Source organism: Mauremys reevesii, linkage group 14 (assembly GCF_016161935.1).
Source record: "Mauremys reevesii isolate NIE-2019 linkage group 14, ASM1616193v1, whole genome shotgun sequence".
NCBI lineage: Eukaryota > Metazoa > Chordata > Testudines > Geoemydidae > Mauremys > Mauremys reevesii.
Window position 1 is genome coordinate 14,713,286 of NC_052636.1, and position 129,184 is coordinate 14,842,469.

The 129,184-nt window shown below is 63.2% G+C and overlaps 13 protein-coding genes and 4 non-coding genes across 23 annotated transcripts in view; 10 read left to right on the top strand and 7 right to left on the bottom strand.

Annotated features, from left to right (window-relative positions):
* SENP3 (SUMO specific peptidase 3) overlaps positions 1-8,094 on the top strand; it is an 11,238-nt gene extending 3,144 nt beyond the window's left edge. For 2 of the 3 annotated variants that reach the window (XM_039499878.1, XM_039499879.1), the window contains exons 2-11: positions 1,267-2,108; positions 2,211-2,420; positions 2,911-3,022; positions 3,507-3,654; positions 4,241-4,288; positions 4,924-5,001; positions 5,510-5,647; positions 6,195-6,278; positions 6,904-6,954; positions 7,618-8,094. In XM_039499878.1, coding sequence (XP_039355812.1) covers positions 1,267-2,108; positions 2,211-2,420; positions 2,911-3,022; positions 3,507-3,654; positions 4,241-4,288; positions 4,924-5,001; positions 5,510-5,647; positions 6,195-6,278; positions 6,904-6,954; positions 7,618-7,728 — 1,822 coding nt within the window. In that variant the 3' untranslated portion in view covers positions 7,729-8,094. The remainder of the gene's footprint in view (positions 1-1,266; positions 2,109-2,210; positions 2,421-2,910; positions 3,023-3,506; positions 3,655-4,240; positions 4,289-4,923; positions 5,002-5,509; positions 5,648-6,194; positions 6,279-6,903; positions 6,955-7,617) is intronic. The other variant, XM_039499880.1, reaches the window with a different exon arrangement.
* Positions 8,095-14,564: 6,470 nt separating this feature from the next.
* Positions 14,565-22,531, top strand: EIF4A1 (eukaryotic translation initiation factor 4A1). The gene is made up of 11 exons (XM_039499897.1): positions 14,565-14,609; positions 16,344-16,392; positions 16,821-16,953; positions 17,614-17,753; positions 18,561-18,729; positions 19,000-19,109; positions 20,291-20,434; positions 20,768-20,905; positions 21,198-21,287; positions 21,703-21,782; positions 22,225-22,531. The coding sequence occupies exons 1-11, from the start codon at positions 14,587-14,589 to the stop codon at positions 22,367-22,369; spliced, it is 1,221 nt and encodes a 406-aa protein (XP_039355831.1). The 5' UTR covers positions 14,565-14,586; the 3' UTR covers positions 22,370-22,531.
* LOC120382000 lies at positions 18,086-18,226 on the top strand. Its single transcript, XR_005588217.1, has one exon. It is a non-coding gene; the product is annotated as a small nucleolar RNA SNORA48 (small nucleolar RNA).
* LOC120381996 lies at positions 18,805-18,931 on the top strand. Its single transcript, XR_005588213.1, has one exon. It is a non-coding gene; the product is annotated as a small nucleolar RNA SNORD10 (small nucleolar RNA).
* On the top strand, positions 20,492-20,628 carry LOC120381999. Its single transcript, XR_005588216.1, has one exon. It is a non-coding gene; the product is annotated as a small nucleolar RNA SNORA42/SNORA80 family (small nucleolar RNA).
* On the top strand, positions 20,971-21,107 carry LOC120381998. The gene has a single exon (XR_005588215.1). It is a non-coding gene; the product is annotated as a small nucleolar RNA SNORA42/SNORA80 family (small nucleolar RNA).
* Positions 22,532-28,825: 6,294 nt separating the features above from the next.
* CD68 (CD68 molecule) lies at positions 28,826-35,619 on the top strand. 2 transcript variants are annotated; one of them, XM_039499899.1, is made up of 7 exons: positions 28,891-29,061; positions 30,911-31,180; positions 31,229-31,446; positions 32,388-32,507; positions 32,648-32,720; positions 35,086-35,253; positions 35,455-35,617. In XM_039499899.1, the coding sequence occupies exons 1-7, from the start codon at positions 29,019-29,021 to the stop codon at positions 35,592-35,594; spliced, it is 1,032 nt and encodes a 343-aa protein (XP_039355833.1). In that variant the 5' UTR covers positions 28,891-29,018; the 3' UTR covers positions 35,595-35,617. The 2 variants fall into 2 exon arrangements, with proteins under 2 accessions (XP_039355834.1, XP_039355833.1); XM_039499900.1 differs by having other exon boundaries at positions 28,826-29,061; positions 30,911-31,446; positions 35,455-35,619.
* A 3,129-nt stretch (positions 35,620-38,748) lies between these two features.
* On the bottom strand, positions 38,749-40,056 carry LOC120381516 (putative nuclease HARBI1). Its single transcript, XM_039499693.1, has 2 exons — positions 39,868-40,056; positions 38,749-39,732 (listed from the first exon to the last, which is right to left on the bottom strand). The coding sequence occupies exons 1-2, from the start codon at positions 40,054-40,056 to the stop codon at positions 38,749-38,751; spliced, it is 1,173 nt and encodes a 390-aa protein (XP_039355627.1).
* Positions 40,057-40,289: 233 nt separating this feature from the next.
* On the top strand, positions 40,290-45,944 carry MPDU1 (mannose-P-dolichol utilization defect 1). Of its 2 annotated transcripts, XM_039499912.1 has the most exons (7): positions 40,295-40,762; positions 42,881-42,946; positions 43,400-43,532; positions 44,100-44,185; positions 44,282-44,400; positions 45,250-45,360; positions 45,612-45,944. In XM_039499912.1, exons 1-7 carry the CDS (start codon positions 40,675-40,677, stop codon positions 45,738-45,740), a joined length of 732 nt encoding a protein of 243 aa, XP_039355846.1. In that variant the 5' UTR covers positions 40,295-40,674; the 3' UTR covers positions 45,741-45,944. The 2 variants fall into 2 exon arrangements, with proteins under 2 accessions (XP_039355847.1, XP_039355846.1); XM_039499913.1 differs by lacking the exon at positions 44,100-44,185 and having other exon boundaries at positions 40,290-40,762.
* Positions 45,945-47,604: 1,660 nt separating this feature from the next.
* SOX15 (SRY-box transcription factor 15) lies at positions 47,605-50,235 on the bottom strand. Its single transcript, XM_039499695.1, has 2 exons — positions 49,802-50,235; positions 47,605-47,794 (listed from the first exon to the last, which is right to left on the bottom strand). The coding sequence occupies exons 1-2, from the start codon at positions 50,173-50,175 to the stop codon at positions 47,605-47,607; spliced, it is 564 nt and encodes a 187-aa protein (XP_039355629.1). The 5' UTR covers positions 50,176-50,235.
* Positions 50,236-52,090: 1,855 nt separating this feature from the next.
* On the bottom strand, positions 52,091-75,470 carry FXR2 (FMR1 autosomal homolog 2). Its single transcript, XM_039499893.1, has 17 exons — positions 75,375-75,470; positions 60,334-60,386; positions 57,728-57,821; positions 57,556-57,627; positions 56,999-57,147; positions 56,706-56,799; positions 56,362-56,478; positions 55,938-56,108; positions 55,758-55,836; positions 55,249-55,358; positions 55,084-55,170; positions 54,312-54,525; positions 53,965-54,144; positions 53,273-53,473; positions 52,960-53,055; positions 52,522-52,628; positions 52,091-52,413 (listed from the first exon to the last, which is right to left on the bottom strand). Exons 4-17 carry the CDS (start codon positions 57,568-57,570, stop codon positions 52,333-52,335), a joined length of 1,701 nt encoding a protein of 566 aa, XP_039355827.1. The 5' UTR covers positions 57,571-57,627; positions 57,728-57,821; positions 60,334-60,386; positions 75,375-75,470; the 3' UTR covers positions 52,091-52,332.
* A 4,279-nt stretch (positions 75,471-79,749) lies between these two features.
* SLC12A9 (solute carrier family 12 member 9) lies at positions 79,750-92,843 on the top strand. Of its 3 annotated transcripts, XR_005588151.1 has the most exons (15): positions 79,803-79,969; positions 81,257-81,499; positions 81,897-82,031; positions 82,537-82,668; positions 83,377-83,667; positions 84,490-84,597; positions 85,376-85,487; positions 86,072-86,229; positions 86,326-86,408; positions 87,208-87,332; positions 88,492-88,684; positions 90,012-90,186; positions 90,801-90,947; positions 91,147-92,322; positions 92,388-92,843. XR_005588151.1 is itself a non-coding variant. In XM_039499874.1 (14 exons), the coding sequence occupies exons 2-14, from the start codon at positions 81,277-81,279 to the stop codon at positions 91,968-91,970; spliced, it is 2,706 nt and encodes a 901-aa protein (XP_039355808.1). In that variant the 5' UTR covers positions 79,750-79,857; positions 81,257-81,276; the 3' UTR covers positions 91,971-92,843. The 3 variants fall into 3 exon arrangements, 2 of the variants coding, with proteins under 2 accessions (XP_039355808.1, XP_039355807.1); XM_039499874.1 differs by having other exon boundaries at positions 79,750-79,857; positions 91,147-92,843; XM_039499873.1 differs by having other exon boundaries at positions 91,147-92,843.
* Positions 92,844-93,590: 747 nt separating this feature from the next.
* On the top strand, positions 93,591-96,920 carry UFSP1 (UFM1 specific peptidase 1 (inactive)). The gene is made up of 2 exons (XM_039499916.1): positions 93,591-93,621; positions 95,325-96,920. The coding sequence occupies exons 1-2, from the start codon at positions 93,608-93,610 to the stop codon at positions 96,016-96,018; spliced, it is 708 nt and encodes a 235-aa protein (XP_039355850.1). The 5' UTR covers positions 93,591-93,607; the 3' UTR covers positions 96,019-96,920.
* Positions 96,921-100,639: 3,719 nt separating this feature from the next.
* Positions 100,640-104,350, bottom strand: LOC120381518 (N-acetyllactosaminide beta-1,3-N-acetylglucosaminyltransferase 4-like). Its single transcript, XM_039499696.1, has 4 exons — positions 104,304-104,350; positions 102,323-102,514; positions 101,491-102,176; positions 100,640-101,103 (listed from the first exon to the last, which is right to left on the bottom strand). The coding sequence occupies exons 1-4, from the start codon at positions 104,348-104,350 to the stop codon at positions 100,640-100,642; spliced, it is 1,389 nt and encodes a 462-aa protein (XP_039355630.1).
* A 3,510-nt stretch (positions 104,351-107,860) lies between these two features.
* Positions 107,861-114,488, bottom strand: LOC120381772 (UDP-GlcNAc:betaGal beta-1,3-N-acetylglucosaminyltransferase 9-like). Its single transcript, XM_039499898.1, has 2 exons — positions 113,884-114,488; positions 107,861-108,339 (listed from the first exon to the last, which is right to left on the bottom strand). The coding sequence occupies exons 1-2, from the start codon at positions 114,476-114,478 to the stop codon at positions 107,876-107,878; spliced, it is 1,059 nt and encodes a 352-aa protein (XP_039355832.1). The 5' UTR covers positions 114,479-114,488; the 3' UTR covers positions 107,861-107,875.
* A 3,467-nt stretch (positions 114,489-117,955) lies between these two features.
* Positions 117,956-119,254, bottom strand: LOC120381774 (UDP-GlcNAc:betaGal beta-1,3-N-acetylglucosaminyltransferase 9-like). Its single transcript, XM_039499901.1, has 2 exons — positions 118,690-119,254; positions 117,956-118,446 (listed from the first exon to the last, which is right to left on the bottom strand). Exons 1-2 carry the CDS (start codon positions 119,252-119,254, stop codon positions 117,983-117,985), a joined length of 1,029 nt encoding a protein of 342 aa, XP_039355835.1. The 3' UTR covers positions 117,956-117,982.
* Positions 119,255-125,491: 6,237 nt separating this feature from the next.
* On the bottom strand, positions 125,492-126,681 carry LOC120381779 (acetylgalactosaminyl-O-glycosyl-glycoprotein beta-1,3-N-acetylglucosaminyltransferase-like). Its single transcript, XM_039499906.1, has 2 exons — positions 126,123-126,681; positions 125,492-125,955 (listed from the first exon to the last, which is right to left on the bottom strand). The coding sequence occupies exons 1-2, from the start codon at positions 126,679-126,681 to the stop codon at positions 125,492-125,494; spliced, it is 1,023 nt and encodes a 340-aa protein (XP_039355840.1).
* Between the last annotated feature and the right edge of the window lie 2,503 nt (positions 126,682-129,184).

Here is a 129,184-nt window from a genome sequence, read left to right on the forward strand (position 1 = left end):
AACTTCTCCAGTTCTTTTTTGAACCCTGTTATAGTCTTGGCCTTCGCAACATCCCCTGGCGAGGAGTTCCCCAGGTTGACAGTGCGTCGGGCGAGGAAATACGTCCTTTGGGTTGTTTGAAACCTGTTGCATTTGGTGACCCCCCTAGTCCTTGTGTTAGGAGAAGGAGTAAACAACACTCCCTTATTTACTTTCTCCACACCAGTCATGATTATAGAGACCTCAGTCACATCCCCCCTGTTGTCGTCTCTTTTCCAAGCAGAAGGCCTCTTTCCCCCTCTGAGTGTCTCTAGCGTCATCTTCCAGCCGTTGGATCGTGTTAGACTTTTCTCTGCCAGATGGAAGAGCCCGTTATGCAGTATCTGTCCCCGCAGGTAGATAGAATCAGAGAAGATCAGGGTGGGACGGGACCTCAGGAGGTATCTAGTCCAACCTCCTGCTCAAAGCAGGACCAAACCCAACTAAATCATCCCAGCCAGGGCTTTGTCAAGCCTGACCTTAAAAACATCTAAGGAAGGAGATTCCACCACCTCCCTAGGGAACCCGTTCCAGTGCTTCACCACCCTCGTTGTGGGCATCACGATGGGATGCAGGATTCAGAGAGACACACACGTTGTGATTTTAATATAGAGACAAGTTGCGGGGGGGGGGGGGGGTGAGAGAATTTTTCGCCAGCGGAAATTGGTCCAATAAGAGACGGGATTTCGAGCGGACACCCGGACGCTCGTTGGGTTCCCGAGAGCTCCTCTCTCTCACCGATAGGTGTGTGACCTCCTCCAGCTCGTCTCTCTCGTATCCTGGGAGTGACGCGGCTACAAACGCCGCCGGAAGAAGCTCCCAAATTGGTCCAGGATTGATGGATTTCCCCGTCCGGGAGCGAAACAAATTTGCCCAGACCGGCCTTAAACTGATTCAAGGGGGTCCATGATGGTAGCACCTAGGAATTCGAACTGGGCGGGCGCTTATGCGGAGTGCTACACAGGCCCTGTCTGACTGGCATTGGGGTACCCCCCCCCCCCCGCCGCCACACGGTCTGGGCAGATCCTGACCGGAGTTCCACCATTGTGCCAGGTCCCAGCTGGGATCAAGGGTCCCCTGTTACGCTGACAGTTGTGTTCCCCCATTCTGGGCTGTATTGTCACCCGTCCTCCCTCGGTTCCCAGCAGAGTGGGGGAAACTGAGGCACGGGAAGGGGGGTGGTGCAGTGAGTCGAGGGTCTCCCTGGCATCCGGGGCCGCCCTGACCTGTGTCCCTTGCTCCCTGCAGGCACGTCGGAGCCATGAAGGAAACCATCCAGGCCAGGAAGCCGTGGGGCCCCGGCCTCCGCGAGCCCCACAAGCGGGAGAGGCTGCGCCTGGCGTCCCGGGACTGGGAGGAGCCCGCCCCCCCGGCCCCCAAGCACGGCGGCTGCTTCGAAGGCGGGCGCCGGCTGGCCTACACCAAAGAGCAACCCCCGGGCTTCGCGAGCGAGGCGGAAGGCCCCGCCGGCGCCTGGGACTTGCCGCGCGTCTCGGGCTGGGCCCGGAGCAAAGCGGCCGGGGAGAAGGCGGCCCGGAGCGGCGGCCCGGACTGGCCCTTCGCCGGCGGGGCCGAGGGGCGGCCGGCGCTCCCGGGGGCCACCCGGCGGCGCTGCCAGCTGCGGCGGCGCCAGCGGGCCCGGCGGGCCCTCCGCATGCTGCTGTACTCCAAATGGTCCTCCCTGGCCTTCCCCTGGAAGCTGTGGGGCAAGCTGGCCTGCCGGGGGCGCCGGCGGGGGGGCGCCAAGCCGTCCCGCTCCTCCCTCTCGCCCGGCTCCCAGCCCGACCACGACCTGAAAGCCTGCCCCCTGGAGGAGGAGGAGGAGGACTGCCAGGGCGGGGCCAAGCCGGGGCCCCGCCCCTCGCTCTTCCGGCCCCGCCCCTCGCCCCGATTGGACTACCACCTGGGCGGGGCCTTCGCCCCCTCGCCCCCCCGGCTCGGCCTGCTGGGCGAGGCGCCCGGCTCCTCCCCGTACCCGCCGTACGCCCAGCTGCAGCGGGTGGACGGCGCCATGGAGGTGGGAGGGGAGGACGGCGCCCGGTCGCCCCCCGGGAGCAGGAGAGAGGCGCCAACGCTGGACGGGGACCCAGGTAACCGGGGGGTGGGGCTACGGGCCCATAGGGACCCCCTTACTCCCATCCTCCCCCCCCGCCCCGCAGCGCAACGACCCCCGTGTCTCCTCTCCCGCCCAGGCCCCGCGGGCGCCCTGCCCAACGGCTTCGCCTCCCTGGACGGCGAGCTCGGCGCCCTGGCCGCCGCCTCGGACCCCAGCATCGTCATCAGCAACGTGTGCAGCATCGGCGCGGTGGAGGAGTTCTTCCGGGCCAAGGACGAGGCGCCCCCCGGGGAGAAGGCGGCGCAGCACAGCCCCCTGCGGGAGGAACACGTCACCTGCGTGCAGAGTAAGGCGCTAGGGCGTGGGGGTGCCCCCTATAAAGGGGGGGGGAGAAGGTAGGGGTGGGGCTAGTGTAGGAAGCCGCCATGCCAAAACGGGTGTAGCAATGACCTCCCGCCACAAGGTGTCAGGCTCCGTTCAGCAGCCTCGGGGCGGGGGGCGAAAGGGAGGGATTAGGACAGGACACAGCCGTGCCCCCCCACGTGCGGCCAGGCAGTGCCGCTTTCTGGCTTCCTCCCCGTTGGCGACCCTCAGTGCTTCCCTGCTCAGCTAAGACCCCGAGATAACCAGCCGCCATCGCTAGGTTTCAGAGTTAACGTCCCACCTGGCTCGTCCGGGGGACATGACGCACCCGGGGTTTCAGAGGTGGCTGCATCTCAGCACCAGGCGAGGGGTCCCTGGGTAACCGGCCGCCCCGCCCCAGAGTTAGCTGCATCTCAGCCCCTGACACTGTCACCTCAGCTGTTCTATCTGGCTGCTCTTGCCCCCCCCTCCAGGCATTCTGGATGAGTTCCTTCAGGCCTACGGCAGCCTGATCCCCGTCAGCACGGACGAGGTGGTGGAGAAGCTAGAAGACATTTTCCAGCAAGAGTTTTCCACGCCACAGAGGTACCTGGGAGGGGTTAGAGCAGGGCGGGGGAGGGCTGGGGGCCAGGACTCCTGGGTTCTCTCCCCGGCTCTGGGAAGGGAGAGGGGGCTGGTGGTTAGAGCGAGGGGGGGCTGGGAGCCAGGACTCCTGGGTTCTCTCCCCAGCTCTGAGAGGGGAGTGGGGGCTGGTGGGTCAGAGCAGGGGGGGGCTGGGAGCCAGGACTCCTGGGTTCTCTCCCCAGCTCTGGGAGGGGAGCGGGCGCTGGTGGGTTAGAGCAGGGGGGCTGGGAGCCAGGACTCCTGGGTTCTCTCCCCAGCTCCGGAAGGGGGGTGGGGGCTGGTGGGTCAGAGCAGGGGGGTCTGGGAGCCAGGACTCCTGGGTTCTCTCCCCGGCTCTGGGAGGGGAGTGGGGGCTGGCAGGTTAGAGCAGGGGGGGCTGGGAGCCAGGACTCCTGGGTTCCATTCTTGGGCCTGCCTCACTCACACATCCCCCTCCCCCGCGCAGGAAGGGCACCGTGCAGCAGCTGATCCAGTCCTACCAGCGCATGCCAGGCAATGCCATGGTGAGGGGCTTCCGGGTGAATTACAAACGCCACGTGCTGACCATGGACGACCTGCAGACACTGTACGGCCCCAACTGGCTCAACGACCAGGTGGGGCTCTCGGCACGGCCACCGGGGGCGCTGCGCTGCTGGGAGCGGGGCAGGGGGCCCTCCCCTGGTAGTGCTGGTCCCCAAACCCCAGGGTGACTATCTCAGCGCCGGGCGAGGGGTCCCTGGGTAACCGGCCGCCCCGCCCCAGAGGTGGCTGCATCTCAGCGCCGGGCGAGGGGTCCCTGGGTAACCGGCCGCCCCGCCCCAGAGGTGGCTGCATCTCAGCGCCGGGCGAGGGGTCCCTGGGTAACCGGCCGCCCCGCCCCAGAGGTGGCTGCATCTCAGCGCCGGGCGAGGGGTCCCCGGGTAACCGGCCGCCCCGCCCCAGAGGTGGGCGCATCTCAGCGCCGGGCGAGGGGTCCCTGGGTCACCGGCCGCCCCGCCCCAGAGGTGGGCGCATCTCAGCGCCGGGCGAGGGGACCCCGGTCACCGGCCGCCCCGCCCCAGAGGTGGCTGCATCTCAGCGCTGGGCAAGGGGACCCCGGTCACCGGCCGCCCCGCCCCAGAGGTGGGCGCATCTCAGCGCCGGGCGAGGAGTCCGGAGGGGGGTGTGGTGCCCCTAACCGTCTGTCCTCTCTCACTGCAGGTCATGAACATGTACGGGGACCTCGTCATGGATACGGTGCCAGACAAGGTGAGGACCCGTTATCGTTACTTTCGTGATGGGTGATGGTGTCATGCTAAGGAACCGCCACTAGGTGGCAGCCCGTATCTGATTGGGACTGACCCCTCGCTCCCGACCCACAGCCCCTCCTACCCCAATCCTGGGCACCCCCCCAGCCCTACCCAGTAAATCGGTCCTGCCCCACCACTTCAACGGAGACGTGAGATGAGTCAGAGAACCCCCGGCTTTGGAAGGGGAGTGGGGGCTGGTGGTTAGAGCAGGGGGGGCTGGGAGCCAGGACTCCTGGGTTCTCTCCCCGGCTCTGGGAGGGGAGTGGGGGCTGGTGGTTAGAGCAGGGGGGGCTGGGAGCCAGGACTCCTGGGTTCTCTCCCCAGCTCTGGGAGGGGAGTGGGGGCTGGTGAATTAGAGCAGGGGGGGCTGGGAGCCAGGACTCCTGGGTTCTCTCCCCGGCTGTGGGAGGGGAGTGGGGGCTGGTGGGTTAGAGCAGGGGGGGCTGGGAGCCAGGACTCCTGGGTTCTCTCCCCGGCTCTGGGAGGGGAGGGGGGGGCTGGTGGGTAGAGCCGTGGGGCTGGGGCAGCCCGGCCTGGTGGAGGGTCCCGGCCCGGGGCTGTTGGTGTCTAAACGGAGGCTCCTTCCCTCCCCAGGTCCATTTCTTCAACAGTTTTTTCTACGATAAGCTACGAACCAAGGGGTACGAGGGGGTGAAACGCTGGACCAAAAACGTGAGTGTGTCTGGGGGGTGGCGCTAGGGGCGCTGTGGGGCAGGAGCAGGGCGGGGGCTCAGCAGGGGGCGCTCTCCCCTGGCAGGCGGGGCTGGCCCCAGGGCGGCGCTAGGGGGCGCTGTGGGGCAGGGAGCGGGGTGGGGAGCTCAGCAGGAGGCGCTCTCCCCTGGCAGGCAGGGCTGGCCCCAGGGCGGCGCTAGGGGGCGCTGTGGGGCAGGGAGCGGGGCGGGGGCAGCAGGGGGCGCTCTCCCCTGGCAGGCAGGGCTGGCCCCAGGGTGGCGCTAGGGGGCGCTGTGGGGCAGGGCGTGGGGAGCTCAGCAGGGGCGCTCTCCTGGCAGGCAGGGCTGGCCCCAGGTGGCGCTAGGGGCGCTGTGGGGCAGGGAACGGGATGGGGGCTCAGCAGGGGCGCTCCGTGGCAGGCAGGGCTGGCCCCAGGGTGGCGCTAGGGGGCGCTGTGGGGCAGGGAGGAGGCGGCCGGCCGGCTCAGTGCGTGTGGCGCCCCCCGCAGGTGGACATCTTCAACAAGGACCTGCTGCTCATCCCCATCCACCTGGAGGTGCACTGGTCCCTCGTCTCCGTGGATGTGAAGCAGAAAAGCATCACGTACTTCGACTCGCAGCGAACGCTCAACCGCCGCTGCCCCAAGGTAACCGGGCAAGGGGGCGGGGAGCGGGGCAGGGGCCTGTGTCCTCTGGGGGGGGTGCCGGCTCCCCCCCGGCCCCTGGGCGGGGACTGGCTGGCTCAGGGGGGCGGGGAGCGGGGCAGGGGCCTGTGTCCTCTGGGGGGCGCCGGCTCCCACCCGGCCCCAGGGCGGGGACTGGCTGGCTCAGGGGCGGGAATGGGGCAGGGGCCTGTGTCCTCTGGGGCGCTGCTCCCGCCGCAGGGCGGGACTGGCTGGCTCAGGGGCGGGAATGGGGCAGGGTCTGTCCTCTAGGGGCGCTGCTCCCATCTGGCCCCTGGGCAGGGACTGGCTGGCTCAGGGGGGCGGGGAATGGGGCAGGGGACTGTCCCCTCTGGGGGGCGCCGGCTCCCACCCGGCCCCAGGGCGGGGACTGGCTGGCTCAGGGGGGCAGGGGCCTGGCCCCTCTGTGGGGCGCCGGCTCCCATCGCACCCTGAACTCCTGCCAGTCCCATCAGGGAGCCCCTTCCCCTCCCTTGAGTCACCCCCTTTATGCTCCTCCTGCCCCCCCCAGCACATCTGTAGGTACCTCCAGGCTGAAGCAGACAAGAAGGATCGGCCGGACTTCAGAGATGGCTGGAGGGGCTCCTTTAAGATGGTGAGCCAGGACTCCTGGGTTCTCTCCCCGGCTCTGGGAGGGGAGTGGGGGCTGGGGGTTAGAGGAGGGGGGGCTGGGAGCCAGGACTTCTGGGTTCTCTCCCGGGCTCTGGGAGGGGAGTGGGGGCTGATGGTTAGAGCAGGGGGGGCTGGGAGCCAGGACGCCTGGGTTCTCTCTCGAGCTCTGGGAGAGGAGTGGGGGCTGCTGGTTAGAGCAGGGGGGGCTGGGAGCCAGGACTCCTGGGTTCTCTCCCTGGCTCTGGGAGGGGAGGGGGGCAGGGGGTTAGAGCAGGTGGGGCTGGGAGCCAGGACTCATGGGTTCGCTCCCCGGCTCTGGGAGGAGTGGGGCTGGTGGTTAGAGCAGGGGGCTGGGAGCCAGGACGCCTGGGTTCTCTCTCCAGCTCTGGGAGGGAAGTGGGGCTGGTGGGTTAGAGCAGGGGGGGCTGGGAGCCAGGATGCCTGGGTTCTCTCTCCAGCTCTGGGAGGGGAGTGGGGCTGGTGGGTTAGAGCGGGGGGGAGGGGGGGGCTGGGTTCCTGAGCCAATGGCAAAGCTCTGTTCTCGCACTGGGGGGGACGGGGGTGTTGCTGGACCTGGCTGACCCACCCCACCCCACCCCGCACCCCAGAACGTGGCCCGGCAGAACAACGACAGCGACTGTGGGGCCTTCGTCCTGCAGGTGAGCGGCGGCTGGGGCTGGGAAGGAGCCGGGGGGAGCACTGCCCCCCCCCCCGCCCGTATCCCTGATCTCCCCCGGTGCGCACTGACAGCCCCCCCAAACCTGCCATCCCCACCCCTAGCGGAGGCTGCACGGATGCCGTTAGCATCTGCCCCTCACTGCAGCCCCGCTGGTGATGGGGCAGGAACTGGGGTGACACCCGACAAGCTCCCCTCATGAAGACTGGGGCCAGATGGGAGCTGGCGCCCCCTAGAGGGGACAGGCCTCTGCCCCATTCCCTGCCCCCCTGAGCCAGGCAGTCCCTGCCCCAGGGCCGGGGGGGAGCCGGTGCCCGCCAGAGGGGACAGGCCCCTGCCCCATTCCCCGCCTCCCTGAGCCAGCCAGTCCCCGCCCTGGGGCCAGATGGGAGCCGGCGCCCCCTAGAGGGGACAGGGCCCTGCCCCATTCCCCGCCCCCCTGAGCCAGCCAGTCCCCGCCCTGGGGCCGGGGGGGAGCCGGCGCCCCCCAGAGGGGACAGGCCCCTGCCCCATTCCCTGCCCCCCTGAGCCAGCCAGTCCCCGCCCTGGGCCTGGGTGGGAGCCGGCGCCCCCTGGGGTGAAAGCTTTTCCCTCTGCTCCTGGTTAACTCTCTGCTTCTCCCCCGCCCCCCCGCCTGCCCCCCCAGTACTGCAAGTTCCTGGCCCTGGGCCGGGCCTTCACCTTCACCCAGCAGGACATGCCGAAGCTCCGGCGCCAGATGTACAAGGAGCTTTGCCACTGCAAACTCAGCGTGTGAGTCGCCCGCCTGCCTCTTCCCTCCCGGCGGGGGCCCACGCGGACACCGCCTCCCCCCCGCTCCTGGGGGGGGGACCGCACCCCGAACCCCGGAAGGACGGGCCGCGGGAAGGGGCATTAACTCTGTAGCATTGGAACTGTTCAAGCCGGGGCGAGAGAAGCAGCTAATCCCAATTCCCCCCCATCAACCAGACCTTTGGGGGACCTTTTTTTACTTGGGGGGGGGGGGCACGTTCCCCTTTCCCCCTGGTTCTGTATTATTTTTTTCATATTTAAACCCAGTGTCCCTTGTTACATTTTGCGGCGGGTGGGGTGGGGGGGCGGCTCATGGTAAATACACCCCCTACCCCTGAATTTTGGGGACACACCGACTTTGGGGGGGAGGGGTGTCACTACGGGGGGGGGGGGAGCCATTTCTACCCGGGGGGTGGGAGGGGAGATGAGGTTGGAATCTCTGCCCCCACCATTTCTTCTCCCCGGGGGGTTATTTGTGTTAGTGAAGTTGTATGTTGGGCGGGGTGGGGGGGGGGAATGACAAGTTTATACACTGGGCTGTGAAATGAGAAACAAGCATTTTTTTTTATATATATATATATATATGCAGCTGCGAATTGTTCTGGGCAATAAACTTCCTTTCTTTGGAGAATCCTCTGGGTTTGAAATGTGGGTCGTGCGGGGAAGGGGGGGTCCTTCCCCCCGGGTCGCCCCCTTGAAGTGGGGTGAATTTTCTCCCCACGTTGGCTATTGGAGGAAAAATGTCTGCCGGGGGCGGGGAATGGGACACCATTTTAGGCCGGGCGCTGCACAGACACGCCGCCTCCCCAAATGAGATTGGGGTCCCCCCATTGCGTCGGGTGCCACGCAGACGCCCACCCCCCGCGGCATGGACCCCTTCCCCCTGAAACCGCGAAGGAAAGCGAATCCAAGCCGCGTCGAGCTTCTTCGGAGTTTTAAACAACTAACGAACTCAGCCGAGGGCCGGGACTTGGCCATGGGGGATTTCGACGACCGCGCCGTCTGTCGGGAAAATAACGTGGCAGGGGACGGCTGAGCCGACCAATTCTTGGACTGCCCTGGGGGCTGTTTTTTCATTCAGAAGGTGGAGAAAGCGACTCGGGGTTGGTTTTGAGCAATGGGGAGGAGCAGTTTGAAAATTTGAAGGTGGAAGAAGCCATCGAGTTGGTGATCCTAAGGAAGGGTAGGATGGAAGACCTCATAATAAAGACAGTGGATTTCAAGGAGGCAAACTTGAGCAAACCCAAGGAGGCGGAAGGTAAGATCAGGTTCGAGAGAGTTGGCAGGTTTTTTGGAGACGTTATGACGGGCACAAAAGCGAACTGTCGTAGCAGTATGGCAGGCGACCACCCTGGCTTAACCGGGAGATCTTCAAGGATTCGAAACACAAGATTGGAAACTAGGTGAAATGACGAAGGATGAATATAAACAAATCGTAGGGACAAAATTGGAAGGCCCAAGGCCCAAAACGAGATCACACGAGCTAGCGACATAAAGGGTGTAACAAGGAAACGTTCGGCAAATCCATTCGAAGCAAGAGGAAGGCCAAGGAGAGGGTAGGCCCGTTACTCGACAAGGGGAGGGAAACGGTAACCGAAAATGTAGAAATGATGGAAGTGCGAAATGACTGTTTGTTTTCACCAAAAAGTTCCACGGTGATTGGACGTCCCACGTGGCGAATGCCAAGGTAGAAGCAGAGGCTAGAATAGGGAAAGAACAAGTTAAAAATGACTCAGGGTGTTAGGTGTCCTCAAGTCATCAAGGGCCTGATGAAATCAGACGATATCCAGGTTGGAAGGGACCTCAGGAGGTGTCTAGTCCAACCCCCTGCTCAAAGCAGGACCCATCCCCAACTAAATCATCCCAGCCAGGGCTTTGTCAAGTCTGACCTTAAACACCTCTAAGGAAGGAGATTCCACCACCTCCCTAGGGAACCCATTCCAGGGCTTCACCACCCTCCTAGGGAAATAGTGTTTCCTAATATCCAGCCTAGACCTGCCCCACTGCAACTTGAGACCATTGCTCCTTGTTCTGTCACCTGCCACCACTGAGAACAGCCGAGCTCCATCCTCTTTGGATCCCCCTTCAGGTAGTTGAAAGCAGCTATCAAATCCCCCCTCATTCTTCTCTTCTGCAGACTAAACAATCGCAGTTCCCTCAGCCTCTCCTCATAAGTCATGTGCCCCACCCGCCTGATCATTTTCGTTGCCCTCTGCTGGACTCGCTCCAATTTGTCCACATCCCTTCTGTAGTGGGAGGCCCAAAACTGAACCCAGTACTCCAGATGTGGCCTCACCAGTGTCAAATAGAGGGGAATGATCGCTTCCCTCGATCTGCTGGCAATGCTCCTACTACTACAGCCCAAAATGCCGTTAGCCTTCTTGGCAACAAGGGCGCCCTGCTGACTCATATCCAGCTTCTCATCCACTGTAACCCCCGGGTCCTTTTCTGCAGAACGGCCGCTTAGCCAGTCGGTCCCCAGCCTGTGTCAGTGCCTGGGATTCTTCCATCCTAAGTGCAGGACTCAGCACTTGTCCTTGTTGAACCTCATCAGGTTTCTTCTGGCTCAATCCTCCAATTTGTCTAGGTCACTCTGGACCCTATCCCGACCCTCCAGCGTGTCCACCTCTCCCCCCAGCTTAGTGTCAGCCGCGAACTTGCTGAGGGTGCAATTAATCCCATCCTCCAGATCATTAATGAAGATGTTGGAGAAAACCAGCCCCAGGACTGACCCCTGGGGCACTCGGCTTGATACCGGCTGCCAACTAGACATGGAGCCGTTGATCGTTACCCATTGAGCCCGACGATCTAGCCAGCTTTCTGTCCACCTTATAGTCCATTCATCCAGCCCGTACTTCTGTAACTTGCAGGAAGAATACTGTGGGAGACCGTATCAAAAACTTTGCTAAAGTCAAGGAATAACACGTCCACTGCTTTCCCCTCAGCCACAGAGCCAATTATCTCCTCATAGGAGGCAGTCGGGTGGGTCAGGCATGACTTGCCCTTGGTGAATCCATGTTGACCGTTTCTGAACACCTTCCTCTCCGCCAAGTGCTTCAAAATAGATTCCTTGAGGACCTGCTCCATGATTTTTCCAGGGACTGAGGTGAGGTCTGGATCCTCCTTCTTCCCTTTTTTAAAAATGGGCACCACATTTGCCTTTTTCCAATCGTCCGGGACCTTCCCCGCTCGCCATGAGTTTTCAAAGATAGCGACCAACGGCTCTGCCGTCACATCCGCCAACTCCCTCAGCACCCTCGGCTGCATTAGATCCGGACCCATGGACTTGTGCACGTCCAGCTTTTCTAAATAGTCCTTAACCCGGTCTTTCACCACCAAGGGCTGCTCACCACCTCCCCACCCTGTGCTGCCCAGTGCAGCCGTCTGGGAGCTGCCCTTGTCTGTGAAGACCGAGGCCAAAAGAGCATTGAGCACTTCAGCTTTTTCCACATCCTGTGTCACTAGGTGGTCTCCCCCATTCGGTAAGGGGCCCGCACTTTCCCTGACCACCTTCGTGTTGCTAATGTAAGTCCATCCGAGACCACTCAAGGAGCTGACTGAGGAGATAGCTAGGCCGTTGGGTCATCATCTTGGAAAAAGTCCTGGAAGACGGGAGCGATTCCAGAGGGCCAATCTAGGGCCTACACGGGGAATTAAAGACCAGTCAACGTAACTTCAGTACCCGGAAAGATAAGAGAGCAAAGAATTAATTTGCCAACACCTAGCAGATGATAAGGTGATCAGTAATGGTCAGCATGGAGTTAGAGGTTTTTAAGGTCAGGCTTGACAAAGCCCTGGCTGGGATGATTTAGTTGGGGTTGGTCCTGCTTTGAGCAGGGGGTGGGACTAGATACCTCCTGAGGCCCCTTCCAACCCTGATTGGTTCTTGACAAATCAAAATAATAAACTACCACAGCAAATCAACCTGCTGGCTTTCTTTGACAGGGCAACAAGCCTTGTGGACGAGGGCGGAGGCGGTAGACGGGGTCTGTCTTGACGTTAGTAAGACTTTTTGATACTCGCGCCCGTGACCTCATAAAGTAGGGAAATGCAACCTCGCCGGAGGTGGGCGCAGAAGCGGTTGGAAAACCGTTCCCGGAGAGGAGGGAGCAGCAGTTGACAGTCACGTTGGAAGGATCTAACGGGCGGGGTCCGGCAGGGATCAAGGATCCTTCACCCATGAGTTAGATAATGGCGTAGAGAGATCACTTGTCGTTCGCAGGCGCCACCCAAGCTGAGAGGGGTTGCAAGTGCGTTGGAGGATGGGCTTAAAATTCAGAATGAGGCGGAGAAATGGTCTGAAGGAAAGAGGATGGACTTCAACCAGGACCGATGCAGAGCACCCCACTTCGTAAAGAATAATCCGTTACACAAACTGGGCACTGACTGCCTAGGCAGGAGTACTGCAGAAAGAGATGTGTGGGTCCCCCCCCCTGCTCTAACCACTAGCCCCTGCTCCCCTCCCAGAGCCGGGGAAAGAACCCAGGCATCCAGCGATTCAGCCCACTCTTAGTTTACCAGCCTGGCCCCGTTTCTGGCACTGCCAGGGTCACCCGTCACCCACGCCGGCGCTACCGCGCTGGGCACGGAGCCGCTGGAGACGGGCGGTTTTTGTGTCTCACGTAACGTTTCAACGGCCCCGGGACAGGCGATCCGAAAACAGCATCACCTCGCCCAAAGGGCCGCGACCCAAACAGGCCAGAAACATCTAAACACAAACGCGCCGGCTTTGGAAATATTTCACCCAAGCGACGATCCACTTTTCTGCCTCGGCGTCCAGCAGACGCCTGGCGGCTTCTGAGCGCATTTGGGTGGTGGCCAACGCACCCCCCGATTATAATCCTGGAGCCGGCAGGCTGCTGGTGGCCCACGGTAATCGCCTGGCGCCGAATCCGCCGGCAAGCCAGGGCCCCGGTTTCGAACCCAGCTGGGGTGGGCAGCCATGTCTGTGGGGATACAGCAGGTGAATTGACGGCCCGAGGCTGTCGGGTCCTCTCTGCTGGGAGCCACTAACAGAGTCGCTGCTCGGTGAGCCGGTAACGGGAGCAGGGTGAGGTCACTGATCTCAGCTCGATTTCCCCTTTCCCTGGGGGGCGGGACGCACCATGGGGCTGCTGGGAGCCGGACGCCACTGCAGGGCGAAGAGCTGAGAACGGGTGTGCTCAATGCAGGCCCTGGGTGCCCGGCTCAGGGCCCACAGACCCAGAACCCCACAGCCGCCTATGGCCCCGCCAGGCACCCTGCTCTCATCAGTGCCCCCCCTCCCCAAGCTGAATGGGTTTGGGGCAGGGCCACATCCCGTGAACCCCCCCCACCCCACCCCGGACATCAGAGCCATCCAGCAACTGGGCCCAGGGCCGAGTTGGATCTGGGGGGTGTGACTGACCGGGGTGCGGGAAGCTGTTGGAGGAGGGAAACAGAGGTGGGCAGAGGTGCCTGTGGAAACCCAGGGTGGGGAATGGGGGGGGGCGCGCTCTGGTCAGTCACAAGCCGGGGTGGGGGGAACCGATGGGGGAGGCTGTCAGCAAAGCTGGCCCCAGCTGATGGGGGCTGGTAGGAGGATCCCATGGGGGCAGGGCTGTGGCTGGGGGTGCTGGTGGGAGGAGCCGGGGGCTGTGGCTGGGGGAGTTTGGGAGTGGATCCCAGGGGACCCTGAGGGGATGGGGGCTGTGGCTGGGGTTGGTAGGAGGGAATGTGGGGATGGGATGGGGAGGGAATCGGGGGCTGTGGCTGGGGGTTGGTAGGAAGGAATGTGGGGGCAGGGGTGGGGACGGGATGTGGGGCTGTGGCTGGGGTGGTAGGAGGGAATGTGGGGAGGATGTGGGGGCTGTGGCTGGGGGCTGGTAGGAGGGAATGTGGGGAGGAGGATCGGGGGCTGTGGCTGGGGATGTGGGGCCCTGGGGATGGGGATATGGGGGCTGTGGCTGGGGGCTGGTAGGAGGGAATGTGGGGCTGTGGCTGGGGAAGGGATGTGAGGGGGCCCTGGGGATGGGGATATGGGGGCTGTGGCTGGGGCTGGTAGGAGGGAATGTGGGGCTGTGGCTGGGGGATGTGGGGCCCTGGGGATGGGGATATGGGGGCTGGGGGCTGGTAGGAGGAATGTGGGGAGGGGATGTGGGGGGGGGACCCTGGGGATGGGGGGATATGGGGGGGCTGTGGCTGGGGGGGGTAGGAGGATGTGGGAGGACCCTGGGGATGGGGGGAGGATGTGGGGGCTGTGGCTGGGGGCTGATAGGAGGGAGGTGGGGGAGGATCAGGGGCTGTGGCTGGGGAGGGCCCTGGGGATGGGGATATGGGGCTGTGGCTGGGGGAGGCTGGTAGGAGGGAATGTGGGGGGACCCTGTGGGGGGCTGGGGTACGGGTGCCGGGAGGGGTCACGGCGCCGCGAGCGAAACGCGCACAAAGGGAGGCCGCAGCCTGTCGCCACCCACGTGTGCGACCCCTGCCGGCCTCACTTCCGGCCCGCAGCCCCGCCCCTTCCTGCCGGCCCATCCGCACATTGGCTCGCCGAGCTGTGACGGGCGTGCGCCCCGGCCAATCGCCGCCAGGCGTGTTGGCGCCTGACTCACCCCGCTCGCGGGCGGGGCCGCCGCCCAATCCCCGGGGTGGGGGGGGCAGGGCGCCTTGACGTCACACGCCTCTTTTCAATCGGCTTCGACGTCACCGGCCGTGAGCCGGCCGCCGGGCGGCCAATGGGAGCGGGGCCGGGAGGCGGGCCCTGGGAGTAAGGAGCCAATGGGCGCGGGGCCGGTGGGCGGGCGGCCAATGGGAGCGGGGCGGGGGCGGGGCCTGCCGGGGGGTTATAAGACAGGGCGAGGCGGGCGGGGGAAGGATCCTGCCCAGGATGTCTGCGAGTCTGGAGAGCCGGTGAGTGCGCGCGCGGCCCCCGGCTGGGCCTGACCGGAACGTACCATTTCCCAGCGCGCCCCCCCCCGCCCACGCAGTGGTCGCGACCACCGCGGCGTTCTACTCGCGGGCCGTTCCATGGGCCGAACCATCCCGCGGGGGGGGAGTTGGGCGAGACCATTATAGCAAAGCGGCGTTTAGGCCGCGAATCGACCCCCCCCCCACACGCGCACGTACGGACACGCGCTCCATGGTCGGTACCATCCGTTGGGGGGGGGGTTATCCCGGTTTGGGCGGTGGATGGGCCAATCCATTCCCTTATTTTTCGGGGGGGGGGAGATGGTCGAGTCCATTTAAACCTTCTTCTCTCCGGAGAACGCGAGCGGAGCCCTCCGGGCCCGGGAGAGAGGTGGGCGAGACCATTCCCGCTGAGGGGCGCCGCGTGAGCCGCCGAGCAGGGGGATGGACGGAACCATCCCCGCCCGGGGTGAGGGGGGGGGATGCGACGCCATTTTGTGACGGTGGGAGCTCTGGATGCGGCCTGGCCCCGGACGGAACCATCTGCCCCTGTGGCGGGGAGTGGAAGAGTCCATTATACCCGGCGGGGATTCTAGTAAAAAAAATCGGGGAGGGGGCACAGGACGGAACCACCCGGCGCAGGGGATGCGGGTTGGTTTCTCCTGGGCTTATACATCCGGGGGGCGGTGGGGAGGGGGTAGCAAACGGGCGAATCCATTCCTTCCCCGCGCGGGGGGGGGGGAGGCGCGACCCCCACCGGCCGCCTCCATTGTCCGGGCATCCGGGGACCGCGGCCGTGACGTCACGCCCGCCGCCCCGCCAAGGGGCTGGGCGCGGGGGCGGGACTGCCGGCCCGCGGGGGGTTGGGGACGGGAGGCGAGAGGCCTGAGCACGTGGAGAGAGGCCTGGGCCGGGCGCGGGGGGGAGGGGCCGGAGCGAGGCCGCGGGGCACTTCCGGCCCCGCGTGACATGGGGAGGAGGACCCCAGGGAGGGGAGGGGAGGACCCCAGGGGAGGAGGAGTGGGGACCCGAGGCTGGGGGACGATGGGAGGAGGGGGCAGGCTGGAGATGGGGAGGAGTGGGGACCCCGGGGAGGCAGGAAGGCAGGAGATGGGGGGTTAGGGGAGGTGGGGAACCCCGGGGGAGGAGTGGGGACCCGAGGCTGGGGGACGATGGGAGTAAGGGGGCAGGCTGGAGGGGCTGGGGACCCTGGGCGGGGGAATGGGAGGAGGGGAGGTGAGAAGGTAGGAGATGGGCGGGGGAGTGATGGGAGGAGTTGGGGAACCCCAGGCTGGGGGATTGGAGGTGGGAAGGCAGGAGATGGTGGGGGGGGATAGCAGGTGTTGGGGAACCCCAGGCTGGGGGCTGCCTAGGTAGGAAGAGTGTGATTGCGTCGCCCCCAGTTTGGGTGGGGCGAGGGGGGGCCCCCCAAGTCTCATAAGGGGAGAGGGATTCCGAGCCTGGGGGGTGGGGAAGGGCCCTGTTGGGGAGGGGTGAGACCCCCCGGCTGTTTAGGCAGAGGAGGTGAAGAGGTTTGGGGGGTGTAGAAAGGGGGGGGAAGTTGCCCTGCTCAGGGGGAGGCTGGTGGGAGGGGGGGAGGAGGGTGCAGGAGGTCCTGATGGCATCTCTAAATGGACAAGTGCATGGGGCAGTGGGTGAATGACAGCCAGGGACCGTGGGGGCGCTGTCTGATTCTTGGTAACCTTGTCTAACCCCCCCCTTCTCTCCTCCTTCCAGATCTAGAGACAATGGCCCCGAGGGAATGGACCCCGATGGCATCATTGAGGTGGGCAGGGCTGGCGCCGGGCCGGTGGGGTCGGGGTCTGGAACAGGAGGCCGAGTTGTGCAGGTTTTTTTGGGCGGCAGCTGTGAGGTGCGGGGCTTCAATGGGCTCATGGGGGGTGGGATGGGGCATGTGTGAGGAGCAATGGGGGTGGCCTATGGCAGGGGCTTTAAGGTACAGGGAGGGGGGATGGGCTTATTGGGGGGGCAGGAGGTGGCATCCACAGTGGAGGTCCTGGGGGGCCTGCAGGGAGGGGCGAGCGGCCTAATGGGGTGTCACTCGAGATGTGGTGAGCAGTGAATTAGAGCAGCAGGCTGAGAAGATTTGTATGGGGGGGCGGGGGTGTCAAGACAGGCATCTCAAGGGGCTTGGGGGTGCAGAGGGAACACATGGGGGGGGTGTTAACCCTTCTCTCCCCCCCCCTATTTCAGAGCAACTGGAATGAGATCGTTGACAGCTTTGACGACATGAACCTGTCGGAGTCCCTGCTGCGGGGAATCTACGCCTACGGGTTTGAGAAGCCCTCCGCCATCCAGCAGCGAGCCATTCTTCCTTGTATCAAGGGTGAGTCGGCCCCCGGGGAGGGGGCGAGCGATCCCCGCAGGGCGGAGTTCGGGGGGGCGGGGACCCCAGCCGGACCCCCCCCCTCGGCTAATGGACAAAGAGGCGTCTGGTTGGTGGCGCGGCTCTTGAATCTAGCAGGGGGGAGAGAGATGAGCCCTTGTTCATCCCAGCACAAGATCCCGGGCGGTGGTTGTGGCTGGTTCATGCTGGGGGCACACGGCTGTCAGGGCTTCTCAGGAAGTGAGATGCGGCCACCTCTGGGGCGGGGCAGCCGCTTACCCAGGGACCCCTCGCCTGGCCTGAAGATGCGGCCACCTCTGGGGCGGGGCGGCCGGTTACCCGGGGACCCCTCGCCCGGCGCTGAGATGCGCCCACCTCTGGGGCGGGGCGGCCGGTTACCCAGGGACCCCTCGCCCGGCGCTGAGATGCAGCCACCTCTGGGGCGGGGCGGCCGGTTACCATGGGACCCCTCGCCCGGCGCTGAGATGCGGCCACCTCTGGGGCGGGGCGGCCGGTTACCCGGGGACCCCTCGCCCGGCGCTGAGATGCGGCCACCTCTGGGGCGGGGTGGCCGGTTACCCAGGGATCCCTCGCCCGGCGCTGAGATGCGGCCACCTCTGGGGCAGGGCAGCTGACCGGTGATGTCTGGTCTTCCCCCAGGTTACGATGTCATTGCACAAGCTCAGTCTGGAACTGGGAAGACGGCCACCTTCGCCATCTCGATCCTCCAGCAGATCGAGCTGGACCTCAAGGCCACCCAGGCCTTGGTGCTGGCCCCCACCCGTGAGTTAGCCCAGCAGGTGAGCTGGCTGGGGCGGAGCAGTGCCCCACCCCCCTTCGTTTAAAGCGGTGACTCAGCCCGGTAACGATCCCTGCCCAGCTCCTTTCTTAACTCAGACATCAAAGGTGACAGAACCCAGGAGTCCTGGTTCCCACTCCCTGCTCCAACCCACCAGCCCCCACTGCCCTCCCAGAGTGGGGAGAGAACCCAGGAGTCCTGGCTCCCAGCCCCCACTGCTCCAACCCACCAGCCCCCAGTCCCCTCCCAGACCTGGGGAGAGAACCCAGGCGTCCTGGCTCCCCACCTCCACAGTGATGTAAGAACATGGGTACTTGGCATCAGACCCGCTTCCTCCCCTGCTACCTGGGCAAAGAGGCGTCTGGTTGGTGGCGCGGCTCTTACATCCAGCAGGGGGAGAGAAACGAGCCCCCATTCATCCCAGCGCAGTATCCCGGGCGGTGGCTGTCGCTGGTTCATGCGGGGGGCACACGGCTGTCAGGGCTCCTTGGTGCCAAGCGCTGAGATGCGGCCACCTCTGGGGCAGGGTGGCCGGTTACCCAGGGACCCCTCGCCCAGCGCTGAGATGCGGCCACCTCTGGGGCGGGGCGGCCGGTGACCCAGGGACCCCTCGCCCGGCGCTGAGATGCGGCCATCTCTGGGGCGGGGTGGCCGGTTACCCAGGGACCCCTCGCCCGGCGCTGAGATGCAGCCACCTCTGGGGCGGGGCGGCCGGTTACCCGGGGACCCCTCGCCCGGCGCTGAGATGCGCCCACCTCTGGGGCGAAGCCTGGCTCTCCGGCCGCTCACCCTCGCTTCCTCGCCGCAGATCCAGAAGGTCGTGATGGCCCTCGGGGACTACATGGGGGCCTCGTGCCACGCCTGTATCGGGGGCACCAACGTCCGGGCCGAGGTGCAGAAGCTGCAGATGGAAGCCCCCCATATCATTGTGGGGACTCCGGGCCGTGTCTTCGACATGTTGAACAGGAGATACCTGTGTAAGTTTTGTGGGTGGGGGGCGGTCCCCTCTCCGGGTGCCCCCTGGGCGGGTGGGGGGCCCCCACCCTGTATCTGTTCGGTGATGATTCCCCATGCGTGTCAGCTGATCCCGGTGCCGCCTGGTGCCCCCTGCTAGGCGTTCTGCCGTCCGGGCCTGGCACAGGGGCTTCTGGGTGTGATCAGAACCGTCCGACTGAGAACAGTGGCCGGCTTGATCCCCGGCGGCCGGCTACTCCCTCCGTCGGGCTAACGGCCGCCTCTCCCCGCAGCTCCCAAATTCATTAAGATGTTCGTGCTGGACGAGGCCGACGAGATGCTCAGCCGGGGCTTCAAGGATCAGATTTACGACATATTCCAGAAGCTGAGCGGGAACACCCAGGTGGGCTTGGAACCCGGGGTGGGACCAAGAACCGGCGTCTGGGAGGAGCTGGATCCAGGACTGGGGGGTCATCCAGGCATTGGGCTTGCTGGAGGAGACCTCCACAATCGAGGGGATGGGGAGTCTAGAACTGGGGGGGTTCTAGGTTATTAGGAGGAGGGTGTCTCCGGAAGTGGCCAGACCCTACAAAGTGGTAAGACTAGAAGCTCAACTGTCCATGGGGAGTTGAACCCAACTGCAGGGATCTAGAACCGAGGGGGTAGGACGAGACCGTAATGAGCTGGAATTGTCGTGACGGGGCGAAGCCCAAGCAGCAGTGGAATGAACTGAGTGGCGGAAGAGGGGGGGGCTCTGAACCCACAGGCCAGGCTGGTCCGTAAGGAATTAGAAGTGGCAGTAAAGGGGGGTCTAGAACCCAAAGGGGTAAGTCAGTTGTGGGTAGGGCAGGGCGGGAAATTTAGAATCCAGGGGCTAGTCAGTGGGGTGCTGCAGCTACTAGTAGAGGGGTTTAGAACCCGGGAAGCGGGAGCCACCAGTGGCAGGATCTAGAACCCAGGGACAGGTGCTAGTTAATGGACAGCTAGAACCTCCAGTGGAGGGCTCTAGAGCCCAGAGGAGCTGGAGCCACCAGTAGAGTAGAGGGGTCTAGAACCCAAGGGGCAGGACCTAGTCATTACAGAGCTAGCTGGAGCCACCAAGGAAGGGATCTAGAACCCGGGAAGCTGGAACCACCAGTGGAGGGATCTAGAGCGTGGGGCGCTGGGGCCACCAGTAGGGTAGAGGAGTCTACAACCCAGGGGACAGGTGCTAGTTAGTGGGGAGCTAGAACCTCTGGTGGAAGGGTCTAGAACCTGGTGGCAGGAGCTAATCAGTGGGGAGCTAGCTGGAGCCACCAGTAGAGGGGTCTAGAACCCAGGGGGCAGTTGCTAGTTAATGGGGAGCTAGAGCCACCAGTAGAGGGGTCTAGAACCCAAGGGGCAGTTGCTAGTTAATGGGGAGCTAGAACCACCAGTAGAGGGGTCTAGAACCCAAGGGGCAGTTGCTAGTTAATGGGGAGCTAGAACCACCAGTAGAGGGGTCTAGAACCCAAGGGGAGATGCTGCACCTGTGAGAGCAGAGGGGATCTCTGGGTGGGGCAGGCTGGCAGCGGTGCCTCTCACTGCCCCCCACCCGCCCCCCAGGTGGTGCTCCTGTCGGCCACGATGCCCATGGACGTGCTGGAGGTGACCAAGAAGTTCATGCGGGACCCGATCCGCATCCTGGTGAAGAAGGAGGAGCTGACCCTGGAGGGCATCCGGCAGTTCTACATCAACGTCGAGAGAGAGGTGAGGGGGGTGGGGGTTGAGAGCCCCGGACTCCTGGGTTCTCGTCCCGTCCCAGCCGCGTGGTCTTGGATTTATGGAGGGGTCCTTCCATGGCACCTCCATAGTGTACCCCATGCGAGAGCGATGAGCCCCCCTGAACCATGGCCGCCCCCCAGTGTCTCTGGGTCCCGGTCCCTGAAACAGGGGGCACAATGTGCTGTCTTGGGAGTCTGGAGGCCCTGCCGGAGTGGGGAGCTGACTTTCCAGGGGTCCCCCACGTGAGTGGGGCAGGGTGGGGGGGGCCTGTCAGCCCCAGCCCTCACCCCCACTGGTCCTGTCCTCCCCACCCCCCAGGAGTGGAAGCTGGACACGCTCTGCGATCTCTACGAGACCCTGACCATCACCCAAGCCGTGATCTTCATCAACACCCGCCGGAAGGTGGACTGGCTCACCGAGAAGATGCATGCCCGGGACTTCACCGTCTCTGCCATGGTACGGCGGGGGGGGGGCCAGGACGCCTGGGTTCTCTCCCCGGCTCCGGGAGGGGAGTGGGGGCTGCATGGCTGTGGATTTATGGTGGGGTCCCCCACCATGGCCCCTCCATAGTGTACTCCATGCAAGAGCAGCTGGCCCCCCTGAACCATGGCCGCCCTAGTGCCTGTGGGTCCCGGTCCCTGAAATGGGGGGCACAGTTGTTTTTTTGAGGGGGGGTCCCCCAGACACCCCTCCTGCATGTGTTAGTAGCTAACCCACTGTCCTAACGACCCTCTTTTCTGCCCCCCAGCACGGAGACATGGACCAAAAGGAGCGGGACGTGATCATGCGGGAATTTCGCTCCGGCTCCAGCCGGGTCCTCATCACCACTGACCTGCTGGTGAGGAGACTTGGGTGGGGGGAGCAAAATCTGGGGGGAGTTATGGGGTGAGTTAATTTGGGAGAGGCTCTCTGTGGGCCGATTTGGGGGACAGGGGTTGGGTCTGCCCTGGGGGAGGAGCCGGAAAGATCCGGCCCCTCTTAAAATGGCTGCCATCACATGACAGCGGCCATCTTGGGTGTCAGCGAACCCAGGTGTCCTGGGGGCTTCCCCCCCAAGGAGATTCCCTCTCCGCCCAGCCCCCCCGTGCTGTATGCGGAATGTAGCTCCTTGGCACACCAAGGGGGGGCTGCTCCGTGCGGCGGGCGCCCCCACCCCTGGGCCTCGGCAACGGAACGGCAGCCCACAGGCCGGGCACGGGCCCTGCCCCACACGTGGGGGGCCGGGGCCTGAACGCGGATTCTTCTCCCCCCAGGCCCGTGGCATTGACGTGCAGCAGGTGTCGCTCGTCATCAACTACGACCTGCCCACCAACCGGGAGAACTACATCCACAGGTACCGGGGGGCGGCCCCCCCTCCCTGAGCCAGGGAGAACCCAGGCGTCCTGGTTCCCCGTCCCCCTGCTGTAACCCACCAGCCCCCCCCTCCCCTTCCAGAGCTGGGGAGAGAACCCAGGAGTCCTGGCTCCCAGCCCCCCTGCTCTAACCACGACCCCCCCCTCCCCGCCCCGAGCCAGGGGGAGAACCCAGGAGTCCTGGCTCCCTGCCCCCCCTGCTCTAACCCACCACTCCCCACTCCCCTCCCAGAGCCAGGGGGAGAACCCAGGAGTCCTGGCTCCCAGCCCCCCCTGCTCTAACCACCAGCCCCCACTCCCCTCCCAGAGCCGGGGAGAGAACCCAGGAGTCCTGGCTCCCAGCTCTAACCCACCAGCCCCCCCTCCCCTCCCAGCGCCGGGCGAGAACCCAGGCGTCCGGGCTCACCCCTCCTCCCCCCCCAGGATCGGCCGAGGGGGGCGCTTCGGCCGGAAGGGGGTGGCCATCAACATGGTGACGGAAGAAGACAAGCGCACCCTGCGCGACATCGAGACCTTCTACAACACCTCCATCGAGGAGATGCCCTTGAACGTGGCCGACCTCATCTGAGCGCCCCCCGGTGGGCGCCCCGGGCGCTGCCCCTCACGCGCCGGCGCCGGACACTTTTTTTTTAATTATTTTCCTCTTTTTTTTTTTTTTGATTTGTTTTTTTTTGTTGTTGTTGGTTCTTTTGAATAAATGTCACTTTTTGGAGGTGAAAAAAAAAATCCACTTTAGTGTTTCGTGGCATTTCTGTGGTCTCTGTCCACGTCTCGCTGTCTCATGCCGGGGGACCGGGGCGGCCTGGCCTGTGGGGTCCCCCCCCCGTTTCCTTCATGTTCCTAGAACAGGCCACTTGGGTTCCAGAACCCAGGCGTCCGGCCTGTGAGCGGGGAGAGAACCCAGCCTATCCCGTCTTTAATTGAGGGGGGGCAGGCGGGATCCTGGCTCCTGTCCGCTAAGACGCCCCTGGGATTTGCCAGCTGCTCTCCCCACTCCAGCGTAAGAACCCAGGAGTCCTGCTCTCCCAGCCCCCCCCTGACGATCTGGCCATCTCTTAACGAGCCCCCCCCCCACCCCAAGCTACCCCACCCTGATCCTGGTGCTAAATCGAACTGCTTGCAAGTCGGACCTACCTCAGGGTTGGTAGCTGTCGGGGGGAGGGAGCCCCCCCAAATCAGTTGCCCCCAAAACATTAAGCTAGAAACTTCTCCCCCCCGCACTCAATTTTTCTCCCCCATCCAACAAAATTGTGTGCGACCTTCTTACTTTTTTTTGTATAGTATTTATTGAAAGGAAACGAACGTACCAAATAAAAATCTTCTTTCAAAATGGCAGCTGCTTTGGGTTGTGTTTGTAAAGGGGGGGTTGGCCCCTTCCCCCCCGAGGGGGGGGCTCAAGGCAGTTTGGCCGGCCCCTCCCCTGAATCCGGTTGGCTGGAGGAGGGGGGTCCTCGCTGCTCCTGCAGCCCTTTGCATGGCTAATGCTCTCTCCCAGAGGCATTGGTGTCAGCGGTGGGATCCCAGAGTCTTGCATGGCTGATCCTCCCAGATGCATTTTGGGCGGGGTGGGGGAATCCCTTTACCCCATAGTGTTCCACTTAAGAGCCAATGTGGGGTAGTTGTTACTGCACCGGGCTGCCAGCTTTTATTTTTTTAACCCCCCCCACCCGTGGCCTCAAGTGACACCTGGCAAGTAGCATGCCTCCTTACTTGCCTCAGTTTCCCCACTGAGACATCAAGCTCCTACCACCTTTTGGGGGAGGGCCTTGCCATCTACTGACCGGAAAAGCAATGGGGTGAATAGCGGAGGATGTTGGTGGCAGCGGTGGGATACCTGCTGCTGGACTGATGAGGGGGAAGGATGGCGAAGCCTCTCCTGCCAGCATGTCCTGTGCTGCCCCATGGGGCTAGGAGTTCACACTTCTTTGACTCTCAGGGGCAGCTGGGCTGAAAAAAGGGGGTGCCAGTGGGGATCCTTTGACTCTGGGAACATGGTTGCTGTCTGTACCCCCAAACTGCAGGGGAAGGAGGACAGGGTCCCACATACAGCAGGGCCCATTCTCCACTACCCTGTTGTGCTGGATCAGTGGGTCTCAAACTGGGGGGTTGGGATCCCTCAGGGGGGTCATGAGGTTATTACAGGGGGGGGGGGTTGGGAGCTGTCAGGCTCTGCCCTGAACCCCACTTTGCCTCCAGCATTTATAATGGTGATAAATTTCTGGAAAATGTTTTTAATTGATAAGGGGGAGGTTGCTGGGTGAAAAAGGGGTCACCAGTGTCAAACTTTGAGAACCCCGGTGCGAGAGCTGCAAAATCCTGTGGCGGGGAGTCCCCTGGGTGAACAGCCGGGCTTCCCATGGCGCAAGGCTGTCGTGATGCTGCCACTCAGTCACGGGTAAGAACCCCCCCCTATGCAGAGACCCAGACGTTCACAGGGCCCAGCCCCAGCTGGCCAGCAGTGAACCCAGGCGTCCGAGCCCGAATCCCCGAGGGAACGGGGCCGCTAGAACCCAGGAGTCCGGGCTCCTGCTCCCCTGTTGCCACAGGGGAGGTTGTAGCAGGACGGCCGGGTCCTAGCCCCAGCTCCCCAGCGTGGCTACTAGCCCCTGTCCCTGTTAAATTGAGCTGCCCAATGACTGGCTCCCCCCTTGCAGCAGGGAGTTCCGCAGGTCGCTGGGGGCAGGTTTAATCAGCTGCAAGTGGAGATCAAGGAGATGCAGCAGCGTCGCCGGGAGGCTGCCCCCTGGCGGTGGGAGCCCGTAAGTTGCTTCCCTCCACAGCACCCCCGGTGGCAGACAGAAGCGGAGCGGGCTGGAGCCCTGGTGCAAGTCAGAGGTGAGTCGGGGGGGGGGGGTGTTGCAGCCAGTTCTGGGGTGGGGTCACCTCCCGCCCCGCACTTTGCATCTAAAAGCACCTGGTTTCCCCCACAAGAAAGCAAAGGCCAACAAGTCTCCCCCCAGCCCCCGCTCCCCTCCCAGAGTCGGGGAGAGAACCCAGGAGTCCTGGCTCCCAGCCCCCCGGCTCTTACCCACCAACCCCCACTCCTCCCAGAGCCGGGAGAGAACCCAGGAGTCCTGGCTCCCAGCCCCTGCTCTGACCCACCAGCCCCCACTCCTGCCAGAGCTGGGAGAGAACCCAGGAGTCCTGGCTCCCAGCCCCTGCTCTGATCCACCAGCCCCCACTCCCCTCCCAGAGCTGGGGAGAGAACCCAGGAGTCCTGGCTCCCAGCCCCCCCTGCTCTAACCCACCAGCCCCCACTCCCCTCCCAGAGCCAAGGGGAGAACCCAGGAGTCCTGGCTCCCAGCCCCCCCTGCTCTAACCCACCAGCCCCCACTCCCCTCCCAGAGCCGGGGAGAGAACCCAGGAGTCCTGGCTCCCAGCCCCCCCGGCGCGAACCCCCCCGCCCCCACTCCTCCCAGAGCCAGGAGAGAACCCAGGAGTCCTGGCTCCCGGCCCCTGCTCTAACCCCCAGCCCCACTCCTCCCAGCGCCGGGGAGAGAACCCAGGCGTCCTGGCTCCCAGCCCCCCCTGCTCTACCCCACCAGCACCCACTCCCCTCCCAGCGCTGGGCAGAGAACCCAGGAGTCCTGGCCCCCAGCCCCCCCTGCTCTCACCACCAACCCCCACTCCCCTCCCAGAGCCGGGGAGAGAACCCAGGAGTCCTGGCTCCCCGCCCCCCTGCTCTACCCCACCAGCCCCCACTCCCCTCCCAGCGCCGGGCAGAGAACCCAGGAGTCCTGGCTCCCAGCCCCCCCTGCTCCTACCCACCAGCCCCCACTCCCCTCCCAGAGCCGGGGAGAGAACCCAGGAGTCCTGGCGCCCACCCCCCCCCGGTCAAACCCCCCCGCCCCCACTCCCCTCCCAGAGCCGGGGAGAGAACCCAGGAGTCCGGTCTCCCAGTGCCAACTCACAGGGGGTGCGGGGGGCTCACTCCGATTTCCAGGGCAGAGCGGGTCAGACCCAGTTATGGGGCAGCCGGGACGCGCCCAGCCGAGGGGGCTGAAGGCTGAGAGGGAGGAGCGAGGGGCACAGGCATTTTTGCTGGCAGGTGGAGCTGTTTGGGGGCTGGAGCCCGGCCACACCCCAGCCACCTGCTCGCCTCAAAGGTCGAGTGAACCTGCAACAATAAAGCAGGGGAGAGAACCCAGGAGTCCTGGCTCCCAGCCTCCCTGCTCTGACCCACCAGCCCCCACTCCCCTGCCAGAGCAGGGGAGAGAACCCAGGAGTCCTGGCTCCCAGCCCCCCCTGCTCTAACCACCAGGCCCCACTCCCCTCCCAGAGCCGGGGAGAGAACCCAGGAGTCCTGGCTCCCAGCCCTCGCTGCTCTAACCACCAGCCCCCACTCCCCTCCCAGAGCCGGGGAGAGAACCCAGGAGTCCGGGCTCCCAGCCCCCCTGCTCTGACCCACCAGCCCCACTCCTCCCAGAGCCGGGAGAGAACCCAGGAGTCCTGGCTCCCAGCCCCCTGCTCTAACCCACCAGCCCCCACTCCACTCCCAGAGCAGGGGAGAGAACCCAGGAGTCCAGCCTCCCAGCCCCCCCACCTCTGACCCACCAGCCCCCCCACTCCCCTCCCAGAGCCGGGGAGAGAACCCAGGAGTCCTGGCTCCCAGCCTCCCTGCTCTGACCCACCAGCCCCCACTCCCCTCCCAGAGCCGGGAGAACCCAGGAGTCCTGGCTCCCAGCCCCCCGTGCTCTGACCCACCAGCCCCCACTCCTCCCAGAGCTGGGGAGAGAACCCAGGAGTCCTGGCTCCCAGCACCCCGTGCTCTGACCCACCAGCCCCCACTCACCTCCCAGAGCCGGGGAGAGAACCCAAGCGTCCTGGCTCCCAGCCCCCCTGCTCTGACCCACCAGCCCCCACTTCCCTCTGAGAGCCGGGGAGAGAACCCAGGAGTCCTGGCTCCCAGCCCCACCTGCACTGACCCACCCGCCCCACTCCTCCCAGAGCCGGGAGAGAACCCAGGAGTCCTGGCTCCCAGCCCCTGCTCTGACCCACCAGCCCCACTCCTCCCAGAGCCGGGGAGAAAACCCAGGAGTCCTGGCTCCCAGCCTCCCTGCTCTGACCCACCAGCCCCCACTCCCCTCCCAGAGCCGGGGAGAGAACCCAGGAGTCCTGGCTCCCAGCCCCCCCGGCTCCACCACGTGAAGGTCACAGGCCTTTCCTGGGGGCTGACTCAGCGTCGTCCACGGCTCCTCATGGGGAACTGAAAGCCCTGAATCATCAGCCCCCTCTGCCCCCGGCCTGCGCTCCGAGGCAGCTGGAGTCCGTCACAGCCACGAGCCCATCAGATGCGGCGTCCCGCCACCCCCAGGCCAGCCCACGGGCCCATCCAGCCACAGAGCCCAGCCCCACGGCCTGGGAGGACCTGTGTCACCGGCCGCCCCGCCCCAGAGGTGGCTGCATCTCAGCGCCGGGCGAGGGGTCCCTGGGTAACCGGCCGCCCCGCCCCAGAGGTGGCTGCATTTCAGTGCCGGGCAAGGGGTCCCTGGTAACCGGCCACCCCGCCCCAGAGGTGGGCGCATCTCAGCGCCGGGCGAGGGGTTTCCTGGTAACCGGCCGCCCCACCCCAGAGGTGGCCGCATCTCAGCACCAGGCGAGGGGTCCCCGGGTCACCGGCCGCCCCGCCCCAGAGGTGGCCGCATCTCAGCGCCGGGCGAGGGGTCCCTGGGTCACCGGCCGCCCCGCCCCAGAGGTGGCCGCATCTCAGCGCCGGGCGAGGTCCCGGGTAACCGCCGCCCGCCCCAGAGGTGGCTGCATCTCAGCGCCAGGCGAGGTCCCGGGTAACCGGCCGCCCGCCCCAGAGGTGGCCGCATCTCGCCGCCGGGCGAGGTCCCAGGTAACCGCCGCCCGCCCAGAGGTGGCCGCATCTCAGCGCCCGGGCGGGGTCCCTGGTCACCGGCCGCCCGCCCCAGAGGTGGCCGCATCTCAGCGCCGGGCGAGGTCCCGGGTAACCGGCCGCCCGCCCCAGAGGTGGCCGCATCTCGGCGCGGCGAGGGGTCCCGGGTAACCGGCCGCCCGCCCCAGAGGTGGCTGCATCTCGGCGCGGGCGAGGATCCCGGGTAACCGGCCGCCCGCCCCAGAGGGGCGCATCTCGGCGCCGGGCGAGGTCCCTGGGTATCCGGCCGCCCGCCCCAGAGGTGGCTGCATCTCGGCGCCGGGCGAGGGGTCCCTGAGTCACCGGCCGCCCCGCCCCAGAGGTGGGCACATCTCCGCGCCGGGCGAGGGGTCCCGGGGTAACCGGCCGCCCCGCCCCAGAGTTGGCCGCATCTCAGCACCGGGCGAGGGGTCCCTGGGTAACCAGCCGCCCCGCCCCAGAAGTGGCCACATCTCAGCACCGGGCGAGGGGTCCCCGGGTAACCGGCCGCCCCACCCCAGAGGTGGGCGCATCTCAGCGCCGGGCGAGGGGTCCCCGGGTAACCGGCCGCCCCACCCCAGAGCTGGGCGCATCTCAGCGCCGGGCGAGGGGTCCCCGGGTAACCGGCCGCCCCGCCCCAGAAGTGGCTGCATCTCAGCGCCGGGCGAGGTCCCGGGTAACCGGCCGCCCCACCCCAGAAGTGGCGCATCTCAGCGCCGGGCGAGGCGTCCCCGGGTACCCGGCCGCCCCCCCCCAGCTGTGCGCGCATCTCCGCGCCGGGCGAGGGGTCCCCGGGTAACTGGCCGCCCCGCCCCAGAAGTGGCAGCATCTCAGCGCCGGGCGAGGGGTCCCCGGGTAAGTGGCCGCCCCACCCCAGAAGTGGGCGCATCTCAGCGCCGGGCGAGGGGTCCCCGGGTAACCGGCCGCCCCGCCCCAGAGGTGGCTGCATCTCAGCGCCGGGCGAGGGGTCCCCGGGTAACTGGCCGCCCCGCCCCAGAAGTGGCTGCATCTCAGCGCCGGGCGAGGGGTCCCCGGGTAACTGGCCGCCCCGCCCCAGAAGTGGCTGCATCTCGGCGCCGGGCGAGGGGTCCCCGGGTCACCGGCCGCCCCGCCCCAGAAGTGGCTGCATCTCAGCGCCGGGCGAGGGGTCCCCGGGTAACTGGCCGCCCCGCCCCAGAAGTGGGCGCATCTCGGCCTCGCGGACTCGTTATCTGTGCGTGTTGTTGGAGTCGGGAGGCGGGTGAGCGACCTTGGAAAGGGAACTGGTTTCGTTTCCTTCAGTTTATCAGTGAAGCGCAGGACGGGCCGGGAGGGAGACGCGGAGCGAGGGACGGACCCGTGGACAGACGGACGATCCAGCATGGGCACCCTGGGGACCCTGTGTCTGCTGCTCTGCCTGGCAGGTAGGTGCTGCTCTTCTCTACAGGTCACATCCCCTAACTCACCGCACCCCACTCCCCTCCCAGAGCCGGGGAGAGAACCCAGGAGTCCTGGCTCCCAGCCCCCCTGCTCTGACCCACCAGCCCCCACTCCCCTCCCAGAGCCGGGAAGAGAACCCAGGAGTCCTGGCTCCCAGCCCCCCTGCTCTGACCCACCAGCCCCCACTCCCCTCCCAGAGCCGGGGAGAGAACCCAGGAGTCCTGGCTCCCAGCCCCCCCTGCTCTAACCCACCAGCCCCCACTCCCCTCCCAGAGCCAGGGAGAGAACCCAGGAGTCCTGGCTCCCAGCCCCCCTGCTCTGACCCACCAGCCCCCACTCCCCTCCCAGAGCCGGGGAGAGAACCCAGGAGTCCTGGCTCCCAGCCCCCCTGCTCTGACCCACCAGCCCCCACTCCCCTCCCAGAGCAGGGGAGAGAACCCAGGAGTCCTGGCTCCCATCCCCCCAACCGCAACCCACCAGCCCCCATTCCCCTCCCACTGCTGGGCAGAGAACCCAGGAGTCCTGGCTCCCAGCCCCCGCCAACTTCCATTTAACCTTGTTCACCTGTGCAAAAAAAAAAGTCTGTTTTGCTCCGGGGTCATTTTTAAAACAATGTCGGGTTTCCGCAAAGATTGGGGTGAGAAAAGGGCCGTTTCCTGCCGGGTCGGCACCCACGAAAGCCGAACGGGTTCGAGTCGCTGGAGGCGGCTAAATTGGGGGGGGGGGGGAGGCTTAGCTCCCTTCCCCTCCAGCCCCCCCATAATTGAATGTCCATGATATTGTTTGCAGCTGTCGGCAGAAAATCGGCCAGGCCTTTGGGCTTTTATCTTGGTGGGGAACCCAATATCCCCCCCACACACACATCTGGCACGGAAAAAAAATTGTAATTTAGACCATTCGGGTTGGGTGGGGGGCAGAAAAGCTCCGAAAATCTCACAGCCCGGAGGAGATTTTTTATTTATTTTTGCGTCGAACCAAAGGTTGACGTTGCGCAATTGTGACAGCGGAAATATTTCAAGATTTATACGGCTCCAAGTCGGCCATGAAAGCCTGAATTTGCTTGGTTTGGGGGTGGGGAAAAAATGGGGTTTTGTTTTTATTTCCCCATTAATTTGACACACACCCCACATCCCCCCAAAAAACCCGGAAATATTGGGTGAAAAAATGAGCCAGAAAACCGACTTGATTTCAAAACGCGGCTTTCAAAACAGCCATAAATCCATCATCCGCTCAGAGATCGAACCCCACCCGCCGTGGGGCGCTAATATCCCGGGCCGAAGGCGGCTGCCAGCAAAGGTTATTTCGACATTTTCAGCCCATCGCAATCTGTAGCGTTGGCCTCAACGTCCCTTTTGTCGGGCCGCAGAAAACGGGCCGCGGCGTTAACTCTGGAACCTACTGAGGGCACCATTGGAAAGGAGCCGCCAGCACTGGGGTGGGCTGGCGTGACAACAAGGCAGGAAGGATTATGCAGGGAGCTGGGGGTTTCTTCTTCATTGGGGGGGTGAGCCTGACACCAGCATCAGAGTTAAGAGAGGATCACTTAGGGGGCAGGAGTTGAGGGCACGATGTAATTGCGGGGCCCACATCCTTTGGAATATGGATTTTTTTTGGGGGTGGGGGTTGATTCTGGACCGACATGGGCGTGGCGGGCAGAGGCTGTAGGAGGAGAGAAATTAGCTTTCTATAATTCCCGGGTTAGCAACGTGTGCGTTTACTCTGGACCCTAATGATGGCCATAGTGACACAGCTAGCCAGGGGAGGTGTATTGGTGCCCTGTGTCTACTTTGGAGGTCTGATTGTTCCTCTCCACCGCTGTCCTCACCCCTCTAGTCTGTATCTCCGTCCCGCCCGGCGAGGGGGCCCAGGAACTAACCACGCCCGGCTCCGGGATGGAGGCCCCGTGCGACGGCGACAGCTGCCCCCGCCATAAGAAATCGGCCACCCTCGTGCCATCTTTCACCAAAACCACCACCACTGCCACCACCACGACCCACCGCACGACGCCCCCCACCACGACCCACCCGGCCAATCACACGACAACCCATCCAGCCAATCACACCACGACCCACCGCACGACACCCCCCACCACGACCCACCCGGCCAACCACACGACAACCCACCCGACCAACCACACCACAACCCATCCGACCAACCACACCACGACCCAACCGACCAACCACACCACAACCCGCCCGACCAACCACACCACGGTGCACACGACCCCCCACCTCACCACGGCGGCCCCGCCGGTGCCCCCGGATGTGGGGGTCGGGAACTACTCGGTGAGGAACGGGTCGGAGGTCTGCCTCCGGGTGCAGTCGGGTCTCCAGATCTGGGTCCGATACGAGAGCAGCTCCAAAGCGCAGGTATGGGGTAGGGGAGGCTAGTGGTTAGAGCAGGGGGGGCTGGGAGCCAGGACTCCTGGGTTCTCTCCCCGGCTCTGGGAGGGTTGTGGGGGCTGGTGGTTTAGAGCAGGGGGGGCTGGGAGCCAGGACTCCTGGGTTCTCTCCCGGCTCTGGGAGGAGTGGGGCTGGTGGGTTAGAGCCGGGGGGGCTGGGAGCCAGGACTCCTGGGTTCTCTCCCCGGCTCTGGGAGGGGAGTGGGGGCTGGTGGGTTAGAGCAGGGGGGGCTGGGAGCCAGGACTCCTGGGTTCTCTCCCGGCTCTGGGAGGAGTGGGGCTGGTGGGTTAGAGCAGGGGCTGGGATCCAGGACTCCTGGGTTCTCTCCTGGCTCTGAGAGGAGTGGGGGCTGGTGGTTAGAGCAGGGGGCTGGGAGCCAGGACTCCTGGGTTCTCCCCCGGCTCTGGGAGGGAAGTGGGGGCTGGTGGTTAGAGCAGGGGGGGGCTGGGAGCCCGGACTCCTGGGTTCTCTCCCGGCTCTGGGAGGAGTGGGGCTGGTGGGTTAGAGCAGGGGGCTGGGAGCCAGGACTCCTGGGTTCTCTCCCGGCTCTGGGAGGAAGTGGGGCTGGTGGTTAGAGCAGGGGGCTGGGAGCCAGGACTCCTGGGTTCTCTCCCCCGGCGCTGGGAGGAAGTGGGGCTGGTGGGTTAGAGCAGGGGGGGGCTGGGAGCCCGGACTCCTGGGTTCTCTCCCTGCTCTGGGAGGGGAGTGGGGGCTGGTGGGTTAGAGCAAGGGGGGCTGGGAGTCAGGACTCCTGGGTTCTCTCCCCGGCTCTGGGAGGGGAGCCGGGGCTGGGGAGTTAGAGCAGGGGGGGCTGGGAGCCAGGACTCCTGGGTTCTCTCCCCAGGACTCTTGGGGTTCGGGGGGTGAAGGTGATACCAGGTCACCCGACTCCTCTCTCTCTCTTCCAGCTCTGGGGAAATTTTAGCGTCCAGCCGAACCAGACGAAGGCGTCGGGAAATTGCTCCGACCAGTCAGCCACCATGGAGCTCAGCTTCCCCCAGGGCTTCCTGCGTTTCACCTTCGTGAAGGTACCGGCGGGGGGGCAGCAGGGGGCGCTGTGGGGCAGGGAGCGGGGCGTGGGGGTGTATACACCGCGGCTGTGCTCCACCCCAGAGGTGGCTGCATCTCCGTGCTGGGCCGACGGCTCCGGTCCCTTGTGTCTCCCCAGAATCAAACCCAAAACACCGTCTACCTGCACGAGGTCCGAGCCCAGCTGCGCCTCCAGTTTCCTGGGGCCTCACGTGAGAACCGGGGTTTGAGGCTGCTGGGGGCGGGGGGAAGGTTTGGGGGAGTCGGGGAAAAAGTTCAGGGCATTGGGGTGAGTTTGGGGGTCAGGCTGACATTGGGGTGACTTGGAGGAGCTGGGGATTCTGGGGTTTGGGGTGACTTTGGGGTGCTGGGGTTTGGGGTGAGGAGTTCAGGGAGGTCGGGGTAACTTTGGGGATTCGGGGGAGTCGGGGTGATAGGGGTCAGAGTGACTTTCAGGGTGCGGGGTGACTTCGGGGGTGTTGGGGTGACATTGAGGAGTTGGGCTGACGGGAGTTCAGCAATGACGTTGGGGTGAGTTTGGGGTGACTGGGAGGTTCAGGGTGAGTTTGGGGGTCAGGCTGACTGGGGGTTTGGGGTGACTTTGGCAGCTCAGGGGTGACTTTGGGGAGTTGGGGTGACACTGGGGTTCAGGTGGTCGGGGGCTGAAGGGTTTGGGGTGACTTTGGGGAATTGGGGTGACACTGGGGTTCTGGGTGGTCAGGGGACTGCAGGGTTTGGGGTGACACTGGGGAGTTGGGGTGACACTGGGGTCTGGGTGGTCAGGGGACTGCAGGGTTTGGGGTGACTTTGGGGAGTTGGGGTGACACTGGGGGTCGGGGGCTGGAGGGGTCGGGGGACATTGGGGAGTTGGGGTGACACTGGGGTTCGCGTGGTCGGGGGCTGGAGGTTTCGGGTGACTTTGGGGAGTTGGGGTGACACTGGGGTTCGGGTGGTCAGGGGACTGGAGGGTTTGGGGTGACACTGGGGTTCGCGTGGTCGGGGGCTGGAGGGTTTGGGGTGACTATGGGGATTTGCGTTGACACTGGGGTTCGGGTGGTTGGGGGCTGGAGGGTTTGGGGACTGTGGGAGTTGGGGGTGACACTGGGGTCTGGGTGGTCGGGGACTGCAGGGTTTGGGGTGACTTTGGGGAGTTGGGGTGACACTGGGGTTCAGGTGGTCGGGGGACTGCAGGGTTTGGGGTGACATTGGGGAGTTGGGGTGACACTGGGGGTTCGGGTGGTCGGGGGCTGGAGGGTTTGGGGTGACTTTGGGGAGTTGGGGTGACACTGGGGTTCAGGTGGTCGGGGGCTGGAGGTTTGGGGTGACTTTCGGGAGTTGGGGTGACACTGGGGTTCAGGTGGTCGGGGGCTGGAGGGTTCTGGGTGACTTTGGGGAGTTGGGGTGACACTGGGGTTCGGGTGGTCGGGGGACTGGAGGGTTTGGGGTGACTTTGGGGAGTTGGGGTGACACTGGGGTTCGGGTGGTCGGGGGACTGGAGGGTTTGGGGTGACACTGGGGTTTGGGTGGTCGGGGGCTGGAGGGTTGGGGTGACTGGGGAGTTGGGGTGACACTGGGGTTCGGGTGGTCGGGGGACTGGAGGGTTTGGGGTGACACTGGGGTTCAGGTGGTTGGGGGCTGGAGGGTTTGGGGTGACTGGGGAGTTGGGGTGACACTGGGGTTGGGTGGTCGGGGACTGGAGGGTTTGGGGTGACACTGGGGTTCGGGTGGTCGGGGGCTGGAGGGTTCGGGGACATTGGGGAGTTGGGGTCACACTGGGGTTTGGGTGGTCGGGGGACTGGAGGGTTTGGGGTGACTTTGGGGAGTCAGGGTGACACTGGGGGTTCGGGTGGTCGGGGCTGGAGGGTTTGGGGTGACTTTGGGGAGTTGGGGTGACACTGGGGTTTGGGTGGTCGGGGCTGGAGGGTTTGGGGTGACTGGGGAGTTGGGGTGACACTGGGGTTCGGGTGGTCGGGGGACTGCAGGGTTTGGGGTGACACTGGGGAGTTGGGGTGACACTGGGGTTTGGGTGGTCGGGGGACTGCAGGGTTTGGGGTGACTTTGGGGAGTTGGGGTGACACTGGGGGTCGGGGGCTGGAGGGTCGGGGGACATTGGGGACTTGGGGTGACACTGGGGTCTGGGTGGTCGGGGACTGGAGGGTTTGGGGTGACACTGGGGTTTGGGTGGTCGGGGGCTGGAGGGTTCGGGGACATTGGGGAGTTGGGGTGACACTGGGGTCTGGGTGGTCGGGGACTGGAGGGTTTGGGGTGACACTGGGGGTTCGGGTGGTCGGGGGCTGGAGGATCTGGGGGACATTGGGAGTTGGGGTCACACTGGGGTTTGGGTGGTCGGGGGACTGCAGGGTTTGGGGTGACTTTGGGGAGTCGGGGTGACACTGGGGGTTCGGGTGGTCGGGGGGCTGGAGGGTTTGGGGTGACTGGGGAGTTGGGGTCACACTGGGGGTTCGGGTGGTCGGGGGGGCTGGAGGGTTTGGGGTGACTTTCGGGGAAGGCTCGGGGCTCGCGAGGTGGGCGATTGGGGGGGCTGGCTCTGATCTCTCCCCCCTCGTCCCCCCCCAGAGCGGCAGTTCGGGGCGCACAACGCCAGCCTGCGGGAGTTCGAAGCCCGGCTGGGCCACTCGTACCAGTGCCAGAACCGCAGTCTGGCTCTGGCCCCGGACTTTCACCTCGACGCCCTGCACGAGCGGCTCCAGGCCTTCGACCTGCCCGGGGGCCACTTCGGGGAAGGTACCGGCCCCCCCCTCGGCCCCACATCTGCCCCCCGCAAGCCCCACGCTCAGCTCCTCCCACCCCAAATCCTCCGCTGCCCCATATCCCTATCTCCCCCTGCCCCCCATTTCCCCCTATCCGAGCCCTGCCCCATAGCCCTCTCACCTCCCCGGCCCCCACCTGCCCCCCGTCTCACCCCCGGCCCCTCCTCTCTTGCAGCCGAGCTGTGCCCAGAGGAGCAGCGCAGCTCGCTGGTCCCCATCATCGTCGGGGTGGTTCTGCTGATCCTGATCCTGATCATCCTCATCGCCTACCTGGTGGGCCGGCGCCGGGCCCAGGGTGGCTACCAGCCCCTCTGAGGGGCCGGGACACTGGAGTGGGGTGGGGAGGGGGGCAGGGGCCTGTCCCCTCTGGGGGGCGCCGGCTCCCACCCGGCCCCGGGGCGGGGACTGGCTGGCTGGGGGGGGGGGAATGGGGTCAGAGATCCATGTATTTTATTTTACTGATTAAAAAACAATTGGGATAGTTGGTAAATACGAGGACGTCTCAGTTACTGCCCGTGCCCCAGCTCTTGGCAGCGTCCCGGTGGGGTTACCCGCCCCCCCACCCCAAAAAACAGCCCCCCCCAATAACAATTCTGTTCAATAATAAATGGCCATTACGTCTCCTGGGGTTAAGGAGATGCGGCCACCTCTGGGGCGGGGCGGCCGGTTACCCAGGGACCCCTCGCCCGGCGCTGAGATGCAGCCACCTCTGGGGCGGGGCGGCCGGTTACCCAGGGACCCCTCGCCCGGCGCTGAGATGCAGCCACCTCTGGGGCAGGGCGGCCGGTGACCCAGGGACCCCTCGCCCGGCGCTGAGACGCGGCCACCTCTGGGGCGGGGCGGCCGGTTACCCGGGGACCCCTCGCCCGGCGCTGAGATGCGGCCACCTCTGGGGCGGGGCGGCCGGTTACCCAGGGACCCCTCGCCCGGCGCTGAGATGCAGCCACCTCTGGGGCGGGGCGGCCGGTTACCCAGGGACCCCTCGCCCAGCGCTGAGATGCAGCCACCTCTGGGGCGGGCGGCGGTTACCCAGGGACCCTCGCCCGGCGCTGAGATGCACCCACCTCTGGGCGGGCGGCCGGTTACCCGGGACCTCGCCCGGCGCTGAGATGCAGCCACCTCTGGGGCGGGGCAGCCGGTTACCCTGGGACCCCTTGCCCGGCGCTGAGATGCAGCCACCTCTGGGGCGGGGCGGCCGGTTACCCAGGGACCCCTCGCCCGGCGCTGAGATGCAGCCACCTCTGGGGCGGGGCAGCCGGTTACCTGGGGACACCTTGCCCGGCGCTGAGATGCAGCCACCTCTGGGGCGGGGCGGCCGGTTACCCAGGGACACCTCGCCCGGCGCTGAGATGCCGCCACCTCTGGGGCGGGCGGCCGTTACCCAGGGACCCTCGCCTGGCGCTGAGATGCACCCACCTCTGGGGCGGGCGGCCGGTTACCCAGGGACCTCGCCCAGCGCTGAGATGCAGCCACCTCTGGGGCGGGGCGGCCGGTCACCCAGGGACCCCTCGCCCGGCGCTGAGATGCGGCCACCTCTGGGGCGGGGCGGCCGGTTACCCAGGGACCCCTCGCCCGGCGCTGAGATGCGGCCACCTCTGGGGCGGGGTGGTGGCTGTTTGAAACATAAGTCTAGGAGAAGGACTGGGGTGCTCCTGGAAGGGGGGGCTCAGCAGGGGGCTCTCTCCCCACAGGCAGGGCTGGCCTGAGGGTGGCGCTCAGGGATGCTGGGTTGCAGGGAGGGCATCAGGGTGCCGGGGGCACCCCGGCAGCCCGGCTGTATCCCGGCCCCCACGGGTGCCCAGTCCCCCAGGTGCCCCAGTCTGACCTGGCAGGATCCCCTTAACTCAGCCCCATGCGGGACCAGCCCCACCCGGCTCCTAAGGGAAGTGGGGGTGTCACGGGGCTGCTTACATCATTGGGGGGGCGGGGAGAGGGGCAGCACCCTCAGGCCACGCCCCTTCCTATGGTCAATAATCAAACCACACCCCCTTGCCTCACCTACTTCTAAATCCCATGACTAAGCCACGCCCCCTCCATGAGTTCATTCTTTAGCTCCACCCCCATGGATTCCCCCCCCACCCGAGCACTTTAAACTACGCCCCCTTTTCAAGAGTGGTGCAGCAAGCCCCGCCCCCTCCACCAGTCCTTTATTTATAAAGATGTGGTCACCTCTGGGGCGGGGCGGCCGGTTTAGGGGGACCCTCGCGCGGCGCTGAGGTCACCTCTGGGGCGGGGCGGCCGGTTACCCAGGGACCCCTCGCCCGGCGCTGAGATGCAGCCACCTCTGGGGCGGGGCGGCCGGTTACCCAGGGACCCCTCGCCAGGTGCTGAGATGCAGCCACCTCTGGGGCGGGGCGGCCGGTTATCCAGGGACCCCTCGCCCGGTGCTGAGATGCAGCCACCTCTGGGGCGGGGCGGCCGGTTACCCAGGGACCCCTCGCCCGGCGCTGAGATGCGCCCACCTCTGGGGCGGGGCGGCCGGTTACCCAGGGACCCCTCGCCCGGCACTGAGATGCAGCCACCTCTGGGGTGGGGTGGCCGGTGACCCGGGGACCCCTCGCCCGGCGCTGAGATGCAGCCACCTCTGGATGGCAGATACAGCCCCTGCCTGCATGTCCTCCTTGCTGTCCATCCGGAAGGCCGGCCAGACAGACGGAGCAGCTGACCGAGCCAGGCTGGTGCGGACTGGGCAGCTATGGGGCGGGAGTGGGGCAGAGAAAAGGGGTCTGGTGTTGGCGGACAATTATAGCAGGGCTCCTTTGGGTTGAAGTTTTCGTTTATTGCGGCTACAGAGAACCCAGGCGTCCGGTTCCTCCCAATACCCCCCCACACTCCCCTGCCCCCCCGCCACTTCCACTACCCCTTCCCCAGCCTGTTTTCAACGTCCCAGGTCCCCACCATCACCCCAGTTCTGACACCCAGCCCCTACCCACACACCCGCCTGGCACCCTCACTTCACCTGTCTCCCTACCCCCAACCCCCAGGAGAGGTTGGGGCCCGGGGAGGGAAGAAGCCTTCAGCAGATTAAGCTCTGGGAGGGGAGTGGGGGCTGGGGGGTTGGGAGCCAGGACTCCTGGGTTCTCTCCCCGGCTCTGGGAGGGGAGTGGGGGCTGGTGGGTTAGAGCAGGGGGGGCTGGGAGCCAGGACGCCTGGGTTCTCTCCCTAGCTCTGGGAGGGCAGTGGAGGCTGGTGGGTTAGAGCAGGGGGGGCTGGGAGCCAGGATGCCTGGGTTCTCTCCCCAGCTCTGGGAGGGCAGTGGAGGCTGGTGGGTTAGAGGAGAGTGGGCTGGGAGCCAGGACGCCTGGGTTCTCTCCCCAGCTCTGGGAGGGGAATGGGGGCTGGTGGGTTAGAACAGGGGGGGCTGGGAGCCAGGACGCCTGGGTTCTTTCCCTAGCTCTGGGAAGAGAGAGGGGTCTGGTGGGTTAGAGCAGGGAGGGGGCTGGGAGCCAGGACTCCTGGGTTCTCTCCCTCAGTCCCGCAGGGTCAGAGCCAGCGCCTCACGGATCTCGGCCGCGGCGCCCTCCTCTCCCTCCCCGTCCTCGAAGGGCTCCTCCTCCTCCTCCTCCTCCTCTTCCTCCACCATCCAGCGGGGCTGGAAGACGTCGCCGTGCATCTCGCAGACGTTGTGGAGGGTGGAGCAGGCGGCGATGAGGGTGGGCAGGAAAGAGACGTCGGTGTCGTTGCGTTTCTGCAGGCAGCGCCAGCGCCCCCTGAGGCGCCCGAAGGCCACCCCCACCACGGTGCGGGCGGCGGCGGCGTACTCGTTAAACCGCCTCTGGGCCGGCGTGAGCTCCCCGGCCCGGTAAGGCCTCATCAGCCAGGGCAGGAGCGGGTAGGACGGGCCGCCCAGCAGGTAGACGGGCACCTGGACGCCGGCCACCTCCCGGGCCGCCCCAGGGAAGAGCTCCCCCCGCTGGGCGCGCTGGTAGAGCTCGGAGGCCCGCAGCACCTGGGCGTCGGTCTGCCTGCCGGGGCAGCCGACGTTGACGTCCCAGAAGCAGCCGCGGGCGTCGACGGCGGCCTGCAGCACCACCGAGTGCCAGCCCCGGCGGTTGAAGTACCCGGCGGCGTTCTCGTTGGGGGCCCGGATGGGGACGTGCAGGGCCCCCAGCACCCCGGCCAGCTGGGGCGGCGGGGCGGGGAAGCCGGCCTGCCGGGCCCCGGCCGGGGCGGCCACGTAGGCCGGGGTGAGGATGGCCACCACGGCCTCGCAGACGTCGCGCAGGATCTTGCAGACGGTGGAGCGGGAGACGCCGAACTGCTGCTCCACGGCCCGGTACTCGGTGCAGGCGCCCAGGCGCCAGAGGGTCATGGCCAGGCGCACCTCGGCGGGGATGGCCCGGCGCATGTTGGTGTCCCGCCGCTGGATGGCCCCCCGCAGCCGCCCGCAGAGGTAGTCGAAGGTGGCCGGGCCCAGGCGGAAGTTCTCGGCCCACTCGCCGGGCCCGAAGGCCTTGGCCCGCACCGTGTCCCAGAAGGCCGAACTCCGGGCCTTGCTCCACAGCCGCCGCTCCCGGGCCGGCGGCGGGGCCGGCGGGGGCGGGGGGCCGGCGGGGCGGGGGCCCGGCCCGGCCGCCGGGGTCCCCGCCAGCCAGAGCAGGGCGAAGCGGCGGCCCCAGCGGGCCCGGGCCCGGCGGCGGCGGGCGGCCCGGTGGCGGCGGGCGGCCTCCCGCAGGCGGCGGCCCCGCTGCAGCCGCAGGTAGTAGAGGAGGCAGAGGGCCACGGCCCCCCGGCTCAGGGCGGGGAGGGGGCAAGATGGCGGCGCTGGGGCGGCCATCTTGGGTTGGCCAAAGTTTGGTCAAGGCAGGGAGGGAGTGTGGAGGGGGGGAGGGGCGCGCTAGGGCGCATGCGCGGTGAGGAAAAGGCGGGGAGGGGTGCGGGAAAGGGCGCATGCGCGGTGAGGAATGGGCGCCCGTTGGGGGGGGACAGCGCATGCGCAAGGAGGAAAGGCAGACGGTTGAGGGGCAGGGCGCATGCGCGGGGAGGAAATGGGGACGGTTGAGGAGCAGGGCGCATGCGCGGAGAGGAAATGGGGACGGTTGAGGAGCAGGGCGCATGCGCGCCCCCTCAGACTCATGGCGCCTACTAAGCTATGCCCGCGCTTCCCCTTTGTCTCCTCCGCCTCCGTTGCGCGTGCGCCGCAGAGAGCGGGCGCGAAACAGGCGCCTGTCTACTACGGAGGCGGGAAGCTGAGGCGGCAGGGCGGGCGCATGCGCACAGGGAGTGTGAACTGAGGGAGGCTCGCGCGCGCGCGCGCATACGCCGAACGCGGGCGAGTGGCGCGTGCGCAGTGACTTGTCCCGCGGGCGCCACCGCGCCTGCGCTGTAGGGACGCTGGCGACATGGAGGCGGAAGCGCCGGCCGAGCCGGTGTGGGAGTGTCGCCATTTTCCAAAATGGCGGCGCTGCAGGGGCTGCTGGTCCCGCACCTGCTGCCCGAGCGCTGCTATGACGAGCTGTTCCTGCGCTTCAACCTGCTGCACGGTGAGCGCGCGGCCCTGGCCACACACACCCCTCGGTCGCCATGGCAACGCAGGGCGGCAGCCCTCCGGCGCTCCATGGGTGCGGGGCGGAAGTGCCGCGTGCCCCCGCCATGTTGGTGCGGGGCGGAAGTAAGGCGGGCCGCCGCCATGTTGCTGTGGGGCGGCAGTGCCGCGAGAGTCGAGGCGCCGCCATTTTGGTACGGGGCGGAAGTGCCCCGGGAGGCGTGCCGTCGCCATGTTGGTGGAGGGCGGAAGTTAGGCGTGTCGCCGCCATGTTGGTGCGGGGCGGAAGTGCTGCCAGAAGTGGCATTCCTGGGGAAGGGGTGACCCCCCATTCTCAGCCCACTCCCCTGGGATGACACATCCCAGCCTCAGCCCCCACTTTGCGGGGGAGGGGCAGTGGGGGTTGGCTGGGGCAGTTGGATAGAGCAGTGGGCGGGTGGTTGTGTGGGGCAGGGGTCAGTGGGGGTTGGTTGGGGGTCAGTGGGGTAGAATCACAGACCCAGAGAAGATCAGGGCGGGACGGGACCTCAGGAGGGATCTAGTCCCACCCCCTGCTCAGAGCAGGACCAACCCCAACTGAATCATCCCAGCCAGGGCTTTGTCCAGCCTGACCTTAAAAACCTCTAAGGAAGGAGATCCCACCACCTCCCTAGGGAACCCATTCCAGTGCTTCATCACCCGCCTAGGGACACAGTGTTTCCTAATATCCACCCTAGACCTGCCCTACTGCAACTTGAGCCCATTGCTCCTTGTTCTGTCATCTGCCCCCACTGAGAACAGTCTAGATCCATCCTCTCTGGATCCCCCCTTTCAGGTAGTTGAAAGCAGCTATCAAATCCCCCCTCATTCTTCTCTTCTGCAGACTAAATAACCCCAGTTCCCTCAGCCTCTCCTCGTAAGTCATGTGCCCCACCCGCCTGATCATTTTCGTTGCCCTCCGCTGGACTCTCTCCAATTTATCCACATCCACCAGTGCCAAGTAGAGGGGAATGATCACGTCCCTCGATCTGCTGGCAATGCCCCTATTTATACAGCCCAAAATGCCGTTAGCCTTCTTGGCAACAAGGGCACCTGCTGACTCATATCCAGCTTCTCATCCACTGTAACCCCCGGGTCCTTTTCTGCAGAACGGCCGCTTAGCCAGTCGGTCCCCAGCCTGTGTCAGTGCCTGGGATTCTTCCTTCCTAAGTGCAGGACTCGGCACTTGTCCTTGTTGAACCTCATCAGGTTTCTTCTGGCCCAATCCCCCAATTCGTCTAGGTCCCTCTGGACCCTATCCCGACCCTCCAGCGTATCCACCTCTCCCCCCAGCTTAGTGTCAGCCGCGAACTTGCTGCGGGTGCAATTAATCCCATCGTCCGGATCGTTAATGAAGATGTTGAACAAAACCGGCCCCGGGACCGACCCCTGGGGCACTCGGCTTGATACCGGCTGCCAACTAGACATGGAGCCGTTGGTCACTAGCCGCTGAGCCCGACGATCTAGCCAGTTTTCTAGTCCATTCATCCAGTCCGTACAGCTGTAACTTGCCGGCAGGACACTGTGGAGACCGTGTCAAAAGCTTTGCTGAAGTCAGGGAATAACACGTCGCCGCTTACCCCTCATCCGTTCTCTCCTCATAGGAGGCAATTAGGTTAGGGGGGTGGGGAGCTGGGGGGAGCAGTGCGGCTTGGTTGGGGGTGGGTGAGGGCTGGGGGAGCAGCGTGGGTTGGGTGGGTGTCGGTGGGGTAGGGTGGGGGCTCACTGGGGCAGGGCCGTAGCTACCGTGGGGTGCAGTGATGCTCAGAGAAACACGTGACATGGGGGCCCGGGGAGCCTGGCCCGTGTGGGGCAGTGATAGAGGAATGAGGGAGGGGGTCAGCATGGGGCGGGGTCCCGGGGATATCCAGGGGGCAGCAGACGGCCATGGGGCTGCCGGGGAAGGGACAAAGGGGGCAGGCGGCTAAGGACACCCCAAGAGGCCATAGGGTTCGTGGGGGGGCGGTGAAATCCCAGCTCTGGGAACCCAGGTGGGGAGGACGGGAGCTTGCTGGGGGGGGCATAAACTCCAAGGGAGGGCAGGGGTCGCTGGTGGCCTGACTTGGACCCCCCCCTTCCCCTCTGTGTTTTCATCCAGTTCCCTGCCTGAAGATCCTGATCAGCAAAGGGCTGGGACTCGCCATCGTCGCGGGGTCGCTGATGGGTACGATCCGGCTCCCTGGTTGGGCGGGGAATGGGGCAGGGGCCTGTCCCCTCTCGGGGGCGCTGGCTCCCCCCCGGCCCCAGGGCAGGGACTGGCTGGCTCAGGGGGGCGGAGAATGGGGCAGGGGCCTGTCCCCTCTGGGGCGCTGCTCCCACCCGGCCCCAGGGCGGGACTGGCTGGCTCAGGGGCGGGAATGGGGCAGGGCCTGTCCCCTCTAGGGGCGCTGCTCCACCCGGCCCCAGGGCGGGACTGGCTGGCTCAGGGGCGGGAATGGGGCAGGGGCCTGTCCCCTCTGGGGGCGCTGCCCACCCGGCCCCAGGGCGGGGACTGGCTGGCTCAGGGGGGCGGGGAATGGGGCAGGGGCCTGTCCCCTCTGGGGGGCGCCGGCTCTCCGTTCCGTGCTGATGAGGGGCAGCCCCCCCCCCCGCCTGACGTGCCCCCGTCTCCCCGCAGTGAAGCTGCCCCAGCTGTTTAAGATCCTGGGGGCGAGAAGCGCCGTGGGGCTCAGTGTCCAGGCCGTCCTGCTGGAGCTGCTGGCCATCACCGGCACCATGGTCTACAGCCTGGCCCACGGCTTCCCCTTCAGGTGAGGCCCCCCTCCCCGTGCCACCAGGGGGAGCCCTGGGTGGGAGCCGGACGCCTGGGTTCCCTCCCCGGCTCTAGGAGGGGAGTGAGGGCTGGTGGGTTAGAGCAGGGGGGGCTGGGAGCCAGGACTCCTGGGTTCTCTCCCCGGCTCTAGGAGGGGAGTGAGGGCTGGTGGGTTGGAGCAGGGGGGGCTGGGAGCCAGGACTCCTGGGTTCTCTCCCCGGCTCTGGGAGGGGAGTGGGGGCTGGTGGGTTAGAGCAGGGGGGGCTGGGAGCCAGGACTCCTGGGTTCTCTCCCTGGCTCTGGGAGAGGAGTGGGGGCTGGTGGGTTAGAGCAGGGGCTGGGAGCCAGGACTGGTTAGAGCAGGGGGCCGGGAGCCAGGACTCCTGGGTTCTCGCCCCGGCTCTGGGAGGGAAGGGGGGGTTGGTGGTTAGAGCCGGGGGGGCTGGGAGCTGGACTCCTGGGTTCTTCTGCCAGCTCTGGGACTCGGGGGGGGCGCCGGGCGGGGGGCTGGCCGGCTCGGGGGCAGGGTTTTTCGGCGACCGGACCCCGTGTTCTCCCCCCGCAGCGCTTGGGGCGAGGCGCTCTTCCTCATGCTGCAAACCGTCGCCATCGGCTTCCTGGTCCTGCACTTCGGGGGACGCACGGCGCAGGGTGAGTGGGGCGCAGCCCCCCCCCACCGGGGCCAGGGGGGGCGGGTGGATCCCTGCGGGGGGGAATTTAACCCTCTCTCCTCTCTCCCCCCCCCAGGTATCTCCTTCCTGGTGCTGTATTTCACTCTGCTCTGCCTGCTGCTCTCCCCCCTCACCCCCCGGCCCGTGGTCACCCTCCTGCAAGCCACCAACATGCCGGCCATCGTCGTCAGCAGGGTAAGGGGCTGTCGCCTCTGGGGGGCGCTGGCTCCCACCCGGCTCCAGGGCGGGGACTGGCTGGCTCAGGGGGGCTGGGAATGGGGCAGGAGCCTGTCCTCTGGGGCGCTGCTCCCACCCGGCCCCAGGGCGGGACTGGCTGGCTCAGGGGCGGGAATGGGGCAGGGCCTGGCCCCGCTTGGGGGCGCCGGCGCCCACCCGGCCCCAGGGCTGGGACGGGCGGGCTCAGGGGGGTGGGGAATGGGGCAGGGGCCTGTCCTCTCTAGGGGGCGCCGGCTTCCACCCGGCCCCAGGGCGGGGACTAGCTGGCTCAGGGGGGCAGGGAATGGGGCAGGGGCCTGTCCCCTCTGGGGGGCGCCGGCTCCCACCCGGCCCCAGGGCGGGGACTGGCTGGCTCAGGGGGGTGGGGAATGGGGCAGGGGCCTGTCCCCTCTGGGGGGCACTGGCTCCCACCCGGCCCCAGGGCAGGGACTGGCTGGCTCAGGGGGGCGGGGAATGGGGCAGGGGCCTGTCCCCTCTAGGGGGCACCGGCTCCCACCTGGCCCCAGGGCAGGGACTGGCTGGCTCAGGGGGGCTGGGAATGGGGCAGGGGCCTGTCCCCTCTAGGGGGCACCGGCTCCCACCCGGCCCCAGGGCGGGGACTGGCTGGCTCTGGGGGCCGGGGACTGGGGCAGGGGGTTCTGGCTCGGGGGCTGTGTGCGTTTTGGGGGGCTCCCCCCCGCAGCAGGATTCATTCCAAAGGGGGTGGCCGGGGGTGGCTCCTACCGGCGGGGGTGGGGGGCAGAATCTGTCCAAGCTGCTGATCTGGGGGGGTCTTGTCTCTTTCCCCCAACCGCCCCCCCCCATCAGCTACTCCAGGCGGCCACCAACTACCGCAACGGGCACACGGGGCAGCTGTCGGCCGTCACCGTCTTCCTGCTCCTGGGCGGCTCCCTGGCCCGGATCTTCACCTCCGTCCAGGTAGCGCCGGGGCACGAGCTTTGGGGTCACAGGGCATGGGGGGCAGCGGGGGGGGGGGGACGTTCCTTCCCACAATCCCTCGGGGCGTGACCCATCATGCTCCTCGGCAGAGGGGACGGGCCCCTGCCCCATTCCCCGCCCCCCTGAGCCAGCCAGTCCCTGCCCTGGGGCCGGGTGAGCCCCAGAGGACAGGCCCTGCCCCATTCCCGCCCCCAGGCGCCCTCACCCCCCCTCCGTCTGTCCCCCTGCAGGAGACGGGCGACCCCCTGCTGGCTCTGACCTACGTCGTCTCCTCCGTCTGCAACGGCGTCATCGCGGCCCAGCTCCTGTATTACTGGCACGTGCCGGCCGGGGTGGGGGCCAGGAAGAAGCGGGAATAGAGGGGACCCCCCCCCCAGACTCTGACCGCGGCCGGGCCCCCCCGCCCCACGCTGCCCTCTGAGCCGTATCGGCCCCTGTCTGGCTCCACCAGCGTTCCCTAGAGGGGATCCCACTGAGCCCCCCCTCCCCAGCTGGGCTCCGGCGGGGGGGGGAAGCCTGTACCCCCCCATCCAGTGAGGTAATTAAACACTGATTTGCCAGGAGCTCCCGGCTGTGCCCATCCTGGGGGGGCGGGGGGATCTCTGGGACTCCCTGCTGCAGGGCCGGAAGGACGGAGGGTGGAATTGGGATGGGCGGGGAGGGCAGGCATGGAACCCCCCAGCCCCTCCTCCCCTGCCCCCCAGCAGCTAATGAGCGTGGTGCTAATTGTGCCAATTAGTCACCGTCCTCCTGCCTCCCTGCCCTGCCCCCCCAGCGCCGGGATCCCCAACCGGGGGCAGGGCAAAGCCGAAGCGGCCTGGGGCCGTGTCTGCCCGCGGACCGTGCCCTGCACTGGGAGGGGAGGGGGGGCTGGGAGTCAGGACTCCTGGGTTCTCTCCCCGGCTCTGGGAGGGGAGTGGGGGCTGGTGGTTAGAGCAGGAGGGGCTGGGAGCCAGGACTCCTGGGTTCTCTCCCGGCTCTGGGAGGGGAGTGGGGGCTGGTGGTTAGAGCGGGGGGGGCTGGGAGCCAGGACTCCTGGGTTCTCTCCCCGGCTCTGGGAGGGGAGTGGGGGCTGGTGGGTTAGAGCAGGGGGGCTGGGAGCCAGGACTCCTGGGTTCTCTCCCCAGCTCTGGGAGGGGAGTGGGGGCTGGTGGGTTAGAGCGGTGGTGGGGGCTGGGAGCCCGGACTCCTGGGTTCTTGCCCTGGCTGTGGTTGGGAATGGGGGGAGGGGCTGGGCTTATCCCTGGGCCCCCCCCCAAGCAGGTTTCCTGGGGTGATTCACCCCTTCGTGTCAGAACAGGCGGGGGCCGGGCCCTTCCCAGGTTACCACGGCAACTGGGTGGGGTGACAGGGAAGGCACCTGGTGTTGTAGCTAGGACAGAAGACCGTTACCGGGGCAACGGCCCCCATCCTGTTCTCTCCCCCCCCCCCATTCCCTGGCACATGCGGGGTTAACTCTTCACCTCCTCTCAGAGGAGCTGGGACCTTTCCTGACCTGAGGGGCTGCGGGTCGGGAGTGAGGGGCACCTGCAGGGCTGGGGGCAGGGGCTGCGGGTCGGGAGGGAGGGGCACCAGCAGGGCTGGGGGCAGGGGCTGCGGGTCGGGAGTGAGGGGCACCTGCAGGGCTGAGGGGCAGGGGCTGCGGCTCGGGAGTGAGGGGCACCGGCAGGGCTGGGGGCAGGGGCTGCGGGTCGGGAGGGAGGGGCACCAGCAGGGCTGGGGGCAGGGGCTGCAGCTCGGGGGTCAAACCCTGCAGGATTTTTTGGGGAGGTTTGATCTGTTTCCTGCCCGCCCCAGGAACCCTCGGGGCTCGGAGCTGCCTCTAGGAACCAGCTTTAGTCTCTTTACAAAATACGTTGCATTATGACAGACAGCCCCCCCTCGTCCCCCCCGCTGTCCCTCCCCCTGCACCCCCCTCTTTCAGCCCCCCCAACTTGTCCAGCCCCCAACTCCCTCCCCTCTTTCCAACTCCCGTGCTCGGTGAACGGTTGGGGGGAGGGGGGAGACAGCCGTCAGCACAGAGTTAACAGAGGGGGTGACTTGAACGTGGGGGGGGAGCCTCCCCCCTCCGCCCCCCCCCCTGGGGGTGGAGTCGCTGGGTGGCCCCCCCCCACAACAACCCCCCAAACTTTGTTCCTCCTGGAGGTTTTTCTTCTTTCTGTATAAAAAGCCACCGCGCCCCCCCCCCACGCCCGCCCCCCGAGGGCCCAGCCCCCCCCCGGGCTAGAGGGGCATCAGCGGCGCCGGCCCAGGGGGCTCGTAGGGCGGCTGGGGGAAGCCCTCGCCCACGTCGCAGGCCTGCAGGCCGTAGGCGGCCATCATGTCACGGAAGTCGGGGGGCAGCACCCCCGGCGGGTGGGGGGCGGGGTCTTGCTTGTAGGGCGTCGGGTCCGGGGGACCGTAGGAAAAGCCGCTGTGGGGGGGAGAGAAAAGGGGGTTAACAAACTGGATAATTACAGCTACAGAATGAAGGGAAAGGGGAGAACCCAGGAGTCCTGGCTACCAGCCCCCCGGCGCTAACCCACCAGGCCCCCCTCCACTCCCAGAGGCGGGGAGAGAACCCAGGCGTCCTGGCCCACAGCCCCCCCTGCTCTAACCCACTAGGGCCCCCTCCCCTCCCAGAGCCGGGGAGAGAACCCAGGAGTCCTGGCTCCCAGCCCCCCCTGCTCTAACCCACCAGCCCCTGCTCCCCTCCCAGAGCCGGGGAGAGAACCCAGGAGTCCTGGCTCCCAGCCCCCCCTGCTCTAACCCCCAGCCCCTGCTCCCCTCCCAGAGCCGGGGAGAGAACCCAGGAGTCCTGGCTCCCAGCTCCCCTGCTCTAACCCACCAGCCCCCACTCCCCTCCCAGAGCCGGGGAGAGAACCCAGGAGTCCTGGCTCCCAGCCCCCCCTGCTCTAACCCACCAGGCCCCACTCCCCTCCCAGAGCCGGGGAGAGAACCCAGGAGTCCTGGCTCCCAGCTCCCCCCGCTCTAACCACCAGCCCCGACTCCCCTCCCAGAGCTGGGGAGGGAAGCCAGGCGTCCTGGCTCCCAGCCCCCGTTCTAACCCCCAGCCCCTAGTCCCCTCTGGTAGGGCTGGCAGCCAGGACGCCTGGGTTCACTCCTGGCTCTGGGCGATGTTATGGGGGGGGGGCCGCCCTGCAGCTGCAGGAAGAGCCCCCCCCCACCCAAGGCTGGGTGAGCCGGGGCCGCATTCCTCAGGTGGCCTGTTAATCCGGTTCTGGGCGTGAGCGGCTCCCCCGTGGCCTGTCCTGACCTGCCCTCCCCTCCCGCTGGCGGGGATGGAACCCAGGCGTCCTGGCGCCCACCTTCCCCTCCCGGGACCCCCCGCAGTCCTGGGGGCCGGCCTGGCTCCCCTTCTCCGTTCGTGGGCGAGGGAGCGGTTAGAGCAGGGGATGCTGGGAGTCACGACGCCTGGGGTCTATGACTCGTGCCTCAGTTTCCCCTCCCCTGGGCACCGGCTCCTGCTCCCCACGGCGATTGGACGTGGCCTGGCCGGGTCATGACCCTTCGCTCAGGGCACGGCGAATACCAGGCGCAGGGCGGGTGCTACCTGGCACCCAGCCCCACCGCGCCCCTGGCCGGGACCCAAAGATCTAGGGCCCGGGGCAAGGGTGGAGAGGGGCAGAGCCAGGACTCCTGGGTTCTCTCCCCGGCTCTGGGAGGGGAGTGGGGGCTAGTGGGTTAGAGCAGGGGGGGCTGGGAGCCAGGACTCCTGGGTTCTCTCCCTGGCTCTGGGAGGGGAGTGGGGGCTGGTGGGTTAGAGCAGGGGGGGCTGGGAGTCAGGACTCCTGGGTTCTCTCCCAGCTCTGGGAGGAGTGGGGCTGGTGGGTTAGAGCAGGGGGCTGGGAGCCAGGACTCCTGGTTCTCTCCTGGCTCTGGGAGGAGTGGGGCTGGTTACCCAGGGACCTCGCGGCACTGAGATGCGCCCACCTCTGGGGCGGGCAGCCGGTGACCCAGGGACCTCGCCCGGCGCGCTGAGATGCGCCCACCTCTGGGCGGGCGGCCGGTTACCCGGGACCTCGCCCGCGCCGAGATGCGCCCACCTCTGGGGAGGGGCGGCCGGTTACCCAGGGACCCCTCGCCCGGCGCTGAGATGCAGCCACCTCTGGGGAGGGGCGGACGGTTACCCAGGGACCCCTCGCCCGGCGCTGAGATGCAGCCACCTCTGGGGCGGGGCGGCCGGTGACCCAGGGACCCCTCGCCCAGCGCTGAGATGCGCCCACCTCTGGGGCGGGGCGGCCGGTGACCCAGGGACCCCTCGCCCGGCGCCGAGATGCAGCCACCTCTGGGGTTGGTTATATATGGACCCGTGACTGTAGCCCCCCCCATTTCCCCAGTAAGGGGGCACAGTTGGGGGGTCTCCCATTCAGCTGAGGGACCCCGCAGGGCAGGAACCGGAGGCGCGGGCGGGACCCACCTGTACCCGGCAGCGGCGGCAGAGTTCCCGTATCCCGCGGCTGCCGGGCCCGGCGAGTAACGGGCCGGCTGGTAGCCCAGGGGCTCGCCGTAGCCCCAGGCCCGGGCGGCGGGCGGCTGCGGGCAGCCCCCGGCCGGCGGCTCCTTGGCGGGGGCCCGGCCCTTGCGCCGGGGCCGGTACTTGTAGTCGGGATAGTCCCTCATGTGCCGGGCCCGGAGCCGCTTGGCTTCCTCCACGAAGGGGCGTTTCTCGGCCTCGGGCAGCCGGCGCCAGGCGGCCCCCAGGCGCTTGGAGATCTCCGAGTTGTGCAGCTTGGGCTGCTCCTGCGCCAGGCGCCGGCGCTGCCCCCGGGACCACACCATGAAGGCGTTCATGGGGCGCTTCACCTTGTCCGGGGGGGCGGCCCCCCCCGCCGCTGCGCCCTGCCCCTCGGCCATGCCCGGCCCCGTCTGCGCCCGCCCGCGCCGGGGCGCCCAGATATACCCCGGCCGGGCCCCGCCCACTGGGGGGTGGAGCCGCCCAGCCGGGCCCCGCCCCTGGGGGGGTCAGCCCACAGCCAGCCAGGTGAGCCCCGCCCACCACCGGGCTCCTCCCCACACATGTGCTGGCTCCCGGCCTGGGGAGAGAACCCAGGAGTCCTGGCTCCCGGCCCCCCCTGCTCTAACCACCAGCCCCCACTCCCCTCCCAGAGCCGGGCAGAGAACCCAGGAGTCCTGGCTCCCAGGCCCCCCTGCTCTAACCCACCAGCCCCCACTCCCCTCCCAGAGCCGGGCAGAGAACCCAGGAGTCCTGGCTCCCAGCCCCCCCTGCTCTAACCACCAGCCCCCACTCCCCTCCCAGAGCCGGGCAGAGAACCCAGGAGTCCTGGCTCCCGGCCCCCCCTGCTCTAACCACCAGCCCCCACTCCCCTCCCAGAGCCGGGCAGAGAACCCAGGAGTCCTGGCTCCCAGCCCCCCCTGCTCTAACCCACCAGCCCCCACTCCCCTCCCCGAGCCGGGGAGAGAACCCAGGAGTCCTGGCTCCCCGCCCCCCCTGCTCTAACCCACCAGCCCCCACTCCCCTCCCAGCGCCGGGGAGAGAACCCAGGAGTCCTGGCTCCCAGCCCCCTTGGCCCACCAGCCCCCACTCCCTCCCAGAGCCAGGGAGAGAACCCAGGAGTCCTGGCTCCCAGGCCCCCTGCTCTGACCCACCAGCCCCCACTCCGCTCCCAGAGCCGGGGAGAGAACCCAGGCATCCGCGGTGACTATTCCTTCCCACCAGGCCCCTGCCTAGGGCGCCATCTCCCCCGTGTGGCCAGTGCTCGGAATTACACCTGCTCATGGCCCCCCCTCGCCCTGCAGCTGGGGGGGAGAAGCCAGGAATCCCCCCCCCAGGCCCCTGCCCCCGTAGACAGGCCCTCCGCCCCCCCGGCTGTTCCTGAGCTTGTCCCCACCCCAGGCCAGGGGTCCACCAGCCCCCCAGCCCGCGGGGGGGTGCACTGTGTGAAGTTACCAGCCAGCTTGGGCCCCCCCAGCTGGAAAATCCACCTGCCCCCCTCCCCCCACAGAAGCCCACCCAACCCAACCCACTAACGAGCGAAAGAGGCTGATGGGGGGGGTAACGAACGGGGGGCTAATTCGGGCGTGAACCCATGACCCCCAGGTGCCCCCCCCCCCCCGCGGCGAGTGAAGGGCGCGGAGCCGACGGTTCTTTTCGGTGGCTTTATTGAAGATCTCGGGGGGGGGGGAGGAGGGAGAGCGGGTTTGTGTGGGGGGGTGATTTTCTGCCCCCTCCCCGGCCACGTTCCCGGGGGGGGGGGCAGGGAGGGGAAGACACAGCAGCTTTTTGCGTACGAGTTTGGTTCTTTATTCTCTTTTAAATACTGTACAGTGAAAAATAAATAACCTCTCAACCGTCACAGCTCGATTCCCCCCTCCCCGGCACCCCCCCTCTCCCGGCAAAGCAACACTGGGGGGGGGGGGCGTGCGCGGCTCTACCCTCTCTGCGCCCCCCCCCCTCGGTCTGCCACAGTGTACGAAAAAAAAAAATTACCTGCTGTGGTTGTATTGCCTGGAACCAAAAATCCCCCCCGCGGTACCTTCCGATTTTTAAAGGGGGGGGATAAACGGCGCGTCGGCGGCGCCCCCCCCTTTGCCGAAATCGTTGCGCGACCGAACCGGGCGGGAGGGAAACGGACCGGAACAAAAACCCAAGGGAAGGGGAGCGACGCGCGTTCAGAAGGCACAAAAAAATCCTCGCTCCGGTTTCCCTTTCCCGGCTGGAACGGAGTCGTCAAAAACGGACACACAATTAGAGAGAATTAATTATTTTTTTTTTTTACTGCCGGGGAGGGGGGAGGCGCGCCCCCCCCCCTGCCCCGGCACGAATCCGGTTGCCTGTCTCTTGATTGGTCGGCGCCTAGCGAGCCGCGAGAGCTCGGCTGCTGGCTCCGGCAAGCTCGTTGAGGGACCGGTTGGTTAACGAGAGGCCGGCGGGCGCGCGGTGAACGAGGGCGCAGGCAGGGCGGGCGCGGGAAGCGGCAGGGGCGGGGCCTACGCCAGCCCGTTCACCATGGCGGCCGGCTCCTCGCCGTTCTCCGACGGGCGGGCGGCCAGCTTGCCGGACGGCTCCGCCTGCAGGGGAAGGGGGAAGGTCTCAAGAGGGGTGGGGGAGAAGCTCCGCCCCCCACCGGCAAGGCTCCGCCCACCGGCTCCGCCCGCCGCCGCCGGCTCCGCCCCTACCTTTTGTCGCGGTGTGTCATCTTCGGTGGATTTTTCCCGGGGCTCCTTCTGCGGGGCCCGCTGGCGGCTCTGGGACTCGGCCCGGGAGATGTAATCGGCCACGGTCACTGCAGAGGAGGGAGCGGGCGCTGAGTTGGGGACAGCTGCCGACGCCCCCCCCCGGCTGTCCCCCCCGACACGGCAAGGGCAGAACGCCAACGGGCGGGGATGGGACCCAGGAGCCCTGCGAGCCCGGAGCAGCCTCAGGGCTGCTCTAACGCGGGGGAGTTCTGGCCACGCCCCCCAATCCGTCCCGGAAATGGGGCCCCGCTGCCCGTACCCGGCGCAGGGAGGGGTCCCAGGGCAGCTCCTGCCCCCCACCCACCCCCCCCGGCACACCCCACACAGCGGCGTTCAGGGCTGCAGCAGAAGCAAGAGCTGGGCCCGGACCCACCGTACCTGGCTGCCGGTCCCGGCTGATGGAGCCGTCCATGCGGTTGCCACGGTTACGGCGGCGACGGCTCCGGTTGCGTCTCTGAGGCTTCGATTCGTCCTCTGAGAAAGCAGGGAGCAGAGATGGGGATGAACCCAGGCGTCCGGGCTCCCAGCCCTCCCTGCTCTAACCACCAGCCCCCACTCCCCTCCCAGAGCCGGGGAGAGAACCCAGGAGTCCGGGCTCCCAGCCCCCCTGCTCTGACCCACCAGCCCCCCCTCCCCTCCCAGAGCTGGGGAGAGAACCCAGGAGTCCGGGCTCCCAGCCCCCCCCGCTCACCCACGCCGTTCTCGTTGACGGACATGTTGTCGGACTCGGCAGCGCCGTCCATCATGGTGGCGTCGTCGTCGGTGCGGCGGCGGCGGGAGCGGCGGCGGCGGTTGCTGACGGGCTGCGACTCGCTGCCGTCGGTGTCGGCCGTCTGGTCCGTCTCCGTGTTGTCCAGCAGGCTGTAGGGGTTGCTGTCCGGGTCCTTGAGCACTGGGGGTGCAAGGGGGGGGACGGACTTCAGCACGGAGAACCCAGGAGTCCGGGATCCCAGCCCCACCCCCAACCGGACTCCCCTTCATTCTGAGTTAGGGTGCTGGAACATGGCATCTGGTTATACACCACTGAGATGCAGCCACCTCTGGGGCAGGGCGGCCGGTTACCCGGGGACCCCTCGCCCGGCGCTGGGATGCGCCCACCTCTGGGGCGGGGCGGCTGGTTACCTGGGACCCCTCGCCCGGCGCTGAGATGCAGCCACCTCTGGGGCGGGGCGGCCGGTTACACGGGGACCCCTCGCCCGGCGCTGAGATGCGCCCACCTCTGGGGCGGGGCGGCCGGTTACCCGGGGACCCCTCGCCCGGCGCTGAGATGTGCCCACCTCTGGGGCGGGGCGGCCGGTTACCCAGGGACCCCTCGCCCGGCGCTGAGATGCGGCCACCTCTGGGGCGGGGCACAGCCGCTATTTAACAGCGACACCTGGTCACCTGAACTGATGGAGGAGCTGTTGTACTTGCTGCTCCCGCCCCCTCGGGGTGCCGGGGCGGGCCCCCGCCCTCGCCCCACCCCCGGGCGCCTCCGGCTGTCCTCGGGGCGCGGGTCTCGCTCGCCGTCGTCCCTCTTCTCCGACTCGGTCTCCGAGGCGTTGGACAGGTCTGAGTTGGTACCTGGGAGGGCAGAGAAAGGGGGGGGGGGCATGTGAGCCACTGTTGGTGGGGGGGATCCCCAAAGCTGTAGGAGGGGCAGGACACACAATCGCCCGGGAAATGCAGCCACCTCTGGGGTGTGGCCCGTCCGTCACCCCGCCCCCGCCGTGAAGGAGGAGAGATGTTACCGTAGCCCGAGTTGGGGCCCCGGCGCCCGCGGCCTCGCCCGCCGTAGCTGCCCCCGTACGTCCGCGTGCCGTGCAGGGAGGAGGAGGTGCTGTCGTCCGTGGCGTAGCCGCCCCGCTCCTTGTCGGCCCGGCTGGAGAGGGGGCGGAAGCCCAGGCCGATCTGCCGCAGCTGCTCGTCGATCTGCAGCCGCTCCAGGCGCAGCTGCTCCACCTCCTGGGGAACGGGCGGGAACCCATTAAGTGTCTTGCCCGGGCAGGGGGAACCAATTAGTGACTGCACTGCAAGGGGGGGACCAATTAGCAACTGCACCCATGCAGGGCAGCAGGGGGAACCAATTGGTGACTGCACTGCAAGGGGGGCCCAATTAGCAGCTGCACCCATGTTATCTTGGGGCAGGGAACCAATTAATGGCTGCACCCATGCAGGCAGCAGGGGGGAACCAATTAGTGATGCACCGCAGATTCCAATTAGCAATTGCAGCCTCAGGACAGGTTGTTGGGGCGGGATGGTGTGTGGGTGGGGCGCGAAAGTGCAGCCTCAGAACAGGAAGGGGAAACAAAAGCAAATCGCACACACATGGGGGGGGAGGAATAAGTAAATGCACCTGCCTGTGCGGGAAACCAGGAAGGCACAAGAAGCGGGGGAACCGATTAACGGTCACGCCCGCGCGACACCCACACTGACCCCCCTCCCCGGCTGATTCTCAGGCCGGCGTCCCCGGCGGAGCGCGCGAGCCGGTTCGGAGCGCGTCCTCGGCAGAGCCGGAGTTACCTGGAGGTAGGCGAGGTGATACTCCAGGAGCGCCTGCGCGTTGCTGATGTTCTCCCGCGTGCCGACGAAGATGAACGGGACCATTCCCTAGGAGAGAGGAGATCCGGTCACGGCACGGCCGCCCCCCGGCCGCCCCCCACCCCACTCCAACCCGCCCCCGCTTACCTCCTCTCGGGGGTTTTTCTTGTCGTTGTCCCCTTCCACCCGCACCCGCACCACTCCCGACTTGTCCACGATCTCCTGGATCACTTTGCCGTTCTTCCCGATCACTTTGCCTGGCGGGGCGAGCGGAGAGGTGAGCCCCACAGAAAGCCCAGCTCCCAAAGCGACAGGGTCCCCCCCCGCTTTGACCGGACCCACACCAGCCTCCCGGGACTTTCCCCCCGACTGCCGGTGCGACGCCGGCTTTCGTTCGAGGCCTTACGGGACATCGTGCTGGTGAACGCAAGGAGCCCGACTGGACATCGGTGCCCTCTGCCGGCTGGCACCCCGAGCTTCTCGGCGCACACGTGGTCACTCTCATTCGTAGGCCACTTCCCGCTGCAGCACCCGCTCCAGCGCGGTGCCGCGGTTACGTGTCGGGGTCCCCATCACGAGGGAAGTCACCCCTGTTACCCGGGGGAGGCCCCACGAACGCCGGACCCCCGGAGCGCGGTGGCAGCGGTGACACCTACCGACCAGGTTTCTCGGGACTTGAACCGAGTCTTCGGAGAACTCCAGGTAGCTCCGGGCCTGCTTGCACGCCTCGGGAGTCTGCGGGGAGGAGACGACGGTCACGTAACGGAGCCGGGGCGAGAACCCCGGAGTCCTGGCTCCCGGCCCCACCATCTCCCGGAGCCCCGCCCAGCCCTCACCTCCCCGTAGATGCGGAAGGTGCAGGTCTCCTCGTCCAGCTCGATGGCGGTGACGCCCGGCACCTTCCGGGCCTGCTGGATGTTGGCGCCGTGGGTGCCGATGGCCAGCCCCATGAGGTCTTCGCGGACGGTGAACTCCTCCTGGAACGCCGAGGCCAGCTGCTTGCTCGTCTGGGGAGAGAAAGAGCGCTGGGACGCAGAGCGGGGAGTCAACGGAGCGGCCGGGGGGGCAGCGCCGACCCCCCCCTCACCCCCGCAGCCTGGCTCAGGCGACCGGCCGGGCAATCCCTGGGGAAGCCCCCTATTCCCCGCCTCGCGGCGCCCGTGTGGCGAGAAAGCCAGAGGCGCGCTACCCCGCGGCGCCTATCCCCCACCCCCCGCCCCTTCGGGTGCGGCCCGTCGCCCGGACGCCGGGGTTCCTCACCTCCAAGTGTTTGTTGGCCTCCTCGTTCCGCGACATCAGCATGAGCTTGGTGCGGATGCTGCGGAGGTGCATGTCGCCCAGGAGCGACGCCCGCTTTACCGTGGATTCGTTCGTCGACTGGGAAGGGGGGGAGGAAGACGAGCGGTGTCAGAGATCGGCAGAATCTAGCCGGCCCTGATTACAGAGGGTCGCAGCGGGGCCGAGAACCCCCCACCCCAAGGGTCCCCGCCGATTCCCTCCTGACCCCCAACAACGGCGTGAGCCTGAAAGAGGCTCCTCCGAAGCAGGCCGGAGTGTCGGGCCCACCCCGATCTCCGACGGGCGCCGCCCCCCCTCCAACTCACCAGAATGAAGAGCTCGCTGCTGGCGCCGCTCAGGAAGATGCAGTTCGCCCCCACCGCCTTCTTGAATTCTTTATGCACGTTTTCGTTGGAGCACCTGAGCGGAGAGGGGACGGGGGTGAGCGGAGACCAGGGGAAGCCAAATGATCTGTCTGGTCTGTGGCAAAGCCGGGAATAGAACCCAGATCTCCACAGTACTGGATTGGCCAGTGTCCTTCACCACGGAGGAAAAGCCAAGCTAGCGATTTTCTTCCGTGCAAGGCCGCGGAGGCCCCCCCCCCTCCCGTCTCACTCACGCTTCCTTGAGGTCCTCCGGCACCGCGATGGTGTATTTGAAGAAGCTAGATTTGGTGGCCACTTTGTTGGGGTTGACGGGCCGGAGCCGCTCCAGCGTGACGATTTCGTTGTAGGTGGCGTCGCAAGCTGCGTATTCGATGACGTAAAACTGAGGGGTGGGGACAGAGAGATCGGGTGAGAGCCGGGGATCTGGGGTGGGGAGGAGAGATGGGCTGGGCTGTGGGGGAGAGACGGGACGACCACGTGCAACGCGTCGTTTTCAGACAGAATTGCCTGTGGAACTCTCTGCCACTGGATAGGATTGAGGCCAAGCACGTACACATAGGAGCCGGAGGGCGGCCATGCCGCTGCTTCTGAGAGCCGCGTGGAGCGGCCCCCGACCCTGCTCCCCGGCTGGAGCGGGGCAAGCCCCACCCTCGGGCTCGAGGGCCGGCTTAAAACGGGCCCACGAAGCGCCAGGAGCTGGCACAAAGGATTCTGGGACAGATGCGAGCGATCGGGGATGTGTGTGTGGGTGGGGGGTGGGGGGGTGGCAGAAAAATCCTCAGAAACTTACGTCTCCTTTCATCATCCGGACCCTCGCCAGCCACCAGCCGCACGGCTCGTGCTCATTGGCTCGGGAATAAACCTAGAGAGACAGGGATGTGGTCAGCGGGGGACCCAGTGAGGATAGCGGGCTCACGGTGGCACCCCTCTACGCCCCCCCCCACCAAAAAGCACACCCCTACCTCCACTTCATCCCCTTCGGTAATCTCTTTATCGTAGTCGGCGGGCGGGGGGAGCCGTACGTCGCCGAAGGGGATCTGCCGCTCCGGCTGCCAGCTGTTAGGAGACATAAGACCGAGATCGGATTCGCCTGTAGGTGGCGCCGCAGACTGGGAATATGACGGGGGACGCGGCAAGACGGTTCCTGAACACGCTGAAGAGACAGCGCCAGGCCCCGGGCACCCACGCGGCCGGAGACAGTCCCTGCCCGGGAGAGTTCACCATCTCTGCACAAAGGAAGGGTCGTTCCCCCTTTCAGAAAGTGGGGAGAAGACCCCAGAGTGCTTCAGAACCCCCCTTTCTGCCCTCGCCCCGGCAATTTTGGGATCGTTGCCTACATCAATCGCGAGCTCTCTCTGATCGGTGTTCGGCCAGCCTGCGAATGCGAGACGCTACCGCACTACGGCATCCGGCACGCGGCCACGAGCTGGATTTTGCAACCAAGGGGGCCCCGAACACAGGGTGGGGAGAAACTTCCCCTGCAGCTAAACCCAGCTGAACGTCCCGCCACTCCGGCTCTCCGCCTCGCCGTTTGGTTTAACGATTCGTTTATGTACGTTTGCAATTAGCTGCTCCCGGCGCGGACTCAGGTGCCCAATGCAGCCCGGGGCTGTTTGCGACTCAGGCGGCGTATTTGGGACGGAGACACGTTGAACGCCACCGTGTATCTTCGGCACAAGACACTGCAGCTTCTCACTAGTCTGAATCTGGGTTCCCAGGGCTGGTGCTGTCTACACGCATTTGTAACCCCCTTCCGGGTTAGGAACTGTCCCGACCCGGGGCTCCAGCGTCTACACTGCATTACGTGGGCCCCCGTCCAACCACCAACATCAGCCCAAAACATGGCCCCCTCAAGGACTGAACTCACCACCCGGGGTTTAGCAGGCCAATGCTCAAACCGCTGAGCTCTCCCTCCCCCCAATACTTGAACCCGGGGGCCCCCGGTCAGGGCGACGCGTGTGCGTGTTTGGGAGCTGGAAACCAGAGGCCTTCAGCCGGGAACAGCTGTCGGGAGGCGGGGCGGCTGCAGCTGTCTCGGCCGGGAAATTTCACCTGCTCAGCAACGCCGCTGGAAACCCCGTAAGGACACCGCAGCCCACCGAGGTATTTGAGGAACGGCGCGCGCGCGCTCGATGGCCTGCTCGGATCGACGCGGCTCAGCCCCCTCCCCGAATCCCAGCCAAGAAGCAGAACTGGTGACCATGCCGTCATCTCCCCAGCTAGGTTAATGACGCTGGGATTTGCATGGTTAATTACACCACGGGAGAGCCTAATGACGGATCGCGGCGCGGCAGTGCCGGCGGAACAGACGGCACATCCCAGAGGTGGCCGCTGCTCCGGGCTGGCCTGTCTGCCATGTCAGCTGCATTCGCAGCTACCTACCAAGCTGCGTTTCAGGGCTCTGAAATTCCTGCCCGCGGACGGCAGAGCGGCCCTGAGATCGCGGCCCGACCATCGACCCACATCATCCCGCCAGGCGGCAGAGTGACGGCTGCCAATCCGGAGGCATTGCCGGGGGCGGGCGGCTGGCTGATTAAGAGTGAGTCAGTTCCAGTCGCATGCCACACGCAGCGGGAGCTAAATTTGGAAAAGCGGCAGCCTGCGAGTTATGCCGGGCCTCACGGCCCCGTGTCAGATACCTTGAGTGCAGGAGCTTTATTTAGGGTCTGAAGCGGGGACTGTGGCATCCCGGCATTTCCACCCCAGCGGGGTCGGGTGAGGTGCCCATCGGCCCTGCAGCCGCCCGCCGACAACCCTCCCACCACGGAGCGGCGCAGGGCTGAGTTTTCCCATCCATTCGCTGGCACGAGAAAAGCCACAGCTCGCCCCGCAAGCGGCGCGCCCAGGTCCCGCGCACGCCCGTCCCGCTAACGAGCTGAATAGATGATTGGACACCTCCCGCCTGCCGTTGAGGGGAAGTGGCAGCAGGGATCGCGCCCCCTTTTCAAGAACCCCTCACGCCCCCCACCTCTCCTTTACCATCACCCAACCCTCCCTGCTCCTTGTCCCCCGACTGCCCCTCCCGGGACCTCCTGCCCCTTATCCAACCGCCCCGCTCCCCACCCGCCCTACCAGGCCACTCAGAGCGCCAGGACTGGCTTATTGGAAAGCTTGGGAGGTGGGCGAGTGCAAGCCGTGCCGTGCCATAGCTGCAAGGGAGGGGGGATAGGGGGGGCAGGGGCTAGTCTGGAATTTCTTCACCCCCTCCTAGTTTGGGAACGAATCGTCTAGTGGGTTAGTGCCGGTGGGCTGGGAGTCAGGAACCCCCGGACGATATCCCCCAATTCTGGACGGCGCACGGGGGTCTAATGGGTAGTCACAGGAAGGGACTAGGGGGGCCAGGACACCTGGGTTCTATCCCCAGGTCTGCCACCGACTCGGCCTAACCCTAACCCTTTTCGACGCAGAGCAAACAGCTGAGAGTTGCTCAAAGGAGATGCAGAGCGGTAGGACTGGGCCCTGCGACCGTTCACGGCCTGGGTCTGAAAACGTCTCTCCGTTCTCACCCCTACCGGAGCCCAGGCCCAGGCCCGCCCCCTCCCGCCAGGGGTCCCCGGCGGAGACTTACTTGTTCTCGAAGGAGATCGTGACCGAGTCTTCGTGCACATCTTTCACAAAACCCTGCGGAGGGAGAACGGAAGAAAGCATGAGATCCTCAAAGGCGGGAGATTCCCTTTGACAGCAAACCCGGATAGTAACGACTTCATTACGGGGAGGCTGTGGGCAGGGATCGGTGGATAATTGCAGCTTTCTGCATGCACCCACGGGGTGGCTAATAAGCAGAAACTGCTGTAACTGCAGCCAGCCACACACCACCCATGCGCAGAATGAAGATCTCAGCCTTACAGCCGCGTGTCCAGAGCCCTGGTTCCTGGAGTCAAGTGATTTTAGCAGCATCTAGGGCTTCGTTTTTTTTAAAGAAAATTAAGTTTCTAGCTCTCACGGTTGTGAAGAAACACCTGAAAATGTGACCGGAGTGTAACGGACACAGCGACGTCTGCCTGAAACAGTAACTCGGAGAGGGGTGAACTGCCCCAAGATAACTGACTCTGCCAGGCTGCCTGAGTTTGCAGAGAGCCTGAACCGATCCCTCTCAGCAAGGGGAACCGTCCCGTGCATTTCAATGGGGTGTCAATTCCGAGCCCTGCAGCACTGCTCCCCCCAACCAACCCCATCCCAGCACAGAGTGGTGTGCAGGGAGGAGGCATCGCAGACTTGCTGCTTCATCCATGCAGACACACCCCAGCTGCTGGGGTCCCCCAGATCTCAAGAGGGAATATGGGGGACCTATGCTGCTATCCTTTTCAAACCACTTGTGCCTCAGTTTCCCCGTATGTAAAATGGGTACGACAACCCTGACCTCCCTCATAAAGAGCTTTGAAGTCTAGTAAGGAAAAGTGCTACGAGCTAGATGGTATCAATCCAGCGCTCCATTTATAACCATCCGCCCTCCCCCGCACAGCGATTAGGGTTTTAGATTGGGCGCGCTGGACTTCCTGCCGAATCAGGCCGTCAGCGTCTCCCAGGAGACTCTGCAAGGTGCGGTGGTGGTGGTGGTGGTTGGGGAGAGGCGATCTCGTTCTGCATTTGGAGTCTGAGGCCAGGGACAAGAATGCCTCGCCAGTCCAACCGGTGACGGGGCGAACAGGCGCCGAGAGAGACGCTCTCCCGACACCGCCGCCCGCCCCGGCCAACAGCTGCCTGCTCGCAGCTAGCACGCCGTGAAAAGCCTCGAGACCCGTCCGCGGCCGGAGCCGGGCTGCGCTCCTGAATAAAACCCCTCCTGGCCTTACAAACTCGGACTCGAAGTTCCTGGCCTCGCCCCCGCTCTACTGTCTCTTCCCCAGTGATTGCGTTGCAGACCCTTGGGGGCTTTCACCTCCCTCTTCAGCTTGGGGGAGGGGGCAGGTTTGCTAGGATAATCTGGGTACATCAATTAATTCCCTGCCTTGGGCACTGGGGTCCCCTCAGTCAGCTCCTATTCTCTGCCTGCGGCACACGACACTTGGACCTCCCAAGGGTTGTTACGCTTTAGTCTAATCCAGGGCATCGGCTCCACACAGGGGGGACAGCGGGATTCGGTGGCGGGTGATGGCTAGTGAGCTGACGGGCCTTAATTTCTCTTCACGCAAGAGGTTAGCCGGGCTATCGATCGTTTTCACTGCCCTTCTCTGAACCCCCTTTTAACCCTGCCACCTCCTTTTTAAGGTCATCTCCAGATAAGGCACCACCGTCGATATCCAGAAAGGCATTACAATATATTCTGTGTTATGTAGGATGGGGCCCTCATCCCAGATGGGCCACTAAACACTGCCCAAAACAAAACCAAAAAAAGTACAGTATTTATCATTTTATTTTTTATAGGGACTACAAAATCCAGAGCCAATTCCCTTTTCCTGCTGCTTTAAACCCCCCAGTCAACACCTTCTGGACACACTCATGTGGAGTCCGATACCAGGGACACAAATGCCTCGCTTGCACGGGTGAACAGATTGGAGAGACGCTCCCCCACCCCACCCCACTCAAACGGGTTTATGATTAAGGCTCTGGATTGAGACTCCGGGCTGGGTTAGATTCCCAGCTCGGACTCAGGGAAAGCCACTTCACCGTCCGTGCCTCGGTTCCCCCCACCCCCTAGCTAGCTTTCCTCTCGTTTGTTCTGAATACAGAGCCCCAAACGCGACCCGTTTCACGCCAGGTCCTTTTCTGACGCGCTGGCCTTTAAGGGGGAGTCACCGTTGGGAACGGTAAAGCATGACCTGCGAGACGGAAGTTTTGGAAGTCATGCAGAAGATGCCAACCGTCGACAACAATGCTCCTAAGTGCTGGAAAACAACCGGTGAATCGGAGCAGCACCAACACACGCAGGAACTCCTGCACTAACTCTGAACAGGGCATCAGACAACCCTGACGTCAGAGTTCAAACATTAAAGGTCAGGGAAGCGGGACTCGAGCAAGAACAATGATTTCCCTGGACGAGTTATTACAGAGGCCGATATTACCCCGGATACCGCTGAGATAGCTGCATTAGAGATGGGATCTTCCCACGTGAAAGCCATTTGCTATCAAGATGCCGACACCCGCTTCCAATCAGCCCCCAATGCCAACTTCCAACGCACCCCTCTGCGCTTTCTCCAATGGAGCTCTCTGTACGCATCCCCCCAAAAAACGAACGTAACCTCCTCCACACCCCTCAAACTCAATATCGTCTCCCTGTTTCCTTGTACTCCCCCGTTTGACTGGATCCATCTGTTGTCTCAACACCCAGACTGTAAACCAGGGGTGGGTAAACTACAGCCCGTGGGCCGGATTCAGCCTGCCAGCCGTTTTAGGCCGGACCTCGAGCTCCAGCTGGGGAGCAGGGTCGGGAGCCGCTCCACAAGGCTCCTAGATCTAACCAGAGAAACTGATCAACCCCCCTCCCCCACCACACATTTGCTCCCCAATCCAGAGATGGTAATTAAATCCTCTAGGAGCAACAGGTCTATATTTGTCTGAAGCAGGCAGGCCGGTCCCCTTTAAATGCAGTTGTGCCTGAGGCTATATACGGAGTCAGTCTCATTCCCGAGTTCGCCAACTGACTGGCAACCGGCGTCTCATTTATCATTCATTCAGCGTGAAGCAAATCAGCTCCCCTCTCATACCGAAGTGGCACATTTTATCTCCACTTTCCACTCGGCGCCCACACGCCCCCACCCCCCGCTTCTCAACGCACCCGCTGGGGTCTAAAATAAACAGCGTGTCTCAGTCTTTCCCAGGCAGCAACCCTATGTTGCAACAGGAGAGAGAGTTTCAGGACAGTCCATGAAAGTTTCAGGTGCTTCCCATCTCTAGCCATGGAGAACAGGAACAATGTCCTGCTAGTCTCCCACATCCTTCTCCAGGTGGCCAGGACCCCCGGTTTGAGAGCCCATTAAACAAACTAAGCAAAGGTTTCACGCCACTGGCTCTATTAACCAGACAAGTTTCAAACCCTGCAAGATCAGGGTCACTCGGAGAGACCAAGATCGCGTCCAATTCTTGCATCCACCTTTTTCAAATAAAGGTTGAACGCTGGACAGCAAAGAACCACACAAATTATTCCAAACCTGGAAAATAAGTGAGACTGAAGACTAGAGAAGATTAAATAGGTGACTTGATTGTGGTGTTTAATACCTGATATTTTCTCCAAGCTAAAGGGCTTTGTAACCTAGCACGGAAAGGCAGAACAAGAACTAACGGCCAGGAACTAAGGCCGAACAGATTCAAGTTAAAAAAAAGGCACAAACTCAAACAGTGAGGGCGATTAACACCGGAACAAAGTCCCAGGCGGTGGATTCTTCGCCTCCTGAGGTCTTTGTATCGAGAACGGACGGCTGTCTTTCCGGAAGAGATGCTTTAGTGCACCACAAATGATTGGCCTCAGTACGGAAGTCCCCAGATAGCCTGGCTTCCTGTATTTTATGTCTAGTGGTCCCGTCTAGCCACAAAGATCTGTTGTGCAGCTCACAATCTGTGAGGAGACATCAGGGGAAATTATGGACCAAAGGAGGGGAGGGCAAACTAGACCTTGGTGCTTCACGCCCGGTAGCCTCCACTCGCCACCCGTCTAGCCACGGTCAGCATTTGTTCAATCCCTTCCGGTCTTAATCTTTCTCCAGTCTGTCCTCCTGTGCAGCAGACAGCTGAGAATTTCAGCCAGCGATTCCTCCATCCATCCCAACACATTTGTGGTTGGACTAAAAACATCTCTTTTAGAAAGATATTCCGTCTCGTAAGAACGGCCATACTGGGGTCAGACCAATGGTCCATCTAGCCCACTATCCTGTCTTCTGGCAGGGAACAGTGCTAGATGCTTCAGGAGGGAATGAACAGAATGGGGGCATTTTCGAGTGATCCATCCCCAGCTTCTGGAAGTTGGACGTTTAGGGAGCACGGGGTTGCATCCCTGACGGTCTTGGCTCACAGGCATTGATGGACCTGTCCTCCATGAACTGATCTAGCTCCTTTTTGAACCCAGTTATACTTCAATTTAAAAATTCCAAGAGATGGACAAAATCCACCACAGAAACAGAAACGCAGTGCTGGAAGGGACCTCAACCAGTCATCGAGTCCAGTGTTTCTCAACCTTTGCTGCCTTCCTAAACTGGGTCAGCGAGATCTCAGGGACCGGCCCATGTACACCAGCCCACCCCGTGAAGCTGCTCCAATGGGTAATGACCCTGATGGGCTAAAAACCTGCACCCCGTTTGATGTGTCTAGCTTCAGCTTCCAGCCATCGGATCCTGTTCCACTTTAGTCTGTAGGATTGAAGAGCCTTCTGCGCTCAGAGAAGTCACCATACAGAAAGCGGGATTGTCATAGTTTAACAGAGTTGAGGGCCAGGCAGGGGCGTTAGGCTGTATGATCTAATGCAGGCCACGGAAACCCACCCGCATACCCCTAACCTTGAGCCCAGTTTTAGCTTAATCGAAGCATATCAGTCCTCGGGAGACTAAACTCAGTGAGAGAACAGCAGAGGCCGAAATGCCACCAGTGACCATGGCCCCTAATACGGCAGGAAAATGATTAGAATCATAGAAGATCAGGGTTGGACGGGACCTCAGGAGATCATCTAATCCAACCCCCTGCTCAAAGCAGGACCAATCCCCAGACAGATTTTTGCCCCAGATCCCTAAATGGCCCCTTCAAGGATTGAACTCACAACCCTGGGTTTAGCAGGCCAATGCTCAAACCATACCCAGTTGACCCCAGAAGGCAAACCCCACCCCCCCGTCACAAAAAGTCCCTGCCAATCTGATCTGAGGGAAAGTTCCTTCCTGACCCTAAACGTGGAGATCAGTGAGAGCCCGAGCAAAGGAGCAAAACACACCAGCCACGCCACTAGAAAGGCCTTTCTTTACCCTCTAAGCACTGGCCCACCCCATCCAGTGTCCTGTCTCCAGTTGCGGCCAATCTCTGATGCTTCAGAGGAAGGCCAAAAAAACCCAACCCTGAATAGGTCTAGCCAATTGTGCTTCGAGGAGAACAATTCCTTCCTGAGCACGTTGACGCACCACGGGCAAACCTGTACCCTAACAGGGACGACACAGGAGATAGCTGTCCCACTCTGGAGGGGCCGCAGCTGCAGTGCTGTGTCCAATTCCGCGTGCCCACACTTTAGGAAAGATGTGGAGGGTCCAGAGGAGAGCACCATAAACGATCAAGGGTTTAGAAAACTTAACCTCAGCAAAGATCAAAAAAACTCGGCATGTTTAAGCCTTGAGAAAAGAAGACTGGAGGGGCGGGTGGGTGAATACCTGATAGGAGTCTTCAAATCTGTTCTACAGAGGACGGGGACCAATTGTTTTCCATGTCTACTGAAGGTAGGACAAGAAGCAACGGGCTTAATCTGCAGCAAGGGAGGTTTAGGAGCGGGAAATAACCTTGGAAATCTTAACAACTCTCACTCGCAAGACTCCAGAGATCCTTCACCTTAAACGGGAACGGAAGTCGGCCGGGAATCAGAGACCCCCTATGCGTGAAAGGGAGGGACGGCAGAAGCAGCAAGTCCGCTGGAAAAAAAGCCCTCCTTCCCCCTTTCTAAGCAGAGCATTAGCCCATGAAGACTTTTTTACACCTTTGATCTGCAGACCTGCTGATGCCAGACCCTTGTTGGTGTTCGACTGTTTTTCCGTGGGGCAAGACAGGTCTAAAATTAGCCCTGTGGCGAAGCGGAGACAATACCACACCCCTCTTTGGCCCAGATCAGGTTACTACAGTCCTGCAACATCCCATCGCTCTCGCCTTTTCCGCACGTCTGGTGCTATTCACAGACATCCAATTCGCGTCTTTGCTTCGCTGTTTCCTGAGGACGGCACCGATCCTCAAATTCCTACAACCAGGGACCCGCGCAAAGCGTTGCCAGATGTTACTAAGAAAAAGTTATTTCCTTCCTGAGACCCTGGAGAACACGTGTCGGTGCTTAACACAACCCCAGTTTCAGAGAGGCAAGTTTGTCCCTTAAAAGCCTCTTGGTTAATAAAAATCGAGAGCACGTGCAGATTCTTGTGGCAACTCATGGCTGATGAGGAAGTACTAGAAGATGAGATAAAGCTGGCAAGTCTGCTCTGAAAAAAAACCCCAACACAATTGATTCTTAACTCCCAGGGACAATAGATGATCCAAGATTAAAAACAGATGGGCCGATCGTGCTTTGAAATTTGTGGAGGGTTTGATGCGAAATCTACCTTTTTTACACCGTAAGAAAGTATAAGAAAGCTACAGACCGTCGCAGAAAGCACCTGAAAGTTACTCTTTTTGCACAATACACACCTAGAAGCAAACAACGGATTGCGTATCACAGTGGTTTTCCAACCTTTTTTCATTTGTCGACCCCTAAAAAATGTCAAATGGAGGTGCGGAACCCTTTGGATATCTTAGTCTGCAGACTCCCAGGGATATTACTACAGCAGCACTTACTAAGATCAGGGCTTCGGTGTGCTAGGAAGAAACAGTCCTGCCCCGAAGACCACCTCATCTAAATTGGCAAGGCAAACAAAGGATGTGCATCCCAAATAGACAAATGAGGCACAGAGACGGAATGACTTGGCCAGAGAGAAAGCTGGGTAGGTGACATGAGAGAAGGTACAGGTTTCTACAACGGGTCAATCCTTGCGTTCTTCCAATATAGGAAAGAAACACATCCCAAGAGCTAAAATTCCTGACATCTTGTTCTAATTTAATGGAAAGCTTAGATCCAAAATATCCGGGGCTGCAAAAGACACACGACAAACATTTGTTAAAGCTAAAGCAAATTTCAACTGGAACTCGATTGAAATCTTCGACACAACAGCAAAATGCTAACCTAGGAGAATCTGTTAACGGAACAGATTAGGATCAACCATGAAATGAACCAACCTGGCGTTGCTGCCCTGAACGAAAGACAAGCCCCTCTCCAAGTTACTCAATTATGAAACATGACCTGCAGCATTAGCCAGACTAGGGACAGTCTGTCTTTTTCCTCGCAACTGTTCGGACAGGAAATTGACTGAGATTTGCAATCAAAGTGGACATAGGGTTTGGACCAAAATGATGGGTGATTTCAGGTCCCCCCCCCCCACCACCATTTTCATATGATGGACACTCATTCTTCTAAAAAGACTGTTGAAAAAAACTGACAGGGTACAGAGAAGAGGGACTGGAAAACGTGCCTTGTACTGAGAAATGTAAAGACCTCAGGCTGTTTAACTTACCAAAAAGATCAAGAGACGACATGATTACATTGTATAAGTGCCTTCAAAGGGAGAAAATACTGGGTACTAAGACTCATCTAGTGGACTAACCTATTCTAGTCCTACCTTATATTAAAAGCTGTGAAGGGCCATAAAAATAAAATATGTCAAATAGATGGTAAATTCATTGTGACGTTTGTACGGCAGTTAACACAAGCTAGGTCTGTCATAGGAGCCCAAAATCAAGATGTTTTTCAAAATATTTTGCTTCAAGCTGCTAACCTCAACATGATTTGATTTTGGAGCAAACAGGAAAGTAAATATTGAGGGGTAGCGTCAATTGCACCCGATAGTCTCCCGGCCTTTCGCTTTCTGAAGCATTCATTGCTTCACAATCTGAATACGGGAAAGAGCAACTGTCCTAACAGGTTTCATAAACCAATTCCCCATGACCTGTTCGAAAAGGGCTGCAGCTGTAGACAACCTTTCATCACTAACCCTGTTGAACTTGCTGGTAGTCAGTTTTTGGGCAAAATTTACTGTTAAGACGGGTCAGAAAGGAGTCAACGCATGTCCAAGCCGAGGAGTCCGGGGCTACAAAGTGAGGTTGGGCTTGTGGCTAAAACACTGGACTGGCGGATAGAGCACCGGAGACCTGGGTTCTGTTCCTGGATGTGGGGCTGACGGGCTGGGTGAGCTTGGGCAAGTCACTTACCCCATCTGGGCCTCAGTTTCCCCATCTTTACAATAGGGAAGATGCTGACACCGCCTCTGTAAAGCGCTTTGACCGACGAAAAGCCGGATATATTAAAACACGAATACCAGTCTGAGACGCAGCTCCCCGTGTGTGCAGCAGGGAAAATAATCACCCCTCTAGCTAGTCTATTGAGACTGGGAGCTCTTCAGGGCAGAAATTGTCTTGTATAGGTACACACAGCGCCTAGCATCATGGGGCGCCAGTCTTGGTTTAATGACCCTAAGTCACATTATGCCACATCCGCAATCTCAGTGGAACAAGATCAGACAGGGATAACCACAATGGCTTCGGGAAGAGACCGGACAGGTTATTACAGCCAAGAGCATGAAGGAAACACACATGACGGCACTGGGACGCTGGGCCAGCTGTCACCATGACGGTCTTGCGGCAAGAGACCAGCTTAGGAGGAAATGGGGAAAACTTTAGCCGGTGGAACCCGCCGCCACATGATATTGCTGATGCCAAGAGTTACCAGGATTGGACATTTATACAGATGACATGAGCATCCATAATCGCAACAGCAAGGAAAAGGACCTGGGGGTTACAGTGGACGAGAAGCTGGAGATGAGTCAGCAGTTCCCTTGTCGCCAAGAAGGCTAACGGCATTTTGGGCTGTGTAAGTAGGGGCATTGCCAGCAGATGGAGGGATGTGATCATTCCCCTCTATTCGACATCGGTGAGGCCTCATCTGGAGACTGTGTCCAGTTTTGGGCCCCTCACTACAAGAAGGATGTGGAAAACTTGGAAAGAGTCCAGCGGAGGGCAACGAAAATGATGAGGGGGCTGGAGCACATGACTTATGAGGAGAGGCTGAGGGAACTGAGATTGTTTAGTCTGCAGAAGAGAAGAATGAGGGGGGATTTGATAGCTGCTTTCAACGACCTGAAAGTGGGTTCCAAAGAGGAGGGATCTAGACTGTTCTCAGTGGTGGCAGATGACAGAACAAGGAGTAATGGTCTCAAGTTGCAGTGGGGGAGGTTTAGGTTGAATATTAGGAAAAACTTTTTCACTCAGAGTGGTGAAGCACTGGAATGGGCTCCCTAGGGAGGTGGTGGAATCTCCATCCTTAGAGGTTTTTAAGGTCAGGCTGGACAAAGCCCTGGCTGGGATGATTTAGTTGGGTTTGGTCCTGCTTTGAGCAGGGGGTTGGACTAGATCCCTCCTGAGGTCCCTTCCAACCCTGATCTTCTCTGATTCTAAGGATGCAGGGTCTGTAAGACCACCTCTCCTGGCAGTTATCTGGAGGCTGCAGGGTTTCTTGCACCTGCCTCTAAAAGCAGCTGATACGAGCCCCTGTCAGAGACCGGAGATCGGGCTAGAGATCAGCTGTGCCAGGCATACACATAGTAAGAGAGAGTGCGTGCTCTGCACAGACAGGACAAAGGAAGAAATAGCCCCATTTCCCAGATGCCCAGAGATTAAAGCGATCTTCTCAAGGTCCTGCAGAAAGTGTGTGGCAGAGGCAGGAACCAAAACCAACTCCAGCTTTTACCACAAGACCATCTTCACCAGCTGAACTATAAAGCACTTCAATGAGGAGACCAGATTTTCAGACGACACGAGAGGGTCTCCTGCCGCTGCTCTGCCACGGAGGTGCCGGAAGTGCACAATTGTAGGGTTTGGTCTGCCTGGCTAATTGGCCAGTCTGACTCCTCAATCCTGAGTACTCTGTAATGAAACTCGTGTCATCGGCGTATTTAAACCCGCCTCCGAGAGGAGCTTGCAGGAAACAAGACTGTCCGATATCACTACCCGGATCCATAGCCTGTGCGAAGGCAGCACGAATGGGGAACAGTCGAAGCCGGTCATAAACTTAAATAATTCCTGTGGTCCACTAAGGCATGGGAAGCCAAAAGGATGTAAGAATTCAGTGCTGCAAAGTACATCGAAATCAATCCTCATGCTTTGCCCTACAACCAACGTATGTTTGTATACAGAGGCCCTGAACCTGGGTGCTGCTGCAAGAGAAAGGAATCGGGGTTAGAGACCCTGCTGCGCGACCACAAGCAAGTCACCAAATCCGAGCCTCCCTTTCCCCATCTGGGAATCACAATCCTTCCTGGCTGGTCGGTTTCAGTTGTGAGCAGGGACGCCTCTTCCTGTGTTTGGTCAGCCCATAGCATAAGGGGATCCGACCGTCCAGAACTGCGATGCCAGGCCCTCTGTGGGAACAGCAGATTTCGGTACAAATCTAATACCTCAAATCAGAAAGGTGCCCACCTAACAACGGGCTCTGCCTCTGAGAAACAAGGCCGAGTCTCAAAGGGATTTAGCCTCCCAACGTCCACTGGCCCCTTGGAGGATCTGGACTTAAGTTAGTGACGTTAACCCATCAGGCACCAGCGTCCGATGCAGACACAGGAATACCCACCAAGGTTCCAGTGGCAATGTTTTGATGGTTTACACAGGGTCATACGTTTACACCACCCTCCTCCGCAAGATGAGATGGCGCTCGAGAGCACGCTCCTCCGGCGAAGAACGGCATCTGAGCGTCGCCTTTGGTTTAGGAGCCCGCGGAGAGATTTTACAGGCTTCGATATTCTCAGCCTTCAAACGCGAAAATCACGCAGCTTGCCAAACCCTTCTCCCACCTTGTTCCGGGACGGTAAAGGAAAGCCCCTCCTGAATAAAATCGACACCAGCCACCACGTGCGAATTACGCCCAAAAGCTACACTTGCGAGGCAGCAAGGGCCAGCAGGAAGTGGACTCGGAGGTACCACCCTGATGTGTGGTTTGGGCAAATCCCCTCACTGCTCAGAGGCGGGTTTCCTCCTATGCTCGGTCTATTTAGAAAGGGACTGTGCTTGCTATGACTGAGTGCTGGACAATGGGGCCCAACCCTGATTTCAAGGCTCTCTAAGGTGGGTACGACCCACATTTTAGAGAGGAGGGGGAAATCACGGTATTTCTCTCCCCACCAGGCGAGAGAACTCAAATCCTCGGTTTCCAGTCCCCTCACAAAAAACATAGACCGGGGCGCAACCTGACGTCATCAAGGGATCTCGCGTCAGAAATCAAGATGTAGCAATTGATTAGGCATAAGAAATTGGGAGGGGGGGCAGGAGGTTCTGCTATTCAAGTGATTTTGGGTCCCCGCACAAGACACATCCACCTGCCTGCGGCGCTCTAGCAGCAAGGAACTACTAGCGGACAGCGTCCCAGGCCTCCCCCTTTTCCTTTCGCCACAACCCGACTGCCCGGTGGTGGATTGTGAACCCTGCCGGGGTGCTGGAAGGGGGCTCTGACCCCTGTGATGTCTGGGTTTCGGAGGCGGGGCTGGGCTTTTGAGACGCACCTGAGAAGGAGCCAAGGGGAGTTGTCTTGGGGAACGTGGAGAGGGAAAAGGGGAGCCTGATGGAAGAGCCCCAGCGCAAACGCAAGACTTCTAGGGTGCAGAGGGAAAGGAGGAAAGAGGGGGGCCCCCTATGTGGAGCTTAGAGATAAGGGTGACGTAGGCACAATGCACCACAGGCTACATTGGGATTCCCCACCCCCACAGTGACACTGCATTCTCAGCCCCCCACCGGCGCCCTTCTCCAGGTATTGATCGCCCCACTCACAGTCAGGGCCCCCCAAAAGGATCGGGAAGCAGGGTCGCTATCCTAAGGATGCCTACCCAGCTCAGTGACCCTCCGCCCCATATTAGGGGGCGTCCGATCCCCAGCGACCCTGTAAGAGGCTGCATGGGATCCCTAGGAGAAGAAATCCTCATTGCTAATGAATGGGGGGGCTTCCATCCCCCCTCCCACAGGTCCCTACAGATTTATGCAGAGTCCCGGATCCTTCAGTCACACCCCAGGGGACATCAAGCACCCCAGCCTCTCCCCCCAGAATCCTTCTCTCCCAACATCTTTCCTCCAATCCCCCCATACCTCATGTCCTCCTGTGAGCCCCCACATACCCCCTTCCCCCCACATCTTACCCCCAGTTACAGCCCTCTAGTCCACTCTGTGCCTCAAAACCTTCCTGGTTCCTCACTTTCCCTTAAACGACCCCCAACCACATAGCCCCGCTCCCCAGTTACTGTCCCATAATCCCCCACGTCATACCCCAAATTACCTCCCCTCCCTCCAGAGCACCATGTTCCCACAGCCCCCCCATAAGCCTCCCACATCATATCCCCCCATCATAAACCCACAGGCACGTAACCTCCGGTCCCCCCACAGCCCCCATCATAAGCCCCTCCTCCAACTGCCCCCACCATAACCCCATTGCCTCAGCCCCGCATCATACCACCCACTTGCCCACAATTTACGCCCTTTCCCAAGGCCTCCCAGACCCCATTACCTCCCCAGCCCATTGCCACCCACCAGACCCCACTACCTCCCACCCATACCTCTCCCCTCCCGCACGCAACCCTCTCTGCCTCCCCCCCTCTCCCACCATGCCCCTATTCCCCCACCCCTGCCACACCCCCATTCCCTCCATCCTCACACCCCTCCCTTGCCCACAGACCTCCCCCTTCCCCCACCCGGCCCCTCTGCCTCACCCCATCGCCTCCCCTTCCTTGCCCCCACCTTTACCTCCCCTTTGCCTACACCAACCCCCATCCCATTATGTTTCCTCTGCACCCTATTACCTCCATAGCCCCCACCTGACTCCTCTGCTTCACCCCACCACCACCCTCTGAACCTCCCTCAGCCCATCACCCACCTTCCCCTCCCCACACCCCTGCTACTCCTCTCTTAACCCCCATAGCCTCCAGTCCCCCTCCATACCCACCTGTATGACCTCCCTGCTCCCCTGCACCCAACCTCCCTCAGCCACCCTACCACGCCCCTCAGTGGGACCTGCCCATTCCCTGCCCCCTCCCCATCATGCCTCTCCCTCCAACCCCTCCTCCCCTCTACACCCCCGCACCTTGGGACCTCCTGCTCCTCTCCCCTGCCTCACACCCTCTTCCCGTGGAACCTCCCCACTCCCACATGGGACCTCCCATGCCCCCACCATACTCCTGGCCCCAAACCCTCCCCACTCTACCCCACCATGAGATCTCCCTGTTCCTCTCCTCCCCCAACCCTCACACCCTCTCCCCCAGCCGCTTCCCCTATCGCCCAGTGGGACCTCCACTGCCCCCTTCATACCCCTGGCCCCAAACCCTCCCCACTCTCCCCTAGCCCCAGTGGGACCTCCCATGCCCCCTTCGTACTCCTGGGCCCAAACCCTCCTCACTCTACCCCACCATGAGATCTCCTGTTCCTCTCCTCCCCAACCCTCACACCTCTCCCAGCCGCTTCCCCTATCGCCCAGTGGGACCTCCACTGCCCCCTTTCATACCCCTGGCCCCAAACCCTCCCCACTCTCCCCAGCCCCAGTGGGACCTCCCATGCCCCCTTCATACCCCTGGCCCCAGACCCCTCCCCACTCTCCCTAGCCCCCAGTGGGACCTCCCATGCCCCCTTTCATACTCCTGGGCCCAAACCCTCCCCACTCTACCGCACCCCTCCTTGTTCCTCCTCACCCCAACCCTCACACTCTCTTCCTCTAGCCCCCAGTGGGACCTCCTGTGCCCCCACCATACCCCTGGCCCCAACCCCTCCCCACCATGGGACCTCAACGCTCCCCTCCCACTTCTCTTCCCCACCCCCAAAGGGACCTCCACAGCCCCCATGACGGCCCCTCCCCACTCCATACCACCCCCGCATGGGACCTCCTGTTCCTCCTCCTCCTCCTCCTCCTCCCCTCCGACCCTCACACCCCCTCCCCACGTGGAACCTCCCACGCCTCCCCTCCCCATGCCCTAATGGGACCTCCCGTGCCCCTACACACTGGCCCCAAACCCCTCCCCAATCTACCCCACCACGGGACCTCCCGATCTCCTCCCCACACCCTCACATCCTCCCCAGTGGCACCTCCACTGCCCCCTTCATACTCCTGGCCCCAAACCCCTCCCCACTCATGGGATCTCCTGTTCCTCCCCACCCTCACACCCTCTCCCCAGCCCCTCCCCAGCGGGACCTCCAGTGCCCCCATCACCCCCCACCCCTACACCCCCTTCATAACCCTGGCCCCAAACCCTCCCCACTCTACCCCACCACAGAACCTCCCTGTTCCTCCCCCACCCACCCACCCTCAGACCCCTCCCCAGTGGCACCTCCACTGCCCCCCCCACCATGCCCCTGGCCCCAAACCCCTCCCCCACTCTCCCCTAGCCCCCAGTGGGACCTCCCGTGCCCCCCTTCATAGTCCTGGCCCCAAACCCCTCCCCCACTCTCCCCTAGCCCCCTCATGGGATCTCCCTGTTCCTCCCCCACCCTCACACCCTCTCCCCAGCCCCTCCCCAGCGGGACCTCCAGTGCCCCCATCACCCCCTCCACTCTACACCCCCTTCATACCCCTGGCCCCAAACCCTCCCCACTCTACCCCACCACCCCAAACCCCTCCCCCACTCTCCCCTACCCCCTCATGGGATCTCCTGTTCCTCCCCCACCCTCACCCCCTCGCCCCCAGCACCCTCCCCAGCGGGACCTCCAGTGCCCCCATCACCCCCCTCCACCCCCCCGTTCATACCCCTGGCCCCAACCCCTCCCCAATCTACCCCACCACGGGACCTCCCCGATCCTCCTCCCCCCGCACCCTCACACCCCCTCCCCCAACCCCAGTGGCACCTCCTCCCCACCCAGCCCCCGCGCCCCGCCCCCGCGGCACCTCCCCCTCACCTTGTAGAAGGCCCCGTTGGAGCCCTGCACCTCCACGGGCAGCCCTCCATGGGCCCGGCCGCCGCCCCCGCCGGGGAGGGCCCGGGCCCTGCCGCGGGCCGGAGCCGCCCGGCCTGGGGGGAGCCCCGCAGCGGGGGGGGGATGGGAGGCGCCCCGGGCCGCTCCGGCTCCGCCACCGTGAGGCCGGGACCGACCCGACCCGCCGCCGCCTCAGACCGCAGCGAGCGCGCGCGAGCGGCCGCCCCCGCGGCGCGAACACACACACACACACTCAGCGCGCGCGCAGGCGCGGCCAGCAGGGAGAGGGGGAGGGGCGCGCCCGGCCCACCAATCCGCGCGAGCCCGCGGCCCAATCGGAGGACGGGGGTCCCCGCGGGAGGCGGCCAATGGGAAGCGGAGGAGGGTGGGGGGCGGGGCCAATCGTGGACGGCGTTGCGTTGGCTCGGCGCGCGGGCGCGCGCGCGCGCCCTCCCGGCGGCCAATCGGGAGGCGTCGGTGGGAGCACGAGGAGAGCGGGGTGGGGGGGGGGAGGGAGCCAATGGCGGCGACGGAATCGCTACGCAAGCGCCGGTCCTTCCAATCCGAGGGCGACGCCCCTATCGAGCCTTGGCCCCGCCCCTTCACCAATCACGAGGCCGCCGTCTGCTCCCGTTGACCAATCAGGAGGCGCCTCTCTCTTCTGACCAACGTTTGGGGGTGCGAGCCCCCTCCCCTCAGCCGCTTGCCTCTGCCTGTCCGAGATCGAGGGCGGGAAACGCCCGACGGCTAGGCCACGCCCACGCCTGCCAATCACAGGCCGAGGGCCCGCCCCTGTCGTTCTCCCCAAGTCTCCTGATTGGCTGCGCCGGAATGTCAACCAAAAATGACAGTTGGGACACAATCCCCTCTCCCTCCCCCCGGGCACCTCAGGTCACAGGTTCGAATCTCCCCACGCCAGCACGGGGGGGATTATGGGATATGGGGAAAATGGGGCCCGAGCCACTGCTCCATATCCCATAATCCCCTGGGCCCCAAGTTCCCCCCGTATCCCATAATCCCCCTGGGCTTCCCCATATCCCACAATCCCCCTGGGCCCGAACCCCCCCATATCCCACAATCCCCTGGGCCCAGAGCACCCCCAGTATCCCACAATCCCCCGGGCCCTGAGCACCCCCATATTCCATAATCCCCTGCCCCCCCCTTCCCATAAACCCCAAGCACCTATGTATCCCATAATCCCCTGGGCCTTAGCATCCCCATATCCCACAATCCCTCTGGCCCCCCCATATCCCACAATCCCCTGGGCCAGAGCACCCCCATATCCCACAATCCCCTTGGCCCCCATCCCATAATCCACCCAAGCACCTCCTTATCCCATAATCCCCTGGGCCGCAAGTGCCCCTGCATCCCACAATCCCCTAGGCCTGAGCACCCCGTATCCCACAATCCCTTAGGCCCCGAGCACCCCCGTGTGCCACGGTCCTCCAAGGCCTGAACGGGTGTGAGAGAGAGGACTCTATGGTCCCATGAGGGGCGCTCTAGCAGCGCGTGGCGGGGTAGGAGGGCGGTCTCTATGCTTCCGACTGATCCATTTTAGCTGAAACGTTCCCCCACCCCAAATTTCAGCCGGAGGCCTGGAAAATGTCACCCCAAACGATTACATTTGGACAAAGCTCCAGGAAACCGAAAACAGGGTCTCACGGCGGGGAAAGCCAGGCGACCATAACTACAGGCGTCGCCTAGCGTCACCAATTCGCCCTGGTGCGTCTCCAGGCACCGCTGGGAGGCACTGGGGTAGGGTGGTGCTCTGGCACTAAGCCATCCCATTGGTCCCCGTTGGCCTTGGGCTCGATGACGAAGGAGAGAACAGTGTGAAAACGTGACCGGAGGGCCCCCTACGGGATCACAAGTACAGCCGGCCGGGAAATGGGGGTTGGTCCCCGTGTAAAAAAAGGTTGACAAAAAACAAACAAGCAAAGAGACGTTTGTCCCACTTTTCGGTGGGAAAATTTTGGTTTTTGGCAGATGTTCGAATAAGGAGAAATCTACCCGTCCCCACGGACGCACGTTTGTGTGTCCCCGTGCACGACTGGCTATCCCCATGCACGACTGGCTGTCCCCATGCACGGCATTCAGTCTATCCATCCCCACACACACTCCTCCGTCTGTCCGTCCATCCATCGCCACACACACCCCTCTGTCCGTCTGTCCATCCCCACACACACCCCTCCGTCTGTCCATCCATCCCCCCCACACCCCTCTGTCCGTCCATCCATCGCCACACACACCCCTCTGTCCGTCTGTCCATCCATCCCCCCACACACCCCTCTGTCCGTCTGTCCATCCATCCCCCCCACACCCCTCTGTCTGTCCATCCATCGCCACACACACCCTTCTGTCTGTCCATCCATCCATCCCCCACACCTCTCTCTGTCCATCCATCTCCATACACCCCTCTGTCTGTCCATCCACCCCACACACCTCTGTCTGTCCATCCATCCCCACCCCTCTGTCTGTCCATCCATCGCCACACACACCCTCTGTCCTCTGTCCATCCATCCCCACACACACCCCTCTGTCTGTCCGTCCATCCATCCCTACACACCCTCTGTCTGTGTCCATCCACCACCACCCCATCCACACCCCTCTGTCCATCCATCCCCACCCCGTCTGTCCATCCATCCCCCCACCCCTCTGTCTGTCCATCCATTGCCACACACACCCCTCTGTCCATCCATACCTCCCCACACCCCTCTCTCTGTCCATCCATCCCCATATACACCCCTCTGTCCATCCATCTCCATACACACACCCCTGTCTGTCCGTCCATCCACCCCCACACACCCCTCTCTCTGTCCATCCATCCCCATATACACCCCTCTGTCTGTCCGTCCATGCCCCCCCCACACCCCTCCAGGGCCTTTGTGTGTGTGTGTGCACAGAGCACTGTGTGTGTGTGTGTGTGCATAGAGCAGTGTGTGTGTACACACGGGCTGTGTGTGTATGCACAGAGCACTGTGTGTGTGTGTGTGCACAGAGCAGTGTGTGTGTGTGCACAGAGCACTGTGTGTGTGTGTGTGTGTGTGCACAGAGCACTGTGTGTGTACACACGGGCTGTGTGTGTGTGTTTGCACAGAGCAGTGTGTGTGTACACACGGGCTGTGTGTGTGTGCACAGAGCACTGTGTGTGTGTGTGTGCATAGAGCACTGTGTGTGTACACACGGGCTGTGTGTGTGTGTGTGCACAGAGCAGTGTGTGTGTACACACGGGCTGTGTGTGTATGCACAGAGCACTGTGTGTGTGTGTGTGTGCACAGAGCACTGTGTGTGTTTGCACAGAGCAGTGTGTGTGTGTGCACAGAGCACTGTGTGTGTACACACGGGCTGTGTGTGTGTGTGTGTGCACAGAGCAGTGTGTGTGTGTGCACACGGGCTGTGTGTGTGTGTGTGTGTAGACACGGACACTGTGTGTGTGTGTGTGCACAGAGCACTGTGTATGTACACACGGGCTGTGTGTGTGTGTGTGTGCACAGAGCAGTGTGTGTGTACACACGGGCTGTGTGTGTGTGTGTGTGTAGACACGGGCACTGTGTGTGTGTGTGTTTGCACAGAGCAGTGTGTGTGTACACACGGGCTGTGTGTGTGTGTGTGTAGACACGGGCACTGTGTGCGTGTGTAGCGCAGGCTGCATCTGGCGGCGGCAGGAAGCGGAGGAGGCAGGAGGAGGATGGGGAAGGGCTGGGGGAGGAGGCGGGGGGGGCAGGAGCTGAGCTCACGGCGGCCCATTAAGTCACACCCAGGGCGGGGGGGGGGGGCTCGGCACATGAGCCGCCTGTGAGCCGGCCGCCGGTTCCGGGGAGCCCTGCATGGAGCTGGGGGAGAGACCCTGCCCCCCCCCCGCCCCGATCGGCCCCACCCCAGCATCCCCGCTAGAGGTTTGTGCATCTCTGGGCTGGGAGCCAGGACTCCTGGGTTCTCTCCCTGGCTCTGGGAGGGGAGTGGGGGCTGGTGGGTTAGAGCAGGGGGGGCTGGGAGCCAGGACTCCTGGGTTCTCTCCCCGGCTCTGGGAGGGGAGTGGGGTCTAGTGGTTAGAGCAGAGGGGGCTGGGAGCCAGGACTCCTGGGTTCTCTCCCGGGCTCGGGGAGGGGAGTGGGGGCTGGTGGGTTAGAGCAGGGGGGGCTGGGAGCCAGGACGCCTGGGTTCTCTCCCCAGCTCTGGGAGGGGAGGGGGGGGGTGGGTTAGAGCGGGGGCCCCCCCAGGGGAGCCAGGACTCCTGGGTTCTCTCCACGGTTCTGGGAAGGGGGTGGGGTCTTGGGAATTGAGGGTGGGGCAGGAAATCTATTTAAGCTCCTCCTCTCACCTGATTCCCACCTGGCGGCTAAGTCCCACCCCCCCACCTGTCTATAACTAACCTCACCCCCTCTATAAATTCCTCCAGCCTCCCCTTTTCCCCTTTCCTGTGCCCTGGGGGGGGAGCCTGACCCACTGTGGTAGCGTGTATCTGGTGAGCATCATTCTCCAGGACTTGGGGACGGTGGGGAGCTGATCCCCCCCCATCTACCCTCCTCTGTTAGTCTGAGACCAAGGATCTGGCAGCTCTTGCTTTGACCTACCAGGCATTCTCCGGGGGGGGGGCTTTTGGGGGTCCAGATGTGCCCCCCATATATGTCCCAGCTTCTCCTTGCACCCCTTAAGCAACCCCCCCAACCTCAACTCTATGGCATCCGGTCCTCCCCTCGACTTGCCTTTCAAACTCTCTTCACCCGCTGCCCTCTCTTTTTTCCAGAGGTGGGACCGAGAACTGGGGGGTCCCCCCCTGTCCCCCATCTCTGTGATGGGAGGGAAGGCTGGATTTTGAGGGCCCAGCCCCCCCCTGCTTTGGCTGTTTCTGAGCTGGGTTGGAGTTCCCTTCCTGTTAATTAGATTCATTCCCCCACTCCATTTTTAGGGTTCACACCCTGGTTTTTGAGCTGTTTCTCAGGTGGGTTTTGAACCTGTCTACGTATCTTCTCCCCCCCCTTTAATTATAAGACTGGGGGGGGTAGTTTCTTTGCTCCCCAGCCGGATTTCAACCTGCTTCATGCATCAAAAACCCGGATCCTTGCCCCCCATTAATTCAAAGGAGTGGGGTGGGGTTTTAGGGTTCACCCCCCCAGTTTTCATTTACTGGTTTTCCTGTCTGCAGGCAGGTTCGAAGCCGGGCGTGGCCGACCCCCTGATTTTTCGGGGCAGGTGTTGGGAGAATTTAAGGCCGGAGGGAGACTAGCTGGTTAGGTTTTCTTTTCGGGGGGGCCCGAAGCTGAGTTTTGGGGCCGTCTCGGGGCACGGTCTGGCGTGCACCCTGGGAATACGTTGCTCTCTGGTTCTGTTGTAATTTGGGATTGGGGGGTCTTCTGTTGGTTCATGGTTGGAGGGCGGAGCTGGGGGGGTTGCCGGTGTGGCTGGGGGAGGGGCTGGGAATTTGAGGGGGCTAGGGAATTGATGGGGAGGGGTTGATGGGGTTGGAGGGGGGCCTGGCGGGAGCGGGAGGGGAGTTGGGGGGCTGAGGAGAAGGTGCGGGAAAGGCTGGAGTGGAGAGCAGGAGTGGGCTGGGGGCAGGGAATTTGGGGAGTTGGGGAGCTGATGGGGAGGGGCTGAGGGATTGGAGGGGTGCCTGGAGGGAGGGGGAGGGGAGTTGGGGGGCTGAGGAGAGGGTGCAGGAAGGGCTGGAAACTTAGAGTGGAGAGTGGGCTGAGGGGGGCAGGAAATTTGGGGTGGGGGAAGGAATTTGGGGTGCAGGGGCTGGGGGGAGGAGAGGAGGGAATTTGGGGTGGGGGGCTGGAGAGAGGGTGGGGGGCTCTGTGGGGGGGGACAGACAGAGGATAACGGGGGTTCCTGCTTGAACCCCTCCTCCCCCCCGCCAGGGTGACCGGGCCCCCCTGCCATGTCCACCGAGAGCTCCCCCCTCCTGAGTTACCGGCTCTTCAGTGTGGTGGATGAGGGGGAGATGCCGGGGACCCAGGAAGAGGCCCCCCTGGTGGGGGGGGACATGGGAGGCGCCGCGGGCCCCCCGCACCCCGATCCGGCCCGCCGGCTCTCCACCTTCTTCGGCGTCGTGGTGCCCACCGTCCTGTCGATGTTTAGCATCGTCGTCTTCATGCGTGTGGGTGAGTGACCCCTGGCCCCCCCCCCGGGTTCGGGATTCTCCCCCCTGTACCCCTAGGGAAATCGCCGCCCCTAGGAATACCTGCAAACCGCCATCCCCTGTGGTGGCGTGATTCATTTCCAGCCGAAATCATGGAGCGGGGAGCTTCCCCCGGCTATTTCCAGCCGAAATCATGGAGCGGGGAGTTCCCCCGACTAATGGGGGCGGGGGTTAGGCCCATGCTTACCCCCTCTCCTCCTCCCACCCAGCTGTTTGGCCAACTCCTTCCTTGCATTAGTGGCCGATTCATCCCGATCGGGTGGTGCAACTGCAGGGAAACTTAGGTTCCAGCAAAATCATGGGGCGGGGAGTTCCCCTGGATCCTGCCCGCCCCGCCGCCCCTCTCTGTCGCCCCCTAGGGTTCGTGGTGGGGCACGCCGGGTTCCTGCAGTCGCTGCTCATGCTGGTGGTGGCGTATGTCATCATCTTGCTGACCGTCCTGTCCGTCTGCGCCATCTGCACCAACGGCGCCATCCAGGGGGGCGGGGCCTACTGTATCCTTCGGCCAATGGGAATTGGGGGGCACGGTGTGTGGGTGGGGGGTGTCGGGAGAGCTGTTGATGGAGGGGATCTTTGGGGAGACTCTGGGGGCAGGGGAGATGCTGTGGGGAGAAGTGGGGTCAGGAGAGCTGTTTATGGAGGGTGTTTGGGGGAGACTGGGGATCTGGGGGCAAAGGGGATCTGGGGCTGTCTCTAGGGGCAGGGGCTGTGGGGAGTAGTGGGTGGGGCAGATCTGTTTATGGAGGGGTCTTTGGGGGAGACACTGGGGGATCTGGGGGCAGGGGCTGTGGGGGGCAGGGGCTGTGGGGAGCAGTGGGTGGGGGGAGATCTGTTTATGGAGGGGATCTTTGGAGGAGACACTGGGGGATCTGAGGGGAGGGGATCTGGGGTCTGGCTGTGGGGGGCAGGGGCAGTGGGGAGCAGTGGGTGGGGGGTGTCGGGAGATCTGTTTATGGAGGGGATCTTTGGGGTGTTTCCTTAACGACCCCCCCCCTCCAGTCATGATCTCGCGGACGCTGGGCCCCGAGTTCGGGGGCAGCATCGGCCTCATGTTCTACCTGGCCAACGTCTGCGCCTGCGGGGTCTACATCCTGGGGCTGGTGGAGGCCGTGCTGGACGTCTTCGGGGCAGGTGGGTCCGGACGCCTGGGTTCTCTCCCGGCCCGGGAGGAGGGTGGGGCTGGTGGGTTAGAGCTGGTTGGGCTGGGAGCCAGGACTCCTGGGTTCCCTCCCGGCGCTGGGAGGGGTCTGGTGGGTTAGAGAGGGGGCCGAACCAGGACTCCTGGGTTCTCTCCTGGCTCGGGAGGAGGGTGGGGCTGGTGGTTAGAGCAGGGGCTGGGAGCCAGGACTCCTGGGTTCTCTCCCCGGCTCGGGGAGGGGAGTGGGGGCTGGTTGGTCGGAGCAGGGGGGGCCGGGAACCAGGACTCCTGGGTTCTCTCCCCGGCTCTGGGAGGGGAGTGGGGACTGGTGGGTTAGAGCAGGGGGGGCCGGGAGCCAGGACTCCTGGGTTCTCTCCCCGGCTCTGGGAGAGGAGTGGGGGCTGGTGGGTTAGAGCAGGGGGGGCTGGGAGCCAGGACTCCTGGGTTCTCTCCCCAGCTCTGGGAGGGGAGCATGGACTGGTGGGTTAGAGCAGGGGGGGCTGGGAGCCAGGACTCCTGGGTTCTCTCCCCAGCTCTGGGAGGGGAGCGGGGACTGGTGGGTTAGAGCAGGGGGGGCTGGGAGCCAGGACTCCTGGGTTCTCTCCCCGGCTCTGAGCAGGGAGTGGGGCCTCTGAGGTGGCTGGAGCCCCGGATGCCTGGGTTCTCCGCAGTCCTGATAGTGACACCCGTGCCCCCCGCAGAGGGAACGGACCCCCCCGGCGCCCGCGCCCTGCCCCAGGGGTATTTCTACAGCTTCCTCTATGGGTCGGTGGTGCTGCTGCTCTGCCTGCTGGTCTGCCTGGTGGGGGCCCGGATCTACGCCCGGGCCGCCTTCCTCATCTTCCTGGCAGTCAACCTGGTGCTGGTGGCCATTTTCGTCAGCTTCGTGGCCGTGGCGCCCCGCCAGGTCCCCGTCGCCCGGGACGCCAACCACACCTTCAACGCCAGCTTCACCGGCTTCCGCCTGGCCACCCTGCGGGCCAACCTGCCGGGTCAGCGGGGCGGGGGCTGGGGGGGTCCTGAGGGGTGGGGGCTGGGGATGTGGGGGTCCTGAGGGTGGTTGGGGCTGGGGATGTGGGGCCTGAGGGTGTGGGGGTCCTGAGGGGTGGTTGGGGGCTGGGGATGTGGGGGTCCTGAGGGGTGGTTGGGGGCTGGGGATGTGGGGGCAGAGGGGTAAAGGGAGGGTGGGGGCAAGCAGGGGATGGGGGTTTCAAGTGGGAGGGGCGATAGGGGTGGGGTCCTGAGGGGTGGTTGGGGCTGGGGATGTGGGGGCAGAGGTGGAGGGTGGAGGGAGATGGGGAGGCAAGCAGGGGATGGGTGGTTTCAAGTGGGGGAGGGCGATAGGGGTGGGGGTCCTGAGGGGTGGTTGGGGGCTGGGGATGTGGGGGCAGAGGTGGAGGGTGGGGGGACTGGAGATGGGGAGAGGCAGAGGAAAAGGGGATGGGTGGGATTTTGAGCAGGAGGCGTTAGGGGCCAGGGGTTTGGAGGGGTGGTTGGAGGGGCCAGGGATGTGGGGAGGGGGCAGAGGTGGAGGGTGGGGGGGGCTGGGGATGGGGGGGACAGAGGGAAACAGGGAGGGTGGGGGTGTTGAGGGGGGTACCGGCTGGGGTGATGGGGGGGCACATGGCCAGCAGGGGTGGGGAGCAAACCCTGGGGGGTGGTGATGGGTTCAGGGCGGGGGGGGCCTGGCCCAGGGGTGGGGGGCTGAGGCCCAGTAGGGGGCTAAATGGGGGGGGGGGGTGAGCAGACAGAGGGGAGGAGTCCATGGGAAAGGGGGAACGACCCCCCCACTCACTTGTCGTCTCCCCCCCAAGCCATGTACTCCCGTGATTACACCACCAACAACGTCATGACGTTCGCCACCGTCTTCGCCGTCATGTTCAACGGCTGCACCGGGATCATGGCTGGCTCCAATATGTCAGGTGAGCCAGGACGCCTGGGTCCCATGCCCGGCTCTGGGAGAGGGGGGGGCTGGTGGGTTAGAGGGGGGGCTGGGGGAGCCACCTCCTGTTCTCTTCTCCCGGCTCTGGGAGGGGGGGCTGGTGGGTAGAGAGCAGGGGGGGAGCCAGGACTCCTGGGTTCTCTCCTCAGCTCTGGGAGGGGAGTGGGGGCTGGTGGGGTAGAGCAGGGGGGGCTGGGAGCCCGGACTCCTGGGTTCTCTGCCCGGCTCTGGGAGGGGAGTGGGGGCTGGTGGTTAGCGCAGGGGGGGCTGGGAGCCAGGACTCCTGGGTTCTCTCCCAGCTCTGGGAGGGAGGGGGCTGGTGGGTCAGAGCAGGCGGCTGGGGGCCAGGACTCCTGGGTTCTCCCCCCAGCTCTGGGAGGGGAGTGGGGGCTGGTGGGTTAGAGCAGGGGGGCTGGGAGCCAGGACTCCTGGGTTCTCTCCCCCGCTCTGGGAGGAGTGGGGCTGGTGGGTTGGAGCAGGGGGCTGGGAGCCAGGACTCCTGGGTTCTCCCCAGCTCTGGGAGGAGTGGGGCTGGTGGGTTAGAGCAGGGGGGGTTGGGAGCCAGGACTCCTGGGTTCTCTCCCCGGCTCTGGGAGGGGAGTGGGGGCTGGTGGGTTGGAGCAGGGGTGGCAGGGAGCCAGTACTCCTGGGTTCTCTCCCCGGCTCTGGGAGGGGAGTGGGGGCTGGTGGGTAGAGCAGGAAAGGGGGTTCAGGCCAGGACTCCTGGGTCCCATTCCGGCGCTGGGCTGCCGTTGCAGGGGAGCTGAGGAACGCCAGCAGCTCCATCCCCAAGGGCACCATCATTGCTGTGGTTTACACCTTCGTCATCTACTTCCTCCTATTCCTCATGACCAGCTTCACCTGTGAGAGGTGAGGGGCGGGGCAGGGGGGGAGTTGGAGGCCCTGCTATTGGCACCAAGGGGCGGGGCTAAAATAAGAGGGGCGGGGCGAGAGGTGGGGCTAAAGGAGGAGCTGGTGAATGGGGTGGAGCTAAGGGAGCAGGGGCGGGGCTAGGAGAGCAGGGGGTGGGGTTGGGCGGAGCTTGGGGACTAGGGGCTGTGGTGAGGGCAGGGGTGGGAGGGAAGGTGGAGGCGGGTCTATCAAGGGTGGGAGGAGGGGGATGACCAGGGGCGTGGCTCATGACATAGGGCCAGGTTAAGATGTGGGGGGCAGGGCTTGGGGTGGAGTTAATGTGCAGAGGATGAGGAGGTGGGCGGGGCTTAGGGGTGGGGGGGCTATGGATGGGTGGGGCTAGGGGGCAGAGGTGGGGTTCAGGCACTGAGCTAGTGGAAATGGGCGTGGTTTATAGGGAGGGGCGTGGCTTGCAGGGCAGGACTGAGGCGGGAAATTGGGCATGGGGCAGGGCCAAGGCGGGCCTAGGGGAGCTGGGCTGGGGATGGGGCAGGGCCAAGGTGGGTGGGCGGGGCTTAAGGCCTGGCTCCGCCCCTTCCCAGGACACTGCTGAAGGAAGACTACGGCTTCTTCCGTTCCATCAACCTGTGGCCGCCCCTGGTGCTGGTCGGGGTTTACGCCGCCTCCCTCTCGGCCTCCATGAGCTCCCTCATCGGGGCCTCCCGCATCCTGCACGCGCTGGCCAAGGACGACCTGTTCGGTGAGCGCCCCCGCCCCCCCAGCCTGCCCATAGGGGCCCCCCCGGCTCCAGACCTGGGGCCCTTCCCCCTCTCACACGCATTTCTCCCCCCCACAGGCATCGTCCTGGCTCCGGCCAAAATCGTCTCCAAAGGGGGTAACCCCTGGGTGGCCGTTCTGTACACCTGGGCCCTGGTGCAGGTAAGTGACCGCCCCCCCCCCCCCCCCCAACCTGATTCCCTCCCAGAGCTGGGGAGAGAACTCAGGAGTCCTGGCTCTCAGCCCCCCTGCTCTAACCACTAGCTCCCACTCCCCTCCCAGAGCTGGGGCGAGAACCCAGGAGTCCTGGCTCCCAGCCCCCCCTGCTCTAACCACTAGCTCCCACTCCCCTCCCAGAGCTGGGGCGAGAACCCAGGAGTCCTGGCTCCCAGCCCCCCCTGCTCTAACCACCAGCGCCGGGGGGAGAACCCCGGAGGCCTGGCTCCCAGCCCCTGCTCTACTCCCAGCCCCCCACTCCTCCCAGCGCCAGGGAGAGAACCCAGGAGTCCTGGCTCCCAGCCCCCTGCTCTCACCCACCAGACCCCACTCCCCTGCCAGAGCCAGGAGAGAACCCAGGAGTCCTGGCTCCCAGCCCCTCTGCTCTCACCCACCAGCCCCCACTCCCCTCCCAGAGCCGGGAGAGAACCCAGGAGTCCTGGCTCCCAGCCCCACTGCTCTAACCCACCAGCCCCTGCCCTCCCAGAGCCAGGAGAGAACCCAGGAGTCCTGGCTCCCAGCGCCCTGCTCTGACCCACCAGCCCCACTCCTCCCAGCGCCGGGAGAGAACCCAGGAGTCCTGGCTCCCAGCGCCCCTGCTCTGACCCACCAGCCCCACTCCTCCCAGAGCCAGGAGAGAACCCAGGAGTCCTGGCTCCCAGCCCCCTGCTCTAACCCACCAGCCCCACTCCTCCCAGAGCTGGGGAGAACCCAGGAGTCCTGACCCCCCCTTGGTCCCCCCCAGCTGGTGCTGTTTGCGGGGAAGCTGAACACCATCGCCGGGATCGTCACTGTCTTTTACCTGGTGGCCTACGCGGCCGTGGACCTGGCCTGCCTGGCGCTGGAGTGGGCGTCCGCCCCCAAAGTCCGGTGAGGGGCGGGGGGGGAGCATGCCTGGGGTGGGGGTGGGGGCGGCTCGGGGGAAAGGGGGCGGATTTTGGGGTGGGGGCAGTGTCCAGGGCTGGGGAAGGTGTGTGGGGTCATGGGAAATGGGGTGAGCAAGTGGGGATGGACTGGGGCAGGATCCAGTTCAGATTTTCAGAGCTCTGAGGGGAAGGGTCCAGGGGCATCTGTTGGGGGCAGGGAGCTGGGATTTGGGGCATCCTGGCAGAGGGGCGGGGGCAGGGAGTTGGGATTTGGGTGTCCCTGGCGGCGGGGCGGGGGCAGGGGAGCTGAGATTTGGGGCGCCCCTGGTGGTGGGGGCACGGAGCTGGGATTTGGGGTGTCCCTGGCAGAGGGGAGCAGGGGAGCTGAGATTTGGGGCGTCCCTGGCAGAGGGGGCAGGGGCAGTTGGGATTTGGGGCATCCCTGGCAGAGGGGCGGGGGCAGCGGAGCTGAGATTTGGGGCATCCCTGGTGGGGGCTGGGATTTGGGGCGTCCCTGGCAGAGGGGCGGGGGCAGGGAGCTGGGATTTGGGGCGTCCTGGCAGAGGGGTGGGGGCAGGGGATTTGGGGTGTCCCTGGCAGAGGGGACGGGGGCAGGGGAGCTGGGATTTGGGGCGTCCTGGCAGAGGGGGAGGGGGCAGCGGAGCTGAGATTTGGGGCATCCCTGGTGGTGGGAGCTGAGATTTGGGGCGTCCCTGGCAGAGGGGGGCGGGGGGCAGGGGAGCTGGGATTTGGGGCGTCCTGGCAGAGGGGAGCTGGGATTTGGGCGTCCCTGGCAGAGGGGCGGGGCAGGGGAGCTGGGATTTGGGGCATCCCTGGCAGAGGGGGCGGGGCAGGGAGCTGGGATTTGGGGCGTCCCTGGCAGAGGGGCGGGGGCCGGGGGCAGGGGATTTGGGGCGTCGCTGGCAGAGGGGCGGGGGGCAGGGGATTTGGGGCGTCCCTGGCAGAGGGGGCGGGGGGCAGGGGATTTGGGGCGTCCCTGGCAGAGGGGGGCGGGGGGCCGGGGGGCAGGGGATTTGGGGCGTCCCTGGCAGAGGGGCCGGGGGGCAGGGGATTTGGGGCGTCCCTGGCAGAGGGGAGCCCCTGGGGTATCTGTGGGGCAGGGGGTCCTGTCTGTAACCCCCATCTCCGCTCCCCTCGCCCAGCCCCACCTTCCAGCTGTTCAGCTGGCACACCTGCCTGCTGGGCATCGCCAGCTGCCTGCTCATGATGTTCCTCATCAGCCCGGCGGGCGCCTCGGGCAGCCTGGTGCTGATGCTGGCGCTGCTGGGCTTCATCCACCTGCGGGCGCCCGCCAGCTCCTGGGGCTACATCAGCCAGGCCCTCATCTTCCACCAGGTACCGGGGGGACCCAGGCGTCCGGGCGCTCACCCCCCAGCCCCCGCTCCCCTCCCAGAGCCGGGGGGAGAACCCAGGCATCCGGGCACCCAGCCCCCACTGCTCTGACCCACCAGCCCCCACTCCCCTCCCAGAGCCAGGGAGAGAACCCAGGAGTCCTGGCTCCCAGCCCCCCCTGCTCTGACCCACCAGCCCCCACTCCCCTCCCAGAGCCGGGAGAGAACCCAGGCATCCTGGCTCCCAGCCCCTGCTCTGACCCCCAGCCCCCACTCCTCCCAGAGCCGGGAGAGAACCCAGGCGTCCTGGCACCCAGCCCCACTGCTCTAACCCCAGCCCCACTCCTCCCAGAGCCGGGGCAGAACCCAGGAGTCCGGGCTCCCACCCCCCCCTGCTCTGACCCACCAGCCCCCACTCCCCTCCCAGAGCCAGGGAGAGAACCCAGGAGTCCGGGCACCCAGCCCCCACTGCTCTGACCCCCCAGCCCCCACTCCCCTCCCAGAGCCGGGGGGAGAACCCAGGCGTCCGGGCACCCAGCCCCCCACTGCTCTAACACCCCAGCCCCCGCTCCCTTCCCAGAGCCGGGGGGAGAACCCAGGAGTCCTGGCTCCCAGCCCCCCCTGCTCTGACCCACCAGCCCCTCCTCCCAGCGCCGGGAGAGAACCCAGGAGTCCTGGCTCCCAGCCCCCCCTGCTCTAACCCACCAGCCCCCACTAACCCCTCCCAGAGCCGGGGGGAGAACCCAGGAGTCCTGGCTCCCAGCCCCCTGCTCTAACCCCAGCCCCACTCCTTCCCAGAGCCGGGGAGAGAACCCAGGAGTCCTGGCTCCCGGCCCCCCCTGCTCTAACCTACCAGCCCCCACTCCCCTCCCAGAGCCGGGGAGAGAACCCAGGAGTCCTGGCTCCCGGCCCCTGCTCTAACCTACCAGCCCCACTCCTCCCAGAGCCAGGGAGAGAACCCAGGCGTCCTGGCTCCCAGCCCCCCTGCTCTAACCCACCAGCCCCCACTCTCCTCTCAGAGCCGGGGAGAGAACCCAGGAGTCCTGGCTCCCTTCCGTCCATCCTATCTTTGATTTGACCCCGCCCCCTCTGCAGCACCTGGCACTGGGGGGGGGAGGGGGGAACCTGTCAGCCGTCCCCTTGCCTGCCCCCACCCAACACACGGGTGCTGGGGGGAGGGTCTGTCAGCTGTGGGGGGGATTGATGGGAGGGGGGCTGTGGGGTGGCCCCCAGGAGCCGGGGACGGGATGTGGGGCCTGGCTTGGTGGGGTGGGAGTTCTGGGGGGCCTGTGTCCAGCGTCTGGGGTGCCCCCCCCTTTCCCCCCCCCCAGGTGCGGAAGTACCTGCTGCTCCTGGACGTGCGCAAGGAGCACGTCAAGTTCTGGCGCCCCCAGATGCTGCTGATGGTGGCGAACCCCCGGAGCGGGGCCCAGCTCGTCCGCTTCGTCAACGACCTCAAGAAGGGGGGGCTCTTCGTGCTGGGCCACGTGGAGATCGGCGAGCTGGGTGAGGGACCCAGGCGTCCGGGCGCTCGCCACCCCACCCCCCCCGCGAAGGAACCCAGGAGTCCTGGCTCCCGGCCCTCCTGCTCTGACCCACCAGCCCCCACTCCCCTCCCAGAGCCGGGGAGAGAACCCAGGAGTCCTGGCTCCCAGCCCCACTGCTCTGACCACCAGCCCCACTCCTCCCAGAGCCGGGAGAGAACCCAGGCGTCCGGGCACCCAGCCCCCCTGCTCTAACCCCCAGCCCCCACGCCCCTCCCAGAGCCGGGGGGAGAACCCAGGAGTCCTGGCTCCCAGCCCCCCCTGCTCTGACCCAACAGCCCCCACTACCCTCCCCGAGCCGGGGGGAGAACCCAGGAGTCCTGGCTCCCAGCCCCACTGCTCTGACCCACCAGCCCCCACTCCCCTCCCAGAGCCGGGGAGAGAACCCAGGAGTCCTGGCTCCCAGCCCCACTGCTCTGACCCACCAGCTCCCACTCCTCTCCCAGAGCCGGGGAGAGAACCCAGGAGTCCTGGCTCCCAGCACCCCCTGTTCTAACCCACCAGCCCCCACTCCCCTCCCGGAGCCGGGGAGAGAACCCAGGGGTCCCGGCTACCTTCTATTTCTGTCCCCCCCAGACACGATGCCCTCCGACCCCATCCAAGCTCACTACAATTTCTGGCTCAGCCTGGTGGATAAACTCAACGTGAAGGCGTTCGTGGATCTGACCCTCTCGCCTTCAGTCCGACAGGGGACCCAGCACCTGCTGCGCATCACGGGGCTCGGTGAGTGATATAGTCGGCCGCCCCGCCCCAGAGGTGGGCGCATCTCAGCGCCGGGCGAGGGGTCCCTGGGTAACCGGCCGCCCCGCCCCAGAGGTGGGCGCATCTCAGCCCCGGGCGAGGGGTCGCTGGGTCACCGGCCGCCCCGCCCCAGAGGTGGCCGCATCTCAGCCCCATTGACTCTCTCTCCTCCCCCTCCCAGGCGGCATGAAGCCCAACACGCTGGTGCTGGGTTTCTACGACGCCTGCGTCCCCGACGACTACTTCCTCGGCGACCCGGCCTTCAGCCAGGCCCGGGAGAACGACCACTTCGGGGTGGACCTGCCGGCCCTGCAGGCCCACTTCCCCCCGGTGCGCGGGGCCGGCGCCCCCAAGGCCCTGCCCCCCGCCGAGTACGTGGCCATGGTCTCGGACGCCGTGAAGATGCACAAGAACGTCTGCCTGGCCCGGTACTTCCCGCGGCTGGACAAGGAGCGGCTCCTCTCCTCCAAGGCCGAGGGCTGCTTCGTGGACGTGTGGCCCCTCAATCTCCTGCGCCCCGACACCCCGGCCTACGTGGACGTCTGCAGCCTCTTCCTGCTGCAGCTGGCCTGCATCCTCACCATGGTCAGCTCCTGGCGGGCCGCCGGCCTGCGGCTCTTCCTCTGCGTGGAGTCGGGCGACCGCGGCTGGCTGGCCAAGGAGGAGAAGCTCAAGGAGCTGCTCGGCAAGCTGCGGATCAAGGCGGCCATCCGGGCGGTCACCTGGGACCACGTGGTGGCCCTGCACGGGCCGCGGCCAGCGGCCGGCGAGCCCTTCCTCAACCCGGCCGCCCGCCGGGTGACGGACGAGTATCTAGCAGCCGTCAACGCCTTGGTGCTGCAGCAAGGGGGGCAGGTGGCCGTCCGGTTCCTCTACCTGCCCCGGCCGCCGGCCGACACCTCCATGTACGAGCGGTACCTGGAGCAGCTGGAGATCCTCACCCGGGACCTGGGGCCGACGCTGCTAGTGCACGGCCTCACCCCCGTCACCTGCACCGAGCTCTGAGGGGGGGGCGCCCCTGCCCCCCCGGCCGTGCCGGAGGAGGACAGTGGGGCAGGACCTTGGAGATGGGCTCCAGCTCCCGGCGAGGGCCTGGGGAACTCCTGGAGACCGCGGGCCAGGGAGTGCGGCCTGGATCAGGGGGACCCACCTCCCGTGGGATTAGCTGAGGGGGGGGGGGGCTGGCTTTAGAGCCCCCAAATCCTAGTGCCTGTAATGAGCAGGGGAGGAGAGACGCCCCCAAACTGAGGCTGCAGTAGGGGGTCTGTTTTCCCCTCATTCAGCTTGTGCTGTACCCCATTATCTCTGCACCCCCACATTCCTTTGCTGCTTCAAAAGGGGTCCCCATTTTCCCCAGGTACCCCTAAATCAAGGCACCCTACATTCCTTCACTGCTTCGTAGGGGGTCCCCATTTTCCCCAGGTACCCCCAAATCGAGGCACCCCACATTCCTTCACTGCTTGGCACTCCAAAATGAATGCACTCCACATTCCTTCACTGCTGAGGGGGTCCCCATTTTTTTCCCAAGTACCCCCCAAATCACTGCACCCTGCCTTCTCAATCTCCTCCCATCACGGCTTGGGAGGGGGTCCCCTTTTTTCCCATGGATTCACTGATCTCTTATTCTTCCTCTGCACCTCATTCAGGGCTTAGTGGGGGGGGGGGTTCCCCATTTTTTTCCAGGCACCCTCAGATCACTGCAACCTGAATTCTCCATCTCCACCACCCGGATGCGGCGGGGTCCCCAGCTGCTCCTGCACCTCCAAAAAAAAAAATCCTTCTCGGGGGTTTTGCCTCTTCTGCACTCCCCGGTCTCTCTTCCGTGGAGGCCCCAGGCCTCCCAAAGCCTGTTGCCTTAGCTCCGTGCCCCCCAACCTTACAGCTCTGGGGTCCCCCCACCTTGTGTCTGTGTGTGTGGGGGAGTGTCTAGCACCCTCAATACTCCAGCAGGCCACAAGGGGGTGCCCTTAAATAACCCAGCTGGGATTAACCCCGGGGGGGGGGGGAGAAGCAGCAGGGTCCCCCACAACTGGACCCCCCCAAACCAGCCCCCCCCCACAGCAGCTTATTTATGCTGCTAGGACTATTTTTTTGGTTAATGTTCTCGCGTGGATACCTCATGTAACACAACTGACCAGCGCCCCCCGGAGGAGGGGGTAATAACACGGGAAGCTAAGGGGGGGTATTTAGATGTGTATTTTAACGAGCGCAGTCAATAAACGAACAATGCAAAAAAGGACGGGGGCCAGTGAGGCTGTGGTTATTGAGTGAGGGTGTTTTTGGGGGGGGGGGGCTGGGAACCCGGACGCCTGGGTTCTCTCCCTGGATGTGAGAGGGGCATGGGGGCTGGTGGGTTAGAGCAGGGGGGCTGGGAGCCAGGACTCCTGGGTTCTCTCCCTGGCGCTGGGAGGAGTGGGGCTGGGGGTTAGAGCAGGGGACTGGGGCCAGGACTCCTGGGTTCTCTCCCGGTGCTGGGAGAGTGGGGGCTGGTGGGTGGGGCTGGTGGGTCAGAGCAGGGGGACTGGGGATATGGGGCTGGCTGTGCACAAGCCGCTGGTCACTAAAGAGTTAACCCCGGTGGTGGGCGCACGGTGCATGCTGGGAATTGTAGGCAGACTCCAGCTCCCTGGGAAACCAGCCACATGGAGGGTGCCGGGTGAGATTTCAGCGGGGAGCCCGGACTCCTGGGTTCTCTGCCCGGCTCTGGGAGGGGAGTGGGGGCTGGTGGTTAGAGCAGGGGGGCTGGGAGCCAGGACTCCTGGGTTCTCTCCCCGGCTCTGGGAGGGGAGTGGGGGCTGGTGGGTTGGAGCAGGGGGGCTGGGAGCCAGGACTCCTGGGTTCTCCCTGGCTCTGAGAGGGGGTAGTGGGGGCTGGTGGGTTAGAGCAGGGGGCTGGGGGCCAGGACTCCTGGGTTCTCTGCCCGGCTCTGGGAGGAGTGGGGCTGGTGGGTTAGAGCAGGGGGCTGGGAGCCAGGACTCCTGGGTTCTCTCCCGGCTCTGGGAGGAGTGGGGCTGGTGGGATGGAGCAGGGGCTGGGAGCCAGGACTCCTGGGTTCTCTCCCGGCTCTGGGAGGAGTGGGGCTGGTGGGTTGGAGCAGGGGCTGGGAGCCAGGACTCCTGGGTTCTCTCCCGGCTCTGGGAGGAGTGGGGCTGGGGGGTTGGAGCAGGGGGGCTGGGAGCCAGGACTCCTGGGTTCTCTTCCCGGCTCTAGGAGGGGAGTGGGGGCTGGTGGGTTGGAGCAGGGGCTGGGAGCCAGGACTCCTGGGTTCTCTCCCCGGCTCTGGGAGGAGTGGGGCTGGTGGGTTGGAGCAGGGGGCTGGGAGCCAGGACTCCTGGGTTCTCTCCTGGCTCTGGGAGGAGTGGGGCTGGTGGGTTGGAGCAGGGGGCTGGGAGCCAGGACTCCTGGGTTCTCTCCCGGCTCTGGGAGGAGTGGGGCTGGTGGGTTGGAGCAGGGGGCGGGGAGCCAGGACTCCTGGGTTCTCTCCCCGGCTCTGGGAGGAGTGGGGCTGGTGGGTTGGAGCAGGGGGGGCTGGGAGCCAGGACTCCTGGGTTCTCTCCCATGCCGGAAGGGGAGGGGCCAGCTCTGAGGCTGAGCTGTCACCCAGGAACATTTCCCTGCTGTTAACCCGTTGGGTTGGGCTGGGTTGTCTCTTCTCCTCCTTCCCCCCCTCCCCCGGCTTTCTAATGCACCAGCCCCCCCCTCCCCTCCCAGAGCCGGGGAGAGAACCCAGGAGTCCTGGCATTAATGTCCCTTGCTCACGGCAGAGTTGAGGTGTGATTGCCTGCCCCCGCCCCCCATAGGATTCGGCCCAGACCCAGATTTTCCATCACTCAATCAGCCCTGCAATTTCAATGGCTTAGATTGTTACTCACCAGTTACACCTGCTCTGCCCCAGAGGTGGCTGCATCTCAGCGCCGGGGGAGGGGTCTCTGGGTAACCGGCCGCCCCGCCCCAGAGGTGGCCGCATCTCGGCGCCGGGCGAGGGGTCCCTGGGTCACCGGCCGCCCCGCCCCAGAGGTGGCCGCATCTCGGCGCCGGGCGAGGGGTCACCGGCCGCCCCGCCCCAGAGGTGGCGGCATCTCGGCGCCGGGCGAGGGGTCCCTGGCTCACGGGCCGCCCCGCCCCAGAGGTGGGCGCATCTCCGCGCCGGGCGAGGGGTCCCCGGGTCACTGGCCGCCCTGCCCCAGAGGTGGCCGCATCTCAGCGCCGGGCGAGGGGTCCCCGGGTCACTGGCCGCCCCGCCCCAGAGGTGGCCGCATCTCGGCGCCGGGCGAGGGGTCCCTGGGTAACCGGCCGCCCTGCCCCAGAGGTGGCCGCATCTCAGCACCCGGCTCTAATACAATTTCTCTCTCCCTGCAGGGACGTCCCGAGGTCTCTGCTCCCTGACGTTCACCGGGGCCTCCCCTTCCCGGGCTCTCCATCTCGGGCTGCCCTGGTCTCTGGCTCCTACCTCTATTACCACTACGGCTGCGACGGGGTGGACGACCGGGGCTGGGGCTGCGGCTACCGGACCCTCCAGACCCTCTGCTCCTGGCTGGCGGGGGCCAGAGCGGGGCTGGGGGGCTGCCCCCGGCCGGTCCCCACCCTGCCGGCCGTCCAGCAGGCCCTGGTGGAGATGGGAGACAAGCCCCCGGCCTTCGCCGGCTCCCGGGACTGGATCGGCACGGTGGAGGCCGCCTTGTGTGTGGATCACTTTTTTGAGGTGCCGTGCAAAATCGTGCACAGCCCCCGGGGGCGAGGGCTGGGGGGGCAGGTGGGGGCCTTGTACGCCCATTTCCAGGAGGGTGGGGGGCCTGTGATGCTGGGGGGCGACGCCGACAGCTCCTCCAAGGGGTTATTGGGGGTCTGCTCCGTGCCCGCCGGCCACCATCTCCTTGTCCTGGATCCCCACTATTATGGGGGCGCTGGGGGGCTGGGTCGGGAGGGGATGCAGGCGGCGGGGTGGGTGCGCTGGCAGGGCCTGGCCTCCTTCGACCCCGCCTCCTTCTACAATCTCTGCCTGCCGCAGTTCCGGCGGGACGCGGGCGAGGGGGACGGTGCTGGTGAAAACTGAGTCGCACGAGCATCGTCATCCCGGATGGCCGCTGAGGGAGTCACTGGGCCCCCGGGAGCTGTGCACAAGGAAGATGTCACTGGGACCCGTGAACATTGGATTGCACAAGCGGGAATTGTCCAGAGGTCCAGCAAGAGCTTTGCACAAGGGAGATGTCACTGGGACTGGTGAACATTGCATTGCACGAGTGAGAGTCACCCAGTTGGTCACCAAGGGGGTTTGCACAAGTGGGTGCATGTGAACTTGGTTTACACAAGCGAGAGTCACCGGACGGCCACCAAGGGCTTTGCACAAGGAAGATGGCACGGGGACTCGTGAACGTTGGTTTGCACGAGCGAGAGGAGTTTGCCGAAAGCTGCCGCTCTCCCGGCCCGTCCTGAGGGAATGACGATTCCCGGCTGATTTTGGGCCACATGCTCCGGGAGGGAATGAACAGAACAGGGCAGATAGCGAGTGATCCATCCCCTGTCGTCCACTCTTGGCTTCGGGCAGGTGGAGGTTTAGGGGCACCCAGAGAATTGGGGGTGGGGGTCACATCCCTGGCCAACCTGGCTAATAGCCATTGATGGACCAGGAACGTCTCTGATTCGTGTTTGACTCCAACAATGCTTTTGGCCTTCGCCGCGTCCTGCCGCGAGGAGTTCCCCAGGTTAACGGTGCGTTGCGTCACGCAATCCATCCTTCCTGCCGCCTAGTCATTTCAGCGGGCGACCCCTGGTCCTGGTGTGAGCGGCGAACCATCTCCCGCGCTGCCCAAATCGCTTTCACGGCTCATTCAGACCCCTTCCTGCGGGGAGCCCGGCCCTCCTGGCGTCGCCGGGAATCAGTGCTCCATTCGGTAAGGAAAGAGCGTGGCCCGAGATGAAACGCCCGGGAATGCGGCCGGCCACCCGCTGGGCCGATTTTCTCCCCGCTGCTCGGGGCACAAACCGCGGAGACGCCGGGGAGCCCGCTCCGAGCCCGGACCCCCGAAGACAGACCCGGGAACGGGCCGGGCACACCCCGGTCCGAAATCGGGGGGGGGGTAGTTGTAGGTCTCCGCTGGAGAGAGGCAGCCGTTGGGGGACTGGAAGGCGAGGGCCGTGGACAGACGTCTCATGCGTATTTACAAATACCCTCGCTGATTGCAGGCAAACCAGAGGAATCACCCCCCTATTTTCCTGTGGGTTTTTTTTTTTCGTTCTAGAGGCAGGCCAGGTTTTAATGGGTTTTTTTTAGCCTTTAAGAGTTTTGGGGGAAATTCTTCCACGGCTCAGTCATTACATTCACGAGGCGCCGTGCCTCAGTTTCCCTGCAGCAGACCAGGTTTGTGATGGTGGTTTTTTTTTCCCGATGGGCGAAGCGTTAAGTTTATTCACAGGTCACGGCTAGAAGCTTCGCCGTGGGGCTTTAAAGGATTTTTTCCCCCCCCAAAAATGATACCCACGCTCCGTTGTTACTTATTAACATGACACGTACCCCGCTGTTGAATATTAAACATCGTGGCTATTAAAAGTATTTTGGTCCAGACGGTTTTGGTCTTGAGGCCGGGGTGGTCGCTGTCCTCTGGAAATCGGTGCGGGGGCTTTTTCATTTCATGAGATGCTTGGGGTTTCGGTGAATGAAAAGGTTGTGGGGCGGGGGGGGTCATGCATATTAGCAGCCCCCGTTCCTGCCTGTCGTCAGACTTCAGCACGGTGCACATGCCTGGCTCCGGCGGCGGGGCAGTGGGAGTGTTTGTTTGGGGAGACACTGGGGAAGGAGATGGGATATGGGGCTGTCTCGGGGCAGGGCCTGTGGGGAGCAGTGGGTGGGGCGTGTCAGAGCTGTTTATGGAGGGGATCTTTGGGGAGACTGGGGGGAGGGGATATGGGGGGCTGTCTGTGGGGGGCAGGGGGTGTTGGGAGATCTGTATATGGAGGGGGTCTTTGGGGAGACTCTGGGGAGGGGATATGGGGGCTGTCTCTGGGGGCAGGGGTGTTGGGAGATCTGTATATGGAGGGGTCTTTGGGGAGACTCGGGGAGGGGATATGGGGGCTGTCTCTGGGGGCAGGGACTGTGGGGAGCAGTGGGGGTGTCAGGAGATCTGTTTATGGAGGGTGTTTGGGAGACACTGAGGGCTCTGGGGAGGAGATGGGATATGGGGGCAGGGGTGTTGGGAGATCTGTATATGGAGGGGTCTTTGGGGAGACTTGGGGGGAGGATGGGGGCTGTCTCTGGGGCAGGGGCTGTGGGGCGCAGTGGGGGTGTCAGGAGATCTGTTTATGGAGGGGTGTTTGGGAGACTCTGGGGAGGAGATGGGATATGGGGGCTGTCTCTGGGGGGCAGGGGGTGTTGGGAGATCTGTATATGTAGGGATCTTTGGGGAGACTGGGGGAGAGGATATGGGGGGCTGTCTCTGGGGGCAGGGACTGTGGGAGCAGGGGTCTTTGGGGAGATTCTGGGGAGGAGATGGGATATGGGGGCTGTCTCTGGGGGCAGGGGTGTTGGGAGATCTGTATATGGAGGGGTCTTTGGGGAGACTCTGCGGGAGGGATTTGGGGCTGTCTGGGGGCAGGGGCTGTGGGGAGCAGTGGGGGCGTGTCGGGAGAGCTGTTTATGGAGGGGGTGTTTGGGGGAGACACTGACGGCTCTGGGGGAGGGGAGATGGGATATGGGGGGCTGTATCTGGGGGCAGGGGCTGGGGGGGGGCGTGTCGGGAGAGCTGTTTATGGAGGGGATCTTTGGGGAGACACGGCGGACAAGCCCCGGAGCCACCACTGTCCGAAGACCCCTGGCGTGGACTCCTCACCGCTGAAATGCCATCGAAGACCCCCGGCATGGACCTCCCCGCCGCTGAAGACCCCCCGGAGCAGACCTGCCGTTGCCGAAGACCCCTGGAGAAGGCCCCCCCCCACTGCCAAAATGCTGCCAAAGACCCTCAGAGGACCCCCCACCACTGAAGACCCCCGGAGAAGACACGGCCTCTGCCGAAATCCCACACCCGTCCAAGTATCGTCCCAGGGAGCTGGAATGCCCCAGGCCTGCATTTCCTTGTGGCTCTGTGGGGGGGGTCATTCCAGGCAATTTTCGGCCGTCCTGGCTCCCAGCCCGCCGCGATGATTTACCACCTTCCGCGGCAACTTGCTGCCAAGTTTCCGCTTTGCTCTGAAGACCGGTAACCTCCTCCCCTCAGCCCGACAGACGCGCCCACAGAGCCTCGGCCGAAAGAGGCTTTTTTCTTGTCCTGGGGACGCCAGGGAAGCTTCCACCCGCCCCCTGGGTGCCTGGCCAACCCTGCCAATCCCTGGGGGAGGCCGTAAAAGGACCCCCCCCATCTCCCCACCAGTTTATTAATAAACTCCTTAATCGGGGTCGCCGTATCTGGCCTATTCGACGTACTCAGCGAAGCCGTGGCGAGCCGGGGTGATCAGAATCACAGGGGGGGAGCTGAGTTGCTACAGAGAATTATTTCCTGGGTGCCGGCGGGTGAGTCTTACCCACACGTTCAGGGTTTAGCCGATCGTCATAGTTGGGGCCGGGAAGGAATTTGCCTGCAGGGCAGATTGGCAGAGGCCCGGGGGCGTTTTTCACCTTCCTCCGCAGCATGGGGCACGGGTCACTGGCTGGAGGATTCTCTGCCGCGTGGGGTCTTTGAACCACGATTTGAGGACTTCAATAGCTCAGATATAGGTTAGGGGTTTGTTCCAGCAGTGGGTGGGTGAGATTCTGGGGGAGTCAGTCAGGGGGAAGGGAGCAGGGGTTGGACAGGGGTGGGGTCCCTGGAGGGCAGTCAGGGGCAGGGAGCAGGGGATTGGATAGGGGTGGGGTCCCTGGAGGGGGCAGTCAGGGGCAGGGAGCAGGGGGATTGGATAGGGGTCGGGTCAGGGGAAGGAGCAGGGGGATTGGATAGGGGTGGGGTCCCAGGAGGGGGCAGTCAGGGGACAAGGAGCAGGGGGATTGGATAGGGGGTGGGGGTCCCAGGAGGGGGCAGTCAGGGGGCAGGGAGCAGGGGGATTGGATAGGGGGTGGGGGTCCTGGGAGGGGGCGGTCAGGAGACAAGGAGCAGGGGGGGGTTGGATGGGTTGACGGTCCTGAGGGGGGCAGTCAGGGGGCAGGAAGTGGGAGGGGGCGGATACGGGGCGGGGGCCAGGCTGTTTGGGGAGGTACAGCCTTCCCTACCCAGCCCCCCAGACCCGTTTCGAACCCCGATGTGGCCCTCGGGCCGAAAAGTTTCCCCGCCCCTGATCTAGAGTGTAACAGATTATTTTCTTGCTGCCTAGGCCGGCGTCCTTTGTCCCCATGAGGCGGGGCTGGGTTTCTCCCATCCACACCCTGATGAGGTGTGAACTGCCCCTGTGCTCTCGGAGATCTTTTGCCTGGGTTGCTTCAAGCCACGAGGACACACGTTCAGGCTCCTCATTATACACGTGAAATTATAACCTAGGACCTTTCTATAGCATCACCGTAACCACCACGCTCCGTGCACCATGAGCCTGCCGGAGACGCCCGCCGTGACAAACTTTGCATTGGATCCCACCCAATCATTTTACAAAGACGAACATGGGGGTCCCCCAAAGTACAGAGCATCACACTCACCCAGCCACTCCCCGGTGGCCGGCGCCCCCCAGGGGGACAGGCCCCTGCCCCATTCCCCGCCCCCCTAAGAGGGGAGAGGCCCCGTCCCGTTGCACCGTCGCTCCGTGTACAACCCCCTCCACACCTCCTCCGCCCTGCCCAGCGACACCCCGTGCACCAGGAAGGCCTCCCCGTACAGACACAGCTCGTCCTTCACGCCGTACACCCGGAACCGGGCGTCGTGCCGGTACCGTAGCCCGGCGGCCAGCGCCAGGAAGCCCAAGTAGACGTCGTCCAGCGGGAAGACGGGGATGCGCTCGGAGGCCGCGGCCAGGGCCGGGACGCTGGACCTGGGCATGAGGAACCCGCCCCCGGAGGGGAAGTCGGGGTACGTGTCCTGGGGGAACAGGGCGGAGGAGACGCGATATTTCGTGGTTCTCATCACGGGTGGATGGCGCTGGATGTTGCCGTGGATGACGTGGGAGGCGTCGGGCGTCTGGCGCAGGTAGGACACCAGGGCGGGGGGGGTCACAAACTCATCATCGTCCCCTGCAGGAGGGAAAAGACGCTGAGGAGGGTGCAGCTGGGGGCCAGATGGCCTCGCCAGAGCCAGGGAGAGAACCCAGGAGTCCTGGCTCCCAGCCCCCCTGCTCTAACCACCAGCCCCCACTCCCCTCCCGGAGCCAGGGAGAGAACCCAGGAGTCCTGGCTCCCAGCCCCCTGCTCTAACCACCAGCCCCCACTCCCCTCCCAGAGCCAGGGAGAGAACCCAGGAGTCCTGGCTCCCAGCCCCCCCTGCTCTGACCCACCAGCCCCACCCCCTCCCAGAGCCAGGAGAGAACCCAGGAGTCCTGGCTCCCAGCCCCCCCCGCTCTAACCCACCCATACCCCAGTCCCCTCCGAGACCCGGGGCAGGACCCAGGCGTCCGGGCTCACCTTTGAAGATGAAATCCGCCTGCCCGCAGTGCGCCCCCACCCAGCGCAGGAAGCAGCGCTCCTTGAGCGACAGGTTGTGGTGGCTCTCGCCGATATCCCACAGCACCACGTCCCCGAACTCCTGGCTCTCCTCCTCCAGCAGGGCCATGTGCCGGGGCTCGGGGGACACCCCCACGAGGAAGACGGCTCGGACCCGGTAGCCCCCCAGCACCCCGGGCCGGGCCCACGTGCGGCGGGCGGTGGCCCGTCTGGCGCTGGACTCTGGGTGGGATTTCACGGCCAGGAGCAGCAGGGGTGGCCCCGGGGGCCCGGTGCAAACCCCGTCCCCTGGGATCAGCTCCCGGCACCGGTAGCTCTGCAGCTGGGGGAACTCGGCCCAGAAGGCGGCGGGATCCAAGCGGAAGGTGAAGGTCCCGTCGGGCAGCTCCACTGCGCCGGGGCCGGGGCCGGGGTCGGGGCCGGGGCCGGGGCCGGGGCAAGGGGTCCCCTGCGGGGTCCGCCTCAGTCGGATCCTCACAGCGGGAAACAACCAAAAAAACCCGCCGATCAGGAGGAGCAGGAGCAGGATCCGAATCAGGATCACGGCGTCCCAGAGCTTCATCTCCGCTCCCCTCGAGGCTCGGCCGAAAGTGGGGAAGAAAAAAAAAATCCCGTCGGAAACTAGCCCACGGTGTGATACACAAATCCTGGGGGAGGATTGAATATGGAACCCAGGAGTCCTGGCTCCCAGCCCCCCCACTGTAACCCACCGTCCCCTCCCCTCCCAGAGCTGGGTAGAGAACCCAGGAGTCCTGGCTCCCAGCCCCCCCTCCTCTGAACCACCAGCCCCCACTCCAGCGCAGGAAGCAGCGCCCCCACCCAGCGCAGGAAGCAGCGCTCCTTGAGCGACAGGTTGTGGTGGCTCTCGCCGAAATCCCACAGCACCACGTCCCCGAACTCCTGGCTCTCCTCCTCCAGCAGGGCCATGTGCCGGGGCTCGGGGGACACCCCCACGAGGAAGACGGCCCCCACTCCACTCCCAGAGCTGGGGAGAGAACCCAGGAGTCCTGGCTCCCAGCCCCAGTGCTCTGACCCGCCTGCCCCCACTCTCCTCCCAGAGCTGGGGAGAGGACCCAGGAGTCCTGGCTCCCAGCCCCCCCTGCTCTGACCCTCCAGCTCCCACTCCCCTCCCAGAGCCGGGGAGAGGACCCAGGCGTCCGGGCTCACCGTGGGAGATGAATTCAGCCTGCCTCCAGCGCGCCCCTGTGACGAAGTGGGATCGTTCTTAATGTTTCCTCTGAATACTGGGCGGGTGCCTCAGTTTCCCCTCTGCAGTTCTAGGTGGTGGGATACGGGGCAGTGACTGGGGCAGAGCCCTGGGCAGGTGTGATGCCCTCTGCAGAGCGAATGGCCAACGCCCTGTCTCCTGGCAACTGGTGCCAGCTGAAGGGGTTGGAGAACAAAGAGATCAGGTGGAGCCTGGCCCGGGACAGAGAAAGGCAGAGGCGGGGCTGGAGAGGTTTAATTTGGAGCTGGCTGGGGAAATGGAGGGGGGCCAGACGGGGCTCTGGCCTCCCTGGTCTCCAAAATTGGACCCGGCTGAGGGGGTCCCGTTCTCTGTACCCACAAGCTCTGTTTGGGACGGGGTTCCTGTCGGCTAATAAACCTTCTGTGCTCCCGGCTGGCTGAGAGTCCCGTCTGGCTGCGGCGTTGGGGGGCAGGACCCCGCCTGTGGGGGAGCGCACGGAGGGGCAGGGGATGGTGGATGCTCCGGGGTCAGACCCAGGAAGGTGGAAGCCGTGGGAGAATATTCCTGGATCCCGGACACCGCTAACGGACGGTGCTATATTGAGGGAAGAAAACCCGAATGCCCCAATCACTGCCCCGGGGGGATTCTGCGCCCCCAAAAAGGAAAATCGATTCCCTACAGGGCGTACGAAAGCAGAGCTGGGAGTCAGAATTCCTCTAAACTGCAACCCGGACCCGTGTTCCCCGCGCCCCTCGGGTGCCCCGCACAGCGTGGGGGGAGTCGGGGTCACGGAGGGGCTGAGCGGGAGGGCGGTGAATTGCAGGGAAGGAGCCTGGGTGTGAACTTGGAGGGTTTTGGGTGGGGGAAAGTCTGGAACAGGTTTTGGGGGGCTGGTGGGGGGGGGGATTGTTAGGGATCCTCCCCCAGGCAGACCCTGGCTGCCCCTCGCCTCTGCCATTCAGGCAGGCACATCTGCCCCGTCCCCATGTGTCCCTGCACCCCCAGGTGTCCTTCCACCCCCCATCTGTGTGTGTCCCTTAGGGTGACGAGATGTCTTGATGTTATAGGGCCAGTCCCGATATTTGGGGATTTTTCTTATATAGGTTCCTATTACCCCCAACCCCTGTCCCGATTTTTCACACGTGCTGGTTGGTCACCCTAGTGTTCCTCCACCTGCACCGAATGATGGATGGGCTTGTTCGAACCAACCTGCACCAGCAGAACGGCAACACCCTAATGCGTAGAAGGGTTGCACCTCAGTGCAGTCACTGATGCGAAACCTGTTTGTGCCGGCGTATAAAAATGCATCCCTCAGTGGACGTCTTTGTCCGGCCTAGGGGCCAGCGGCAAATCCTGCCACTGGCTGAGCCGCTCCATTGTCGGGGGCACATATTAGTCGTACGTCCCGTAGAGTCCGCGGGGGACCATTCCTGTGCTTCGTTTGATGATACCCCTGGCCGGGTGCCTTCGTCCCTTAACGGAGTCGGTGGTCATTGGGCGGTTCGCTTGAGCTCCGCCGTGCCAGCGAGCTGCAGAGCCGGGGCAGCGCCCAGAGGGAAAACACACACGCGCCGCCGACCGATACCAACACCGAGCAGAGCGGAGCACCACGCTGCTGCCGTCTGACGACATCGCTGACCCCGACCGCTGGCCTGGTGAGGAAGCGAGCTGGGAACCACCATCTGACGTGACAGAAAACCACGAGCTTAACCCCTCCCCACAAATCCCCCCCTAAAAAAACATAACAGGGAAGAAACATGGACTGTCCCGTGTAAGGCGAGGGCGGAGACTGTCGCCTTAAAATGTAAACTATTGCAAACTCTAACCCTGGCTGTTAAGCGCTTAAAACGGCCCGCCACAAAATTTCCAGGGCAGGGAAGAGTAACAAAGAGAGAGTTAAAAGAATCCAAAGAAGTTACACAGCCCTGGGCCAACCCTTTGTGCGGTGGCAAGCAGCCAGCACAGGAACAGAATAAAACATCGGAAACGGCTGCGAGGAAACCGACTAAAAACATACACACACGCGCCGTCCCCTGTTATAAATATTGGTGGGAAAAGCAGGCTTCCCCCCGGGCCTGAAGAAGGGGGACGGAAGCGGGAAAAGGAGCCCCTAGGAAAATGAAAAGACGCGACATTGCAAAACATTGCAACTGCCCCCTTGTGAGAAAAGCCAGGTTCTGGTACAATGTAAATCGGGACCTGGGCTGGTCCCTGTCGGAACGGGACGGGGAAGTGCCGAGATGGGGGAAAAGTAACGCACAAAACCCTCACGGAACGGGCACCTCCGAGGAAGGAAAATACGGCCGAGTTCACCGAGCACGTCAGGAGACCGGAGCCGCGACTCCATGGCGGGGCAGGGAAGGAAAAGGAATTTCAAAGTAAAAAAAAAAAACCGGAAAGGAAGCGGGTTAACACCGATCATTGATACATTAACACACGGAGCGGCCCCAAAGCAGGTAACTGCCCCCGCTCTCCTCTCAGAGCCGGGAGGAAAACCAGGAGCGCGGTTCCCGGCTGTGAACAGACGATGGTTCGAGCCTCCCTGGAGACGGTGCTAACCCTGTGTTACTTCTCAGGCAGGGAGAGAGCTCACTGGTTTGTGCAATCATCTCCTAAACAGAGGGTTGTGAGTGTATGCGGATGTATGACTGCGGCTTATGGCCACGGACATCGGTCAATTCTGGCTCCTTCTCAGGCTCCGGTTGGTCCCCCCTCCCCGCTCTAGCCCCTTCCCTCGGGGGCAAAGTGGAGTCTGAAGTCGGCCAAGGGGTCGGATCTGCTGCCTCTTCCCCCCCTGGCTGCTTCCCCCCCAGCCCCGAAAGCAGGGCTCCCCCCAGCACTGTGCCGTGCAAGGGACCCCCGTCTCCTCCAGACAGCCAGGTCCCTCTCTCCCCAAGGCTGGAGAGAGACTGCCCGTCCGCTGGCCCGGCAGCCCATTTATAGGGCCCCTGCCCGGCCCTGATTGGCCGCCTCCCGCAGCCTCTTCCCGATTGGCTCTCAGCCCCAGCCCTCTCCAAGGGCTGGCTCTTAACCCTTGCTGCGCCGGAGCGGGGGTGACTGCCCCGCGACGCTCTGGATAAAGCTTAGACGGGGTGAACTCCCCAATTGTCCGTCCCCCATAACGCTGATCGCGCGAGACGCGGGGCTGTTTGCCCGCCCAGGTCTTAATCGCTCACTCTGGGCTCATTAATCAACAAAACGGATTTTATTAAGTATAAAAAATATATAGGATTTCAGTGGTGTCAAGTCACAACAGACCGGACGAAGTCAGCCAGCAAAATAACACAAAACCACGCAAGTCTGAGCCTGATGCAGCGAGAAACCGATTGCAGGGAAATCTCCCCCTCAGCGATGTGCCGATCAGCTCCTTTCGGACTAGACTCCTTCGTAGTCTGGGCCCGATCCCTTCCCCCGGCGCCGCCCTCGTTCCAGCGCAGGTGGGAACTTGGGGGTTTCTCATGACGGCCGCCCCCCTTTGCTTCGGCACCAGCCGGGAATCCCTCGTCCCCCTGGGTCCCCCCCGTTCTCAATGGCAAAGCCCCAGGTTTAAGATGGATTCCACTCCCGGGTGACTCATAAGCTTTGTAACGAAACCTCACAAGGGGCCTTTCGCACGAAGCATGTTCCAGTGACATCATATTCACACTCATTGGCATATTTCCATAAAGCGTATGGACCCCACCGTCACAGCGGGGTGACTCCCTTTAACGTGTAACGGATTATTTTCTTGCGGCCTAGGCCAGCGTCCCCGTGAGGTGGGGCTCGGTTTCTCCCATCCACGCCCTGATGAGGTGTGAACTGGCCTCTCTGCGCTCGGAGAGTTTTTGCCTGGGCTTGCTTCAAGCCACGAGGACACACGTTCACAACCATAACTGGAGGGAGGCATAGCTCGGTGGTTTGAGCATTGGCCTGCTAAACCCACAGTTGTGAGTTCAATCCTTGAAAAGGCCATTATAGGGATGTGGGTAAAAATCTGCCTGGGGATCAGTCCTTTTCCAACTCTGATATTCTACGAACTACTGTCACATTTAACAGGCACGATTTCAGCTTTCCAGTGTCAGTTAAAACAAAACAAAAAATAGCAATTTTAATACTGTTCCTGTAGGGCGGGCGATTCCGCCCGCCATTGCACTCAGTGTAATTTTGACTCGACGCGGTTTTCGCTGATGCGCTGACGGCAGAACGGAACCGCCGCGTACAAAGAGCCTGGCCGGGATATACCTGGAATGATCATCTTTCTATAACGTGACTGTAACAATTATAACATTGCCGTAGCCGCAATGTTCAGTGCATCACGAGCCTGCCAAAGACGCCCGCCATGACAAACTTTGCATTGCATCCCACCCAATCATTTTACAGCCATGAACATGGGGGTGCTGGGTGGCCCCCCGAGATACAGAGCATCACATTCAGCCACTCCCTCCCCCGTGTCTGGTGTCCTCTAGAGGGGACAGGCCCCTGCCCCATTCCCCGCCTCCCTGAGCCAGCCAGTCCCTGCCCTGGGGCCGGGTGGGAGCCGGCGCCCCCTAGAGAGGACAGGCCCCTGCCCCATTCCCTGCCCCCCTGAGCCAGCCAGTCCCCGCCCTGGGGCCGGAGGGGAGCCGGCGCCCCCCAGAGGGGACAGGCCCCTGCCCGATTCCCCACCGCCCTGAGCCAGCCAGTCCCCGCCCTGGGGCCGGGTGGGAGCCAGCGCCCCCTAGAGAGGACAGGCCCCTGCCCCATTCCCCGCCCCCCTGAGCCAGCCAGTCCCTGCCCTGGGGTCGGATGGGAGCCGGCGCCCCCCAGAGGGGACAGGCCCCTGCCCCATTCCCTGACCCCTGAGCCAGCCAGTCCCCGCCCTGGGGCCGGGTGGGAGCCGGTGCCCCCTAGAGGGGACAGGCCCCAGCCCCATTCCCCGCCCCCCTGAGCCAGCCAGTCCCCGCCCTGGGGCCGGGTGGGAGCCGGTGCCCCCTAGAGGGGACAGGCCCCTGCCCCATTCCCCGGCCCCCTGAGCCAGCCAGTCCCCGCCCTGGGGCCGGGTGGGAGCCGGTGCCCCCCAGAGGGGACAGGCCCCTGCCCCATTCCCCGCCCCCCTGAGCCAGCCAGTCCCTGCCCTGGGGCCGGATGGGAGCCAGTGCTCCCCAGAGGGGACAGGCCCCTGCCCCATTCCCTGCCCCCCTAAGAGGGGAGAGGCCCCATCCCGTTGCACCGTCGCTCCGTGTACAACCCCCTCCACACCTCCTCCACCCTGCCCAGCGACACCCCATGCACCACGAAGGCCTCCCCGTACAGACACAGCTCGTCCTTCATGCCGAACACCCGGAATCGGGGGTCGTGCCGGTACCCCAGCCCGGCGGCCAGCGCCAGGAAGCCCAAGTAGACGTCGTCCAGCGGGAAGACGGGGATGCGCTCGGAGGCCGCGGCCAGGGCCGGGACGCTGGCCCTGGGCATGAGGAACCCGCCCCCGGAGGGGAAGTGGGGGTACGTGTCCTGGGGGAACAGGGCGGTGGCCATGCGATATTTCCCCCCTCTCATCACACGTGCATGGCGCTGGACGTTGCCGTGGAGGAGGTCGGAGGCGCTGGGCATCTGGCGCAGGAAAGCCACCATGGCGGGAGGATTCACAAACACGTCGTCGTCCCCTGTGTGGCAAATGGCCGGCACTGTTACGATGGGTCTCGCGCTTTCTCTTCTCTGGGGGGCGGGTCAGGGCACCATTTCTTGCCCCTGGATTGGAATATTAACTGCCCCACTCGTGCCCTAAGGGAGGGGAGTGGAGAGGGAGGGACTTGGGCCCGTCCTCTACTCCAGGTCCCAGCCAGGGGCCCTGAGGTTAGTGGTGAACCACGTGAACTGGCCGTTCCTTCCCCTGGGCCACTTCCCTCTCCTGCCCTTCAGCTTGTGGGGGCTTCCCGCCCTCCCTCTGCACAAGCCAGGTGCCCCATTACTTGGGGTCTGGGACTTCTTAGCCCACCGCAGCACTTCCCCAAACTGTCCTCTGCTTCCCTCCAACCTGTTCTCTGCTCCGACACCAACCTCTCTGCTCCGACTCCTCCCAACTGTTCTCTGCTCCAACACCAACCTCTCTGCTCCGACTCCTCCAAACTGTTCTCTGCTCCGACACCAACCTCTCTGCTCCAACTCCTCCAACCTGTTCTCTGCTCCGACACCAACCTCTCTGCTCCGACTCCTCCAAACTGTTCTCTGCTCCGACACCAACCTCTCTGCTCCGACTCCTCCCACCTGTTCTCTGCTCCAACACCAACCTCTCTGCTCCGACTCCTCCAAACTGTTCTCTGCTCCAACACCAACCTCTCTGCTCCGACTCCTCCCAACTGTTCTCTGCTCCGACACCAACCTCTCTGCTCCGACTTCTCCAAACTGTTCTCTGCTCCGACACCAACCTCTCTGCTCCGACTCCTCCAACCTGTTCTCTGCTCCGACACCAACCTCTCTGCTCCGACTCCTCCCAACTGTTCTCTGCTCCGACACCAACCTCTCTGCTCCGACTCCTCCAAACTGTTCTCTGCTCCGACACCAACCTCTCTGCTCCGACTCCTCCCAACTGTTCTCTGCTCCAACACCAACCTCTCTGCTCCGACTCCTCCAACCTGTTCTCTGCTCCGACACCAACCTCTCTGCTCCGACTCCTTCAACCTGTTCTCTGCTCCGACACCAACCTCTCTGCTCCGACTCCTTCAACCTGTTCTCTGCTCCGACACCAATCCTCTCTGCTCCGACTCCTCCCAACTGTTCTCTGCTCCGACACCAACCTCTCTGCTCCGACTCCTCCCAACTGTCCTCTGCTCCGAGACCAACCTCTCTGCTCCGACTCCTCCAAACTGTTCTCTGCTCCGACACCAACCTCTCTGCTCCGACTCCTCCCAACTGTTCTCTGCTCCGACACCAACCTCTCTGCTCCGACTCCTCCCAACTGTTCTCTGCTCCGACACCAACCTCTCTGCTCCGACTCCTCCCAACTGTTCTCTGCTCCAACACCAACCTCTCTGCTCCGACTCCTCCAACCTGTTCTCTGCTCCGACACCAACCTCTCTGCTCCGACTCCTTCAACCTGTTCTCTGCTCCGACACCAACCTCTCTGCTCCGACTCCTTCAACCTGTTCTCTGCTCCGACACCAATCCTCGCTGCTCCGACTCCTCCCAACTGTTCTCTGCTCCGACACCAACCTCTCTGCTCCGACTCCTCCCAACTGTCCTCTGCTCCGAGACCAACCTCTCTGCTCCGACTCCTCCAAACTGTTCTCTGCTCCGACACCAACCTCTCTGCTCCGACTCCTCCCAACTGTTCTCTGCTCCGACACCAACCTCTCTGCTCCGACTCCTCCCAACTGTTCTCTGCTCCGACAACAACCTCTCTGCTCCGACTCCTCCAAACTGTCCTCTGCTCCAACACCAACCTCTCTGCTCCGACTCCTCCCACCTGTTCTCTGCTCCGACACCAATCCTCCCTGCTCCGACTCCTCCAAACTGTTCTCTGCTCCGACACCAACCTCTCTGCTCCGACTCCTCCAAACTGTTCTCTGCTCCGACACCAACCTCTCTGCTCCGACTCCTCCCAACTGTTCTCTGCTCCGACACCAACCTCTCTGCTCCGACTCCTCCAAACTGTTCTCTGCTCCAACACCAACCTCTCTGCTCCGACTCCTCCAAACTGTTCTCTGCTCCAACACCAACCTCTCTGCTCCGACTCCTCCCAACTGTTCTCTGCTCCAACACCAACCTCTCTGCTCTGACTCCTACAAACTGTTCTCTGCTCCGACACCAACCTCTCTGCTCCGACTCCTCCCAACTGTTCTCTGCTCCGACAACAACCTCTCTGCTCCGACTCCTCCCAACTGTTCTCTGCTCCGACACCAACCTCTCTGCTCCGACTTCTCCAAACTGTTCTCTGCTCCGACACCAACCTCTCTGCTCCGACTCCTCCAACCTGTTCTCTGCTCCGACACCAACCTCTCTGCTCCGACTCCTCCCAACTGTTCTCTGCTCCGACACCAACCTCTCTGCTCCGACTCCTCCAAACTGTTCTCTGCTCCGACACCAACCTCTCTGCTCCGACTCCTCCCAACTGTTCTCTGCTCCAACACCAACCTCTCTGCTCCGACTCCTCCAACCTGTTCTCTGCTCCGACACCAACCTCTCTGCTCCGACTCCTTCAACCTGTTCTCTGCTCCGACACCAACCTCTCTGCTCCGACTCCTTCAACCTGTTCTCTGCTCCGACACCAATCCTCTCTGCTCCGACTCCTCCCAACTGTTCTCTGCTCCGACACCAACCTCTCTGCTCCGACTCCTCCCAACTGTCCTCTGCTCCGAGACCAACCTCTCTGCTCCGACTCCTCCAAACTGTTCTCTGCTCCGACACCAACCTCTCTGCTCCGACTCCTCCCAACTGTTCTCTGCTCCGACACCAACCTCTCTGCTCCGACTCCTCCCAACTGTTCTCTCCGACAACAACCTCTCTGCTCCGACTCCTCCAAACTGTCCTCTGCTCCAACACCAACCTCTCTGCTCCGACTCCTCCCACCTGTTCTCTGCTCCGACACCAATCCTCCCTGCTCCGACTCCTCCAAACTGTTCTCTGCTCCGACACCAACCTCTCTGCTCCGACTCCTCCAAACTGTTCTCTGCTCCGACACCAACCTCTCTGCTCCGACTCCTCCCAACTGTTCTCTGCTCCGACACCAACCTCTCTGCTCCGACTCCTCCAAACTGTTCTCTGCTCCAACACCAACCTCTCTGCTCCGACTCCTCCCAAACTGTTCTCTGCTCCGACACCAACCTCTCTGCTCCGACTCCTCCAAACTGTTCTCTGCTCCGAGACCAACCTCTCTGCTCCGACTCCTCCAACCTGTTCTCTGCTCCGACACCAACCTCTCTGCTCCGACTCCTCCCAACTGTTCTCTGCTCCGACACCAACCTCTCTGCTCCGACTCCTCCCAACTGTTCTCTGCTCCGACACCAACCTCTCTGCTCCGACTCCTCCCAACTGTTCTCTGCTCCGACACCAACCTCTCTGCTCCGACTCCTCCCAACTGTTCTCTGCTCCAACACCAACCTCTCTGCTCTGACTCCTACAAACTGTTCTCTGCTCCGACAACAACCTCCCTGTTCCGACTCCTCCAAACTGTTCTCTGCTCCGACACCAATCCTCTCTGCTCCGACTCCTCCCAACTGTTCTCTGCTCCAACACCAACCTCTCTGCTCCGACTCCTCCCAACTGTTCTCTGCTCCAACACCAACCTCCCTGCTCCGACTCCTCCAACCTGTTCTCTGCTCCGACACCAACCTCTCTGCTCCGACTCCTCCAAACTGTTCTCTGCTCCGACACCAACCTCTCTGCTCCAACTCCTCCCACCTGTTCTCTGCTCCAACACCAATCCTCTCTGCTCCAACTCCTCCAAACTGTTCTCTGCTCCGACCCCAATCCTCTCTGCTCCGACTCCTCCAAACTGTTCTCTGCTCCGACCCCAATCCTCTCTGCTCCGACTCCTCCCAACTGTTCTCTGCTCCGACAACAACCTCTCTGCTCCGACTCCTCCCAACTGTTCTCTGCTCCGACACCAACCTCTCTGCTCCGACTCCTCCCAACTGTTCTCTGCTCCGACACCAACCTCTCTGCTCCGACTCCTCCAAACTGTTCTCTGCTCCGACACCAACCTCTCTGCTCCGACTCCTCCAAACTGTTCTCTGCTCTGACACCAACCTCTCTGCTCCGACTCCTCCAAACTGTTCTCTGCTCCAACACCAACCTCTCTGCTCCGACACCTCCAAACTTTTCTCTGCTCCGACACCAATCTCTCTGCTCCGACACCTCCAAACTTTTCTCTGCTCCGACACCAACCTCTCTGCTCCGACTCCTCCCAACTGTTCTCTGCTCCGACACCAACCTCTCTGCTCCGACTCCTTCAAACTGTTCTCTGCTCCAACACCAACCTCTCTGCTCCGACTCCGCCAAACTGTTCTCTGCTCCGACACCAACCTCTCTGCTCCGACTCCTTCAAACTGTTCTCTGCTCCGACACCAACCTCTCTGCTCCGACTCCTCCCAACTGTTCTCTGCTCCGACACCAACCTCTCTGCTCCGACTCCTCCAAACTGTTCTCTGCTCCGACACCAACCTCTCTGCTCCGACTCCTCCCAACTGTTCTCTGCTCCGACACCAACCTCTCTGCTCCGACTCCTCCAAACTGTTCTCTGCTCCGACACCAACCTCTCTGCTCCGACTCCTCCCAACTGTTCTCTGCTCCGACACCAACCTCTCTGCTCCGACTCCGCCAAACTGTTCTCTGCTCCAACACCAACCTCTCTGCTCCGACTCCTCCAAACTGTTCTCTGCTCCGAGACCAACCTCTCTGCTCCGACTCCTTCAAACTGTTCTCTGCTCCGACACCAACCTCTCTGCTCCGACTCCTCCAAACTGTTCTCTGCTCTGACACCAACCTCTCTGCTCCGACTCCTCCCAACTGTTCTCTGCTCCGACACCAACCTCTCTGCTCCGACTCCTCCCACCTGTTCTCTGCTCCGACACCAACCTCTCTGCTCCGACTCCTCCAAACTGTTCTCTGCTCCGAGACCAACCTCTCTGCTCCGACTCCTCCCAACTGTTCTCTGCTCCGACACCAACCTCTCTGCTCCGACTCCTCCCAACTGTTCTCTGCTCCGAGACCAACCTCTCTGCTCCGACTCCTCCCAACTGTTCTCTGCTCCGACACCAACCTCTCTGCTCCGACTCCTCCCAACTGTTCTCTGCTCCGAGACCAACCTCTCTGCTCCGACTCCTTCAACCTGTTCTCTGCTCCGACACCAACCTCTCTGCTCCGACTCCTCCAAACTGTTCTCTGCTCCGACACCAACCTCTCTGCTCCGACTCCCACACTCTCTGATTGAAGCAGGGGTTTCTATCAGGTGACAGATTGCAGGTGCTCTAATTGGTTTCAGGTGCCCCCACTGCTCTAACCCACCAGCCCCCACTCCCCTCCCAGCACCGGGGAGAGAACCCAGGAGTCCTGGCTCCCAGCCCCCACTGCTCTAACCAACCAGCCCCCACTCCCCTCCCAGAGCGAGGGAGAGAACCCAGGAGTCCTGGCTCCCGGCCTCCCCGCTCTAACCCACCCGTACCCCACTCCCCTCCCAGAGCTGGGGTGAGGACCCAGGCGTCTGGGCTCACCTTTGAAGATGAAATCCGCCTGCCCGCAGCGCGCCCCCACCCAGCGCAGGAAGCAGCGCTCCTTGAGCGACAGGTTGTGGTGGCTCTCGCCGATATCCCACAGCACCACGTCCCCGAACTCCTGGCTCTCCTCCTCCAGCAGCACCATGTGCCGGGGGTTGGGGGACACCCCCACGAGGAAGACGGCTCGGACCCGGTAGCCCCCCAGCACCCCAGGCCGGGCCCACGTGCGGCGGGCGGTGGCCCGTCTGGCGCTGGACGCTGGGTGGGATTTCACGGCCAGGAGCAGCAGGGGCGGCCCCGGGGGCCCGGTGCAAACCCCGTCCCCTGGGATCAGCTCCCGGCACCGGTAGCTCTGCAGCTGGGGGAACTCGGCCCGGAAGGCGGCGGGATCCAAGCGGAAGGTGAAGGTCCCGTCGGGCAGCTCCACCGCGCCGGGGCCGGGGCCGGGGCCGGGGCCGGGGCCTAGACCGGGGGTCCCCTGCAGGCTCTGTCTCAGTTGGATCCTCACGGCGGGAAACAGCCAAATAGACCCGTGGATCAGGAGGAGCAGGAGCAGGATCCGAATCAGAATCCTGGCGTCCCAGAGCTTCATCTCCGCTCCCCTCAGGGCTTAGCCAAAAGTGAAACAAAAAAACCCCAAAACAATAGTCGGAAACTAGGTGACAGTGTGTTGTACAGACAATGGGGGAGGGCTGAATGTGGAACCCAGGCGTCCTGGCTGCCAGCCCACCCTGCTCTAAACAACCAGCCCCCACTCCCCTCCTACCGCCAGGGAGAGAACCCAGGAGTCCTGGCTCCCAGCCGCCTGCTCTAACCCAGCAGCCGAGAGAACCCAGGCGTCCTGCAGTTCCTTCAAACACGGTAACTCCCCTCAGTGTGTCCGACATTTCGCCCTGTTACACGAGGCTCCGGGGTCGGGGCTCCGGCGTCGCCTGGCAAACGCGTGCAGGAAAAGATTGAATAAAAACAGTTTTCAGTGAACTCCTGGCAAGTGACGGAGACCCCGTCTCTGGGCAGGGTCCGGCCCGGCGTTGATGTTCCCCGCGCCCCGGCACTCGGCGTTCACAGAGCCCAAAGCAGGGGTCCCGTCGCTGCTCCCCTCCCGGCGGCGCGCGGAGGAAATCAGTGGGAACCCGACACGTCCGTCTGGGCAGAGATTGACCCCAGGGCGCCTGCTCTTGTCCGAACTCCCAACGGATGAGATTTCAGCCACGGGGCCGGGACGTCCGAAATCGTCACCCCGAGTCTGAGCCGGTATCGAGTCGTTAGCGGCCGATCCGCGATGCCTGGTCTGTTCCCCGCCGGGGCGTCTGGTGTCGGGAGAAAGTCTCAGCTTCAGAGAGCTGCTCCAAAGTTCACTCTTTGGTGGGGGGTCTGGGCTGGGGCCTTTGTCTCGCTTCCTGGGGCCGAGAGTCGCCTGGTCCCATTCCCCTGCGCAGGCTTTATACAGAGTAAAACAGATCGAGTCGGGGGTGGGACCCCACTGGGAGCTGGGGGTCTGGGGGCTGGAGACAGGAGAATTTCTTAAGCCATGATCAGAGACGCCTGTAGCTCTGGGGCGCGGGGGTCAGGCCTGGGGCTGGGGTGCAGCAGGCCGGGGCGTCTGGCTCCGACCAGGCAGGGCAGCGAAGTCCCAGGCTGGCCGGGAAAAGGGGCTCGGGGGTCTCTCAGCACATCCGGGGGCCGTTCCCAAGGGGGTTTCTGGGACCCCACCCATCACAGGGGTGTTGCTAACCCGTTGTGGGGGACAGAGCTGAAATGCAGAGGGGTCTGGCTAGAACTGGGGTGTCACCGTCGGACTAAAATTGGACAAGGACCAATGGACGGTGCTTTATTCAGGGAAGAAAACGCAAATGCCCCAATCACTGCCCCGGGGGGAATTCTGTGCCCCCAAAAAGGAACAATTCTGTGCACCCTGGTTTCAAATCCTGCACCTTTTGTGTGTCAGAAATAACACGATCGAATCGCGTCCGTTTCAGGTATTGCCAAATCCCCGTCAGCCAGTGCGTCGGGAACAATCCAGCCCACGGAAACGAGGCAGGAAATGCTTTTTTTTGACAAATCGATTCCCTACAGGGCGTACGAAAGCAGAGCTGGGAGTCAGAATTCCTCTAAACTGCCACCCGGACCCGTGTTCCCCGCGCCCCTCGGGTGCCCCGCACAGGCTGGGGGGAGTCGGGGTCACGGAGGGGCTGAGGGGGAGGGCGGGAAATTGCAGGGAAGGAGCCTGGGTGTGAACTTGGAGGGTTTGGGTGGGGGAAAGCGTGGAACAGGTTTTTGGGGGCTGGTGGGGGGGGATTGTTAGGGAGCCTCCCCCAGGCAGACGCTGGCTCCCCATAGCCTCTTCCAATCAGTCAGGCACATCTACCTCCATGTGTTCCTGCACCCCCAGGTGTCCTTGCACCCCCACCTAGACACCCACTCCTCCCCCTCCCAATGTGTCTCTGTCCCCCCAGCCAGCCACCCTCTCTGCCTATATAGCTCCGCACCCCCCCATCACTGTATCGCCCTGCACCTCCACTCCCATTCAGCCGCTGCCCTAATCTGTCCTCCCTCACTAGCCCTTATGAGCCCCAGTCTGACCTGTGGAATGTTTTGTTAACTTGGCAGATGGGTATGTGAGAAGCTGAAGTGTTTAGGCTTCAAGGACGGGCTAATTAGGCTGTGAGCTGTGTAGTGAGATGCTGGCCTTGGGCTGGTTCTCATCTGCCAGTAGGCAGTAAACAGGATAATAAATCAGAAAGTTGTACAGGATGACAATTACCCTATGAAGTTATAGCTGTGCCTGTGTGTATCTTATTAACCAATTAGCAATTGCTTGATTGCCTGCCATAATTGTATATAAGAGCATGCTGGAGAGAAATAAATGACTTTGCTACCAATCACATTGATTGTTGGGCTCTGTCCATGCCCGCTTGAGAAGCACTGAGATGCAACACTGACCCACCTCCCCAGAACCCCACACTGTTTGTCTCCCCGTAGCCCCCATCTCCTGACCTGGCCGGCTGCGTCTCTGCAGGCTCCTTCTCTTCCCTAGCTGGTCGGGAGCTGCTGCTTTGTTCTAGCACCACAACGCCCTCTGGTGGGCAAAAGGCGGAACTGCAACAACATTTCGGCAGAAGCGTTTTTCTGCGCAAAGAATTCAAACCGTGCGCAGCTCGTTATTTACGCACACGTGCGGTAGCGCACAACTCCCCCACCCCAGCAATAACGACTACAGATGGGGGGGGGGCGAACCAGAGGGGCAGCAGCGCGGCCGAGAAGGATCCAGGGCACGTGCCACAACCTCGACATGAGTCAGCACTGCGACGCTGGTGAACAAAAAAAAGGCAAATGCAATTTTGGGTTGCACAAACGAGGGCACGTCACGGGCGGTGACGGTACCGCTCCGCTCGGCCCTGCTTAGGCCAGAGCCGGAGTAGCGGGTGCAATCTTGGCCACCGCGGTAGAAAAGGATGGCGAGAACCTGGAAAGGCTCGAGAGGTGAGCGACAACGATGATCTAACAGCCATTGGAGCAAAGGCTGGAGAAACGGGGTATATTTCGTTCGGAAAAGAGACGATGAAGGGGCCGGGGGACCGGATAGGGGTCTTCAAACACTTGAAGGGCTGCGGGGAAAAGACGGGGAACAATTTCTTCTCTCTGGCCGCAGAGCGGAGGACAAGAGGCGAAGGGAGACGAGAGCAGACGCCTCGGTAGGTCGGGGAGGCTCCTTCACCGGAGGTTTCCGAGAGGAGGCCGGAACCATCTCTCTGGGCGGTTTAGCAAGAAGACGTCCTGCATGTTGGCGGCAGGTTCGTCGAGCTGAGCCTTGCGGTCCCGTCCGACCGTCCGGGTCAGGGAAACTGGGAAATCCACTGGGAAGGGAAAGTGTCCCATCCTACATGGGGTGTCAGGTGGGTCCCGGCCTTGGCCCCCCCCCCAACCCGCCCGGCTCAGGACAGCTCGGGGGATCGGCCTGACGAAAGCCCATGGATATCACGATACAGCCCAGAGACGCCTGAGAGGGGGACAGGCCCCGTGTCCTATTCACTCACCCCCTCATCCAGCCGGCGCCCCCTAGAGGGGACAGGCCCCTGCCCCATTCCCTGCCCCCCTAAGAGTGGAGAGGCCCCATCCCGTTGCACCGTCGCTCCGTGTACAACCCCCTCCACACCTCCTCCGCCCTGCCCAGCGACACCCCGTGCACCACGAAGGCCTCCCCGTACAGACACAGCTCGTCCTTCACGCCGTACACCCGGAATCGGGCGTCGTGCCGGTACCCCAGCCCGGCGGCCAGCGCCAGGAAGCCCAAGTAGACGTCGTCCAGCGGGAAGACGGGGATGCGCTCGGAGGCCGCGGCCAGGGCCGGGACGCTGGCCCTGGGCATGAGGAACCCGCCCCCGGAGGGGAAGTCGGGGTACGTGTCCTGGGGGAACAGGGCGGAGGAGACGCGATATTTCGTGGTTCTCATCACGGCCGAATGGTTGCGGATGTAGCCGTGAATGACGTGGGCGGCGTCGGGCGTCTGGCGCACGTAGGCCACCAGGGCGGGGGGGTTCACAAACTCATCGTCGTCCCCTGCAGGAGGGAAAAGATGCTGGGGAGGGTGCAGCTGGGGGAGGAATGTCCTCCCCAGAGCCAGGGAGAGAACCCAGGAGTCCTGGCTCCCAGCCCCCCCTGATCTAACCCACCAGCCCCCACTTCCCTCCCAGCACCGGGGAGAGAACCCAGGAGTCCTGGCTCCCAGCCCCCCCCGCTCTAAACCACCCATACCCCAGTCCCCTCCCAGAGCCGGGGCAGGACCCAGGCGTCCGGGCTCACCTTTGAAGATGAAATCCGCCTGCCCGCAGTGCGCCCCCACCCAGTGCAGGAAGCAGCGCTCCTTGAGCGACAGGTTGTGGTGGCTCTCGCCGATATCCCACAGCACCACGTCCCCGAACTCCTGGCTCTCCTCCTGCAGCAGGGCCATGTGCCGGGGGTTGGGGGACACCCCCACGAGGAAGACGGCTCGGACCCGGTAGCCCCCCAGCACCCCAGGCCGGGCCCACGTGCGGCGGGCGGTGGCCCGTCTGGCACTGGACTCTGGGTGGGATTTCACGGCCAGGAGCAGCAGGGGCGGCCCCGGGGGCCCGGTGCAAACCCCATCCCCTGGGATCAGCTCCCGGCACCGGTAGCTCTGCAGCTGGGGGAACTCGGCCCAGAAGGCGGCGGGATCCAAGTGGAAGGTGAAGGTCCCATCAGGCAGCTCCACCGCGCCGGGGCCGGGGTCGGGGCCGGGGTCGGGGCCGGGGCCGGCCTGCAGGGTCTCTCTCTGCTTGAGCCTCATGGTGTGAAGAAGCCAAAAAAAACCCCCAATCAGCAGGATCCAGGTGCCCCAGCGCTTCATCTCTGCTCCCCCCGGGGGTTTGCCTGAAAGTGAAACAAAGGCCGACGGAAACTAGCCTAGGGTGTGTTGAACAAACACTGGGGCAGGAGTGAATATGTAACTTAGGAGACCTGGCACCTCCCACGCTCTTCCCCACCACCTGGGAAAAGAACCCAGGAGTCCTGGCTCCCAGCCCCCCCTGCTCTAACCACCAGCCCCCACTCCTCTCCCAGCGCTGGGAGAGAACCCAGGAGTCCTAGCTCCCAGCCCCCACTCCCCTCCCCAAGCCGAGAGAACCCAGGCGTCCTGCGGTTCCTTCAAACACAGTAACTCCCCTCAATGTGTCCGACATTTCGCCCTGTTACACGAGGCTCCGGGGTCGGGGCTCCGGCGTCCCCTGGCAAACACGCGCAGGAAAAGGTTGAAAAAAAAACGGTTTTCAGTGAACTTCTGGCACGCGACGGAGACCCCGTCTCTGGGCAGGGTCCGGCCCGGCCTTGATGTTCCCCGCGCCCCGGCACTCGGCGTCCTCCGAGCCCAAAGCAGGGGTCCCGTCGCTGCTCCCCTCCCGGCGGCGCGCGGAGGAAATCAGCGGGAACCCGACACGTCCGCCTGGGCCGAGATTGACCCCAGGGCGCCTGCTCTTGTCCGAACCCACAATGGATGAGATTTCAGCCACGGGGCCGGGACGTCCGAAATCGTCACCCCGAGTCCGAGCCGGTATCGAGTCGTTAGCGGCCGATCCGCGATGCCTGGTCTGTTCCCCGCCGGGGCGTCTGGTGTCGGGAGAAAGTCTCAGCTTCAGAGAGCTGCTCCAAAGTTCACTCTTATCTCGCCTTGTTACAACCGACTTTCACAAACCACAAAGCCTGTAGGACTCCTGCAGGATGGGCTCTGGGAGAGAGTTGGGGGGCAGGGCCTGGGCTGGGGCAGGAGGAGGGGGTTTGGGGGTGGGGCTCTGGGAGAGGAGTTGGGGTGGGGGTCTGAGCTGGGGCAGGAGGAGGGGTGTGGGGTGGGGCTCTGGGAGGGAGTTGGGGGCAGGGTCTGGGCTGGGGCAGGAGGGTGTGTGGGGGATGGGCTCTGGGAGGGAGTTGGGGTGAGGGGTCGGGGCTGGGGCAGGAGGAGGAGGTGTGGGGATGGGCTCTGGGAGGGAGTTGGGGTGGGGTCTGGACTGGGGCAGGAGGAGGGGGTGTGGGGGGACAGGGTCTGGGAGGGAGTTGGGGGGCAGGCTCTGGGCTGGGGCAGGAGGAGGGGGTGTGGGGGGTCGGGCTCTGGGAGGGAGTTGGGGTGGGGGGTCTGGGCTGGGGCCTGTGTCTCGCTTCCTGGGGCCGAGAGTCGCCTGGTCCCATTCCCCTGCGCAGGCTTTATACAGAGTAAAACAGATCGAGTCGGGGGTGGGACCCCACTGGGAGCTGGGGGTCTGGGGGCTGGAGACAGGAGAATTTCTTAAGCCATGATCAGAGAAGCCTGCAGCTCTGGGGCGCGGGGGTCAGGCCTGGGGCTGGGGTGCAGCAGGCCGGCACGTCTGGCTCAGACCAGGCAGGGCAGCGAAGTCCCAGGCTGGCCAGGAAAAGGGGCTCGGGGGTCTCTCAGCACATCAGGGGGCCGTTCCCAAGGGGGTTTCTGGTACCCCACCCACCGCAGGGGTGTTGCCAGCCCGTTGTGGGGGACAGAGCTGAAATGCAGAGGGGTCTGGATAGAACTGGGGTGTCGCCGCCGGACTGAAATTGGACAAAGACCAATGGACGGTGCTTTATTCAGGGAAGAAAACGCAAATGCCCCAATCTCTGCCCGGGGGGATACTGTGCCCCCAAAAGGAACAATTCTGCGCAGCCAGGTTTCAAATCCTGCACCTTTTGTGTGTCAGAAATAACACGATCGAATCGCGCCCGTTTCAGGTATTGCCAAATCCCCGTCAGCCAGTGCGTCGGGAACAATCCAGCCCACGGAAACGAGGCAGGAAATGCTTTTTTTGACAAATCGATTCCCTATAAAGGCTTGCTGTAATTGTTTACCAGTTGAGAGACCTGTCCAGGACTGGGGCGACCCTGTGTCCTAGGGCACTCTCTCCCTCCATTGTAATTACTGGAGACATAATAAAGTATTTGATTTTGCTGCACCCAAACGAAAAAGCGAGAACTGAGTTTTCTCCGACAATTTGGGGGCTCGTCCGGGATGGCAACGCCCACGGACCCACAGACGGCTACTACGGATCGTTCCCCTTTGAACCCCATGGCGCCACAAGGGAGGTATGAGACCTTTTGAACTCTCTATTGCGGTATCGGGGGAGGACTGTCCGTGAGGACGTCTGTCTCTGTTGGGCTCACGCCATCTGAAGTTATTGACTGTGCAGCAAGATCAGATGCAGAGTGGTATTGGGGAAAGGCCCCAACAAGGTTAGTTTAGAGCAGTACTGGGAACTGCTGAGTTGGCCAAGGAAATGCATAAGGTAATGCATAAGGTAATGCATAGGTAAATGCATTAGAATGCACCGGTGCTGAGGGGGTTTTACCGCCTCAAGAGGGGTTGTCATACCGCCTCATGGTATTGGTCCGGACCAGGTAAAGATGCATCGTGGTTTAAAAAAAAAAAATCAGAGGTAAAGAAGAAAAAGGGGAAAAAAAAGGTTAAAAAGAGAAAAAAGAGGCCTTGGTGTGTGTGTGTGTGTGTGTGTGTACACCAGTGTGAGTGATCGTTATCGGAAGACGCCCAGAATACCCTGTGAAGCAATGGCTCGTGATCAGGACTGCTCTAACGCAAGCCCGGTAACTAGTGGATCTTTAGGAGATCCGACCCACGGTGGGCTGACGGCCTGGCATCGTCCAGCGAGGAAGCTTCCTGAGTCTAGGAGTGTGTGAACCCATCTTCCCTCCCCTCCTTCCTTTCCGTGTGGGCTACTGACAGTCTGATCATCTCACTGGATGCAATCACAGTAAGCGGCGCCGTCTCCCAGAGACTAGCCGACGCTCTTTGCTGAAGGGAGGTGTAGGAGAGTCGTGGTCATCCTCGTTAGTCTCTCCTGTGTGAGTACCCTGTAGGGAGAGATCCTTAGTTTCTGAGCCGCTAGCGTGGACAGGGCACCCTCCCTGTGTGTGTGAGTGGAAAATGGGTAAGGGACAGTCTAAATATTCCACCTCACCCCCTAAGGGTACCCCGGCATATTACATGTACGTACATTGTGGTCCTAAAACCTGCAGGTATTTAAATGATTGGAATCTGTACACACGTGAAAATTCATTTAAACAATGTCCATTAGAAGGTACCTTCAATCTAGATAAGATCATATATCTCAGAGGAGCCTTTAATCACCAAAGAAAAGCCTCTGACACAAGTATCAGAGGGGGAGCCGTGTTAGTCTGGATCTGTAAAAGCAACAAAGAATCCTGTGGCACCTTATAGACTAACAGACGTTCTGCAGCATGAGCTTTCGTGGGTGAAGACTTGCATCCGAAGAAGTGGGTATTCACCCACGAAAGCTCATGCTGCAAAACGTCTGTTAGTCTATAAGGTGCCACAGGATTCTTCGTTGCTTCCCCTGACACAGTGTGAGCAATTTGTCTAGGAACAGGTTAATTTGAAATTCAGCTTTGCCCGGAGATAAAGGGAAAGTTGCTTTGTGTTCAAGGTCAAGAATCAACGCAGACTATGCTAAGTGCAAAGAAAAACTGCTTTCAGCCTCAGCTGCTTGTGGAGGATAGAGACAGGCAAACCAATGGTAATACAAGTTACAGAATTGAAATTACATTTGCAAAGCTTAACTGTCCGGTGAGACATGTGTGAGTATTAAAGTGGCTTAAGGCTTGGGGCATTCATATTTTTCCTGAGTGAGGTGGGAGCGTTCCCAACACTCTCCAGTGTTGTTTTATTATGTTTAATGAAGGTTTAAAATTTGATTATATGGTGTGTTTTCTCTATCCTCCCCCACCGTCCTGCAGTGTCAGCCTGATCACCTGACATGAGGGATAAATTGGTAACAGAAATTTGTCACAGTTTGGTGAGCGGTTGAGAATGGGGGAGCCCTGCAGAATTTACACCATCTATCTGTTTTACCCTTGTTATTTTATGTTTGCTTTGTTTGGTACTGTTGGTGTTATATGTGTAACCCCCAAGGAGATTCCTGGAGCTCTGTCTGCTGGCAGCTCAGGGAGGAGGAGCCAAGGCAAACTCAGAGTCTGCCCAGCAACCAATAGGGAGTGGAGATGCCCCTCCCAGGGACTGGAAGAGAGGGGAGAAGCCATTTTTGAGGAGAGGCTGGAGCCAGCCAGGGGAAGGGCCGAACTGGCTGTGAGGGGGGCTGGTGAGTCCCAGGCCTGCAAGCAGGGTTCCCCCTGAGAACTGGCCTCTAGGGACCTGACCGCAGATCCCTCCGCTGGGTTTTCCTTCCCCACACGTGATTCCCAATTGTTACATTTGCTGAGAAATTTCCCCAGCCAGGCTGGGTTCACCTCCAGCTCCCCTGGTGAGACCGGTCCCCACATGGTCAGCACTGCTAGTCCAAGGCTGATTCCTGCCTGAGGAGGATCCCTGCCAGCGGACAGCAGCCCCTGGAACCGTCCAGCATCATCCTCAACCCTGAAGATCATTAGTGGAGTTCGTGAGTGCCTTGTCTTTAGTTAGTTAGTCAGGGAATTTGTTTTGGGGACCCTCTACTCCCTGAACTGTGTCCTCAAGCCAGGGAGTGAGGGTTTGAGGATTCTATAATCTACCGCTTATTACACCTGTGGAGGGATTCACCACCTCCTCCCACTTGTGGGTCTTTTGGGCTGTACTGAACCCAGTCAGCCGCACTGCTACACCTCTGCAGAGAATTGTATAGGTCATCAAGGGCCCCAGCAAGGTACGCGTACCAACAGGACACTAGTTTTACATTTGTTACATCCAGACACGGGTATTTTAAGTGTGAGCACCGGTGACCCTAAAAATAGTGTTTCCCCTGTTATGTTGTATTGTTGCCTGTTTAATATAATTGTTGTGTTGAATATATTTTTATGTGTTGTGCTATTTCTTGGAAGTCTCCAACTATCTGGCAAATAAGTGGGGATTCCTCTGTAGTTAGAATTTTCCGCCCAAGCTGCCCTGGTGACTCTGCCAGGAAGGAGCGAGGGGGGTGGAGGCACCGCCGACTAATTTCATAACCAAAAAAGATTCACCCTACTGAGTGGCTGGCGGGATCCAAAAGAACCCAGACCTGTCCATCAGAACCTGTAAGCGGATTGCCAGTAAAGGAGGTAATCAGGTGGAGAGGGGCGCTACATATGTTAAGCATTGCATGATTAAAGGTGAGCCCTAATAAAATAAGGAAACACTATCTGGTTTTGGTGCACTACCTGGTTCTGGTTCTGTTCTGTTTAACCGGTTACTGTTGTTTTCTGCTCTGTTCATTTGGGCGTTAGGTGTGTGGGCGGAACTGAACTTCTCGTTCGTAATTCCTCAGGGTGGCAGCCATGTGTGCGATGAAGCTCTGAGGTTGTATTGAGATCCTTCTGTCCCGCCCCCTGTAACGGACAATGTAATAGAAGTAGGAAAAAATCTGGCTTGGACTGTAATTCTCTCTGCTTTCTGTGTAATTTTCTTTTTTGTTTAAGTGTCAGCAGACAAATGGGTGGGTCTCTGGGTAGACCCCCTAAAGGGGTTTGGATTATGTGTTAAGTAAATGGCCTTTACCCAATGGCCATGTATTTTTGCCCAGGTGGCAAGCCTTACTAGCGAGAACTGAGTTTTCTCCGACAGTCGGTAACAATCCAGCCAACGGAAACGAGGCAGGAAATGCTTTTTTTGACAAATCGATTCCCTACGGGGCGTACGAAGGCAGAGGTGGGAGTCAGAATTCCTCTAAACTACAACATGGACCTGTGTTCCCCGCGCCCCTCGGGTGCCCAGCACAGGGTGGGGGGAGTCGGGGTCACGGAGGGCGGTAAATTGCAGGGAAGGAGCCTGGGTGTGAACTTGGAGGGGTTTGGGTAGGGGAAAGCGTGGAACAGGTTTTTGGGGGCTGGTGGGGGAGGATTGTTAGGGAGCCTCCCCCAGGCAGACGCTGGCTCCCCATAGCCTCTCCCAATCCGGCAGGCACATCTGCCCCCAGCCCCATGTGTCCCTACACCCCCATGTGTCCTTGCACCCCGGCTCATATATGTCCGTCCGCCCCCACTCAGATACCCCCTCCCCCTGTCCCCATGTGTCTCTGTGCCGCCATCCAGCCACTCCCATGTTACTGGCACCTCCCAGAGGGGACAGGCCCCTGCCCCATTCCCTACCCCCCTAAGAGGGGAGAGGCCCCGTCCCGTTGCACTGTCGCTCCGTGTACAACCCCCTCCACACCTCCTCCACCCTGTCCAGCGACACCCCGTGCACCAAGAAGGCCTCCCCGTACAGACACAGCTCGTCCTTCATGCCGAACACCCGGAATCGGGGGTCATGCCGGTACCGTAGCCCGGCGGCCAGCACCAGGAAGCCCAAGTAGACGTCGTCCAGCGGGAAGACGGGGATGCGCTCGGAGGCCGCGGCCAGGGCCGGGACGCTGACTCTGGGCATGAGGAACCCGCCCCCGGAGGGGAAGTCGGGGTACGTGTCCTGGGGGAACAGGGCGGAGGAGATGCGATATTTCCCCCCTCTCATCACGGCTGCATGGCGCTGGACGTTGCCGTGGATGACGTGGGAGGCGTTGGGCGTCTGGCGCAGGTAGGACACCAGGGCGGGGGGGTTCACAAATTCGTCATCGTCCCCTGCAGGAGGGAAAAGACGCTGAGGAGGGTGCAGCTGGGGGCCTGATGGCCTCCCCAGCGCCAGGGAGAGAACCCAGGCGTCCTGGCTCCCTGCCCCCCCTGCTCTAACCCACCAGCCCCCACTCCCCTCCCAGAGCCGGGGCGAGGACCCAGGCGTCCGGGCTCACCTTTGAAGATGAAATCCGCCTGCCCGCAGCGCGCCCCCACCCAGTGCAGGAAGCAGCGCTCCTTGAGCGACAGGTTGTGGTGGCTCTCGCCGATATCCCACAGCACCACGTCCCCGAACTCCTGGCTCTCCTCCTCCAGCAGTACCATGTGCCGGGGGTTGGGGGACACCCCCACGAGGAAGACGGCTCGGAGCCGGTAGCCCCCCAGCACCCGGGGCCAGGCCCACGTGCGGCGGGCGGTGGCCCGTCTGGCACTGGACTCTGGGTGGGATTTCACGGCCAGGAGCAGCAGGGGCGGCCCCGGGGGCCCGGTGCAAACCCCGTCCCCTGGGATCAGCTCCCGGCACCGGTAGCTCTGCAGCTGGGGGAACTCGGCCCGGAAGGCGGCGGGATCCAAGCGGAAGGTGAAGGTCCCGTCGGGCAGCTCCACCGCGCCGGGGTCGGGGCCGGGGCCGGGGCCGGGGCCGGCCTGCAGGGTCTCTCTCTGCTTGAGCCTCATGGTGTGAAGGAGCCAAAAAAAAACCCCAATCAGCAGGATCCGGGTGCCCCAGCGCTTCATCTCTGCTCCCCCCGGGGGTTTGCCTGAAAGTGAAACAAAGGCCGGCGGAAACTAGCCTGGGGTGTGTTGAACAAACACTGGGGCAGGAGTGAATATGTAACTTAGGAGACCTGGCACCTCCCACGCTCTCCCCCACCACCTGGGAAAAGAACCCAGGAGTCCTGGCTCCCAGCCCCCCTGCTCTAACCCACCAGCCCCCGCTCCCCTCCCAGAGCCGGGGAGAGAACCCAGGAGTCCTGGCTCCCAGCCCCCGCTCCCCTCCCCAAGCCGAGGGGAGACCCCAGGCGTCCTGCGGTTCCTTCAAACACGGTAACTCCCCTCAATGTGCCCAACATTCTGGGGTGTTACACGAGGCTCTGGGGTCGGGTCTCCGGCGTCCCCTGGCAAACACACGCAGGAAAAGATTGGAAAAAAAACGGTTTTCAGTGAACGTCTGGCAAGCGACGGAGACCCCGTCTCTGGGCAGGGTCCGGCCCGGCATTGATGTTCCCCGCGCCCTGGCACTCGGCGTCCTCCGAGCCCAAAGCAGGGGTCGCGTCGCTGCTCCCCTCCCGGCGGCGCGCGGAGGAAATCAGTGGGAACCCAACAGCTCCGCCTGGGCCGAGATTGATCCCAGGGCGCCTGCTCTTGTCCAAACCCACAATGGATGAGATTTCAGCAATCATTACCCCGAACCTGAGGCCGTATCAAGTAATTGCCACTCATTAGCGATGCCTGGTCTCTTCCCTGCCAGGGCGTCTGGTGTCGGGAAAAAGTCTCAGACTCAGAGAGCTGCTCCAAAGTTCACTCTTCTCTCGCCTTTTTACGACCGACTTTTACAAGCCGCTCCTAAGAGCAATCAACCGCTTCCGAGCAAACCTTCCGAAGGCCCCACGCAAGGAACTAAGACCCTGCGAAGACGACAAGACTCCGACACAGGGGACTGGCCCAGGTTTAAGGAACAAACCTGAACATGAAGGACTGCGATATCCCGTGTGTTATAGAAAGAGACCTTCTAAAAACGTTAAAATGTACCACGGGCACGTGAAAGCTTAAATCAGGGTGAATAAATGAAGACTCGGGACACCACCGCTGAAAGGTTGCTGAGCTTTGTTATAACCCATAACTTAACTATAACAATTTTCAGTGCATCAGGAGGCTTCCGAAGACGCCCGGCGTGACAAACGTTGCACGGGTAGAGCAGCGCCGTATCTTGTGAACGCCGTTGCAAGCACCGCAGAGCAATTTTGGGGAGGGTTAAAGGTGTGCGAGTGGAGAGGGGAAGCTTCCTTTGTAGGTTACACGAGGCCGAGAAGGAGGGGAAGAAGAAGAAGAAGAAGAAGAAAAGAGCAGAGAACGGGTTAACTCAACACGGCAGTGTGACGTTATTGATATAAATTGGGACCATATAGAACATGGGTTGCAACCAAGGTCCTGTAGTGGCACCAAATCTTAGGTAAAGGGGGTCATATAAGGTGTCTAAGACCAGGTTATGGGTTGCTGGTTAGGATTATGCTGTCTGTGTGCATGTATCATTTTTAGCTGAAGTTAAGTATATTGGCTCTATACTGTCTGTATTTCAAGTTGGTGATGTGCTTCTGGGTGATAGCCCAGACAAGTTGGTGTTAGCTCTGCTTAGCCGGCTTGATGGCCCATTAAGGACCATCAGCTACACAATTGACCCATGGAGAGGAGGCAGACACGCCTTGTGACTCAGCAAGGTCTGCAGAGACTTGTCCATGTGACTCCAGACTCCATTTTGCGGTGATTTTCCACAGTAAGAACAAAGTGGTTCTTACACCTGGAAAAGCCTATATAAGGCTGATGCATCATCTCCATCTTGTCTTCAACCCTGCTTCTACCTCTGGAGGGACTTTGCTACAAGCTGAAGCTCTACACAAAGGACTGACTGACCCATCCCAGCGGGGGATGTTCTCCAGAGACTTGATTTGAACCTGCAGTTTACTCCATCACTGCTGCAAGCCTGAACTAAGAACTTTGCCATCACTGTATGTCATTGATTCCATTTAACCACTTCTAGCTCTCACCTCTACCTTTTTCCCTTTGTAAATAAACCTTTAGATTTTAGATTCTAAAGGATTGGCAACAGCGTGATTTGTGGGTAAGATCTGATGTGTATATTGACCTGGGTCTGGGGCTTGGTCCTTTGGGATCGAGGGAACCTTTTTCTTTTATCGGGGTGTTGGTTTTCATAACCATTCATCCCCAGGACGAGTGCACTGGTGGTGATACTGGGAGACTGGAGTGTCTAAGGGAGTTGCTTGTGTGACTTGTGGTTAGCCAGTGGGGTGAAACCAAAGTCCTCTTTGTCTGGCTGGTTTGGTTTGCCTTAGAGGTGGAAAAACCCCAGCCTAGGGCTGTGACTGCCCTGTTTGAGCAATTGGTCCTGACTTGGCACTCTCAATCGGGTCCCGCCAGAACCGCACTGTCAGAGGCAGCTACCGAGCTCAGCGCGAAGATAAGACGCTGGCGCCTCTCCAAGGACACTCGGCTGACAGCCAAG

Bases quoted from the DNA above. Each gene is read 5' to 3' on its own strand.
- EIF4A1 (XM_039499897.1), top strand. From the start codon at position 14,587: ATGTCTGCGAGTCTGGAGAGCCG. The intron at 16,954-17,613 runs GTGAGTCGGCCC...GTCTTCCCCCAG, and splicing joins CATTCTTCCTTGTATCAAGG to GTTACGATGTCATTGCACAA. The intron at 18,730-18,999 runs GTAAGTTTTGTG...CTCTCCCCGCAG, and splicing joins GTTGAACAGGAGATACCTGT to CTCCCAAATTCATTAAGATG.
- CD68 (XM_039499900.1), top strand. From the start codon at position 29,019: ATGGGCACCCTGGGGACCCTGTGTCTGCTGCTCTGCCTGGCAG. The intron at 32,508-32,647 runs GTACCGGCGGGG...GTGTCTCCCCAG, and splicing joins TGCGTTTCACCTTCGTGAAG to AATCAAACCCAAAACACCGT. The intron at 35,254-35,454 runs GTACCGGCCCCC...CCTCTCTTGCAG, and splicing joins CGGGGGCCACTTCGGGGAAG to CCGAGCTGTGCCCAGAGGAG.
- LOC120381516 (XM_039499693.1), bottom strand. From the start codon at position 40,056: ATGGCCGCCCCAGCGCCGCCATCTTGCCCCCTCCCCGCCCTGAGCCGG. The intron at 39,733-39,867 runs GCGGGGACCCCG...GTGCGGGCCAAG, and splicing joins GCTTCGCCCTGCTCTGGCTG to GCCTTCGGGCCCGGCGAGTG.
- MPDU1 (XM_039499912.1), top strand. From the start codon at position 40,675: ATGGCGGCGCTGCAGGGGCTGCTGGTCCCGCACCTGCTGCCCGAGCGC. The intron at 40,763-42,880 runs GTGAGCGCGCGG...GTTTTCATCCAG, and splicing joins GCGCTTCAACCTGCTGCACG to TTCCCTGCCTGAAGATCCTG. The intron at 42,947-43,399 runs GTACGATCCGGC...GTCTCCCCGCAG, and splicing joins CGTCGCGGGGTCGCTGATGG to TGAAGCTGCCCCAGCTGTTT.
- SOX15 (XM_039499695.1), bottom strand. From the start codon at position 50,175: ATGAACGCCTTCATGGTGTGGTCCCGGGGGCAGCGCCGGCGCCTGGCG. The intron at 47,795-49,801 runs GTGGGTCCCGCC...TCCCCCCCACAG, and splicing joins GCCGCCGCTGCCGGGTACAG to CGGCTTTTCCTACGGTCCCC.
- FXR2 (XM_039499893.1), bottom strand. The intron at 56,800-56,998 runs GTGAGTGAGACG...CTCTCCGCTCAG, and splicing joins CCGGAGGACCTCAAGGAAGC to GTGCTCCAACGAAAACGTGC. The intron at 52,414-52,521 runs GTAGGGGCGGAG...CTTCCCCTGCAG, and splicing joins ATGACACACCGCGACAAAAG to GCGGAGCCGTCCGGCAAGCT.
- SLC12A9 (XM_039499874.1), top strand. From the start codon at position 81,277: ATGTCCACCGAGAGCTCCCCCCTCCTGAGTTACCGGCTCTTCAGTGTG. The intron at 87,333-88,491 runs GTGAGGGGCGGG...CCCCTCGCCCAG, and splicing joins GCGTCCGCCCCCAAAGTCCG to CCCCACCTTCCAGCTGTTCA. The intron at 88,685-90,011 runs GTACCGGGGGGA...CCCCCCCCCCAG, and splicing joins AGGCCCTCATCTTCCACCAG to GTGCGGAAGTACCTGCTGCT.
- LOC120381518 (XM_039499696.1), bottom strand. From the start codon at position 104,350: ATGTCGTCAGACGGCAGCAGCGTGGTGCTCCGCTCTGCTCGGTGTTG. The intron at 102,177-102,322 runs GTGGGGGCTGGT...ATCCTCCCCCAG, and splicing joins GCGCTGCTTCCTGCGCTGGA to GATTTGTGTATCACACCGTG. The intron at 101,104-101,490 runs GTGAGCCCGGAC...TCCCTCCTGCAG, and splicing joins GGCGGATTTCATCTTCAAAG to GGGACGATGATGAGTTTGTG.
- LOC120381772 (XM_039499898.1), bottom strand. From the start codon at position 114,478: ATGAAGCTCTGGGACGCCAGGATTCTGATTCGGATCCTGCTCCTGCTC. The intron at 108,340-113,883 runs GTGAGCCCAGAC...TTTGCCACACAG, and splicing joins GGCGGATTTCATCTTCAAAG to GGGACGACGACGTGTTTGTG.
- LOC120381774 (XM_039499901.1), bottom strand. From the start codon at position 119,254: ATGAAGCGCTGGGGCACCTGGATCCTGCTGATTGGGGGTTTTTTTTGG. The intron at 118,447-118,689 runs GTGAGCCCGGAC...TCCCTCCTGCAG, and splicing joins GGCGGATTTCATCTTCAAAG to GGGACGACGATGAGTTTGTG.
- LOC120381779 (XM_039499906.1), bottom strand. From the start codon at position 126,681: ATGAAGCGCTGGGGCACCCGGATCCTGCTGATTGGGGTTTTTTTTTGG. The intron at 125,956-126,122 runs GTGAGCCCGGAC...TCCCTCCTGCAG, and splicing joins GGCGGATTTCATCTTCAAAG to GGGACGATGACGAATTTGTG.